The following is a 102657-nucleotide window of genomic DNA, read 5'->3' as shown; positions in this document are numbered from 1 at the left end:
CGGAGCAAGGGGAAAGCCTTTCAAGGTTTGGGGTTTTTGTTTGTATATTTTGTTTTCTCTTTAAGTATTATGGCATGAATATTCACTTCATTTTCTGAAATCCTTGGGCTAGAACAGACCATCATAGTAATTTGATTCACACATATTCTCTTCTTCCACATCCTTTTAGAAAGACAAAACAAAACAAAACTCTAAATCATCTTAGTTGCTTTGGTTAGCACTAATTTCACAAATCCCAAGGAAGATTTATTGGCCAGAATCTTATTTCCTGATACATAATGAAATGCTATTAATAATTTCATTTTTATAAAGTGATTTCTACTTTGAGCATAATTCAAGGATCAAATCAGATCTCATTTTTTAAGCTTAGTATTTTAAGTACTTTCTCTTGCACTTTTAAAATACTTTCAAACTTACCAAAAATTTCTAAGAAGTGTACAAAAATATGTTTTCCTCAGCCATTTGAAAGCAAGTCATCACTGGGTGACTTAGTATGCATATCCTACAAACAAGGACGCTGTCCAATATGGCCACAAGATTGCCATCAGAATCAGAACGTGAACGTTGATTGATACAGTACTCCCATCTAATACTCAAACCCCATTCAGGTTCTGCCAGTTATCCTGTCAATGTCCTCCACAGAAAAAGGAATCCAATCCGGGATCATACGTTACATTAGTTTTCATTGTTTTTATTCTCTTGAAATCTGGGGCAGTTCCTCAGTCTTGGCCTATATGTCCAGAACACTCCAGAAGACCACCTGATATTCTGTGGAATGTTTCTCAGTTTGTTTTGGGCAAACACTTCCTCGTAGTTAATTTCAGGTTATGCATTTTTGGCAGGGACACCACAGATGGGGAGCTATGTGTCTTGTCATGCATATGGTCACAGTTTTGATTTTTCCCATTACAAAGGATTCTAACCTCAATCCTTTGATCAAGGTGGTATCTGCCAAGAGTCTCCAACGTGAAGTTATTCTTAGTATTTCCTTTAGTTGTCGCTAAGTATTTGGGGGGGACTATGGAATTATGTAAATATCTCATCTCTCATCAAATTTTCAGCCACCAGTTTTAACATCCATTGATATTTCTCATTTGAATTATTAATCATGGTTGTCAGATAGTGATTTTCTAATACCATAATGCTCTCTACATTTATTGGTAAGGCATTCCAATGTAAAGAAAAGCTTTGTCTTATACCCATTTATGTTTATTGGAAGTTTTTTTATCAGTATAAATTAATGATTCCTATTTGATGAGTTACAATACATTCTCATCATTATAAATTTTGATGTTGAAAGTGTCCTATATTTGATCAGTTCTCTGAGTATTTACTAATTTCTGTCACAAAAGAAATTCCAGGATCATCAATTTCACATCCCTATGAACATCACAAAAGACAAGAGAGAACACGGATTATTGCAATTTTTTGTAAAATCGACTTACACATGACAGTGTGATGTGTGATCTCTGGTGGCCTGTTCCCTGTCTTTCCATCTGGCTGATAGGGTGCAAGCCCCTTTTTGTCAGATTCCCCGCACTAGTTTTGCTAGAGGTGGTGCAGAATACCCTGAATCAAATCATGATCGGTTATTATCATGTGTGGGGTAACTCGATGTATTTATTAGAACTGTTTCTGAAAAACTTCTACTTAAGCTGTTTGATGTAAGTCTATTACATAAATGTCCAACACTATTTGCAACTCAAAAAAACTTTATTAAAAAAGAAGTAATTGTGCTCACTTCAGCAGCACAGACACTAACACTGGAACAAGACATGGAATACACAGGAGTTGACATGCTCACTAGGATGAAGTGTGAATTTGTGAAGTGTTCCATATTTTAAAAAAACAAAATGAAAGAAATAATTTTCATTAAGGGTTTTAAAATAAATAAAAAAGATGAGCTATAATTATTACTCACATGGACACCACCTATTCTCTAGCCCCCACCTTCCTAAACTCAAAATTCAAAATGAAAACCTTCAGAAAAAGGGGCCTTCAGGAACTTTCTATGGGAACTGAATGCAGAGCGCCCTCTAGAGGCAGCATTGAATTGATGCAATATTTCTAACAGCAAATGGACTATTTTTTTTTCTTTTTTCTTTTTTTAAAAATTTTTATTTATCTATTTTTTTGAGACACAGTTTCACTCTGTTCCCCGGGCTACAGCCTAGCTCATAGCAACCTCCAACTCCTGGACTCAAGCGATCCTCCTGCCTCAGCCTCCCGAGTAGCTGGGACTACAGGCATGTGCCACCATGCCCAGCTAATTTTTTTCTATAAATATTTTTAGTTGGCCAAATAATTTCCTTCTATTTTTTTAGTAGAGAAGGGGTCTCACTCTTGCTTAGGCTGGTCTCGAACTCCTGACTTCGAGTGATCCTCCCGCCTCGACCTCCCAGAGTGCTAGGATTACAGCTGTGAGCCACTGCGCTCAGCCAAGAATGTGATTTTTACAGAGCTTTGTCCATGGCTCACCTCTCACTGAGGCTCACACCAGCACCTGCAGCTGCACTTCATCTCTGCTTCGAGTTGGCTGCTCTGCCGGCACCGTCCACCTGGGCACACACGCAAGAAGTTGGGCTCAGGTGTGCAGCATCAGTACAGCAACCTGGCACATCAACAAAGCAAAGAGGAAATAAACAGGGATCCAGCCAAGAATGCACCTTGCGGGCAATGACAGAGTCTGTGTTTGTAAGAAATATTCCCCCATTCTCTGGGCTTTCATTTCAGACATGCAAAATACAATTTTGAGACATTTATTTAAATTATGAAACCACATACCTTTGGGTAAAACTTTAGAAATATTCATTCTTGCCCAAGGACAATGCTACTTTAAAAATTCTCTGAGCAAACTTTTTCTTTTCTACTACCTTTTTAAGCCACATCTGTCAATATTTGCAATTACTAAAATAATTCAGATACCTGAACTTAATCACCTAAAACCCACATACACAGAGTAATTTCTTTATCAAGTAATTTGTTTCTCCCCAAATAGCCAGGAGCAAACTTAAAGTACTAATCGAACACTTAAAGTACTTCTAAGTGTCCAAAGTGTTTAACATAACAGTTTGCAAAAAGTTGAAAACATGACCCTCATGCAAACATGAAATGAAGATATGTCTAAGATTTTATTGAACTCATTCATTAATGAGGTATCCAGAAAGATAAGAAGGCTCATTCAAGGAGCATTTGAAGAGCTGGGTGCTTAGGGGCAATTCAGTAAAGGAATGTCAGAATAAGATGGTTAGATTAGATACAAACCTGCCCTACACAGCAGTAAACCATAACCTTTGAGGTTATCTTTTCTCCCAGACAGCATTCTACAAGTTAACAATGCCTAGGCTCTAATCATCTAGTAAAATTTAAATAAACAAACCCTGGACGAGCGTGATAAAGGCATTCAAAGACGCTGCATCCTTTAGGTAATTTTTTAGAGACTCCTGTAAGTACAGATGCTTTTGAACAAGTAATAAACGTACGAGGGCTCCAAATATACCTGCAAATCATTCATGTGTCTTCCCCTGTCCTCTCTGCTTGCTCACTGGGGTGACAGGGCAGATTGTCACTTCCCAGTGTTAGTCTAGGGAAAAGCAGCTCACAGTCGTGGATCACGTAGGGAAACTTATTTTTGAAAAAAAGTTTCAGTGTCAAATTGGCTTAACCAACTACCCTGTTGGTAAAATCTGATTCATATTAATATCGTTTCTATTTACTTTCTGTGTTGATTTATTCTGTGAGTGAAGGGCAGGAAGGAGGGATTGCACCAAAGGAGGTTTGTGTCTATGTAAGTTTAAAATAAGCCGTGAATAAGCCACTTGCCAAACAGGGATTTACCGAATGTCACTCTCAGCTCGAGCTCTTAGCCCAATGGTATGGCTTCTATAATTCCCTGTTCACTTGCAATTTAGTAAGGAGGGCCCCTCAAATGAAGATTTTAGTAACTGTGTTTGATTAAAAGACCTATTTCTGCATTTTTATAGTTCCTCCATGGAAAAAAGAGAGAAAAGAAAGGAAGAAAGAAAGAAAAAGAAAGAAAAGAAAAGAAAAGGAAGAGAAAGAAAGAAGGAAGGAAGGAAGAAAGAAAGAAAGATTAAAGTGTGCTCTTACACCAAAAAGAAAAAAAAAGCCACAGTGAGATTGGATTTTAAAGGAGTCCTCATGACAGTAACTAAAGTTGGATCCGTGTGTTCCAACCTATAAGCAGGACAAGAACGTGATAAAAACTATAGACCTTGTCCTCAGAAAGAGACAATAAGCACATAACATTTTTTATTTGGCTTCATTAGTGATGGTTCACGGACCCCCTGAATCCTAACCATGGACCTGGTCAAGAACTCACCACTTTAAAAACCGGGGAGTTCCAGAAAGGAGGGGCAAGGGTGGATTCCCGACCCTCATCTCTTCTCTCTCAAGCTTCTCCTAACATCGCCTTTACAAGCCGCCTACATTGCAGCTGGAGCCACCAACAGGTTGTTTTCTTTAAACAGAAAGGCCTGTCAAAATGGAAAATCTAAAGCGAATTATTTGGAAGTGACACAGCCCTCCACGGTCCTGCTGAATTTATGGTTCCCAGCATCACTGCGAGCCCAGGGACAGAGTGAAAAGTCTCGGGCTTCAGTGTGACCGTCACCCTGCCCATCACGAGTGACGGTGGAGCAGGCACTTAGCCCCACTGACCCCCAAGTCTTCTCGCTGAAAAATAAGGATGAGCTCAGGCCAGAGCCCAGAGCACAGGCCACTGCAGTCACAGTTCTCGCTGCATCAGCCGGGCAGATTCAGGGAACACATCCCAGGGCGAGGATAATGTTAGAACTAACGCAAGGATTATATAGGACTGGTTCTGTTTGTGTTTAAAAGTTTGGTAGGGTGTTTCTCTTTCTCTATTCCACTGCAAACCTCAGGTCTTAGTGCTATATTCAGAGTATATAAACAAATGACACAATTAATGCATTTTTCTCGTGAGTTGTGTTTTTAATGAGAAAATTCCTCCGTCATGCCAACATGATAAAATGGGAAAGAAAAATCTGATTGGAGGAGAAGATCTGGTTTAAATCTCGGTGTTATCAGTGAACGGTTAAGTGACAGTGAGCAGTTCACTCTGGTTCTCAGCTACATGAAGCCACTGGGCTAGCTTCTCCTTAAGGTAGCTGCCAGATACTCTTCGGCTGTAATATAATATTTCCATTTGGCAGCAAGTAATTGCTTAGGGATTTGCTCCCAGGTTAATTGAAGATACACAACAAAAATGGTTAACACGGGCTATAGAATTCTACAGATCTGAGTTTGATCTTGGCTTGCCAACATTTCACAGTTGACCTCACCTAAGTTAGTAAGTTAGTTAACTCCCTACTCAAGTTTGCTTGTCTGTAAAAGGCAGGGACAGTGACTACTTCAGTGGGTTGTTGTACCCATTGAATAAGAAAAATGTATTAAAGTACCTGGCTCACTGTGGGTGCTCAGTTCTTGTCATTGTTATACTATGGAAATCTCTAAACTTGTCTGCGTCCTCCTTTCCCACTTTGCGTAAGTGTGCAAGTAAGGGAAAATCGAACTCTAATACTCTTTCGAAGGGCTTTTATGTCACAAACTAATGAAAACAAAAGAAGGTCAGAGTCTGGGAGCTTCTAGAGAGGTATCCGACACAAATAACACCTCCGTGTCATTCACGAGCTCGCTCCACCCTTGCATGATTTGTGATCACCTTTGTAAAATGTGACTTTCCCGTGTCCCCCTGGGCAGGTGTGAAAGCCTGGAGCTGGACAGCCAGATCCGGGCTCTGATTGAGAGAAATGCTTCTGGTGCAAAGCGGGTCACCACGGAGGCTGGGCCGAGTCGCAGAAGTTCCTGTTCTGCAAAGGTAAGAGAGAGAATGCCTTCCTTCCGCTGCATCTCAATGTGCCCTTCGATAGTTTACTCACCGAGAAGAATCTGTGGGGACAGTCCCCAAATCATTTACAGTCAGTCTCCTACTTCCTTGTCGCCCCAAGTGGAGCCCTATAAACCTTCTTGCCCCCAGTCACTTCCTGTCACTAAAGAGCTCCTTCAGCACAGGGCACCTTCCACCTGAAAGTGCTCGGGCAGCTGTGACCGCAGGAGAACGAGGAAGAGATCACGCTATTAGAAAGAATGTTGAACACAGTGACAACTCTTTCTTCGGGAGGAAGTAACCCAGTTTCAGTAAACCCATTCAAAACGGGTTACTAAAATCAGCCCAAACGCTGTTTTTGTGTAGTTGCTGTTTCTGTTTCTGTTTTGTTTTGTTTTAAGAAAAGAAAACAGGTTGTACTGATTAAAGGAGTTGTTTGACTTTGAACTTCCTCTTGTTTGAGGAGCTGGATGTCTATGGTGCTTCAAAGAAGCAAATAAAATGCAAGGGTAAGCTCAAGCTAGGAAGTTTGTGAACCACCTTCTAGAAATGCATCCTAAATTAACAACAGGAACTCAGACTCCATGGTCCTCCTGAGTAGAAACCATCTTTAGTGATTATTACAAAAAAATCTAATGAGTAGATTGACAGCATGGCTGGCATTAAAAAAATGAAATAATTTATACTTCTGTTTAAAAGTATCTTTAGTTCTTTCTAAAGTAATTCACGCTCATTGTAGGCAATGAATAAACAACAGAATATTGCATGGGACATACGTCTACAAAAAAAAAATTGTTGTCTATAAGAAATTCAAATTTATCTAGATGTCCTGTACTTTTCTGGCAACTTCAGTGTGGAGGCGTCAGGGTTTCAATAACGTACCGTGTGACACTGCCATTGGCACAGATGTAATCTACCCTGGTGGTCTTTTCATCGGTCTCTCTCCTCGGTAGCAGCCACTTAAGCTTCCAGCACATCTCCTGACCTTGGGTCCGTGCTACTTTGTGTTCAATTTGACGTTGAGCCTTCCTCAAATCACTCAACCTCAATTAGCCACTTCTGCATCCTTTCCCAGGAACATAGGAAATGTCTGGCTCTATTTCCACACCACTCTGGGGGGTGAGTTGTCTCAGGACCTCTCTACCTGGACGTGTCACTAGGCCCCATCACAGCTGTGCATCCCGCCGGTGAGGGGAAATTGGGAAATTCTCTGCAAGACGCATCTTTCCTGGACTTAACCCAGGGAGGAAGGCTGAAGCTGGCTCTGCTCTTTGATATTCAACCTGGGCAGTTCGACAGGTGATGGATGAGTCCCTACAAGTAGGGGGGTAGGGCTTAGTCTCCTCATGAGGACTGAGTGACATTCAGGCAGTACTCTTCTCCCTTCACCCCACCTTTTTTTTTTGTTTTTTAGACAGACTCTCACTCAAAAGGAATTAACTTTTAAATTTTTAAAAAAATTATTTTGAAAACACTAGTTCTTGCAATCAAAGGTTTGGGCTGGGTTTTTTTTCCTTCTCTAATGAGCAGTTTTAGTGTTGATGAAGTGTCAATCTCCAGGAAATTTCTGCTTCCATCCCCTAAAGTCAGACCCTGTGTGAGCTGCAACTTTTACTTTTAGAACTCTGAATGAGCAATTTGATTCCCACCTGTAGTTTTGAATACTGCCTTAAGGCCACGTCACTCCTTCTCGGCTCAAGTGTATCCCCAAAACAGACCAAGAAACCAGCAGGAAGTAAACACACAGGCACACTAGCCAAAAGTCTATAAATTGGGTGCCTGGGTATTCAGCTAGTCATCCATGTGTTCATTCAGCAAAACGTGTTGAGCACCTGGCGTGGGCCAGGCAGCCTGTGGCCGAGGTTCTGTGGATGCCACGGTGAAGACAGGAACATAGAAACACAGAATTGTTTTTTTTGTTTGTTTGTTTTCTGAGACAGAGTCTCGCTCTGTTGGCTGGGCTAGAGTGCTGTGGCATCAGCCTAGCTCACAGCAACCTCAAACTCCTGACCTCGAGCAATCGTCCTGCCTCAGCCTCCTGAGCAGCTGGGACTACAGGCATGTGCCACCATGCCCGGCTAATTTTTGCTATATATATTTTTAGTTGTCCTGCTAATTTCTTTCTATTTTTTTAGTAGAGATGGGGTGTCGCTCTTGCTCAGGCTGGTCTCGAACTCCTGAGCTCAAAGGATCCGCCAGCCTTGGCCTCCCAGAGTGCTAGGATTACAGGCGTGAGCTACCATGCCCAGCCCAAAGAGAGTCTTAAACTTGAAAGCCAAGTTTAACCTTTCTGCCAATAAAGAAGATGAGATTAGCAAACAATGCCCTTTTCTTTTTGCAATAAATTATTTTCTCTTTTAGGTGCATAAGAACTGGTAGCACTTACAGCATTATGGATGACTCATTAAGTTCGACAAATCTAAACTCATATTTAGAAGGCATTGCCAGAAAACCTTGCCATTAGGGAAACAGGTAACCGAGCTGTCAAACAGTCAACAGTTACCTAACTGCTCTGGGAAGCACAATGAATTTATAGCAGTTCGGCTACTGAGGAAAGACTTGGATTGCCCAGGCTTTCTGCGGTGGTGAACTTCCTCCCTCCAGTGGGAGAAACTGCCAGTAAAGGAAGAATGATGATTTACATACTAGAGCAAGGCTGATCTGCCACAGGTCTTAGTCAGAGCCTGCCCATTTGAGACATCCTGGGAAATCCCTATTTGGAAGAGAAGAAAAGTTAAAATCACAGCTACTGTGCTTATAATCTTATTTTGTGTAACTCATATCCAGAGTTACTTCTGTTTATTTTTAATGAAAAACTATCACTGTTATCTTCTATCATGAGTTAACTGCGGAGCATGTTTTTTAAATTTTGTATATTTGCTCTCACCCTAAAAGATACCATAAGAGACTTTTTCTCCGCTTTTTTTCCCACTGCTTTCCAAGACTCCAGGAAAAACGGCTTCCATGGCACATCTTGTACAGGAAACTTCTAGAATGAGTGCTGCAGAAAGTTCTATGGAGCATGCAGAGGTAAGAACACATTTCTAGGGGATGAATTGAGCACACCTGGCATCGGTAGCATTCCTAGCAGTTAACTGCGCATTGATTAATAGGAGTAGAAACAGCTAGTTTGCTTTTTTTTTAGCTAAGATGTGCTCTCTATTTTTAATCAATGTTGTTTAACACAGAAAAAGTATCTGGGTAACTGGTGCATTGCCTTTACCCTCTCTGGGCTACATTTCTTCTTTTACAAAATGAGAGGATTAAATCTGTCAAAATTACTTTTGGCCTCCCAACTCCATGGGTTCCATATTTTGCTCTTGATTTATAGGAATTTAGTTCAATATAAAATGTAAAAAGAATATTGGTCTGGTTAGAAATAGAACATATTATAGCAATAAAGTATCTATAGTAAAATTTTTACATATTTACAACTGATATCAGTATTCTTCAGTTATTGCAATAGATACTTGCTAATAATGAATGAAGTAAAGTGCTTTCTTAAAGTTTTTTTTTTTTTTTGAGATAATCAAGGTCTAATGGGAAACCAGGTGGAACTCTTTTGTTCATTTAGGTATTTAATGTAGTAGTGTCAGACCTTAAATATGCTAGAAGTTGGTACGGCTGTTATGGTAGAGAAAGGAATGCCCAGCTACTTTGAACACAGATTATACTTCACACGGAGTAATCATAGGGAATTATTTACAGGGAATAATTGCTCTGTAAGCAGAGGCTTACTAGAACCAGTGACTAAAAATCTTTATTAGATACCTTCACTAGCAACTGGAAAGCAAAGTAAATACAAATGAAAAGTGACCACAAACCTTTGTGTTTGATTTATTTCACTTCATTTTAATACATACCTGAGACATATGAACCAGAGTAAGTTGCTTAATCGCCAGTGAAACTCCTGGTGACACATTCATGGCTTACGGGCCATTCCGATTCACTGTGCCATCTACCTTCCCTCCCTCCTTTCCTCTCCCGCTTATACCTGAGCGTACTTCTGAGTTTCAGAAATTAGTACTCCTACAGTTACAAATAGATTATCGTGCAGATTTAGTAACTAGCTTTTCAGTAATCCTTGTTTATAAAATAAAAATCAAGGGTCAAATATTTTACACTTTTCTTCCAGAGAAAATTAGTTATAAAGGTTAAAAAAAAAAAAAAAAAAAACACTGGCTGGGTGCGGTGGCTCACGCCTGTAATCCCAGCACTCTGGGAGGCCGAGGAGGGAGGATGGCTCGAGTTCAGGAGTTCGAGACCAGCCTGAGCAAGAGTAAGACCCCTGTCTCTACTAAAAAAATAGAAAGAAATTAGCTGGACAACTAAAAATATATGTAGAAAAAATTAGCCGAGCAGGCATGGTGGAGCATACCTGTAGTCCCAGCTACTCGGGAGGCTGAGGCAGGAGGATCGCTTGAGCCCAGGAGTTTGAGGTTGCTGTGAGCAAGGTTGCTGGTGGCAATTTAGGCAGATGGTGGTTTCCAGAGCTTTTGAGCTTTCTTTAAATGAATACTCCCCCTTCTGAAAAAAATACGTCTAAAAAGAAAGGTGGTTAACTTTTTCATTATGCTAATAATTTATAATCAATCTAAATTTGTAATCTAGTGGCTTTATTCAAGGAGCTGACTAAAGTTACACGGTACCAGATAATCTACACCCACCTCTATAACATACTTGTGTCATGGTCATTAAAGTATTTTTGGTTTGGTTTGGTTTGGTTTTGGGTGTTTTTTTTCTTTTGTTTGTTTTGTTTTTGTTTTTTTAGGGACAGAGTCTCCCTCTGTCACCCAGGCTAGAGTGCAGTGGCCTAATCATAGTTCACTGTAACCTGGGACTCCCATGCTCAAGCAATGCTCCTGCCCTAGCCTTCAGAATAGCTGGGACTACAGGCGTGTGCCACTATGCACTGCTATAGTTTTTAATTTTTTTTTTTTGTTTTTTGAGACAGGGTCTCGCGATGTTGCCCAGGCTAGTGCTAGGATTACAAGTGTGAACCACCACATTTGCAATCAAAGTAATTTAGTTCTGGAATCAACTTGCCACATTTTAGCTGTGTTCTTTATTCTTGATGGTTCTATCACTCCTCTGACTTTTGCTAGGGCTACTCTTCAGAATCTCACTCACATACATGTTCATGGGCACAACTATAAAAATGACTTTTTAGAAATGTATACTATGTAAATGCCTAAAATGTACCCATGAAACTTACCTGATTTCTATAAGCCATCATACTCTGAATTGTCATTTTTTTTTGGAAAAGATTGAAATCCAAATTCATGAAATTTTAAATTCTAATCTCTGGCTTGCCCATTACAGTATATAGATACACTTATAATTTATTAGAGAATTATTTGGGTAACTAATCCATATAAAGGAGTTTAAAATATAATATGAAGCTGATTCATCAACAAGTTACTGTGAAGGACTTAGAGTGTGAGGATTTTTACTGCTAGAATCAGGTATTTTTATAAATCACAACATGAGAGTTGGCCAAATGCATGAGGTTTGTGAAGGACAGTATTTCTCCTGCTTATTTTGTAGACTTTTGTTTCAATCTTCTTTTTTTGTCTTCAGTGTGCTCAATCATCAAGAAGAACGAACTTGACAAATTCTCTTGAACAAAAGATAAGGTGCTTGGAAAAACAGAGAAAAGAGGTAATTTAGAAATATTAGTTGAAACCACATGTGTCGTAGATTAACACTCAGAATAAAATAGTGTAGCACCTCGTGCTTTTTATTTTTATCAGGTCACAGTATTTACCTCTAGGATACTAGTCTGCACGTTTTGAAAGCAAGTGGTTTTTTCTTATTCACCCACATATCTTGTACTTGGTCTCTCAGTGTTTGTCCAATGATGAATGAGAAATAACAAAGACATAAATCTGGTAATTATAATACTAATTTTCTGAAAACTTACATCTTTCTTTCACATGGACCACGTGAGCTTATCACCTGTACCCTTTATGCCTTGCAGCTTGACACACCTTGAAACTCAAACTGTCAAAGGCTTCATAAGTACAGTCGACTTGTAATTTTGTAATTTCTTTTCTAACCCATTCTATGTATTATTTAATACATCTTTCATTTCTTCTATAGTGCCTTCTATTCCTCTTTGATACTGCATTGAATATTGTGCCCATCTGGAAAATTACTGAACTATGGCAGACTAATGTTACTATAGCATAGAAATGCGAATCCCTAAAATGCCAGCAGATCAGGTATATTTATATAATAATATTATATAGTCTTATGCTAAATAACCATACCTGTTTCCAGTGTAAGATGTATCTAGTAACTGCCACTCTGGATTAGGTATTTTGTCCTTTAATTAGGAGAAGGCCTTGCTATTTTTTAGTCATGCGACTTATCTTCTCAGTGTCTGTTCCATATTGGTAAGTGCTGGAATTTCTCTTAATGTAGGAAGCTGTGAGCTTCCCCTACAAAAATACTAAAACACAGATCATAGTGTTCTTTCTACCTTCTAATTAGCAGATAGTTTTAAGATCCTTAAATTGTTTGCTGCCTAACATTTTTCTAAATATTTTCTTAGGATGAAACTGTTATTCCTTGAAATCTATACCTTCAAAAAGGTGATATCCATTTGAGCATATATCACAAATCATGTGTTAATCTTTTAAAGCACATTATTCCAAGCCAATGTTTATCAGTTAATGGAGTCTAGGATTTGCTAATATAAATTTTGCTTTAAAAGAACTGCAAAAAATATTTCATTATAATGATCAGTGTAAACACATAGACCAATATGGAAAGGTTTGGAGGACCCTTCATACATTAATAAATCTTACAGAAAGCTATCATTTCTTATAGATTTTTACCAGATTCTGATTGGATTAAACAAAGAAGATGAAAATTCAAATACTTAAGAAAAGCTAATAGTTGCTGATAAACTGTTCAACTGATTTGTCAAGATACATCTAAGACTTAATAGTTGTTCATACATGGATCAATTCCTAAAAGATGATTCTAACGAGAGTGAGAGTGTGTCCAATTAAATTATCCTCGCCCAATCAGAACTTGATGGAAGGAATCTCATCCTCACTCATGGTTTCCAAAAAAATCTCAGTAAGGTCACAAAGTGATTTCATTGTAGCCAAATTTCCAGATGGGCGGGCATTCTTTTTTTGATTCATCAAATTTTAATCATTTCAGCTCCTGGAAGTTAACCAGCAATGGGATCAGCAATTTAGAAGTATGAAAAAGTTGTATGAAAGAAAGGTGAGCGCCTGTTTGGTCTTTTCTTGAAACCAATCGCCCTGGTGGAGCCAAGAGCATGAGGACTCACCGGCGGGAGCCGCCTGCTGAAAAGCGAGGGAGGGGTGCTGAGTACGTTGTTGGCCTCTCGGTATTGAAGATTAAGGATCGGTGTCAGCGAATTATCTTGAGGGGGCTACAGAAATGTGCTAAAAATAGCCCCCAGCAGCGTCTCGGGATTTTTACGCCCATTTACCACCCATTTATCACGGTCCATCGAGAGTCCGGCCTCAGCTGTGCTGTCGATACCTGCAGCCATCAGCGCCCAAGTTACAGGTGCAGCGAGAGACGTTTAAAGTTCACACGGTTCTAGGCAAGTCTAGCTCTAATCAATCAATTAGAGAGCAAAAGCTGGTCTCCATGGAAACAAACGGTGGCGACAGCGAAAGTGGGAGGACAAACGGGGCACCCGCTCTTCCCTCTAAAGCACATTTGCCGTCAAGGAGCTTTTGCTCTGGTGAGGAAGGAACTTTTTGGACAAAATCTCCTTTCATAGGTCAAAGGAAATTTATAACTTACAATCATTCTGTCCTCCAAAAGGGAAAGCGAGTTCCCCTATATAAAGGAAACTCGACCACACGTGAGGAAGAGCAGCATTTGTCCCTTTATTTCCCAGCACGATGTCCCCGAGTGCTCAATTGAAAGGTGCGGCGTCCGCGGGGCGCGTCCCGGGGGCGGCGCCGTCTGGGAGGCCCCGGCCGCCGTCGGTCCGTCCCGCGGGGCGTCGGATTAAAGGCCGCGCCCGTCTCTCTCCGTGCGGGCATGTTCCGCCGGCCGCGACGCCCGCCGCCTTTCCCAGACCGTGCCAGGCCGCCCGGAGAGCCGAGAGCAGCGTGACCAACCTGGGGACGCGGCCCCGGCGGTCGTCCCCGCGGGCTGAGCCGGGGAGGCGGGAAGCGCGAGGCCGTGCGGGGACAGGGCGAGGCCGCGCCGGGGACCGTCTCCCTCAGGCGCCGAGTCCCGCCCGGCGGGGACGGGGCGTGTCCGTCGCCGCGAGCGCGGGCTCGGCGGCGACCGTCTGTGAACGCCTCCCCAGGTCGCCGAGCTGAGGACGAAACTGGACGCCGCGGAAGGACGGCTCGGCGCCCCGGACGGGGAGCAGCGGCGGCAGCAGCAGCGCCCGAGAGACGGCGACGGGCCGCGGGGCCCCGCCCGGAACCCGCCGCGCGAGGAGGTGGGCGGGCGCCGGACGGTCGGAGCGGGGCTTCCTGTGGAAACCCCGTCAGGGCGACGCCGGCTCGCGCGCTGGGGGCCGGTGGCGCGAGGCCGGGCGGGGGCGGAGGGAGGGCCGGGGGGAGGGGGAGGCGCCGGGCTCGGCCCGCGTCGTGCGCAGGCGCGGACGGCCGCGGGCCTGGCGGGAGGGTGCCGGCCCCCGGGACGCTTCGGGCTCCGCGAAAGTTACTTTTCCTTTTATTCATAGTTATTATTTTTATTACTGGCATTAATAATAGTATAGCAATGCCTCGTATTTGTACAGGACAGCTTACAGAGACTTTACAAACAGCTAATGCGTTTGTAATCATAAAAAACAACACTTTTAGAAGCACTTCGGCCTCATCGTCTCCTTTAGCGCTCTCAGCCCGCCTGGGAGGGAAATGTGACTTTTGCCGCAGGAACCACGACGAGGCCGAGGCTGCGGTGGGTGACCCGCGCGGAGGGGGACTCGAACCCGGTGCCCGGATGCTGAGCCTCCGGCAGTCCCTGCCGCGACCTGGGTAGAGACGATTGAGAGGCAGTTTCTCCTGAAATAGATCCTTTTCCCCGCCCCCGGTTTTACTTTCAATTACTGGACTTCCTGAATAGCGTAGAAACTGTGGAGGAGGAAGCCTTAAATTCTAGCGGCCTCCAAGTAAGAGAAAACGCAAGGGTGGCTGTTCCGCGGTGGCGTCCGGCCCCTGATGCTGCGAGGTGGTGGCGGTGGCCTAAGACCAGCGCGGCTCGTGCCGGCCCGGGGGCTCCGGCCGGCGGGGACGTGTTTGCCGCAGCGAGGAGGGAAGACGGATGTTGGCGACTCCCTTTCAGCCGGGTAGCCGGCATCTCCTTTTCCAATCACACCCTGACCGGGAATCTTTGTAATTAATTGTTTCCCTGTGCAGTTGGGACCGTTTTCTAGTTAGAATAATTTTCTCTTAAATTAGAAAATGATTGGTTCATTTTCTAAGTCTAGAGGCCCATGCTGTTTAATTAAAAGCAAATAAAAAATGTTTGCACTTTTAATGACAATGAATTACCTAAAGTGGATTTTCAAAATTTAATAGTTGCGTTGGGAAAGATCAATTACTAAAATAACGTACTTTAACACATGTATTAGCTATTTTCTTATCTCGAGTTACCCAAATTCTGCAATATTTATTTTACCTGGTTAAAATCTCAGTCTCCTTAAGAATCCAATTTGCTTGACAAAACATTTGCTATCTGGCATATAAAATTAAGAGATAGGGGACATTGTCTGAATCCAGAGCCTGTTAGTGTCTAAGCAGCTAACCTTCAGTCATTTAGTACACTAGACTTCTTGATAAAGATCTAAAAAATGGAACAGTGGTGGCAATTGAACTAGTTGATTTCTACCTTTTAAAAATAATAATCACAACAATGCAGTGCTCTGAATAATTACCTATAGTGAAGGGTCTTGTTTGCCCAAAAATTGTCTTCTCCCACTCTCTAGTACAGAGTGTTGCAGGATTGAGCTTTCAGATAGAGTATTATTTTGTTGCAATGACAGTTTTTTTCTTTGTAGGAGTTTCAGCTACTTTTCTGAATCACTTATCCATCACTTAGTATATGGGAACTTGTTTATTCTGCAGACCCATTTATTTGACTATTGAAAGTAAGACTTGGGGATCTTGATTTTTTTCCTAGGGTCACAAAACTTCTAAGCTACTCCACTAAGTCTTGATAAAAGAAAGATTTCTTCAATCCTAACCTTGTCTTTCACCCAAAGGATATTGGTCAAATGGAATGTTCAGTGAAAATCTTGCAGGTTATGTTATTATTATATCTCAGAAGGGTGACCCTCTCAATCTACCATAGCAGCTGATATATCGCTTTTTCTACAATATCTCATTTGACATTTACTGAGTTTGATTTTATTTTCTTGCTCTTTACCTCAGAAGGAAAAGGAAAGCCTAAATGAAGAATTGCATGAATTGAAGAAAGAAAATAAGCTTTTGAAGGAAAAAAATGCTCTTGCAAACAAGAAGAAGGAACATTTAGAATGTGAAATAAGACGCCTCAATAAGGTATCAGGCCAGCCCAAGCATGGGAGATCAGAATGAGAGGTCCCTGTGTAAGGACACTTTCCTACTGAGAGTCACAACAAAATCTAGCCTGCAACATTGGTCCCAGCCTTGGGGGCTTGCACAAGACATTATCTGTAATTTTAGAAATCACTCATATCTACAGCTTTCAGCCATACATGGATAAGGAGGCTTTAGGGAATTTATGTCCCTGCAGAGAATCATCATGAAAAAGAGAAGTGAGGAGAAATTATAGACTATAAGAACTGTTTTTTTTTAGTTTGAAGAAGCACACAAAGCAAGTGGGTGTTTGCGAACAGTAACGTATCTCTTGGTCAACCACAAAAGCTTCCTGAGGAAACAAGCTGCTCTTTAAAATGATCACTAGAGCTGGGTGTGATGCACACTATATGGAAGCATGCTAAATGCCAGACCCAAGGCTGAGATGGTGGCCCTCCCAAGTGCAAGCCTAAAACCCACTTTTATTGGGGGCAGGATGTGGGGGGGGTCAGGAATAGTCAAGGCTTTTAGGAAAATGCAAGTGGTATAATACCTTAACTCCAACGTAATTCTTCAGAGGGGCAGCCTGTGAATTGCTGCAAAAGGATAATGCGTGTGTGTGTGTGTGTGTGTGTGTGTGTGTGTGTGCTTTTATGGACTAATTACTTATCAGGGGGAAGGGGTCGATGACTAGTTCAGGGGAAAAATAAAAATTCCTTTGCTCTTGACTTCCAAGCGCCAAGCCATGTGTGGAACATGGGAATGCTGTAGCACGTGGTTGAGTTGAGATACGCATCTCTCAACTAGCTATCTCATGACCAAAGCCATAGAAATTGTCTTTCTTCTGAAAGGAGAGTAGGTGTTTGGCCTTGAAAATGTGCTCAGACCCTGTGTTTTGGACTGAATGCCCATGGCTGTAGTTAACCAGAGTTCCCAGGTGTCATTTAAAGATCCTCAATGCTAAGCATGTGCCTGCATAGTTAATAGGATGCTTTGCAGATGTGACCCTGTATTAGATCTGTTTGTGGAACAAGTTATTCATCAGGAGGAAATGGCAAGGTGGAGATTGACTTCACACGCAATGTACTTTATCCTCTAAAAAAGAAAAACAATGTTTAGACAGACAAATTTAGGGCAAATATGTATCTTTTTCCTCCTATTCTCTGCTGGAAAATCTTCTGCAAATGAATTAGAGGAACTAATTAAGATTATATTAAAAATCCCTCGCATTTTTGACACCGTATTACAAGTTTTCTTATATTCTGTAGTTCATGTCCCTAAATGTGGGCACAAAGATATAAATCTTGTAGATATCAGAACAGCCAAGAATGCTGTTTTTTTGCTTATGTCCATGTGCACACTTCATCTTTATTTATCTGTATTTATAGTTCATAATTTTTTGAAGTTAGAAAAATAATAATTTTATAATTTTGGTGATTATAATCATAAAATATCAATGAGAAAAATTGATTTACGTAAACGCAGATATTTATACAAATGTCACCTCCCAAAGATGACTTTTCTGGCTATCCTAATTAAAATTACATACTCCTCATACTTCCTGCTTTAATTTTTCCTTGGAATTTGTTACTACCTAATATATGTTTAATGTCTTATATTTATTATCTTATTTGTTTTCTGTCTCTCAATCTTGATTACAAGCTACATAAGGCTAGGATTTTTGTACAGCTGTCTTCATTAAGCACTGTAGACACAGTGTCTAGGGCCCACAATACGTTTAGGGGCCCATAAATGTTTACTTTCATTTAAAATCAAAAGAAAAAATAAACTTTTGTTGAATATATGTTTTCATATATATTTGCCTTTATAGCAAGGCAGTTGTAAAATATAATTTTAATACGTATTTTTATGGAGAAAGGGACTCACAAAGGCAACAGCATAATGTGGTCCTGACTTTTTTTCTGTTTTGTGTACTGCCATATCTTGAGTGCCTAAACAGGGCCTTGCTTACAATAAGTTCTTAAATATTTGTTGAATGGGTAGATGAATGAGTAGATGAATAAGCAAATTTAGTTAGCTAGTATGTAATATGTTCAATAGCCAATTCTAGACCCAAGATTTATGCTTTAATGAGCATAATACATTACTTATGGGCAGTGAGAAAAATAAAAGGACACTTAAAGCCAGAAGAGATTTTGTCCCACATGTCTGTTTACACCTTGAACTGTCACTTGAAAACATACATATCAAGTGATAGTTATGAAAAGAGATTCTTTTTCTCATTTAGCACATGTGTTAGAAGATCATGACGTGTAAGATGTTATTGTTCTTCTATGTTACAATGAATATTTTTCTTTTCCTTTTTACCACTGTGATGGAAGTTACTCAAAATGTTGATTTCAGCAGCTGACTGTGCACACCGTGTACCACAGCACGGAATTTGGGCCTGCCCTCCTTGTACAAGCTGACTGCCTGCTGCCCCATTCACTCAGCAGAAATCTGTAATACGTCAGCCTAGTAATGAACTTGTGATTGTCAGAAGTTCACACAACTGTGTACTCAATCCAGTTTATTTGCTTTGAAGAAAATACCCAAGGGTTTTATTTTCATCCCTCTCTCCTATTGGGGGTATGGCATGGTTGTATAGCAGAATATTACTCAAAACATCGTTTGGGACATTTCTCAGCTTTTGAGAAACTCAGATTCTCAGACTCTACCCCCAGATCTGCCGATGCAGAATCTCAGACGGGCAGTGCCCAGGGATGGGCATGTTTGCTACCTCTCATGCTCCCTGAGGTCTGAGCATCATCTACAGAGTTAAATGTAATTAAACCAGAGAATCTAGAAAAAGGCGATAGATATGGTTTGCTTTCCTATTTGGCTAGGTAGAGGAGGATCCAACATCAAAGCCCCCCTAGGTAATAATGGGGATTGAATAGCATAAGCATTATCATGGAGAAAAGACAGAGATTCTGGGAAAAAAATACATATATGCAAAAAATCAAAAAGAAGAAAGTTATTCAGTCCTGTAAGCACCATTAAAGATGAAATTCTACCTTGTGGGTGCATTTGAAATGATTGTAACTGTTATAAATGGATTCATGTGATGTGGTAAATCTTAGATCACCCGTGTGCTTATCTGCTACCACAGGCTCTTCAGGACGCCCTGAGCATCGAGTGTTCTTTGTCTTCCGGGGATTGTTTGTGGAAGTCTGGAGAGCGCCGCCTTCAAGAGCTGAGGACAGAAATGGAAGTTCTCAAGCAGCAGGTGAGAAGCTGGAAGTGGCACAAACACGAGGAGAAGACAGGAGTTTGTCACACTCCTTTGGACACTTGTTTTGCTGCTCAGAATATGTCAAAAGTTTTTTGCATTTATTTTAATTAGAATTATCTAATTTTACAGCTTGATAGGAAGACTATAGATCAGTTAGTTCGTTCCCACACTGTATAAAAGAGGGAATTGAGTGTCTGCTGGATTAAATGGCATGGCCAAGCTCACACAGTCGAAAGAGGGGGATGCTAATTAACCTTTGGGTGAGATTCTGTTAGCACTGGGTCTAGAGAGTTTCATGTAGAGATTATTTTTAAAATGCTATTTTTTTTTTTATTTTGAAACAGAGTCTCGCTCTGTTGCCTGGGCTAGAGTGAGTGCTGTGGCGTCAGCCTAGCTCACAGCAACCTCGAACTCCTGGGCTTAAGCCATCCTCCTGCCTTAACCTCCCAAGTAGCTGAGACTGCAGGCATGTGCCACCATGCCCAGCTAATTTTATCTATATATATATTTTTAGTTGGCCAGATAATTTTCTTTCTATTTTTAGTAGAGACGGGGTCTTGCTCTTGCTCAGGCCGGTCTTGAACTCCTGACCTTGAGCGATCCACCTGCCTCGGCCTACCAGAGTGTTAGGATTACAGGCGTGAGCCACCACGCCCAGCCTAAAAACGCTATTAATCCAAATTCTGGGCCTTTTCAGAAAATGGTGGCAGCCAGATTGTGATTTCGTAGCTGCTGGCCTCCAGACTTTTGAACAGGAAGGGCAATTTTAAAGGGCATCCTTTACACTGGGCATAATCGCTGAAGAGCCAGGTCTGCTCAGCTGTTCCCACGTGTGGGTAGCACCACCTGGCAACTTACTGATGCCCAGCAGCTCCCTCCTCCCCACTCACCCAGCTTCCCTCACTGTTGCCAGGTAGGCAGCAAGAGTAAGGATGCGCTTGCTACAGTTCATGCACGTATCTGCCGGCAGCTTAGGGCTGTAGGGATGTAGCTGCCTACACTGTTTGTGTCTAACTGTAGTTCATTCAGCTGGTGTGCGCTTGGCTGAGGGCCCAACCATGCATAGCACATCTCTTTTCCTGTGAAAGGTTAAATAAACTAATGTAGGTAAAAGGCTGGAATGGTTCATGGCAGTGTCGATAAATACAGGACACATACAGGAATCCCAATGCCTGAAGCACATGTTGCCGGTAATGTATTAGCAGTGGGGAAGAGGGCGTCTTAGAACAAAGGGATGGAAAGTGTCTTTTTCTGATGTCCCTGGGTTTGATTTGTTGACTGTTTTTGCTCTGAGCAAGTGCCAATGACAACGATTTTTGATGCAGTACATGAAAAGATTGAGCACTTGTGTTATTGTTGTTATTTATTGTTATTATTTCATAGGAAGTAGCCTATCTGTAAGTAGATCTAAAAATGTCATATCACTTGATGGTAAAGTTGGGTTTTCTCTTCTACCAAGTTCATTTGAATAATCGTGGTCATATGCATGGCTTAAAAGTAAACCCATGAAGAGAATAGGGTAATATGCAGAGTGTCAAAGCTCTGTCAAATTCTCAACCCCTAAAACACTGTTGGTGCTAGCTAGGATTCCTTTGAAAAATAAAAAGAACGCATTGCTTATGTTCAAAGACTTGAATCCTCTTTGGTGCTGACGTATAATGTACATAATGTGTCACTCTTACACATGGAGTTTACAGTAATGGATTAGCTCATACTTGACAAAGACAGTGACAGGTATGATTTTTTTCATAATCCCCAGTGGGAGATCCATCTTCTTAGTTTTGGGGTGGCTCTGTTGGTAACTTTCTTCATAAGCATTTTAACTGCACATTTCTAACTGGGCACCCACAATCACCATGTCACCAAGTGCCACGTGAAACACTAAAGGGTTTAAATACACAAAGAAATTGAATTAGAATCTTTGCCTCTACCTAGCTGAACTGATGACATTGCCAGGGTGTTCCACTCTAATCAGATGGCCTGGTCCCATGTAAAAGGCTTCTGGTAATTGTTTACAGAGCGTTAAACTGTCTCTGGAATTGCACCTCAGTTCTCAACCAAGAAAATAAAAATAAAAATAAAAATGCCAGCTTGGCTGTATATAGCTTCTTTGCAATGCTTCTGGTAAATAAAGCCTTAAAAATGGAATATGTACATCTGCATCTAGAGCTATCGAAAGTGTTTAATTTTTTGTCTTGCCTATTTTGTTCTATTATTGTTGACTTAAAATTGAAAAACCCTTAGTTAAAATTTGTTGCACTGTTGGTGATGAAGGTACAACGTGCATTAGTGTTTATAGACAAAAATCTAGCTACTGTGTTCCAATGTAAGTAATTTAAGTCATGGTCTAAGAAGAATTTTTTTGCCTCATTAGCTGAGTTTCCTTTGTTTTCATAACTTCACATGCTAGTCTACAAGCCACCAGTCAACACTATGCCCATTAAAAGCAGCAACAATAATTAAATCTATTTTTCTTTTTAGATTGATCACCTTCTGGAATATTTGAAGTACCTCTCAAGAGGTGTTCCACTAAAATATTACTTATAAAGGGCAAAATTTGTGAACGCCTTACTTTTCCACACACGTCAGGCTTTCATTTCTATTTTGCACTCAACCTATACTTTATACTTGGGCACTTTAGCATGTCAGTATTCTGTGGCTTCCCTTCACAGCTCTTGTCAGTAAACTGTCGTTCAGAACTTCAAGCAGTGTCATGCATCGGAGCCCTTGTGTTGCTGCCAGATGACTGGTCCGGAGGGTTCATCACCACGGTGGAGAGTGTGCAGCAGAGAGGAATTGTTTCAAAACATACATATTGTTACTTTCCTTCTGAATTCCTGATGCAGGAATTGTTGAGAGTTGCCACTGTAAACAAAGCGAAAGATAAAATTAAATAGTCCTGTGTATTTCTCCATCATACCATGAAGAAATATTCATGAAGAGAGCATAGGAACATCTCAGATTGCAAAGGCCCAGAAAACACCTTTTCTGAAATCTTTTAAATGGCTTAAGAGTAAAGGAAGCTTTTATAACCGCAAGTTAATGTTTCTTAGGTGCAAATATATGAAGAAGACTTCAAAAAGGAACGATCGGATCGAGAAAGACTTAATCAAGAGAAAGAGGAGCTACAGCAGATTAATCAGACTTCCCAGTCCCAGCTGAACAGGCTCAATTCTCAGGTACAAATCAAAACAAAATACTCTTTGCCAGAATATGTGTATTTTATTTTATTTTTTTTTCTTTAAAAAAAAAAAGAAGACTTTTTGACTTCTGTTAGTTGACATTGGATTTTCTGGAGAGATTAGCACCTGCAATGAAATCATTCTTAAACAATCTTGTGAGGAGATGAAAATGACTGGAAATTTTTTTTAACTAAAGTATAGTAAAGTATTACCCAAGAAATTGGATTCCAAAGTCTTTTATAAAATACAGTTCTTTTGATCTTTTTCTCATAATATTTATCTTGGTGGAATGGGAGTTGAACGACCTAGTACTCAAATAGAGTGAAGTGGTTTCTAAATTCTTGTCATTTTCTTTGAAGAGCTATGTGAGAGTGCTCCTGTCTGCCAAAAACATACATATTTCTAAAGGCCATTTACATGTGAAACTGAGGATTTTGTTCCGTGGGTTCCCAGATTTAATGTAACTGGAGCACTTTCAAGGAAGCCAGATAATGGTTACCAGTTTATTAAAATAGAATATATTAAATGTAAGCACGCTAAAATTAAGTGTAATAGGATATATTAAAGTAGACTCAGGAAGTTGCCATGATGGGTAAATACTGATGTTAATGAAGGAAAATGTAGCTAACACAATTTGGCTTAAAAAAATAAAATGAAACGCAACATTTTTTTTTTTTTTTTTTTTTTTTTGAGACAGAGTCTCACTTTGTTGCCCGGGCTAGAGTGAGTGCCGTGGCGTCAGCCTCACTCACAGCAACCTCAAACTCCTGGGCTTAAGCATCCTCCTGCCTCTGCCTCCCGAGTAGCTGGGACTACAGGCATGCACCACCATGCCCGGATAATTTTTTCTATATAGATTTTTAGTTGTCCAGATAATTTATTTCTATTTTTAGTAGAGACAGGGTCTCGCTCAGGCTGGTCTCAAACTCCTGACTTCGAGTGATCCACCCGCCTTGGCCTCCCAGAGTGCTAGGATTACAGGCGTGAGCCACCGTGCCCGGCCAAAACGCAACATTTTTGATTTGCAAAATCTTGCAATGCTTTTGAATAAATAAGAGATCGTTGTGGGACCTTCTGTGGCAGCTCTTAGCTTTAAGATTCTTAGTCTTACAAGACATTTTAAACTCTTAATCATCCCCTTCCTCCTCCAAATACAAAGTAGATTGAGAATCAAACTTAATTTCTTTTCTGATTTTTATTGAAGGATTAATTTGAAATTTCTAATTCTACATGGAAAAAATTTTCAAGAGAACAACTTTCTCTCTAAGAAATTAGAGGAATAAAATAGTAGTAAAATATAATAAAATAATTTTCTGAAAATAATTTATGCAACCTAATACATAATTTATAAACAGTGGGTAAGAAAATATTCTGGTTACTCTAGGTTAAGAAATCTCTCTTTTAGCTTTATTTCTTACATGCAGAGCTTCCTTAATTTCTTTTAAGTTGTCACTGTATAAATAGTTTCACTTCCTACTATATTTGAGTTTTATCCATTCTACTATAATAAGTTCAGATTGGTGATGAATTGGTGTCTAAGACTGGCAATGTCCTTGCCATTACAGAACTTTTATCCAACCCAGGAACATCTGTTCATCCATGCCATGTTATATGCTATAATCCACAAGTCATTTCCTGTGCCATCTGTAATTTTTGATAGTTATCAACAAAATAAATGTATTGTCTAAACACAGTATGGTATAATTGTGCTTATAAACTAAGGGACAATCTTAATGATACGTAAATGATATCTTAAAACTATTAAAATTTTCCTTTAAAATAATGATAGCCCAATCATTTATTTTTCAAAAGTGTCCTTCACTTTGGAAAAAGGATGTTAGAACTCACAAAGAAATATAGTAGATGGTTTGATGATCTTTGTTAAGTGTATTTACAGCAGGTTAAATTCTATGATATAATAAAAAGGACTGGGGTTACCTTAGTTGAATAACATATTATTTATTGTCCGAGTGGACTTTTAAAGGAATGTTTAGGTCAAATCATTCTGGAACTAGTTGCTGACACACCAGAACGGATTCATTCTGTCACCGGGGATGTTTTTAAGGCAGCAGCAATGGTAAGATAGCAACGTGGTGAAGTGAGACCTGCTTAAGTACTCAGGAGTCGGAGGAATTTGGGGGGAAAGACCTGGTGGTCCTGCCACTCTAGTGCTCAGTTGGTGTGACCTTGAGCAGATTATTCAACCTGCAGTGACTCCCTTTCTTCATCTGTCGGATGACAGAGTTGGACTAGATGAGCTCTAAAATGTTTCTTATAACTCTAAAACCTCTCTCTTTAAAAAATAAGTTACCTAACCTCTCTGAGTATCCTCACCTGTAAAATAGGGATAACGATGCCTGCTTCATGACTTCACAGAGTTGTTCTCAGGGTTAAGTAGGGGAAAAAGCCTTTATAAAAACATCGAGCTGAAGCCATGACTCAAAGGTATTTCATAAATTAATTTAGTCTGTTAGAAGGGTGCATGTTTAATAGTTTCATTTAGTTATATGAACATGCTACTTTCAGTTCCTTGTATTCTAATTCCTGTGCTTTTTTTCTGCAAGGCATTCTGCTTTGTGCTGTAAAGGAATAAAATACCAGTTCTTGTTATTAAAGAACTCACGATATAATTAGAGAGACATACACAGTCTGTTCTGAGCATCGCAGATTCCGTATATGTGAATTTGCCTGCACACTGACGTGTGTGTGTTGCCCAGATCAGCCCCTGCAGCGCTCTCCTGGCACATTCGCACACCTGAGCAGGCAGATTCCGTATATGTGAATTTGCCTGCGCACTGACGTGTGTGTGTTGCCCCAGATCAGCCCCTGCAGCGCTCTCCTGGCGCATTCACACACCTGAGCAGGCAGTGGCAGAGTCGCCTGACGTGCACATTCCCGGCTGAGGTTGAACACGGCGCTGCTGCCTTCCTGTTTCAGTTCTCACACTGTAGAAAGTTTCTTTCTTGTGATCCATTTAGTGCCATGTGTTTCACAGCTTTGTGCTTTTTGTTGGTAATTTCATTGTTTACAATGGCCATGAAGCGTAGTGCCGAAGTACTGTCAGTGTTCCTAAGCACATGAAGGCTGTGACATGCCTTTACCGAGAACACGTGTGTTAGGTAAACTTCATGCAGGCGTAAGTTGTAGTGCAGTTGACCATGAGTTCTGTGTTAATGAATCAGCAATATATAAAACATAAACACATAAAACAGCAACACATAAAACAAAGTTATGTATCAATCAGTTGACAAAAATACTGTGACCAGAGGCCTGCAGGAACTGAAGCCTGCATTTCTTCTAGGAACAATGGTTCAGAATTCACTAACCCGGTATTTGTTATGACTTTATGGAACATAACTACTGCCAGGAGCAAGAATTGACTATACATAGCACATATTGGACAAAGCCTCATAGTAAACACACGACTCCACATGGGAAGACCAAGGGAGGAGGGAATAATTCTGAAGAGTGCAACTTGGAAAGATATCACCCAGAAGGAGACATTTGGCCATGCCTTTTAGGGATGCAGAAAATGGGGTATAGGGATAAGGGTGGCATTAATAAACACTCAGAGAAAAAGGGGCTTCCTCTAGGTGTGTCAGATGTGGAGGGACCCCAGGGCAGGTGACTGTGCTAGATGTGGCTGGGAGAAGTCGGTGTGACTTTGAATAAGTTACTTAACATCTCATGTGTGGATGTCCTCGTCTCCAAAATGGAGATAATAATATTAAGTATCACCTGGGGGCATTAAGAGGATTCAATAAGTTATTGTACGTGAAGGATTTAGATCAGTGTCTGGCCTGTGTTAAGTGCATGTACAGCATCTAACATTTATTGTGGGGGCTTTTGAATGTCAGAATGACCAATTCCAGCTTCATTCAGTCAGCAGTGGAAGCCGTTTCTGTATCTATATCTACATAGATCAGCTTAAAACTCAGAATTACAATAGCCTCAAAAATTTGGAATAGGATTTAAAGCTATCCAGCTTTCCAAACTTCATTTGGGAATTTCAAGATAGGATCAGTGTGTGATTGGAAAAACCAGAATGTGGCTGTTTTTGTTGGCGTTCCTGCTGCCAGCGCCTCAGCACTCAGGTCTCTGAGTCTGTCGCTGACAGCTGGGTCAAGAGTGCGTTTGGACCAATGACTTGAACTCTTCTTGATAAGCGAATGCCTTTGTTTTGTCCATAGATAAAAGCTTGTCAGATGGAGAAAGAAAAACTGGAAAAGCAATTAAAACAGGTATGTTGGTCCTTACCTAAGCCCTCTTGTCACGGTTGAGGTGGCAACTGCAAGTCACTCACACGTTTATTCCCATGTACAGCGTTTCTCGTGGTCCCGGTTAAAGGCGTGCGCTGCTGCAGGTGGCCCAGAGCAGCCTGTGCCTTTCATTACCGACTGAACCGTCAGTGGGTGGACCACGCTTGGGAACTACCAAAGACTTTCAGCCGTCACACTCGGGCAGAACACGCGCTTTCTGGAGCATGTTTCCAGCGGCACAAGCCTTAGTGTGTGTTCACTCAGATGGAGATTCTTTGTACACCCACAAACATCTGGGAAATATATTTCCTTGGTATTTCTTGCAGTTGCTCACACAATTTACAGTGGAAAACCATAGCAAAGATTTTGCCTCTTTCAAGAAAATGTCTTGATCACTGAAGCATTCTATCCTGTGGGTTCTCTAGTGGCCTTAAAGAGTGAATATTGTTTCTCTTAATTCCTAATTTCCTTTCTGGACTTGAGTTGTCTCTGGCTGCAATCTAAGAAAACTTACTTTATGCCTCAGTGGATGGTTTTTCTTCAGTGAGGACCCTCTATGACGATAACTCAGAAACAAAAAAGTTAACTCTGTATACTTTTCAAGTGTTTCTAATTTCTTCAAAATGAAGAAATGATTATAGTTTCACCTTAGATAAAATTTGGCCTTGGAGTCTCGTCTGTATTGGTCCTGAATCTATACTGACATATTTACTATTTTGAGTTAGAATTATTCCAGATTGGGCACCTCAAGATTGAAACCCAAGCTTGTTGTGTAGAGCACGTGTCAGTGTAACTCCCCAGTTTCACCCACTGCCCGTGAACCGACAGCCTTGTTCTCCCCAGATGTGTTTGCCAACCTGTCACTGCGGCTTGGTTTTCCACCTGCGGGATCCCTGGGGACCGGCAGGCCCTGCAGCTGTGCAGAATCCACAGGAGCACCCAGTAAGTAAGAGCTTTCATTGTGGCAAATAAATGCTTAGTGTTCTCTTTAGGTAAAAATTATGTGCATCTCTGGAGTTTTGGCATGTAATACTACTATCTGTAGAAAGAGCTTCTATTTTCTCTCATCCCCTAATTTGTACTGTTCCCGTGGTCGGTGTACAATATAATTATCTTTGAGACACTGAATCCACAGGACACATAGATATGAATAAATTAACTGAAAGGTCTCAAACTGAGGTATGATTTCTTGAACAAACATGTAACATTTCATATGGGTCATTTTCAATTGGCATGCCCAACTCTACCCAAAGGACGTTTTTATGTGTAAAGAAAAGCAAAGTAAATATGGGCAAACAAAAAATGAGATGCTTCTTTTAGTTATAAACGTAAATTGAACAAGTATGGATATGGCTGCCTGTGTGCAAAATAGCTTTTGACGTTTTTCAATTGAAAGGATTTTCTTAAAGGATCCAAGAAAAAGTGACCCACTTAAACGGTTCTCCACGGCTGTGTCTGCCCAGGCAGAATGAAGCGAACAGTTGAGCAATTATTTGTGAGTGGAATTGATTTGGACAGTCAACCTGAATAAGTCAAACCCGAAGTGCCCTTCCTTTCCTTCTCAGTGGCAGTATCCGCCCCCTCCTCTCCCCACAGTCTGAATTCTGCGTCTGCTCTCCATTTTGCCTACGTAGACAGAAACTTTATCCAGGAAAAGAGTTACGCATTTTTCTAGATTTTGGATTTGCTCAGACGGTTCACCCCACATTCCTTAGTTTTTATTAATGGTGTTTCCAATGATGCAAAAAATTTGAGATTTTAACTGGGATTTTCCTGGCAAGGCACATACAGAGAGCCTGATTCTCTTGGTTGCCTGAAACCTCTCATACTTTGGTACTTGAGTGTGACTCAAAGCCCGTGTCCCAAGGGAGGAGATGACGACTCTCTGGGTGGCATGAGCATGTCAGGATTTAATGAGCATCTCTGAGTTGGCCCTGGTGTGACACAGCACACTGCCGAGAACTGGGTTTTCATGTTACCCGTTGCTAGTGCTGTTCCCTCTTCCTTTCTCATTTCCTCTTTTCTTTACCTGTTTGTTTACTTTTCAGTCTTTACTAGAAACATTTCTGGGAATCTTCAAACACAGCTATCATTCCTTAAAATTTTTTTTTCCCAAGAATGTAGGAGTAGACTAAGATTGTGGGAAACATAAAGAGAAATCTATTTAGGAGTTAGCTTCTACAGGTTGGGGAATTGGAGAGAGATTTTTATAAAAGATTAACAATAAAACCAGTAAGTCATTCAAGTTTAGGAGTAGAAATGGCATTTTTGTCAAATCTTCATTTACAGAAGGAAGAAAGGACTTCACCTTCTCATTAGACTTTCCTGTCACCTGGAAGGGGAGAGGCCATCAAGACCACACAAACTTAGCACCAACACAGATCCACGTTTGAAAACAGGACTCCAGGCCATGCGTAATGGCCTACAGTTTCAAGCTGTATTCAGTTTTTTAAAAAATCTTACATAATGGCAGAATTTACAGCAAAATCCTCAGAGTTAATTTCAAAAGAATATTCCATGTTTCTTGCTAATAGCTAAGACTGAATTCAGTCACAGGCAATGATGCTGGTGACATGATGGCATATTCACCTTTTGGTGACTCTTCTGAGCTATAAAACTGAGGCTCACATCACTTACCCTGTGTGTTACTGGAGATGTCTAAAAATAGACGAGAAGATAAAAACCAGAGGTGATCTCATTTCCCCTTTTAGCTTTTTCATGAGCCAAAGGAGCCAGAAGCCCAGGTACCTGAGTGGGGCAGGGTGAGGTCACACTGTCCCGGCTCTGAGACAGGCGGCGTTCCCAGTGTCGTGTCAGGTCATCAAACTTTGTAGGCTACTGTTAGTGGCCGGGCAGCCCTATCAGTGCTCTCTAGTGGCTCACGTTAGAGAAATTTTCCTCAAGTTATTTTTAGGAGATAATTGAATAATGGTGCGAAAGATGTATATTGTCTGTGTCTTGTGTGGAAGTAGGAGGCTGGGGTGGGCATTCGGAGCGGAAGGCAGGCCTACTTTGTGGCCAGGTAAAGCTGAGCTTGCTCCGTTCCAAGGAGTTAAATACAAAGATGCTGGCCTTGGAGCTATCTTGATAGTTCAAGTCTGTAGCTTATTGTTTATTCAATGCAATTTGTTTGACATGCTCCCTGACATTCAATATCTAGCTGTTCTTAACTAGTATAAACCTAAGAGAAAATCCCACGAGAAAAACCTGGTCTTTCTAGACTAGCCTGGTGCAGCAATTTGGAGAGTAGGTTCTGCTGGAGAACCGTGCAGAGGGAAGGGTGAGCCCTGCGTCGCCATCCTGAACCTCTGCGTGCCCCGTCCCCGTCTAACAGCTTAGGTTTCTTCCTTGAAGAAAATAGAAAACCTATATTAAACTTTCTTTTTTTTTCCTGGCCTCCTCATTGCCTCCAGTGTGAGGGTTTTTAAAAAAGTATGTGTCGATGGTAAGTTGCTTTGTTTTATGTATGGGCTATGGTCAGTTTTACACAAGTGTTTATGCTTCTGCAGATATCCAAAACACATCTGTTTCAAAAAAAGAAAGAAAGAAAACGTATCACAGCCGCAGAGTAGGAGAAATTCTGGCCAGAGTGGATTTCAGAGGGGTGGGGAGAGATGGTGGCAGTGATGAGGGAGGTGAGCGGGATGAAGGAGCTTGGCGACAGATTTGGGAAGAAATTACTTCTGTGTTGTCTGCTTAATAAAAGCCACATAGCATAATGACGCTTTGTGACTTGCCGCTGCGCTTTGTTTGAAGTCCATATTGCTATAATAATGTTTTATTGTTCCACGCAGCCAGACTGCCCGTGGTACGCTCCGGACCGGCTTCCGCCAGACGCACAGCACAAGGCCAACGGTGAGAGCACAGCTGCACTGCTCAGTCTTTCATGTTGACTTTCTGGTGGGATGTTGACTCAACATGTATTCATTTGTGCTCGGGCAAGACTTACTATAAAGTCGTGTTGCCCACACAACTTTAATTTGATGTACCTGGGGTTAAATTAAACTCCTAAAAACAAAGAAAATGTGCAGCTGCAGAAATGCATGAATCTCCATTCTGGCTTCTGGTCCTGTTCCAGTCTCAGAGCCAGAAGTCCATCTGGGGCTAGAAATGAAAACTTTCCACATATCTGTATGTAACAGCAGCAAAGCTCTGCGATTGTACTACAAAGGACAAGTGCTCATCTATTCCAGGTTTAAATGTCACTGGCAGACAGACAGAGGCAGCCGAAGGCTCAGAACTGTGTTCCCTTCTGACTAAATGTCAGACTCCACGGCAGAGCTGCTCGTGTAGGCCGGGGTTGCCCACAACAGCCACCTCGTAGTGTGCTGGGAAAAACCACAAGTCGCCTGTCAAGTACTCTTATCTAAGAGTACTTTGTAATCTTACTTTTCTTTAGTTTACCATTCTCCTTCTTTCTTATAGAATCTGCTATACTTTCTACCACTATACTTTCTATGGTCTCACATGGCCCCCTAGAAGGAAGCTGTATAAACTGAGATATAATCATAATCCCACTTTTATTCTCATCGCATATAATCCAAAGTCCTTAATGTCTGCCACATGTTTGAAGTCTCATGACACACAACTGTGACTCTGACTTGTTAATTTCCAAAAATTTCAATCTATCTAAAGAAGCTGAAGATCTATTCTAATTTCAGGCCATTTAGTTCAGAGCTGAGATCATAGAATTCTAGTTGTTAATACAGGGAGTCCATTGTGGAGTGAAAGTAGGGAACCAGGGATACCACAGTTCGAGTTGTGAACTTCAGAGAGCTGCTGGGTTTGTCATGGTAGTCTATGTGAATGGACGCTCTCAGAGTTGTGCAGTATACAACCTGGACAGCTGTACACAGCACTGGGAGTGTTAAAGGCCATAGCTTATGGTAACATCACAGAGAAGAAATATAAAATGTGAGAACTCTATAATAAAATGTGCAGGTAGGTATTTATCAGAAAACTATAGGACTTGCTGTTTTTCTTTGCTTTCTACTACAGACATAACTAGTGGTTTTAATGAAGTTCTTGGGCTCCAGCTGTAATGGAGAGCTTTCGTTAGAAAGGCGTATTTTCCAGAATGGTTGTTGCATAACGTCTGTGCTTTTGAAATCCATTGCTGTATAATAGCTGAGTTGCTACCCAATTATAATTTTCATTTTATATTGGTCTGGAATGAATATTAAAGATATTTTCTCCTTGAGTTGGAGTTTAATCACTAGAAAATACTCAATAGAGAATTACTCAGAAATTACTCAGTAGAGAATTCAGTAATATCATAAGTCCATTTATATATCACTATGCTAATAATTATGTAAAATAGAGATGAATTGTGGTGACATTCAGAAACTAAACAGAACATGCAAAAATGAAATTTTGTAGTCAGTGTATGAGACCTGCTGATTTTGTCTACTTAGGAAAAACATAATTCATTTTGTGACATATACATATACAGTGTGTCTACAGATGTAAAACTACAGTAAAGAATAAACCTCGGTGCATACCCACCTAAGTATTTTTAAAAATATTACTATTAATCTTCACAAGGATGCTATAAAATAGGTTTTATTTTAAACTGTTTTACACATGAGGAAACTGAGGCTTGGAGAGTTTAAGTAATATATCTAAATCCCATGGTAAACGGTAGCACTGGGATTAGAATCTCTGATATGCAGGATTCTAAGACCTAAGCTTTGAAGCAGACCCTGTAGTGCCTTTGAAAAGCTGCCCCTCCACTATGTTGAAATTTTCTAACATTACAAAGATGAAAATGGGGCTCTAATTTGGATAATAATATGACTAGTGTTTAACCCTCAATAATTTCACCTTGCTGTGAACCACAGCATATATTACCTGTGCTGCTCATCTGACACGTAGAATCTCACCGGTAAAGGATGCAGTCCTGTGTGAGAGTGAGAGTGCAGTTAGTATGTTGTGAACTAATGTGTGCATGGGCAGGCCTGGTGGGACCTGACAGGGGCGTGTTACCGTTGGAAACCTGTCCTTCTCCACGCCAGCACAGCTCGGCAGCTCGCGGAGGCTTGTCTGCACCAGGGAGGGGGCTGACCATGGCTGGGGGGCCACGAAAGGAATTCTTGGCTCAGACATCTGCCTGTGTGGGTTTGCCATGGCTCCTTCTGGCTCCACAGCCAGTGGTGTATGTCACAGCTGAAGCCAGGTCACGTGACTCGGCAAGAGCTCTGAAATCACCCTTGTCACAAATGATTCACGTGCCAGCATATAATGTCAGTAGTGATTCTTGTTTTTTGGTTCATTTAATTGGAAAGCTCCTTTTGATTGTCAGTAGAAAAAAAGCCAAACTCTGTAAAATAATTTTAAAGAGATTTATTCTGAGCCAAATTTGAGGCTCAAAGCCAAGAAGCCTTGAGCAAGTGGACTCGCTGTGGCTGGGTTACAGTTTGGTTTTACACATTTCAGGGAGACGGGGGTTACAGGTAAAGTCATAAGTCAATACGTGGGAGGCTACATTGGAAGGGGTGGGGCTTACAGGTGGGTTTAAAAATTCTTGGACTTGTAATTGGCTAAAGACATGAAGCTTTGTCTAAAGGCTTGGAGTGTTTTAAGATAAGGAGCTGTTAATCAGAAGCCACAGGGCATACGTTTGTTGTGTAAACTGAGGACCTGCAGGTCTGTCTTGCATCCCCTTAGGCCTGTTAGTGGGTTACAAAGATGTCCCCAAGAAGGGAGGGGGCGTGATGAGGCCTGTCTGACCCCCCTCCTCCTGGCAGACAGTTTAGTTTTAGGATATTCCCTTGGCCAAGAGGGAGTCCATTCAGTCAGCCCATGAGGGGTGAGCGTTAAGATTTGATTTTAGTTCACAGATCTGTAGGTTTAACTAAATTGCTCAGAATTATACAATAATTTTGTGGTATTGATCATTAGGGAATTATAGGTTTAAAAATCTTTTGATTGTACAGACATTTTTGTTATGATGGAAGACATTGTTTTACTATATGACTGATATATTCAGGAATATACTAGTCAATACACCATATTTTGGGCTGAAAATATGAAAGTTCAAGCGATGGAAAGAAAAATGAGTAGAAAAATAAAACTATATCTCTGATAATCTATAAGCAAAAATTATTTCTTAAAATTCCTATTTTATTCCTTTAGTAAATGCTTATATTTTACTCATATTTGAGTAAATGAACCTTTTAGAAATGAGGATATTTAATATTGACCAGTATATTGTGTGTTATCGATCATCCAGTTCTGTTTTGACTAATTTCCTGTAACTCCTGAAAAATTACTTTTCTGACCCACAATAAATGTATCACATTATATTTTGATCCTAGTATCTTCCTCTTACGACAGCTCAACCTGAAGTAGTAGCTCTATTAAATGTTTACAGAGAAGTAGCTTCACGCATTCGATTAATAAAAGGCATGGCAGGTGATTACATTTCAATAATACCGCTGGATTCTCCTCTGACATTTCTGAGGCCTCGCACAAGAATAAATGGGGAGCTGTGTGTTATGTAGTATTTTTATATATATGGAGTTACGCAAATTAATGAATCAATCTCAGAAACTCGCACAGTCTATCTTCCTCCTACCCGAGTACAACTTAGAAAGCTCAGATTCAAAACCACCCAGGGCCGGCACATGGCGGCACAGGGAGCCCTGAGTGTTGGCCTCCCGCCTGGGACCCACCACTTTCCAACTGTGAGGACTCTTGAGCGTGGACATGGGGACAGCCCAGCTGGCACATCCCAACTCTGTCCACTTGCCCCCCACTACCCTACACATAGCACCCCTTAGTCAGCCTTCAGGCCTGCGAAGAGGACAGCCTGCGTCCTGGGAGTGGGCCCAAGGTCACTTGGGCAGTGACTTTGGGGGTCTGCGTTTGGGTGCCAGGAGCTTGTTCTGGAGGGACGGATAGTCTCGCTGTGAGGGGGGATGTGGCTGGGGGGGCCAGAGCGGATCCCCTAAAGCATGGGGACCAGTGAAGGCCCCCGGCCAGGGGCTGTAGGTGCTGAGTGCCACCCCAAACAGTCTTCCCGTCAGCGGATTTTCGCCTTGCTCCATTACTGTCGGTGGTTATTGTAGATTGCTCTGGAGACACATTGAAAATCAACTTTTCTTTCAGAAACTGAAGATTTTAAGTGAAGGTTTTCAAGTCATTTGAGACTTGGCTTTCTATCTTCATGGCATTAAATAATGATGTTTTTCATACATGGAAGTCCACAGATGTTAATGAGTTACAGTTTCTGTTTAGAAGCATTAACAAAAGAACATTTTGATCTTGTCTCATCTGTTATCAGAATAAGATGCAAAATGATTTCTATGCCTCCAGAACAATGATGGCATAGTAGAGTTAGTATAACCTTGAAAACATGTTGTTTGTTTCCTCCTTTCTCAAATGTCCGCAGGCTAAGTTTTCTGACTGCATTGCATGCCAGCCACTTCTGTCCATTCCAAATTTTTCATGTGGTGCAGAGTTGAACTTGGTCTAATGAGCTCGAGCTCGATTCTTGCATGGTTGGAAAGGCATGAAATGTAGGCTTGTGAGACTGTGCTGTGAGCAAACATAGTTCTTTCTTTACAATATAGAAGATCAAAGCCTAAATATTATAGCTGGCCTGTACTAATGTCTAATAATCACTAATTAACTGAATCCTGACTGAATTCATTTCCTAGGACTGCCGTAGCAAAGTACCACAAACCGGGTGGCTTAAAACAGCAGAAACTTTTTCTTCACAGCTTTGGAGGCCAGAAGTCCCAAGTCAAGGCGTGGGCTGGGTCGGCCTCCCTCTGGACCCCCAGGGGAGGGTCTTTCCTGGCCTCTCACAGCTTCAGGCAGCCCCTCCGAGCTGCGCCTCCTTCCTCCCAGGCCAGCTTCCCTCTGTGTCTGTGTCCGTGTCCCCATTTCCTCTTCCAGTTAGTGTCGTACAACAGTCCACCCTAATCCAGCGTGACCACTTTCTAACCCAATTACAGGATTACGTTGCAGTCATATTTCAAAGAAAGGTCACATTCACAAGTTCCAGGATTGAGGACATAAATACATCTTTTTTTTTTTTTACAATTTTTTTTTTTTTTTGAGACAGAGTCTCACTCTGTTGCCTGGGCTAGAGTGAGTGCTGTGGCGTCAGCCTAGCTCACAGCAACCTCAAACTCCTGGGCTTAAGCGATCCTCCTGCCTCAGCCTCCCGAGTAGCTGGGACTACAGGCATGCGCCACCATGCCTGGCTAATTTTTTCTATATGTATTTTTAGTTGGCCAGATAATTTCTTTCTATTTTTAGTAGAGACCAGGTCTCGCTCTTGCTCAGGCTGGTCTCGAACTCCTGAGCTCAAACAATCCACCCACCTCAGCCTCCCAGAGTGCTAGGATTACAGGCGTGAGCCACTGCGCCCAGCCCATAAATATATCTTCTGAAGAGACAGAATTCAAGTCATGACACTAACTATATGCTAAGCCGCCTTTGCTGTGGGTGATCTGGAGTCAGAAAGGAAACTTCCAGATCCAGAAGGGAGGGACAGAAGCATCCTCCCTCCCGATGCTCTTCCTTCCTTCGTCCCCTGCCAGGTGGCCCTCTTTCATCCATTCTATTTTAGCAGGTAGCTTCCACGCTGAAAGTTCCTTCATTGGTCTTTGGGGATATTAATTTCTGTTGTTTGGTGCTGCACTGTGTAGCAGACACTTGGTTTTCTTCCTGAGAGCCCCTTTCCTCACTCTAGAACCCGTATTTGGTGTAGGTCTCAGGGAAGATGAGTCTTGTCCCAGTGGCTACCCCCAGCCGATCGCAAGACAGCACAGCTGTTCCTTCCCAGTGTGGGATTGGGCTGGGAAGAAGCACCTGACCCGATTGATTCTAAGTTACAGGACATGCGTGGACATCAATGCGGATGAGGTGTCCTTGAGGGAAAGATTCTAAGCTCTTAAAAAGAGGCATGAGAGAGAAAGCCCTTTTGCTTATTTATTTTGTCTCTGGACATCCGTGTGTGAGGCTGTAAGGTCTGGAGATAGAGTCATTTTGCAAACATGACAGGGCCTCACCAAGGCAAGGCAGGCAGGACACAAGGATGACGCCGGATACTTAATAGCGTCCTTGATGTGCTCAATTGACGAACCCTGCAGCCTCCCTACGTCTGTGTGGTAGTGAAGTTTCCATGTTGACCCAGCTGCTGAGAGGAAAAGTCGGAAGCCTGTCTCTCCAGCAGTCTGGGAGCAGCTAATCCGCCCATTTTCAGTCAGCTTGGGTTGTTCGCCGTAGTAATACACGTGTATTCCGTGCTTATTCTTGTCAGCCTCAGTCTGTGATTTCATTTTGAGCAATCATTTGGCATTTTTGAAATGGTTTGCCTATTGCTAGGCTACATCTTAGTCCTTGTGCTTTCTGAAAAGACAAAGTGGAACACAACAGGCATGTATGAGAAAAAAGTCAGGAGATCTACAGCTCAAATAATAAATAGCCTCGTGTAAGGTCTTATTTCAAACTTGAAACTTTGGCCTAAATTTTAGTGTCCTTTATACGGAATGGATGTATTTCAGAGTGCTGGCTGTGTTACGAAGCTAACATCGGACATTTACCTGTTGTAATACATAATGAAATTAAAGGCATATTCCTCATCAAAAACACCGCCAAGTAGAATTGAATTTTAAAACTTCTAGCAAAAAACATGATCAGGTTTGCAAGTTGCTTGCCGTTGTACTACTTGATGTCATTCACAGTTGTTTGAGAATTTGCAAAGATTTCTCAGATGGGAGATTTTTATTCTAGCATTGCTGTCAGTTTTCAGGGTCATGGAACTTCTCACATTCCCAAAATTCTTTTGATCACATGTTTGTGGTTCCCTAAATTTAACGTTTTCTTCTTTTTTTTTTTTTACTGGTACATGATAGCTGTACACATTTTGGGGGTCCATGTGGTATTGTGATGCCTGTATACAATGTGTAATTATCAAATCACGGTGATGGGAATATCCATCACCTCCAACACTTGTCTTTCTCTCTGTGTTGGGAAACTTAAAATTCTCCCCTTCTAGCTATTTTGAAATATACTATACAAATGACAATCCAAAAGTTTGAAATTCTAGCTTCCCCACACCTGTCTCTGTGCCCAGACCCACAGCTCGAACATCATTTCCTCGTCTCACACAAGGTGGTGAGCTGGACCCAGCATTTCTAAAAGTTGCACACTGGGAACCCTAAATGGCAAGACAATAATAAATGTGCTTGGAACATAGACTCTCTTGGAAGGTCTCCATCAGAGATGAAAAACTGAGGCCAATTTTGCAGTGAAAGTCATGACGTATATTTGTTTTCGTATCTGAATATTGAATAAATTGAGACGGCAAAAAATGTGCCATGCAAACTCCAAACACACTGTATTCCTTCAGTAATACACATTCAGTAGTTTTAAAACTTGACAGAACACTCTCTTCCTTTTCTAAATGTCAGGAATGTGTTTCTAATGATGTTAGACCGCAATATCATACGTTGCAATAGGTGCCACCATTTAAAATCCTTTGCCAGGATGTGAAAATTCCTTAGTCCAACATTCATAAACTAATTAGTGTGTTTTAGTATAAAACTAGCTTCATAAATGTAGACAGTGCATAAAGTGATTTTATTTAAAATAGGAATACTTCCACGAGGAATCTAGAAAAAGTTAAGTTCTGTGGCTGAATGCTGTGAAGAGAGGCTATGTGAGATGTAGTGAAATCAGTGGAGAATGGACGCATCTCGTGGACAGGCATCGTTATTTTATTGGAGTTTGGAAAACCAAACTTGCTATTACGATAGATCATGCACCTATTCGACCCTTTAAAATAAAAAGCTTATTCACAACTATATTCTATATTAAAACAATTCTCTCTTCTTAAAGAAAAAGAAATACTGCGAAGAGTTGTAGTAGAAAACACGTGGGAATTGGAATTGAACAGACTCCAGTTTGATTTCAGTTCTTCCTCTTAATATTCGGACAATCTTAAGCAATTTTACTCTACCTTTTCTTTCCTTTTTTTCACAGAGTTTTCGTAAGATTAATAATGTATGTAAATCATTGGGCACATAGTAAAGGCATGCAAAAAACAGCAGCTGCTGGTAATAGCCATGTTTCGGCACAGTGTGGCATCAGCCCGGGTGACACAGGGCCAGGCATCTGGCTGCACTGGTTTCCCAGGGTGGCTGTAACACTCCTTCCAGAACTCTTTAAGGGTGTCTTCAGAAATGCTTTAAAAATGAATAGTTAAGGCTGGGCGTGGTGGCTCACACCTGTAATCCCAGCACTCTGGGAGGCCGAGGTGGGAGGATCGCTTGAGGTCAGGAGTTCAAGACCAGCCTGAGCAAGAGCGAGACCCCGTCTCTACTAAAAATAGAAAGAAATTATCTGGACAGCTAAAATATATATAGAAAAAGTTAGCCAGGCATGGTGGCGCATGCCTGTAGTCCCAGCTACTCGGGAGGCTGAGGCAGGAGGATCGCTCGAGCCCAGGAGTTTGAGGTTGCTGTGAGCGAGGCTGACGCCACGGCACTCTAGCCAGGGTGACAGAGCGAGACTCTGTCTCAAATAAAAAAAAAAAAGAATAGTTAAGATCTCTATGCTTTAAGTGAGATTTTGAAGTATGAAAACAGAAGCCATATGCGTCCCACTACAGGAATTTTGCTTGCAATAGGTTTTGTAAAGACTTGGTTTTGGGGGGTTTTGTTTTTTAATTATTTGTTTTCATACTTTCTGAATCTTCTCATTGGAAGACCGTGTTTATTTTTAGTTTGGTATCCGGAAACCTCTCCATTCCCCAGCAGTGTTCTGGTGGTCCTGGCAGTGACGGCGGTGGTCTTCCCTTTCCAGGTGCTTGGGCCTGTCTAGAGCGTTATGAGCAATGACAGCTGAGTCCTGAGAAGCCGTCCACCCGGGCAGTGAATGACGTCATGACGGCTATAACTCCGTTTGTTTCTCTCACAAAACAGAGTCATGCATAAAATTCCTAAGATTGACCAAGAAAAGGTTGAAGGCTGTTTAACAATTTACATAAGTAATCTTGACAATAAGTTTTTTGTTGAAATACAGTTCAAATGAAAGCAGAGGGGAAACCCTTTGGGTGGTTGGACACAATCCAGCAAGACCAAGACCAAACCACTAGGCCTCGTAAATGACCTGGCTTCAGATCACTGACGTGCTGGCACCAATGGAGGGTAAGAAGAAAAACTACTTTACAAACGACAAACACATGGCAAGAATTCTTGTTTGGAGAGTCAGAAAGCCAGTGTTAGTGTTGATGATAGAGATTTTTAAAAGTCAGCTGTCTTGCTTTGATGCAGTGAATAAGTCTGTTTGGAAACCTCTTCAGAGCAACAACATCATGACGTGACAACGGTCAGCTTTGCAAATCCTACCACCGCTTGTGTCCCTTCTGCCCCCAGGACCCTTGTCCTGCAGCTTCCTCTCCAGGTCCTGTCCCATTGGTTCCACAGCACTTTCAAGACATCATTGGTTCTAGAAGGGAGAGTCACATCTATGTGTGATTTTCTTAAGCTTTCCTCATGAGAACAGCCCTGCAATAATGACTGTATGTTCTGAACATGCTGTTTGCCTTGGGCTGGTGTGCGATGAGCACACTTCCCGAAGGCCAACCAGTAGGGGACAAATACAGGGACCAGGTGACCCTCCATGTTTGGAAAGCCCCACGTACAAGCAGCAAGGACGAAAAGGTGCTGAGCTCAAAGTGGGTGCTGACACGACGTGACCAAAGTGGACAAGAGCGAGTCTCTCCTGATGGGTCCGTCTGGGGTCTGTGCTTACCTGGTTCCACCCATGGGCAGGGTACAGAATGGCACCCTGGCAGCTGGCAGCCTGGGGAGAGGGCTCACGGCGGTTCCTCTGTGTACACGGCTAATGCTCTGCGTTAGTCTCAGCCTTTCGCACTTACATGGGCACAGTCAAGATAACCACGCCACAAAAGCACAGCGTATGACTAGAAGGGGACAGATGGCTTTCCCTGGTATGACAGAGCCATAACTGAAGGGCGAGGGTACGTGACGCTGATGTCAGCTCGTCTTTATTTTACCATCTGGCTCCTTTTCTAGGGCTCCCTCAAAAGGGATGTCCCCGCTACCCTGCGCCGGGGCCTCCTCTCCCACACGGCAGTCCGTGCGGAAACACAAAGGAGGTGGATGGTGCTGGTGTTCTGCGTAAGCCCCATGCCAGGCTTGTTAGCAGAAGCCTCTTCCTTCACCCCAGCTGGCTTCCCCTTCGCAGCCAGGAGTCTCCACTTAAGTCCTTTTTAATGAGCGGAGCTCAGCGCTCACTCAGTGGTCCCCACCTTCCTCGTTAAGGAACTGAGCTCCACCCCCCCAGCAGCCACTTCCGACAGCATCCCTAATAGGAGCCTGACGCCTTCCTGCGACGCCTATTCAGCGCCTGCACTTCTCATCTTCAGAACCAACAGTGCTGTTTTTCAGAACAACAGCGTGGTGTTAAACTCACCCCATTGGAAATCCGACCCCATCACCCCCTGCTCTCCCGAGTCAGCTTGCAGACTGAGGGTTACGTGTTCACGTACCGGCCCATACGGATAATCCAGACTAATGACAGGCCGGGTCGCTCACGGATGAATATCGAAAACTTCACCAGTTTGAGCTTATTCCACTGGAGCTCTGCCTCGACGATCATGTCGTTGGGTGAAGACTATTCACGGAAGAGAGGTGTTCAGTGCTCAGAGAAGAAAGGGCAGAGTACAAGAGCTGCTTCTGTTTCCAGTTACTTGAGTGATTTTTCAGGGGCTAAATAAGCCACTTTATCTAGAAGTGCTTAAACAATTGCTTAAATAATGCATGGGTGAGGGGAGGCTTTCTGAATCCCAGTGGTGCTTTTGATTTGAGAAAGATTCGTTACAGGTTCCCAGACCTGCTTGTGGACATCACCAGGACATCCGTTCTACTATTCTCTTTGTCCTTGTTTCCAACTGGTGGCATTCTTCAAATACAGAGCGGCATGGTAAAAAATATTTGCAGCACAAATTTCATTCTGATTGATGATTGGAGCAAATATCTGCCCTGAAATTTACCTTTAGAGAATTTTTTAAATCATTTAATAGAAAATTTAAAACAAACCTTCTATTTTTTTCCACATCCTTCATTTATTTGGCATGATCCAAACAGCCTTGCCTCACATTGTGATCAACTCTCTTCCACAGAGGTAGAATTTCTGAAATGCTGCTGTATTTCACCTGTCATTTGCGTGTGGAATCTTTGGCAAGTGGTCTGGGCAGAGCTGGTGACATCTCTCAGAGCAGAGTGAGACGAGCACACAGCCGCTCAAGTGTTGCTCGTACCTCGGCAGCCTTGGCACAACGCTTGGTGAACTGTCCAAAATCTGTGACTTTTTCCATTTAGACACTGATTTCCTCATTCTAAGAAAGGACATTATTCATCTTTAGAAAGAGTAGTTCTCAAATTGCAGTACCCAGGCCAGGAGCATCAACATCATCCAGGAACTTGCTAGAAATGCACACTCCCAGGCCACACTACGAGATTTGAACCAGAAACTGGAGGAGTGGGGGCCACCAGCCCGGTTTAACGATCCCTCCTGGGGCTTTATTGCACACCGAGAGCCACTTAGCAGAAGAGCAGACTTTACCTGCTGTGAATTGGGTGACACAGAGTGGCAGTTCTCTTGTGCTGCTGAAAGTCTGACAGAGCAGGTAGCACTCACTGAACCATCTCCCCCTTGCTGTGCGATGTTGTAATCACAACTTAAAAATGTGATCAATAAGATACAGAAGACCTTAAATAACCTTTTAAGCCCCTGGCCTTTACGACAGACATGCTGAAATTTCAATATTTTCTTGTTCTCACCCAAATCCATTTTAACACATTAATCATAGTCTTTTAAATAGGAAGCCAGTTGGAAAGGGGGGGTGAGCAGTCACAGGGCAGGACGGCAGCAGAAACACCGCAGATGTGTGCAGAAAGTATTGTGCCCAGGAAATAACCCTCAGGCTATGCCTGTTCTAAAAATTTTCAAAATAAGTCTCTTCATCTGTAGGATCTTCCCTTTCTTCATTAGTGAAGCTAAATCTCGGGTTCAGAACGTTGTCATCTTGCTGAGAACTCCGTGACCACCTCCTAATCAGCTTTCTTCTCGAGCAAATTTCTTTTTTGTCTGCTCAGATCAGCTCTAAATATAGCCACGCAAATACTGTTTTCTGTTGCTGCGTATTGACTTGGCACACTGGTAATTTCCTTTAGTCTTTTTCCATGACTCTCCCAGCGCGTATCTCGAGCACGCATGGCTTTTGTCATCTTCACCAGGCTTCTTGTCCCTGCATGGTCTTCTCTGTGTATTTACTCGTGAACTTCTACCCATACCGTTATTTCCTTTAACCTGGACTTTGAGTCTTTTATCTTTGCCTTTTTCCACTGTCTACTTAGTATGGGACAGCATCCCCTGGCTTATGAACAGGTGAGCTGAGGAGCTGGCCATGGTGGCAGGGTGAGCTAAGGACAGTCCCCTCCCTTGTGAGTGAAACAGCTTAACACACAATCTCTCTGCAGAGAAGAATGAAGGTTCCTGAGCGCAAGAGACGACAGACAGTCATCCCGGTTGGCCACGCGGAGTCCTCGTGTCTTTACCATCACCTGCTCATTCTGGACATCTTGCGCCATCTCCGATTCCATGGCAACCCTGTTTCCATGTCTCTTGCAGCCTCCAGCATACCCCATGCCTTTGTGCAGATTACAAAACAGTGGTCTCTCTAGGCACATTAATGATAAAAAGACACACCGAGAGGCAGACAATTTTACAGGACCCCTTGGTTGGACAAAACACAGACAGGTGGCCCTTCCGTTAGGTGGGTGTTGCCCTCAGGGCTTGGCAGGTCCAGCCTGGGCTGGATTCCATTCCCACCCCACTGCCTGTCCCGGTGCCTTTGCTTTGTGCGGAACTGCACAGTCTGATCCGCGGCACTGCTGTCTCTGCCCCCTTTCCCACTGCTGTGTCTAGAGCAGCCGTTCTCCAAGCACAATTCTTGGACCGGTGGCACCGTCACCTAGAGACATGCTGGAAACACAAGCTCTCAGTCCCCACTGCAGAGTTCCTGGCTCAGCAAACAGCAATCTGTGTTTAATCAAACTCTCCAGATGATTCTGATGCACACCAGAAAAGCACCTGGCACACAGTAGGTCCGCAGTAAATGCTTGTTTGTTGAATGAATAAATGAATTTCTCCTTCACAGTGAAGCTCAAGCATCCTCTCCTTGAGACAGCCCCTTCCCCAGCCTCCCGCTTGCTCGGCTCTGTCCTCTCCGTGCTTGCACGGTGCTCCCTGCCGCCGTGCGCTGGGCCGCGGTGCTCTGCGAGAAGCTCTCTCCGGGCCCTGCCCTGGCTCTCCACGAGCACAGAGATGGTGGTGCCCGAGCTGCACCCCTGTCGTCCCCAGCACAATGCTTGGGCCACGCTGGAGACCCAGTTCACGTGGGCGGAAGACACAGCAAACAATAAAGTCATCACCGGGCCTGGCGTTTGTACCTGCCCAAAGACCATGGGATTCCAATCAATTCAAAAACCCATGCTAAGAAAAACTATTTTGTCATTGTGCCTCAAATGTGCCATTTCCTCTTGTTTAGTTGTTGTGCATACTCACAGTTTAGTAATAAAATTTGTTTATTAAAATATTTAAGCCACTTGTGATTTGTCCAGGGCAGTGTTTGTGTCCGTTTCTAGGCCTACGTGTAAATGAGGTCGGGGGCTGGACCTAACCGGACCCTCGAGATGCTGATCCAGTCACCGACAGGAGGACAGGAGGCTGAGAAGGTGACTTCTGTGGGGGACGCTCCAGGAAAGGGAATTTATCGTGACGGGAAATGTTGGTCCATGTCTTCCTTTCTAGGCACCTGCTGCTCACGTTACCTCAAAGGACATTTTTATCAGGGTTTTCCCCTTCCACTTCCCCACTGGTGTCCTCCTTCAGCACAGCATATGAAGGGTTAGATGTTAAATCTATAAAACTGCTTTACCGTAGAACAGGAGTATCTGAAGAAACTAGTTTCACGTGGCGTTTCAGTGTTCTAAGACGGCCGTAACAGAATAACCTGAGACTGGGTGGCTTAGAGAACAGAAATCAGTTTTCTCACAGTTCTGGGCACCACAAGTCTGGTATTAAGGTATCAACAGATTTGGTTTCTTCTAGCAACTTTCTCCTGGACTTGCCTGTGGCTGCGTTCTCGCTGTGTCTTCACCTGGTCTCTCCTCTGTGCTCATCCCTGGTATCTGTCCGAATTTCCTCCTCTCACCAGTCAGCTGGACGAGGCCACCCTGACAGTCTCATTTAGTCACCTCCTGAAAGGCCTTCTCGCCAAATGCAGTCACATTCTGAGGTGCTGCGGGTTAGGGCCTCCACATCTGACTTGGACGTACTGGAAACTCAGTTCAACCCTTACATACGGGGAAGCAAAGTAATGGGTCTCCTGTTCTTGAGTAGAGTCAGGAACAGGTTCAGCCACTAATCAGGATTAACTTGCAGACGTTCTTTGCCAGGTAGGCAGATGCGCTGTTTGCCGCCCCCTTCTACCTTGGTTATCTGCACCCAGACTTGTCTGAATCGCTGGATCCCAGCCCCATGACAGAGCTGTCCAGCATCTGTCCTCTTACTTTTCTGGAGATGCAAGCCCACAGTTCGCTTCACTTCACTGTTCCTGATTTTATCCAGAAATCTTTGAATTGTTCCTTCAATCTCTCTCATCTTCAGCAAAGCATTTTTTTATTATTGTTGTAGTAAAATATACATAACATAAAATTTATGATTTTAACCATTTTAGGTGTACAATGCAGTGTCATTAATTACATCCGCAATGGTGTGTAACCGTCATCATTATTCCCAGAATTTTTCATTATCCAAAACAAACATTGTACTCACTAAACAATAACTCCCCAATTTCCGCCCCCCACCCTCACCCCCGCAACTTCTAGCCTTCTAGTTCCAGTATCTACGCATTTGCCCAATATCCTTGTGTGTCTGGCTTATTTCACTTAACGTAATGTTGTTAATGTTCCACCCCTGTTGTAGCACATGTCAGAACTTCACTCTTGGTCAGCAAGATGGGGGAACAGGAGGTTTCTGTTTTGTGTCCCCGACACAAACAATGATCTGCAGCCGTACACAGACACAAGTGCTTTTGTGGGAGCTTTGGGATCCAGGAGGGAGGCTGTGGAACTCCCGTGAAGCCCAAGACCAAGGAGTGCCATTTTGAGGAGGTCGTCTCACACCACAGTGACAGGCGTTCCAGACACGGTCCCGGCCAAGGACAGAAAGTGGCTTCATCCCAGTGAACTTGGCTCCTTCTCCTCTGGCCGTGGTCCTGCACCCAACCCCCTCTGGCAAGGGACCGGGAGGAGCCCCGTCTGCCTATGTCCCTTGTAACAGGCCCACCAGCCTTGGGTCTCTGACCACGGGCCCTGCAGCAGCTCCGTGTCCCGGTTCCAGCCCTACGTACCATTCCTGTGTACACTGGTGAGTGAGCCTTTACTGACCTCAGTCTGGTATGTAAGCAGATAAGAAATGATTTCAGAAATAAAGCAGAAAAAAAAAGAACCTCACTCGTTTCGAAGGCTGAATAATAATATCTCATTATATGATTATATTTATACACTTTGTCCATTGATGGAACCTTGGGTCGTTTCCACCTTTTGGCTATTGTCAGTAATAATAATAATAATAATGATGACCAGTACAGCCTTTTCTGCATGGAGTAATTCAGTGCTTTCAAATTGCTTTCCATGAAGCATTTTTTCGCCTGATTTAGGTATCAGCATTTCATTTAAGGCTTAAAAATTAGTTTTGCTGGTGAAATAGAACAAGTCCAGAGTTTGAAGTCAGACGGCAAATGCCGCTTCTGCCTTCTGTTTGCTGTGTGAATTTGGGGCAAGCGATGTAACTCCTCTGCCTTCAGCCTCTTCCTCTCTGACGTGGATCTGGCGATTTCTGCAGCGCACGTCGTGGGAATGAATGAGAGACAGTAAAGCACCTAGAGTGTGCGTGGCGTCCGACACCCAGCGGGAGCGCAGCAGACGCCGGCCGTCAGCGCTGTTTCCAGACAGCCGCGCGTGGCAGCCACCAGGCTTTTAAAGACACTGAGTTTCAATCAAGCTGCTTTCTTCATCCCATCATGACACGTTGACGCTTGGCTCCTACTCTTTCCTCTAATAGCCGTGAAGTTCTGTTTCAATCACTTACATAGATCACACCACCGTTCCAGGTTTGTCAACCTGTTTCACATTTCATTCTCAAAAGGTCTGTTCTACCAGATTTACCTTTAGATCTATGTTATAACTTCTACTATGGAGAAAAATCATTAGAGAATATGTTTTTGGAGGTTCAGGATCATTCATGTCTGAATTATTTTGTGTCTGTGAAGAAGTACTTAAATGGTGACAAAGACATTTGCTAAGACTGCTCATGCCAGTGAAAGAACAATGATGATTAACTTTTGAAGGCTAGATAGAAGATATTCTTTCACTGGGATGTTTTATAATTTCAAAGTGGCATTTTGTCACCCCAAAGATACGTGGAAATCTCTGATGGGGCGCTATTTCATATGCCTCAATCCAGGAACAACTTTGGAAAGCCCTAGAATTGGCTTCGATGTGTGCAAAAGAGGAAGATTCTGTTCAGTCTTAGCCTGCCCTGGTGGTCGGTCTGTCTGCTTGGTGTTGGTGCAGTCACTGTCCAGCAATGTGATGGGTAAAAGAGACCCAGAGATGTCCTGGCTCTGTCCAGACACCCTCACGCCTGGAAACCAGATCTGCACGTCTTGAAAGACCCACTCGGAGCTCAACCATTTTAATTCTGAACAAAATAAATCATGATGCAATCGACCATTTTGGTCTTTTGGTAAAAAATCAATTCTAGATATAGTTCACAGCCATTTATAGAAGGTTCGGGTTTTAAGTTCATGAAAAGCAGGGCAATAGTGACAAGAACTGTGACTTCAGGTATATTTTATTCAAAGTTTCCAGAAGTTTACACTGTAGGCCTTCAGTCTGCTTTGAGAGATAGTGTAGCTGGAATTAACACTCCACAAAATCAATTTTAAAAATCCAACCATGCTAACATTTTGAAATTATCCAGATAATAAATACAGATATTTGAATGAAGCATCTGAATTGATTGGCGATTTAGCTAGCATGTGGCAACTTAGAGGTGAAGATTTTATTTCTCCAATAGTTCATTTTAGACAATCATTTACATTAATAGGCAGCGCCTCCTGAACTATATGAATGAAGCAATTGCCAGTGTCTGTGGCTGCTAGAAAGTGACCAGCATATAACTCAAGCCCATTAGATACTGGTGCCAAAATGAATAAATGTTCTCTGTTACTCTGTATTTTTGAAAGCTTTTGTACCAGGTCTTTTTTTTTAATGAGTTGTAGTTTGTTTCTAGCCACAGTCACTCCAGGGCTTATGTTACCTAGCTTGGCTTTCTACATCCATAAATCAGCCACATTTTTACCAAATTTCTAGTGTGTTCTTACAGGAAAGTCTTTTGTTTACTGGTAGAAACTTTTGTTTGTTTTCCAGTTTAATCATTTGATTTCTATCTTATTCACTGTGAATTTTATATGTAAACAAATTATCTCTGTTGTTGTCCTTTTTATTTTCTTTTAATGCTGATTTTATCACAAGAAAAAAACTTGTCTCTAACATTTGGAATCAAAGATTTATTTTTAGGTAAATTGTCCACTAGATGGAACTATTGTTTCAAAAGAATAAGGATGGTGCCTTGACAAGAACTTATTTCTATAACTTTCCCACTGAAAGTTACAACATAAAAACTGATGGAGAATTCCTTTTTTTTTTCCTTTTTTCTGTTTTTTGCTTTTTATATAAGTGACATTAGCATTTATAACGTATGCCATTTTCAGTTTATATTCTGAAAATCTTTGCATCTCTGTTAAGACTTTAGTTAAGACATCTCAATGCTGAGTTCTCTTTTTAAAAAATTCATTTTCTGTATGCTTCACAGGTTTCATCACAACAAATGAAAATATCTTAGTTAAAAAAAATGCCTTAGAATTCTGGGAACTTGCTCAATGAGTCAGAAATAAAAAATTCATAGAGGTTTAAATAAAAACCCTAAACCTAAAGTGCTTAACAAAAAGATAAGAAAACCCTCAAGTGAGAAAAACACACACAGAGATTAAGTGTATCTATTAGGCATGTCTGTCCCGTTCTCAAGGAAACAATATCATTGTGTGTTCACACACTCTTGCCCAGTATACACAACTGTATTTAAAGTGGTATTTTACTATTTGCTAATGCAAATGGCATAGTAAAGTTGCAAATTGCACTCCTTTCTTATTTGCAGTTGCTGACATAAGTATAAAAATCTCTTTATTAACTGAAATTTATGATTTCTTCCATTATTTTCGTGTACTTAATGCTGCTGCTTGATCAATTTTTTGTTCTCTTACTATAATGTTTGTGACATTTTTTATAGTATTCACTCAACCTCTTATAGCATATTATGTTTTATAATTAAATATCACTTTGGAATTAATGGTTAACGTTATCTTTAGGAACTACGATCCTGAGGAAGCAAACTTACACTGTACAAAAGCATTTTAGTTGGAGGCTTCAAACCTCCAACTGAGTGACAAGCTTCCTCCATATGTTGCCCCTCAAGTGTGTACTTTCAACAACTGATAAGAGGAAGTCAGTCAGCCCCTCAGAAAAGTCTTCACGGTAGTAATCGGAAATATCATAGAAAATGTATTTCATAAAGCACATCTGAGTCACCATGATGTCATTGAAAATACTGTGGTTCTTTTTTCTCTAAAAAAAGTGGAGGAGAGATTTTAAAATTATATTGGAATAGTTATAATACTTTCTTAAAAAAATTTTTTTTAAGTTTTCAGAGTAAATGTTCTTTCTTACATATTTACTTAGTAAAATTTAGCAAATACATGAAGGCTCTCAAAAACTAAAATAGCAACTTTGTATTCTCCCTTTAAATCATTTGTCAAAATGAAGTTTTTTAAACACTAGGTTTTGATTTAATATTGTATGTATAAATACAAAAGTAGTTCAAACTCTGTAATTTTACTTATAAAATTTTTATACTTTGAAAAGTCTAGAAGCTCACTTTCCAGTTCTAAAGCTAGACAACTAAACTAGTCTACTAAAGGAGCATGGGCTAATTTGTTACATAAATGAGATCAAGCTGTTGATGTTTGGCATAAACAGTGGAGGTGAAACTGAAGTCAGCCTGCTTGTGTTATTTGAGCAGTCAGTGTAAGATTATGTAAACCCAAGTCCAGTGTTAGAATGATTGTGTGTTCCTCTGTTCACCCATCCAACTACTTTTTCATTTATTGATCAATATTTATTGAATGCCTAGCAGAACTTTTGAAGCATTCAACATTTTCCATGCCTTTATTTTTGTATGCTGTCGTACCTTCTTAATTTGATTCCCAAATGCTCTACTTTTTAAGCATTATAAAACATTCTTCCATAACTTCTTTCTGCCTACTGAGAACAAGTGCAAACTCTTCGGTCTGATATGCATGGCTTTCCTCAATACAGCTCCAACTTGTATTTTGAGATTTATTGCCTATTCCTCCACATGTCTTACATTTAATTCAAATTTTATCCACTCATCATTCCCTAAACACCACCTTCACTTATTGGTATTTTCCCTTTGCTAAAATTCTCTTGCTATGCAATCGCTTGCATCTCCAAATTCTTCACATACTTTAAGACACATCTTAGATTTCACTTCCCTGAGGTGATTGTACTCCCTACCAATGAGAAACCACCTTTCCGGTCTCTGAACTACCATTCCTTGCCCTTGACTTGTGTCTCTCCTATCGTTTATCACTTTGTACTGCAGAACAGAATCATTTGCGTGCGGTTTTTCTCTCTCCCACATGGAAGGAGGACCCGGGTCCTGCCATACTCATCTTTGCATCTTGAAATCCCTGATCACAGGAGCTCCTGTTACCAGCCTGTGACCATCTGGACCATCGTCACTCCTTTCTTCTGTCACTGGCAGGGGTTGCTTTTTTCTGACAGCGACTGGCTCCCACCAGCACCTTCCATCTTCATTCCCTGCCCTAGCGTCTCCTCCCAGCGACCATTCTCCTCTCTGCCAGCTTCTTCCCGTTAGCATAGGAACATGCTCAAGTCTCTTCTGAGACCTTGTCAACCTGTCACGCTCTTTCAGCTGGCGTCCTCTCTCTTCTCCTTCAACAGCCAAATCTCTGTCGAGGGTTGGTTTCCCACACATGCTGCCACCACGGCCGCAGCTCCTACTCCTTCTCTTCCCCACGCAGTCTGGCTTCCGTCGCCATCACTCCAGTAAAACTGTTCCCGTGAGGGACACACGTTAAACACACCGGGCACTTCTTAAACCTTTCCTTATTTGGCCTTTCTACATTAACGCTATTGATCATTCTTTTCTCTTACATCACCCTCTTCCCTTGCACTTCCGTGACTCTTTGTGTTCCTGGGTATTCTCTTACATTCCAATCCGTCTCTTAAATTACGGACTTGGTCAGTGTTACATCCTTGGATTCTGTTCTGACTCTATATGCTTTTCTGGAATGGTCGTCTAGTCCACAGCTCCAGGCACCATCAGGCCAGGGACTTTTGTATCTCATTTTAGTTCCAGCCCAAATTTCTCTTCTGAGCTTTGTGCCTACAAAATACAGCCTGCTACATGTTTCTTTTTGTGTGGTCCATATGCAAGGAAGCACAATGTGTACCAAACCAGGTTCATCACATTTCTTCCTTTCAACTGATCCATGGCTTATTTTTTGTTCCTCATCACATTAAAAGGCAATATTAGTCATCAGGTTTCCCAAGCCAGAAGCCAGGGTGTCTTCCCTGGATTTTCCCTCTCCCTTGTTCTGCGTATTTTAGTCAAACACCCACCCCTGCCAATTCTATCATCTTTCTCACCTGGATTTCTGCCGTGGCCTTCTAACTCGGGGCTCCGCCTCCAGTCTTGCTTTCTCCATTTACACTGAAGGTAAAGGAAACTTGACAAATGCGAATCTGATTCTTCCCCTGATTGAACACGTCAGTCAACCTAATGACTTGTAAGACGAAGTCCCGCTGCCTGAAGGCAGTTGACTACGGTGTGCAGGACCCGACCACTGCTTCCGCCTCTGGCCTCATGGGGCCGTACCCCCTTCAGACCTGACCTTCCAGCTCCTCTGGCCTCTTCGAGTTCCCTCAGCATGCCACGGTGTCTCTCACCTCTGACCCTTTGCAGGTGCTGTTTTTTATGTCTAGATCACCCTTATTCCCACCTCTCAACTGCTTTGCAAGGCTGACTCATTGCCATCCATCAAGCCTCTCAGCTTACACGTCTTCCTCCAGAAAATCTCTAACGTACCGCACCTGGGCCTGATATCCATCCTGTGTACTTCTGATTGCATCCTACATCGTTCAGATCCTACCTAATTGGTTTTGCCTGGTTAGGTACCTGTATGCTCATGAGTTGGTAAACAGGGAGTGTGTCTATGTTGTGCATGACCATAACCACAGTGCCGAAGACAGTGCCGGCACATAGAAGTGACTGATAGATGTACTGCTAGTTAAATATTTTTATTATCTTCCCAGAGTAAAGCTGATAGACTGGCAGATTCTAAATACACCCATTCCTGTGAATATAGACTATGGAATGCCAGAATATTCCCCAACACTTCAGTCATGAAAGTGATGTTAAGAAGCATTTTATGAAAAAGCATTGCAGTATTACTTTTGTTTTCTTTTTTTTTTTTTTTTTTTGAGACAGAGTCTCACTTTGTTGCCTGGGCTAGAGTGCCATGGCGTCAGCCTAGCTCACAGCAACCTCAAACTCCTGGGATCAAGTGATCCTCCTGCCTCAGCCTCCCAAGTAGCTGGGACTACAGGCATGCGCCACCATGCCCGGCTAATTTTTTCTATATATTGTTAGTTGTCCAGATAATTTGTTTCTATTTTTAGTAGAGACGGGGTCTTGCTCTTGCACAGGCTGGTTTCAAACTCCTGAGCTCAAACGATCCTCCCGCCTCAGCCTCCCAGAGTGCTAGGATTATAGGCGTGAGCCACCGCGCCTGGCCTCAACTTTCAAATCTTATAGATGGGAAGAGCAGAGTCTAGAGGGGTAGAGTATTGTTTTAAGGTCCTTCCCCAACACAGTGGCAAAGCTCCCCTCAGGTTAACAGGATCACAGTAGGACACGCTTGCACACCATCCTACCCGGTGTTCTTCCCATCGCACGGTGTTGTTGTGGACCACCTCACTTCCCTTCGTTTAGAATTTCGAAGTAGAGCAATGCTGAGAATGTATTCCAACGATGTATGTTTTCTAGCTGGGATTTAAAAAAATTAATGGAATGTTGTCTGGCACCACAATAAATACACAGAACCGATAAAATCAATAAATGGGTTTTTCAGGCAATTAAAATCTTCATTGTTTGTAGAACTCCTGATGCCCTTTCAAAGGTCCAAAACAATCTCTGGAGCTGAGTTTGAAAACTACTCTAGACCAAGGACGGGAGATTTGGTGGCAGGATTCTGGATTCTGCCATTCAGCCAACCCAGTGCCACCCTTGGATGTGGAGAGAGCAGGCTGATGCAGCAGAGTTACTCTGGCATTCTTACGTGTCTTAACAGTGTCGGGATTTTTACCACAGTCAAGCAGGAAATAATCACCTCAATAAGACAATAGTAACTCAGAGCTCAGCCAAGACAAAACGATAGGAAATTGGGGGTCAGAGTGGTCTTTCTGTGTTTCCTTTATGTGCATTCGTTCAACAAATTGTTTTTTGTTTTTCACACCGTCTCCCTGAGGGGCTTTAGTCACCAGCATCTTAGCTGTGCCCAATGTGCTCCTGCAACTAAAGACCTGACCCAGAGGAGCCAACGGCCAAATTTTTTTTTTTTAATATAGATTATGCTTTAGACACTGGCTAGCCGTCTAAAAGCTCCCACAGATGCACTTCATATCTCCAGTTCCCGGTGTTTGCCAATGCCTGTTTCTCATCCCAGCTCTTTCATGGAAAGCTCATCGGAGTGAGGCGAGATTGCTTCCTCCTGTAAGTCCTTACGGCATTTTGCTCAGACTTCTTTTATAATAGTTAGGTCCATACAGACGTCCTAAGTGCTTACCTTCTCTCTGCCCCACCGTTCTCTCCGGACGCCACAACGCACACCTCTGTTTCTGAGACAGCTGCTCTCTTACTTACCTGTGTATCCACCAGAGCGGCCAGCCCAGTGCCTTGAAAAAAGAATGGGTTTTGGGAAAGATGAAATGAAGACATATTCTGGCTTTAGGATTTCTTCATCTAATATATTCCTTATGTAATCTTTCTCCACCTCAATTTCCTCATCTGCAAAATGTGGATAATTACTGTCTTGAAGAAGTAGGAAATCCTTGGCAAAGATTGCAAATAATGCCTGGATCATCATCATCTAGTACGTATTTATTTAATTCACGTGGCATGGAGCTGGGGTCTGCTTTTCGACTGCAGACTGCTGTGGCTGCGGTAGCAGTCTTGCCACCAGGCCTAGAGAGCTGCGGACCCCACAGCCTGGCCTGTCAGTCCTGCCTCGTAGGGGCAGATTTCTCTTCCTACCCAATCTGTTTTGCGGCCCTCAGCTCACCCAAGGAAGCATGATATGACGGGAAGACCACTGGATTGGAAGGCAGAAAACCTGTGTTGAACCTGAGCTTTAATTGATTGCGTGATGCCAGGGAAGGCAGAGACTTGTGTCCTTCATTAATTCATGTGGAAAATAAGCACTTGCCATATTTGCCTCACAGGCTGTGGCAAGTACCAGAGGCAATTACAGAAGTGAAAGCCATTTGGAAACTGAAAAGGACAAGACAAAAAGGGATTAAACATTTGGTTAGTTCATTGTTATTTTGAATAGGTAATGTGTAAACTGTACGAAATTCAAGAAGTGTAAATGGGCATACAGTGAAAAGCAAGTCTTTCTCTCCTTCTGTCCCCCAGCCACTCAGATCCTCCCCAGGGACCACAGACGTTATCATTTTCTTGTTTATTCTTCCAGAGGTCTTCTATTTATGTGCAAGTGATTATGTAACTTTTTGTAAAACTTTCCAAATCCCCCCACCACCACCACTTTCCTCCAGCCCAAGTTTCCACTTAACACCTTTGAAGCCAGCAACACCTAGGGCTGACAGCTCCGGTTGGCCTACTTGCACTGCTAACTGTATTTACTGTTAAGAGTCACTCAGTCACTGAGAAGGATTCTGTTGTAAGTCTGAAAAAGCCATCATTCTCGGCACACAATCCCCCCGGGGAGCACAGGGCCTGATGAGACATAAAGTTGCTACATCTTCAGCTCACAGTCCTAACAGCTAAATGGTCCCTATTCTCACACATTCCAGCTGAAGCTGTAATCCACTGACAACCAATTGCTTTACTTTTTTCTTCTACACAAACTTGGTTAACTTAGTTGCAGATATAATAATTTTCCACTGTATTTGCTTGAAACAAGTAGACTTGAAACAATCTTAATGTTTGGCTGATTTATATGTGTGATATTTATATGCTGTTGTATTCATGTGAATATTGAATAGATTAACTAAAAGTGTTAATATTACAAAGCTCTTCCAAATTTGTTAGGTGAAAAGTCTACATTTATGTTAAGTCTGTGGTTTTAATATTAGAGAGTCTCAAATCTATTTTGAGACTCTCTAATATTAAATGTCTTCAAGTCCTTTGCCCATTTTTTTAATCAGGTTATTTGTTTTCTTGCTACCAAGTTGTTTAAATTCCTTATATATTTTGGATTTTAACTCTCCATCAGATACATGGTATGCAAATGTTTTCCCCCATTCCATAGTCTGTCTCTTCACTCTGGCTGTTTCCCTTGCTGTGTAGAAGCCTGTTAGTTTGATGTGATCCCATTTGCCTGTTTTTACTTTTGTTGCCTGTGCTTTATATCCAAAAAATCATTGCCCAGAGCAATGACAAAAAGATTTTTCCCTGTTTTCCTCTAGTAATCTTGTGGTTTCAAGTCATACATTTAAGTTTTTAATACATTTTGAGTTGATTTTTGTATGTCGTATAAGGGTCCAGTTTCATTCTTCTGCGTATGAATATCCAGTTTTCCCAACACCATTTATTGAAGAAACTGTCCTTTCCCCGTTGTGTGGTCCTGGCACCTTTGTAGAAAATCAACTGGCCATAAATGCATAGATTTATTTGTGAGCTTTCTATTCTGTTACCGTGGTCTATCTTTATGTTTTCATATCATACCATGTTGTTTTTATTACATAGCTCTGTAGTATATTTTAGAATCAGGTAGTATGATGCCTCCAGATTTTTTCTTTTTGCCTAAGATTATTTTGGCTATTTGGGATCTTTTGTGGTTCTATATCAATTTTAGAATTGATTTGTTAATTTTTGTAAAAACTGTCATTGGATTTTTGACACAGATTGCATTGAATCTGTAGATCATTTTGGGTCCTGGAGATATTTAAACAATATTAATTCTTCCAATCCATCAACATGGTATATTTTTCCATTTATTTGTGTCTTTTTCAATTTTTTAATCTGTTTTTTATATAATATTCAGTGTACAGATATTTTACCTCCTTAAATTTATACCTAAGTATTTGGTTTTTGTCGCTATTGTAAATGGCATTGTTTTCTTGATTTCTTTTTTGGAAAGATTGCTCTCAAGGTATAGAAACGCTACTGATTTTTGTAAGTTGATTTTAAATTTTGCAACTTTACTGAATTCATTTATTACTTCTAGGATTTATTTTTTTTTTTTTGCTAAAGTCCTTGTGGTTATCTATATATTAGATAAAGCCATCTGCAAACAGAAACAATTTAACTTCTTCCTTTCTGATTTGGATGCCATTTATTTATTTTCTTGCCTAATTGCTCTGGATAGAAGTGGCAAGAGTGGGCATCCTTGTCTTGTTTCTGATCTTAAAGGAAAATCTTCAGCTTGTCACCACTGAGTATAAAGTTAGCTATGGGCTTGTCATCTATGGACTTTATTTTGTGATTATATATGAGCCGTGATGAGTTAAAAATGACCACAAATTTTTTGCTGTTCCTCGCATCAGAGGGAGAGACCAATTCCTCACCTCTTGAATCTGGACCAGCTTTGTGAGTTGCTTTGTCCAACAAAAGAAGACAGAAGTGACAGTGACATTTCCTCATCTCTCCCCCTTTCTGCAGCCCTGCCTCATTCCCGACCTTGGGATTCGCTGCCATTGCTCTACTGCAGTTTGTCTCAGTAGCATCTTTCAGGGGCTTCCTGCCACTGTGGGAGATCAGACAGTGTCCCTCCTGCCTTCCTCGTGGCCTGAGACTGTCTCACGCAAAGCAGCAATGGCATGCAATATTATTTTAGGTGGTTCCATAGCAAATATTTCGTTTATTTTAATGTGTATGAGAAGAAAAAACAATAACCAGCACATAAAACAGGCATTACTGTTTAGGTTGTTAACTTCCTTTTTAAATAAGCTGTTTACTAAAAAGTTGTTACGAAGCTTAAACAAATCAATCAAGTAAGTAATAATAGACGCGGTATTTAAATATGGAAAACTTTGGGGAAACTCTGCTTTAAGGAAAATTCGTTCAAATCCCACTTGGTGCAAATACAAAATCCAATTTACATTCTCTCCTTTTACCAAAAGGATCCCTCTAACTTCAAGATCCTCCCTGCTTCAGCTTTCTGTTGTCTTCCCTTTCAGACAGCTTGCCTTTGAAAATCTGCAACTCTTGGTTTTCCTAACTCCTAACTGGTGGCAAGATGGCAATTCTGGAAATAGGCCAACGTTCCCTGCAGTCAGCGTCACTGCACTACTCCGTTTTGTTTTCTCATTACGTAAACATTGGCTTTATGATGTTCCATATGTGTTCTAGTAGAACATCGCGAAGCGTTTTCATTGCACTGTTCTGTGCTCTTCTCTGTCACTTCTGCCTTGGAGAAAAAGAGAAAAAAACGAGATTTTTCTCCATGCTTCCTACGTTATATAGCCCCTTTTCTGGCACCACTTCCAGTGTTGGTGCCGAGTTATGTATCGCCCCTTTTCTCTTGGACTTCTGGACTCTTCTAATGAACTTGCACTTCCCCTCATTATTGTCCTCCCGTTTCTTATATCCACTGCCTCCCTGTGTTCTGCTCACTTTCCCTAACCATTTTACCTGTCTTTATTTTCTCATCACTAGTTTAAATTCTTAACCACTGTCTCCTCTTCTCTTCACCCATTTCTCTCCTCGTTCTCTACCTTTATTCTTCATTTTAGCGTGTGTCTTCCCCTGCCTTGTGCCCTGCTGCACTGAGGTTTGTAAATGTGTTCACTGATGGAAAGATGAAGAGAGTGAGACCTTCCCAGAGCTTTTGAAGTTCTTTCTGCATTGAGGCCCTGCTGGATTTGTATGACTTATTCCCTTAAGAACATTCTTGCTCAAAATAAGTTACAAAAATTCTGGACTGGAATTGATTGGATATAAGATTATCTTTAGTCCTTGAATGAGACTCTGTGTTTAATACAAATTACATATTCCTCACGGGTCAGCTTGCAATTTCCCACACAGATAAGGTCTTTGAAAAGTCCTTACAAAATCAGAATGATTTTACCATGTTTTGACAGATGTACAAATGAGCCCTTTTGAGTTTAGTGTTTCAAGTGACCTCCGAGTTTCAAACTTATTTGAATTTTCATTATGTTAGTCTCTACTAATTGCAGGAAAATGTCCAACCCCTATATTTACAGTTTCTTCAAAATAGGAATTCCCTCAGCTTTTCACCGAATAGTTTAGGTTGGAGGATTAGAAATGATAGAACACTGTCTGATTACCACATTAATAAAAAGTTCTGACTTCAGGAACATAGAGAGCCACTGATAAAAGGCGAGGAAGACAAAAGAGAAAAATTCAAGGCTCTATATTCGGTTCTATTTTTTTGGAAGAGAAAATGACACATGAGGATTAAATTGAAGGGATGAAGAAAATTTAGGCTGGATAAATCTAAGCTTACATTAGGGAAAATCAAATTTTTCTTTTATAACTCCAAGAGTTTTCCAAGTTACATTAGACTCTATTGGTATGGAAACTGTTTTCCCAAAATAATTTCAGTGATTCAATTATAATTTATTATCCAGAAAAAATGGCTCTATTTCTTTTAAATGACCCAAAATAATGCAATTTTTTTCTTCAACAGAGCATAATGAGAGTTGAGTAGTTAACTCAGAAAATAAGAACAGCCCCTGTTTCTCGTTACGTTCCACATATAGATTTTGAGTTATGGCGATTTATATTTGATCTAGTTTTATAATAGAATCTGCTTTGGCACAATGAAGTAAATATTAACACATTTCTTTCCTAGATGTGGTGTTTAAAAGTAGAAATGTGACATAATCCAGCATTAACTGGTCTAATCCAATAAGAAATTTAATATATTTGAGTCTGATAACACATACTGAGAATCTTAACATAATTCTAAAATAATGCTATCCTATTAAAGTTTTATTTTCTCAAAGGGAATTTTTTTTATATGCCGAACTACTAGGAAATAGTTTAAAATGCATGGTGATGAGAGGACTGGACTTGGCTTATTATTAATTTCTTTGATTTATTCTCCACATTTGTGACTACCTTGAATCCATTCCAAAAGGGGAAGAGTAAGTGTAATATCTAGAAGCACTTCCTGGGTTCATATTTCTTCTTGTCAAGAAATATGACAAGTTTGGGTGGCCTTGGTAGCCTCATCTCCACAGTGGGAATCATGATAACACCTACTAAAGGTGGCTCTTGTGGTTCCAGTAAGCAGTGACAGTAGAAGTCCCGTAGAAGCCACTCAATAAGTAACAGTGATTAAACAGCCAAGATGTTAATATGGAGATGCTCCCTCCTTTTTTGAAGTAACTAAGTTCTAGGGTTAGCAAGTTACTTATAACGGAAGCTGGTTGAACCAAAGGTATATATAATCACATGCTACTTTTTATGAGATACACACACTGAGATTTTTTAAAATTGTGTTAGTCCTCCCATCCGCACTGCTTTTCATAGACTAGCTAGTTTGTTAGATGTTTTTAGGAAAGGACTCATACTGTGTCAATGACAGAGTTTAAAAGGTTTTCAAATAAAAGAAGATTCAAGCAGTTAAATCACTTTGGACTATTCCACCTCCCTCTGGTTTAATCTTCAAGGCTTCTGACCTGAGAGGTTTGTGGCTAGAATTGATGGATAGGTACACTTTTGTGAAAACAGTACATGTGGTCGGATTTGCTCTTACAGGGAACCAACAAATCAAATTATGTGGTGAAATCCCTTTTTAAAAAAATGCCCATTAACATGACAGCACTGAAAAGAAAAAAATTTTAGAGGCTTCCGGTAACATCTCAGGAAGGCCTGCGTTGGTTAAGAGCACAGGCCTTGGAGTCTGACAGCAGGAGGCTCAGACCCTGGCCAGCCACTGATGGCCCTAAACCTCAGTTTCCTTATCTGTGAAAAGAAAACAATTACGTCTTTTTCACTAGATGTTTTAGGAATAAATCAGATAAAATTTGTAAAGGGAAGAGTATTGGATTGGGTACATTTTGTCAAACCTGAAATTAATCATTTTGTTTGTTCATCCTTATGAGCAGGGTCTGAATGATTCCATTAATTTTTTTTTTTTCACTGACAAATGGTCTTCTGATTAGGTAGAGACAAATGTCTTGTGCATTTTAAGGGAAATTGAATCCAGGAAATAAGAACTGGCCACTATTATCCAGACAATTATTTAGTGCCTATTACATATCAGGCACTTTACATAAGCAAAATAGTTTAATCTGACAATAACCCTATCAGAGAAATTTTATTATCCCCATTTTACAGATGAGAAAACAGAGCGTCAAAGATTAAATAACTTTCCAAGCTCACATAGTCACAAAGTCATCCAGCGTCAGTGTATAGGAAACTGTACCCAAGAGCTCTGACTGGGAAGCCTGTGTTCTTTCCACTACATCTGGTGCCATTCAGCTTTGCAATGTTTGAAAAATAACCAGGCTTCATGTCTGTGTGGCCTTAGGGCAGTATGATATCACTGGCACGTAACTGTCAGGAACTGGGGCCAAATTGCTCACATGAAAGAGTTTGCTTCTGTAGCTGTGCCTAAACAAGCCATGGGATGGAGAAAATAAAGCAATTATTAAATGAACCCAAATTATAGGAACGTATTAATCACATAATCTTAGACTCCTGTTATATCTAAGAATACATCTCTATATGTCAGAGGAACCCATTAATTGCCATCAAAAGAATGCCTCTTTTACAAACTACCAGTGTCCTTCTTACATGTGACAAAGGGTGTTTGCTTTGTTCTTTTGTGAATTTAGGTGTTACCCATTGCCAAGAGGATAAAGCCCAGACTTCCTCTTCTAACACCTTCTCTCCAATATGCCCAACCTACATATTCAATTTTTAGTTCTATTAATTCCATTAGCAATATCCACCCCAGCCAAATTATTCTACTCACTGTCTTTTAAATGCTCCTTGGTATTTCCTCCCTGCAAACCTTTCCTGGTGCCACTTCTGTGTTTTTGATGCTCTTACATCTTCTCCGTCGTTTCAAACCTTTCTCAGTGGTGAGTAAGTGATATGCTGTAATCTTACCACTCCCTTGGCAGTTGTCTTCTGGTGTCTGATGCTGTGTATGATACCTGAAAGCCAGCTAACTTGTCACTTCCTCTGTGCGCTCTCTGAGGGTAGGGGTGACATCTGTCTTTGTAATAATGAGTGCTCAGGGTCTGGAAGGAAATAGGCATTCAATAAATATTTACTGAATGTCTAAAGGAATGAAAGAAAATATGTCTAAACTCATCTTACAGACTTTTCCTGGGCAAATATTATGTTCTTTGTATCTCAGCACTGAGTTCAAGACCTTGAACAAAGTTAAGAATTAAATTTTTTTCTATGTTTTAAGTTAATCTTTGGAAATCTGTGCAAATTGCATTTGGAGTTTTTAATCTTTTATTTTAATCCAGTGATTTCTTTTGTAAGATAGTAGCAATTCTGATTTAAATTACATGTATTTAAATGTACTATAATAATTTTAAAACAGCCTGAGCAAGAGCGAGACCCCGTCTCTACTAAAAATAGAAAGAAATTAGCCAAACAACTAAAATATATACAAAAAAATTAGCCGGGCATGGTGGTGCATGCCTGTAGTCCCAGCTACTTGGGAGACTGAGGCAGAAGGATCACCTGAGCCCAGGAGTTTGAGGTTGCTGTGAGCGAGGCTGATGCCACGGCACTCACTCTAGCCCGGGGAACAGAGTGAGACTCTGTCTCAAAAAAAAAAGTAATAATAATTTTAAAACAGTCTGTTCTACTTATTAAACAAACTAAAACTCAAGGAAAATAGGTTGATCTTATGTATTTTAAAATTAAGATTTTTTTTTATAGTAATGGCCAATTCTGTAACATTTCCTTATTACAGAATAGTCCATGCTAGTGCTTCCTCCTTCACACCCCCATCCTTCAACCCAAGGTGACTGACCCATCCTTCAGGTCTCTACTTAGATGTCACTTTCTCCAAGAATCCTTCCCTGATGCCCCACTCTCACCCTACCGACTGACTGGTACAGTACCGTGTTATGCCCTCGTTATATCACCCAGTAACTACCTAATTCTTCACTAAACTGCATGGTGCTCAGAGCTAGGGCCTTGTTTATTCTTTTGTTCCCAGCAGCTAGTATAGTGCCTGGCACATAAGAGGCGCTCAACAAATGTTTAATTAAGTGAATAAATGCCCTCAGGAGGAATAATAGGTGACTAAGACTTGATGTTTCAACTTCACATTGATTAAGTGTGTAAGAGTCATCACATTAGAGATAATCATTAATTTTTAAGGGGCTTTGGAGAACCAGTTCCTGAACTGTGTAACACCCCCAACCCATGGCGATAGTGCAGTCAGGGAGGGATTGAACCCGAACCACAGACAGGAATGACCAGCGCTGGTGCGGCCAGGGGCGTGATACTGTTTCATACAAGCTTCAGGATTTGGAGGATGCTTTCCTAGTTCTTTTGTCCCAGTCCCCAGAGTAGAGGTGTCGATTATAACACTCTGTAGAATTAAGTTTATGTATAGAAGGACCTATTCACATTTGTGTGAAATGAGAATTGTACAAATACAATTGAGGTGATAGCCAAGCTATAGGCAGAATATTGTGACAAGCTTTTGATGATCTGTCAACCTATTTTCATGATAGTAGTCCTCAGGACAGCTTTGCAGTCCGCAATTATTAAGGATTCCAAGGAGCTTTTGTTTTTATGGGTTATTTCTATCTGTATTCAACATACTATGAATTACAACAGAAATCTTTAAAATATTTATTAACTCACTTAAAAATAACTGTAGTAAACCTACTACATGCTAACACAGATAACATCATTTTCTAAAAAATAACTATGTTTTCCAAAATAGGTTAGTGAGAAAAGTGGTATTGTTTTACAGTTTTGTAAATCTCTTTAATGTCTGGCTTAATAGAAGACAGATGGATTCTAATATGATGTCTGTATTCAATCTGTCTCAATTTGGGTTTTTTTGTTGTTGTTTGAAGTAAATGAGGAAAATTCAGATTCACTAAGATATACAGTTGAAAAATGAAGAAGCATTTTAATCATCTTTTCAAATAATTCTGGATATTCATTCTTCTTTAATGCTACACCAAAACTCAACAAGTGGTAGTTTCTTAAACCTTATAATTGCAATGTGGAATATGAAACCATGTCAGTTACCTTTTCATACTGTGTTATATCAAAATCCATTTGTCTATTTTGCACTTTAAATGGATCTTTAACTTGTGGATGAATTTATAATATCATGTGTTATTAGTCATTTGGAAAATACTGGTTCACTGATTTATGCAGATCTTCCAAATAATATAATTGGCTGTACAGTATCTAAAACCATATTAATTTAAATGATCATAGTCTTATTAGAAAGACTAAGTATCAGGGAAACTGTCCAGCTCATGGTGGCAGACATAAGTTTTCTAAATTCTAATTTTTTACTTGAAAGTTCAAACTTCTAATTGAAAATAAATATTGTGGGTTGTTTACCTTGAAGTGAAAGGCTCATTTTATTCATTTGTAAAAATCTGTCTGCCAAATATCCAAGTCTGAATAACCATAGTTTGTCTGTCAGTTGTTCTTTCAAGTAAAACTATGTTTCATAAAAAAACTAGTTTAGCTCATAGCTCATAAAACACACAAGTATTTTGGTTCAGAACAAACACTATACTTTGGTATGTAGCAGAAGAGCTTCATTTGTGCTTCCCATTTTGCCACAGGGACTTTTTAAATTATTTTTATTTTTATTTTTTTAGAGACAGGGTCTCGCTCTGTCACCCAGGCTGGAGTGCAGTGGGACAATCATGACTCACTGTAACCTTGAGCTCCTGGACTGACGGGATCCTCCTGTTTCAACCTCCCGGAGTGGCTAGGACTACAGGTGCATGCCACCATGTCTGGCTAATTAATTTTTTTTAGAGATGGAGTCTTGCTATGTTGCCCAGGTTGCTCTTGAACTCCTGGCCTCCAATAATCCTTCCATCTCCTCCTCCCAAAATCCTGGGATTATAAGCCACAATGTCCAGCACCACACATAGTCAAGGGTTGAAATTTCATAAAATGAATAATTTTTTTACTGCTTCATTAAAGACATTCTTAAGTGGAACCGACATTTGTGACAATAAAATATACAGTTATTTCTAGGACTGTTTGATGCCACTGCCTTGATCATGCTAAGGTGCTAGCAGTTTCACCTACCATTGCTTTTGTATCATTAGTGCAAATTCAACACAGTAAAGGAAGGCAAATTAATGTCTTAGATCAATATGAAAATGGCTTTGGCCTTGCAGATCTCCCTTGAAAGGATCTCAGGAGCCCTCAGGGGTCTACGGATCCCACTTAGAGGACTACTGCCTTAAGACATAGGCTTGCATCAGGAGTTCTCCTAAGTAGACTTAAATTATACTCTCAATTTTATAATTGTTTTGGACTTTTTTTCCCAGTTTACTGAATATTTATGAATTTCATAATTTAAAAGTAAATTCAGATATAAGTAAATAAATATCTTCCAAACACTTTAATGTGTTATGCTACCCAATACTCACAAAACATCTGTAAGTCAGCTATAATTTGTTCCATTTTTATATTTGAAAAAAAAAAACCCTGATGTTCAGAGAGGTTTTGTCCCACAGCAAATAATTGTCAGAGTCTAGAATTAAATACAAGTCTGTCTGGCTAAATAATGCATTCTCTGTCTAATATGGCATGTTGCCCAAATCTCTCAGGACTCAGTGAAAATACTTACATAACTAAAAATATAAATATGCACAATGCCATTGGTTTTACTATGGGCATATCTTTTTTGAGAAGACAGGGTATATTGATATTTGCAAATTGTGATGTTCAAAACACAGGTATTTTCTGGAACTTTCATAAGAATATCCTTCACAGGGTCTGCAGAACTTTTTGACAGATTCATGTCTGTCATTATTTGGCTGGATGTATTAATGACAAGTCACTTTAACGTCATTAGGACTCAGTTTCTTCCTAATGGCAATTTTACACCTACAACATAGACTACAATTGCTTGGGTCAAGATCACAGAGACGTTTTGTGAAGAGGTGCAATCGCTTTTCAGTCTGGTTGTCTTCATGTGTCTTCCACAGTTTGCCCCGGTCATCAGTGTTGTCTTCCCTTGGCTCCATCAACCCTGCTCCTTCCTCTGTGGTCTTCACCTTTTTCTTTTGCAGGGTCCTCTTCCTCTACCCATGCCTAAAACATCAGTGTTCTGCCACATTCCATCCTAAGTCTTCTCTTCCCGCCTGCCCTCCTCCTCTCCCTGGCTCTGCAAAACCCCTGCCTGCTGATGACTGCTGTGTATCCCTGCGGCTTGGACCTCCTCTCCTGGGAACTCCGCTTCTGGCTGTCCGCACGGAGCTGCACTCCGATGTCACATAGGCACCCCTTCCACAAGTCTGAAGTAGAACTCGTTCGTTCCTCCTGAAACCGCTCCCTCCGTGTGCTGTCTGTCTTGGCTAACGGGCACCACCAGCTGCCCTGTCGCCCCAGCCAGAACACTGGGAGTGAGTCTCGACTGGGCCGCCTCGCCATCAGCCTCTCTATCCAGTCCATCACTGAGGCCTGTCTATTCTGTTTGCTAGATCTCTCTCGCCGTCCCGACCTCCCACATGGCGTTTCTGCTGTCCTGGTTCAGACCTAATATTTTCCTCTGGAAATAACCTTCTCCCTGTGCTCTCTCTCCTGTTCGTCTGGCACCATGATGCCGGAGGAAACGTTCTAAAACACATTATGTGATGACACGTAAGAACCTTAAGATCTGTCCTTGCTTAAGACCTTCAGTAGTTGTCCAGCCACTCACCACCTTCAGGAAAGTTCTGGCTCTTCAGGCCAGCAGAACCCGGCGGACCCTGGCCCTGCTCATGTCACCCGCCACCCAGCCACACCTGACTTCTTCCTTCCTGGGACACACTGAGCACTCCGACACTTTCCTAATCCCTTCTCTTGCTTCTCTCTGGTTCTGGAATGCCCGTCCCCTCCGCCATCCCCGTTTGCTGCCCCGTCGTCAGAAGCTGCCCGAGGATCCCTGCCGAGAACAGTTGGGAAGGACCAGGCACGAACATTTATATAGTGCTGATCACATTTTCATCTGTGCCTCTGTCCCCTCACCAGGCTGTGAGTTCCTCAAAGGTGGCACCGTGTCTTACCCCTAAACCTCCGCAGCTCGGACACCCCCGGCCCACTGGGAACTTAGTGTGTGTTCCCGAAGGCCCGAAGCCCGGGCGTACGTCGCCAGGGCAAGCAGCGCCTTCTCCAGAGAGGAGACTTGTCTCCCGAGCTGAGATGCAGGGGTCCCTTTTCCCACCTCACTGTCGTCTCGTCTGCAGAAGTCAAGCTTGCCCAGTGACCTGGAATGTTCCTTGTAAAGGTTAAGCATCCTGTGGCGTCCACAAAACGATTTCCTGCCATGTAAGCGGTTTATAAATCTCACCCGGGAGCCGCACCGGGCGGCCCGTTACCGGGTCGTTCCTAGCGTCCTCTCGGCAAGGCCGGTTTTCATCTTCTTTGTCCTCATTGCACCGTGGCGTGAGAAGGGGCCAGCGCTTTCAATGCCGACGCCCTATTTCAAATGTCACGTATGCTTAGAACTTCCAGCTCTACACACTAGAGTCTGGAAACCAGGTTTGCGGGAAACTAGGTTCACGGTTGGGAGAATGAGATCACTGACCCGCTGGGCACCCCGCGCCCGTCCTCCTGCCCAGGCCAGGTTGCTAATCAGGTAACTTCTTATCTTCTTATCGTAATTGCCTACTCAGCCGCAATGGCCGCGCGCACTCCGCTGGGTCTCAATTGCTCAAAGGGCTGCCGAGTTTGCGGCGGGGAGGCTGGGCCGGCGGGCGGCGCGGAAAGCGCTCCCACCCCGACCTCCGGCCGCCTGGACGGGACGCGGCTCGCCACTCCGCCCCCAGACCACCCCGGTCGCCCTGACACTGCCATGGCCCTGCGCTGTCTCCCGGGCTTTGCAGCTTCGCTGCCGCGGCGCCTCCCTCATCCTCCCCGCGTGGCGGCAGGGAGCAGGGACGGCGTGTGTCCCCGCCAAGCTGCCCGCGGGGGTCGCGTGTGGGGAGCGCTGGTCGCTGGGCGGGGTGTGGGACTGTGTGTGTGAGAGAGAGAGAGAGGTGTGTGTGTGAGGTGTGTGTCACAGAAGTGTATGTGTGAGAGGTGTGTATGTGACAGAGGTATGTGTGAGAGAAGTGTGAGAGGTTGTGTGTGTGTGTGAGAATGTGAGAGAGACTGTGTGTGGTGTGTGAGGTGTGTGTGTGGTGTGTGTGAGGTGTGTGTCACAGAGAAGTTGCATGTGTGAGAGAGGTGTGTGAGAGAAGTGTGTGTGTGAGGTGTGTGTCAGAAAGTTGTGTATGTGTGAGAGGTGTGTGTGGTGTGAGGTGTGTGTGTCGTGTGTGAGAGGTGAGAGAATGTGTGAGAGAACGTGTGTGAGAAGTGTGTGTGGTTGTGTGTGTGAGGTGTGTGTGTGAGAATGTGAGAGAAGTATGTGAGAGAGAAGTGTGTGTGTGTGAGAGGTGTGTGCGCTTGCACGCGTGTGAGAGAAGTGTGTGTGTGAGAGGAGTGTGTGCACGTGTGTGAGAGAGGAGTGTGAGAGAGGAGTGTGCGCACGTGTGTGAGAGGTGTGTGAGAGAGGAGTGTGCACGCGTGTGTGGAGTGTGTGTGAGAGGAGTGTGTGTGAGAGAGGAGTGCGCATGCGTGTGTGTGTGTGTGTGTGAGAGGAGTGTGTGAGAGGAGTGTGTGAGAGGAGTGTGCGCACGTGTGTGAGAGGAGTGTGTGTGAGAGGAGTGCGCATGCGTGTGTGAGGAGTGTGTGTGTGTGTGTGTGTGTGTGTGTGTGTGTGTGTGTGTGAGAGAGAGAGAGAGAGAGAGAGTGTGTGAGAGGAGTGTGTGAGAGGAGTGTGCGCGCGTGTGAGAGAGGAGTGTGTGTGAGAGGAGTGTGCACGCGTGTGTGAGAGAGAGGAGTGTGTGTGAGAGGAGTGTATGTGAGAGAGGAGTGTGCACGCGTGTGTGAGAGAGAGGAGTGTATGAGAGGAGTGTGTGTGAGAGTGTGTGAGAAGAGTGTGTGTGTGAGAGAGGAGTGTGTGAGGAGTGCACGCGCGTGTGAGAGAGGAGTGCGCGCGCGCGTGTATGAGAGAGAGGAGTGTGAGAGAGAGGAGTGTGTGCATATGTGTGTGAGAGAGAGAGGAGTGTGAGAGGAGTGAGAGAGAGAGGAGTGTGCGCGCGCGTGTGTGTGTGTGTGTGTGTGTGTGAGACAGAGAGGAGTGTGCGAGCGCGCTGGCGCGCAGCGGGAGAGGGAAGGAGGGATGGGGGGAGGCGGCGGGCAGCGGAGGGAGGGGCGGGCGGCGGCGGCGGGGCGGGAGCGGCCGGGGCTGGGAGGGGACAGCTCCGGGCTCAGCGGTGACACTCGGAGCGAACACACACTCCCCGCTCGGAGCCGCCAGACAGCGGAGCGAACCGAGCCGCGCGCCGGCATCGTCCCGCCGCCCGGCGCCCGCACGCCCCCCGCCTTTTCAAAGGCCTCCCGCCGCTCCCAGCTCCGCCCGGGACTCCCCGGCCCGCGCGGCTCCCGGCTTCGCTTCGCGGCCACTTCGGCGGCCGCCCGCCGCGCGCCCTCGCCCGCCTTTGAAGTTTGCTGTGCCTGCCGCAAAGTTGGGACGCTTCGGCCGACGGAATTTTTCGCTTCTCCCCGCTCCGCCCCCTCCCTCTGGTCGCCCGGTTCCCGGACGCCGGCGCCGGGCTGCTCGCGCCGCACCTCGGGGCGGCCGCTCTCCGCCTCCCCCGGGAGGCCGGACGGATCTCTGAGGTGAGCGGCGAGAGCAGGCAGAGCCCGACGCCCGAGCGGCAGCGCCGGCGCAGGGGCGCTCGCTCGCGGGCTCCCGCGGGCCCGATTCGGAAGCGCCGGCGGGGCTCCCAAGGGCGCCGGCTCCCGGGAGCTGCGGGCAGCGGGATGCGGGGCGGGTTTCCCTCGGGTTCCAGGCTGCCCCCGTGGCGGGGCGGCCCCGAGAAACGCTAGGCGGCGGACGGACGTCGCGCTGGCGGGGAAGGCGCGGGGACCGGGACCCGGGGTGCGGCGGGGTCCGGGAAGCCGCGGAGCCTTCACCCCGCGCAGGCCCGCCCGCCGGGAGCACCGTGCCCCCTCTCCAGGCCCGCGCCCTCCGGCCGCGGGAAGGTCTGCGGGGCCGGGGTGTGCGGGGCGGCTGCGGGGGGCGAAGGGCGCGAGGTCGGGGCGGCGGCGTCAGAGAAACTTCCCCGGGCCGAGCGGGGGGCCTGGGGCCGGCTCGTACCGCTCCGAGGGCAAAGCCGCCCCCGGTGGGACCCTCCCGCCGCAGCCGGGCGCCTCGGCGTCGCGGCCTCGGCCGTCCGTGCGCGGGTCGGGGCGCGCCGGCCGCGCCACCTTCCCTCCCCGCTGCGACACGCGGGGCCGCGCCCGCGACTCCGGGTCCCAGCTGTTTCCTTGGGGCCCGTGGCGAGCTGCCCGAGGTGGGGGGCGATGTCGTCTGCTCGTGCGCCCTTCCTGCCCGCACCCGGCCCCAGCAGGGGCGAGCGTCCCGCAGCGTCCTGCACCGCCCCGCACCGGCCCCGCCCGCTGGCGCCGAGCTGCCCCTGCGGGCGCTGCCCACCCTGGCTGCGGGCACGAGTGGCTCCCGGAAGCTGAGACCTCGAGCGGGAAATGAACCCGAGCAAACGTCTGTCTGTGTGTGTCTTTTGCAGAGTTTTTAGCAACTTCGTGGGGTTGATGGATTTGTTCGCTGCTTGTCTGACGGTCCCGCTGGATGGCAGGGACAATCTGCGTTTGCATTTAGTTGATCTCGGCAGACACGCGGCTCTCTCCTCCCCCCGCACCCTCCTCCTCCTCCTCCTCCTCATCTTCGCGTCCTGAACCCCCTTTCTCCTCCGAAGGAGGGAATCCCGCACCTCTTCCTCCTCCTCCCCCTCCTCCCCCTCCTCCCCTCCCCTCCTCCTCCCCTCCTCCCCCTCCCCTCCTCCCCCTCCCCTCCTCCTCCCCCCCCTCCTCCTCCCCCCTCCCCCTCCCCCTCCTCCCCCTTTCCCTCCCTCCCCCTCCCCCGCCCCGTCCCGTCCCCTGAGCGCCCGGGACGGGGGAGTCGTCAGTGCAAATAAATGGGGCCTGCTCTGCTCTCCGCCCCTGCAGACAAGCAGAGCCCTCCCTGGGGTCCCAGAAGGGGAGAGAAAACCTCCTTCCCAAGGGGGCGGTTGCTGAGGGTTTGGTGGGATCCAACTGCTCTGTTGTCCTGGAAGAAGTGATGGATGGACGCTATGTGTATGGAGCAGAGGGTAGCGAGGGCGATCGGCATTTATTATCATTCATTGTTGTTTATTGAGAGTGATAATAAGGCCCTAACCCTCGCTGAGGACTCGTGTTTATACTTGATTGCATGTCAGTCTCTTGTTACAGTGGTTTCAGAAAGTGAAAACGCCAAAACGGCATTAATTCCTCACACTCCTTCTGCATATGGGATTAATCAAATGTCAGAAAGATACTGTCATTTTACCAGACTTTTAATCCGTGAACTTTTAGAAGGTTGTACTCTTTATGAAATGTCATTTGCCTCAGTCTGTCTGCTTAAAGTTTAAAAATCTTGGCAACATAATTAATTATGGTCCCAATTCCCATTTTCAATCTAAACCTATATTCAGGATTATATTAAAATACCCCTTATTCTTCAAAAGTGACTCTTACGAGTTTAAATTCCTGGAGGGGGTAAGGGGACAACTGGGAACGAGGGGCCAAGAAGTTAGAGAAATTAGGACTGTTTCAGATTTCTCTCAAAAATCCTTTACTTCTTCCTTTAAGGAAAGAAATTTCGAGTCCCTTCTCTGCACAGTTCTTAACTTCGGTGAATGTCCTTAATCTTTACCACACGCTTGAAACATAACAGCTTGCAGCCTTGCCTGCATCATTGTTTTCATTTGTGTGTCAGGACATTTTATTCGTTAAACCTGTATGTCAAACACTCAGGCTCAGCATGGCAGTAACACTCTGTTTTAATTAGTAAGTATCATAAAAAAGAAGCTAGAACTCTGTAATAGGACTAAATTGCTATGAATTATGTGTGGTTTAAATTACGCATTTATTTTAGCAGAAATCAAGCCATGAATATAAAACATCTTTTAATCACTTGCAGATACAGCTTTTATCTCTTAAGATGTTAACAAAATATATAATTGGAAAGTACTCTTCTAAGAGTAAGGGAAGCCCCTACCCTCAGTTTATTTGTCCTGGGTCTGTTTGACGTTCATGTGATAAAGTATGAATGTTAAAGACTCAAAACTGATGTCACAGCCTTTGCACTGTCGTGCAGAGGCTATGGTGCGTTGGAAGCAGCCACAGTGGGTTGGTCCTCAGATAACTTAATGCAAAGACTTTTTAACAGCTCAGAGTGCTAACCACTATACGATCCCGGCAAGAGGCTTTTTCAATTGGCTTTATGAACCTTGGCGATTCAGATTTCAGTTTTCTCACTTGGACTCACCAAAGAGACTCTCTGGTAGGGGGAAAAATATGTTCTAAAACTCTAACAAACTATTTGAAATGAACGGGGGTGTAGAAATAAAGTGTATCTGTTGTTATCTTCGTGTATTTATTTCTATAGCAGTTCTATTCAGACTGTCCAGAGGTCAGAATTTTTATTTTAAAACTGAGTGTTTTTCTTGCTGTTGTTGTTAGAACATATTACTTTGATATGATGGATGAGCAGATACTGGAAATGGAATGATTGCACCTGAATTATCAGAAAGCCTGGGAGCAGTGTGTGAATTGCACATAATACGTGCTGATTAAAACGATTTTAATCTCCCTTCCTGAGTTTCTTTGTGATGAGGAGGTTGATACCTGTGACCAACCAGTGCTCACTCCCACTTTTTCTGCTCGATCTTCTTGTCAGCCTTAGCCTGGGGGAGCCAGGGGCCCACAGCAGCAGCTCACAGATTGAACCCTGCCAGAGTCAGTCGCCACGAGCTACTGATTAGGAAGAAAGTATATCCCGTAGTCATCTGTGGGTCAAAGGCAAGCATAACCAACAAAAATAATCCAGCTAATTCATTTGACCTTGAAATAATAGCTAGACCTTATAAATGTTTATTTGGAAGGATTATTCTGAAGAACGTAATTTATTCTTCCCCTGTTGGTTCACAGCCATTTAGTAGAAGCCACAGCATAACCGAATAATAAATAGTAAACCACACCAAATGTTTGCTTTGAAAGCTGATTTTATTTTAAATTTTTATTTTTTTACAATTAGTTTGTACTTTATTTTTAATTTATGTACAGTAAAATTCATTCTTCATAGTGTAGGTTATGTGAATTTTGACAAATGGGAAGAATGACGTGTCCACCATCATAGTTATGCTATGGAATAATTCTGTCACTCCAAAAATTCTCTCACACTATGCCTCTTTGATGTCATCCTCTTCTCTTAACCCAATTCCTGGTAACTACTGATCTATGTTCCTTTCTAATAGTTTTGCCTTGAAAACTGGTTTTAAAATCAAAGTCCTTCAGTATCTACTAAATACTCCTTTTAAAAATACTTTCCATTTCGTGCCTTGAAGTTAGGATAAATTCTGCTTTATTTTTCCATTATATTACAAGAGCAAAATTAAATGACATCTAGGATGCATGCCGTCATGCTTCCATGTTTATTTCCACCTAGGAAGAACAGTACATACTTTATTGTCATTAAAAACAATGACAGAGTATGACATGGAAAAATAAAAATGCTAATATTTTATTGTATCATATAGTGGTATGTTGACTATAAATTCAGTTATATATTTGAGAAAAACCACAGCATTTCAGTTTGAGTCTGCGTTTGCTTGGATGCATGTATTTCCTGTATTTCTTGAAACTTCTGAGATGACACCTGGCATTTGCTGTTCCATAGCCTATGAGTGCCCCAGCCAGTGCTAAAAGCAGGATTCTTGGCTGCCTACTTCCTAAACACATAACCCAAAGATTTAATATCCACACCTTTTATTCCTTTTGGTATTTTACTAAAAACTGCACACCAACAAATACATGAATTTTAGTCCTTTAAAATATTTGGAAAACATGAAGTATATCTTATTAATCCCCTCCCAAATAAAAAATGAGTTGCTTGTTTTACCTTTTAAAAATTAAGGATAGAGAATTTGATCAATGTGGTGTAAAAAGCCAGCTAGCAATACGTTTCTGTAGATTTTTCCTCTTGGAATGAAGAGACAGATTTGACCACAGAACAGCTGGGTATTGGGTCCTATTACAATGTCAATTTTTTTCAAGGAACTTATTGAGTTAGATTTGATTTAAACTTCACTTTGAAGTCCAGAGACCTCATGTTTATAAGAAAAGTATAGAAACTTCCAAGATTACATGTCATTATTCCTTCAATAATTTCCGGATGCTTTGGGAGCTGATTTATTTTAGTAAATTAGTGAATGAGTCTTGGTTTTCATTTGTTAATTTTTTCCTGTAGCAAATTTGAACATGACACATTCTTAATGTTTCCTATAGTTCTCTGAAGTATTTTTAGTTTCACTTATGAAAACTGAAATGAATCTAAAAAAATATGGATGGAGGTAGTAGTATAAATATATAGTTAATTTACCAAATGTCTCTTTTAAGTCTTCTTTTGAAATAACTTGTTCCCTTTTTATAGTTGTGAGAAAATAAAAACATTTTTAGAAATAATGGGGTTATATAAAGTTTGGAAGGAACTTGATAAAAACATGATTATGGATGATTAGAAGTCAACTCATTTGAGCGGAACTCTTAGACACTCTCTTGGCAGGATGGAGACGTTTAAATGTAATAACCAAATTACAAAAATGGAGTTAACAACATCCATGCATTTCTAATGGGAATGATTTCAGCTGACCACAAATAGTGGTGACCAGCTGAAATAAATGGAGACTGTACAAGTTTCTGTCGATGTTTCTTCCCTCTAAGAGAATATCAAGGTAAACACCCTCTTCTTCCAGCTGTGTGCTCAGAGAACATATATTCCAAATTGGACTATACTCAAATGTGTGTTTTATCAACAACTAAAAATCACCATAACTATATCTTCTTTTCTGAAGCAAAGTCCTTATATATACAGATGTACATAAAATATGAGATTGAAAGTTAATGTTTTTGAAAATAAGCAGTAAAATCTGAACTCATAATTAGAAATACCTGTAAGGTGTGATATCTTGTTTTTGAAATCACCATGACTGTTTTTACAAATTATAATATAGGAACTATGAACAAGTTAGTATATGCAACACAGACAATACTGTATCCAGACAGTTGGCAAACAAAATGAGGGGGTGGCATTGTGGTACTTTCTTGAAAATATTGATATTGTGTTTAAGAGAGAAAAGCTAGTGTAAAAGGGCCTGAGTTGTTCTGGATTGCTTTCTTCAATTTAGATGCTATGGTGTTAGGTGCCTACTGGAATGTAGATGGTTACAATTTACAGCACATTGTAGTGAAAAGTAAACCATAGTAATCCATATACAACTTGGAGACGGCTTTGATGACTGAGTTTAATTCATATATACGCTAAGCTTGTAGGCATTGCCAAGTGGAACATTATGCATTTTATCCAGTGATGAAATACATTTCTTGTTAAATTATCAGTCATATAAAAAAACCCACACAAACATAAACATGCTTAATCCATTTGAGTAATTTTGTTAAAAATACATTAGAAAACATATAAGTACCTTTTTATGCATAACACTAGCATATATATATCATGATGTAGATCTAAATATCATGTGTATGTTGATAGTCCTCAAGGTTATAATTTCATATTAAATTACAGCATTCACTAAAATTCATTGATACGGTCAGAAGCTTCAAATTTGGACTGATTCACAAGTAATTGGATCCTGTAATTGAAGAGGCATTTGTTGCCAACAGGGTAACAGAGTTTGCTAGCTAGAACACCTGGCAAACTGGAAAAGGACAGCAATTGTTTATCTCTTTGCTTCCCTGAGTCTCTGATATTGTTAGTTCTATGGGTGATCTGTCGAAGTTTGTGAAAATGTGCTATGAAAATACATTACTTTTTTATGGAAAAATAAAACTACCTCCAAATGGAGACAAAACTGTGCCCCTCTAATTAATGATCGCAGTAGCAAGATTCACCATACTAGCAGATGAAGTAACAGGTGGGTCACAGGAGAGATGGCCTGGGAGATACCAGGGAAGCCACCCTGCCCCCAGATGTTACCTGGGCCTCTCAGGGTACTAAAAGACTACCTGAAAAATAATTTTTCCTTTACTTTTAAAGTAATTTTTTTATTGTCCCCTATAAATATGAAAATAGCCCTGCCATGGGAAATGGATAAACTGATATCAGCTAACGTATTACCAAGATATGTTAATAGCTAGATAAAGCCAGATAGGAATGAGGCCAGCTTAGACAAAATTTTAGAGAGGGGTGATATATCTATATATGTGTGTATGTATGTCTGTGTATACATATATTTATATCCTCTAGGCTCTACTGTTTTGGACAGTCTACCTTTAGTATATACCTGCTCTTTATTCTCTTCCCCTGATAATTCTCAGTTTGTTATATTATAAAAGTATTAAGTTACGTCCTGGGTCAGCTTCATGGGCCACTCTTAGAGGGACCTGGGGCTTGGCTGAATGCTCCAGTGTCACCATCTTGAAATTCCTAATTTTTGAACAAGAGGTCTTGCCCTGGGCCCCACAAATTATGTAACCCATGCTCATTATGCCGTGGTGTGAATCAAAGATTTAAAATTCTGATGTCCGGGAAATAGAAAGTGCATTTGAGATTAACTTTGCAAGGTTAGGCCCAGTGAATATTTGCATTTAAAAACTTGTCTTTTAAGGACGATACAATGAAAGATACGAGATACTCTTTTAATTTTGTGGTGGAAGTTTCCCGTTGCCTCTGAAGTCACACGGAGTAGGTATCCAGCTTCTGAGAGCACCGGCCTTGTAAAGCAAAGGCCTCTGAAAGGGAGTGTCCTCTTTGTTTCATTGCGGTGGACAAGATGCCCCATTATAGTGTAAGAAGGAAATAGCAGATCTATTAATATTTATATTCACTTTTATGTATAAATAATGAAATTAAGTTTTATGACTATTAATAATAAACAAATTAACAAAGGCACAGTCTTACTCAGCATATCAGATGGTCGTGGAACAACAAAAAATGGAAATGGTGACAGCTTCTCTGAAGTAAAAATGATGACATTCTGCTGGGCGTGATGGCACGTGCCTGTAGACCCCATCACTTGGGAGGCTGGAGCAGGAGAATTGCTTGAGCCCAGCAGTTCGAGACTGTGTTGCTTTATGATCGCAACTGTGAATAGCCACTGTACTGCAGCCTGGGCAACATGGCAAGGTCCCATCTCGAAAAAATAAAGTAGTAATAATAATAATAATAGTGACATTCTTATTAGCCCTGTTCACAAAACACCACTGATATTAACTTGAAAAAAATTTGAAATGTACAATGTCATCCACTATAGTTATGATACTCATCCCAGTATAGATTGCCTTTAAGTATTTTATACATTACACATTAATATATATATATATTTTTAAATCACAGTTCTAAGAGGTTTGAAGACCACGGTGTAGACAATACATTATAGAATGAGAGGTCTTGAAAGGAGTTGAGCAGGAAGCTGAAAAATTTCCCACAAAAACTAGTCACTGTTGTCGGGAGTATTCTTAGTTATTTGTATAAGCATTTCATAATTCCTCTGTTATCAATAGATATTATATGCCGTTATGTTCTGAAAATTTCAGTATTCTGATAGTTTAAAAAATGCTTCCCAACACTTTTCATGAATATCATTGTATTAGTCCATTTTGCGTTGACATAAAGGAATACCTGAGGCTGGGTAATTTATAAAGAGAAGAGATTTATTGGGCTCATGCTTCTGCGGGCTGTACCAGAAGCATTGCATCAGCAGCTGCTTCTGGTGGGGGCTTCAGGGAGCTTCCCGTCAAGGCGGAAGGTGAGGGGGAGCAGGTGTGTCACATGGCAAGAGACGAGCAAGAGAGGGAGGAGGAGGTGCCAGGCTCCACACAACCTGCTCTCTCGGGAATTAATAAAGGGAGACCTTACTCATTATTGCCAGGAGGGCACCGGGCCACTCCTGAGGGGATCGGCACAGGACCCAGGCACCCCCCATCGGGCCCCACATCCAACGCAGGGATCACATTTCATCGGGAGATTTGGAGGAGCCAAACATCCAAACCATATCAGTTGTGTTACATTTTAAAGTTTTTCTTTAAAATTTTATTGCTTTTCAGTTAAGTTAGTTATTAACTGATGTTACAGTTGTTTCTGTGCTTTGAATTTTACAACAGAAATGGAAATGACTATTTATTAATAATAGTATAACTTTATATAACCCTTGGTTGTTATAGGCCTTCCACATCCATCATTTTCCTTAATCCTCAGAGCAACCCAGTGAGGAAGATAGCGTATCCTCTTACGCCTGAGAAACCTGACACTCCATTTTAGTGAAGAGACTTATCTAAACTTGCAGAAACTTTTTAAATAAAGTCATAAGTTTTTGGTTTCAGAAGCAAAACTGATGAAAATTTCTAAAAATTTTAAGTTGAGATTAATTGCCAAATTCATTCGCATGGACCCAATTTGCTTAGAATGTTTTTTGCAATTTAATGATTTGGAGTATCATTTATTAAGCCTGCATCCACGAGACCATAATTCTAGGCTTCCTGTGCACTGTTTGTTTTTGGTAATAGTTAGCTAATAGAGAATTTTTTAGGGGAAACCATTAAACTTTTCCACTTTCAAATCATTATTTAAGGTGCAGCAGAAACAACTTCTCTTTGAGAGTAAAAACACTCTAGTTCTAAATGGCGCCAAGGGCTACCAGTGATAGACAGATAAATAACACCTAACATCTATCCTTCCAGAAGGTTAGTCTTTTTTAATAGGGAAATCATGGAAAGTATAATAGAGTTTCCATCTCAGAATGTGTGTAGGTTCTGACGTAAACCTCCCCTGGCCTTCCCACACCCCCAGCCACCATTCGCACAAATTCTGCTCCAATCGTAAAAGGCAAGCTCGATTATCAGTTTGCTTTCTTAAGCCTACTTATAGCTGTGAGACTATCTCTTGAAATCAAATCCCTTTTCCTTTCTTTAGCCCTCTTGATTAGTCCGACTGACCAGCCATTCAAATCTGGGTGTTAAAATGTTCTAGGATGTGCTATGTGTTGAGTTGAGCTCTCTCTTTCTGCATACACATGTAATAGAGCCTTTGCCATACCTTGGAGACAAGTTATTTGATAAAAGAAAAAATAAAAACATTTTCTTCAGTAAGTAGAGCCTAATAAGAAAATTGGGGATTAAAAAAGTAAGTTATAAGTTTATTAGAGACCCATAACCCATGATATTTAAACATACTCCAATTACGTATGGCAGCTGTATCACTGAAAAATCAATAAGTCACAGAATCCCTTTTGAAAATTAGTAATGATTAGTGGTAATTCACCTATACAGTTATTACATTATTCCATTAATTATGTGGCATTCTTGAGAGGTAAGAGGTGAAATTAGATCAGCCTAAGATTTTTAAAATGGATTATTTCAAAATATTGAATGAAACTGTATGTTTCAGTGAAATAATGAGAACTATCATAGACATATATATGAGGATATATTCTATTCTAAAAGCTTAAAGCCCTTTGAAATATAAGAAAAAATAAGTTCAGACCGTAAAAGTATTTATACACCCATATTAATACTCCAGCCACCAAATTCAATCTGTAATTTAAAAAGAAAATCTGTACATTTAAAGTTCATTCACACATTTACAAAGCAGTGACAACAACCAGGCAGTTTTGAAACCTCTTTTTCTCTTGGCAGCAGCCTCTATTTTGTGTAATGACCACGGAACATTGTGGACCCCAAGCTGCAGCTTTTTCCTTAGCGCTTCCTTTAAAAAAAAACAAAACAAACCACACCTAACTGTATATCTTACTTCCTTGCGGGGAGAAGGATGACATAATTGTGGGTCTGAATTCCCACACCAGGTCAGTATTTGTGGTTTGTCATCTCTGTAATTGCTGTAGGTTTATATGCTTGTATCATTTCATCATAATTTGCTATAAACGCATTATTAGAAATGACTGTGGGGTCTGTCTTCAGCGTCTGCCTTTTGAAAGTGTCCTTTTCTTTAATCATCTCTTAATCCAGAGATAATAATGCAGAACAACCCAGGAACTGATGTTGATCCTCCGTGCGTTAATCTCAACACGGGCCTCTGAAATCCTTGGCTAGATCTAGCGCCTGAGGAGCCTGAGCGGGCTCACCTTTGAACCAGTTCTAATCTAGTTTTGTTTATTAAACAACATTGATGTCCTCAGATACAGTGTAGCAAAGCTAAAAAATATTAAGAGTTTACTGTTGTTGATGTGATTGTTTTTAAAAATCCAACATTGTGGCCTTTCCTTTGTTCTTCTTTCTAGTCAGTCTCTACTTGAATAGGGTCCTAACCTCTTACCTTAGAGGTTAGGTGAATAAAGATAGAATAATCTGATGCTGGAACTCCTTCTATCTCCATTTGAAGAGCAAGTCGAAACATGTCTTTTGCTGTTGAATAAAATTTTGCAACCAGTTTGAGAAACTGGCCTACACCATTTAAAGATAAATAGAACCTTTTTAGTTTTAAAAGAGCACTCACATCATTATTTCATTTAATCTTATAACAATCCTGAGAATAATTGTCTCCATTTTGTAGATGAGGTAATTGAGATTGAAAGAGATTAAAAGACTCACTCAAAGTACAAAAGCAGATAATGCGATAATGGTTTGGTTAGGACTTCTTCAACTCAGATCTTTTTACTCTAAGTGATCTTTTTTTGTTTTGCTTTGGCAGCCTTTTAACTGTACCAAAATTTGAATGAATGAATGAATGAATGAATGAATGAATGAAAAAATAAAAATTGCATGATAGTGGAGGATGGAAGATTGAAGAGCAGACCAAAAATTAAATTCAGGTGTTGGCAAGAACGTTCACTCGTGAATTGACAGGAAACTAAGATGTGGGAGGAGCTCACCTGAGACCCTGAGACACGTGAGCTAAGAGAGAATGAGAGGGAATAAAAAGGGAAGTGATGTGTTAACTATGCTTTCTGCTGGGTTCTCCAAATTACTAGATTGTTAGGAACCAGTGTCCTTGGAGAATATTATCTAATCTTTCCAAAGATGTGTCTTGGTTTGTTTTTTTTTGGGGGGGGGTGGTGCTTAGATAAGAGGGCTGGTAGAATAAATACATATTTGAATTTTAAATTATTTCTTTTTGCTAAAACATAACAACTGCATACTTGTGTACTTTCTCCTTTTTTCTTCTTTTTTTTTTTTCTAGAAATAAGAATATTTCTAGGGCATGGAAAGGGTTTAACTATTTTAACTATTTAAGATCCCTGGTATATCTACTCACTCATCTATCTGTGGATCATATTACCTTCATTATAGTTATTTTTAAATTACTACTTTGGTTACGTCATGTGCTTTGGCACTGGAGCCCGCCACAAATTCTCTGTGGTGATAGACAGGCTTTAGTGCTGACACATCAAAAAAACTGCTTGGAGAAGGTGAAGCTTGAGAACCATCAGCTATTTGGGAAAATATGGGATTAGGCCCATGGAATGAAGCATCACTTTTTTAATCTGTGGTATTTGTTATTCTATGGTAGTAATGAATGGTTTCTTCTTGATAATATTTTATTTATTAGTGTTTTTCCAAACTCTGTTAAGTATACGAGTGGTCCACTGGTCCGTTACTGGGCTTTAAGAGAAACACGAACTACTCAGAGAGAATGGACTTCTCTTTTATGTAAATAAGGTAGAGAAAAGAGATCACTGTGAAATAACGTGGCCATAATAATAGTTCTCTTAAAAAAAGGAAGAAAGGATATGGACAATCTCTATTTCATCCACTCCTCTCCCTAAATAGATGTCTAAAATATTAAATATTAAACCTTGGTAATGAATGAAAATTGGAGATCAGAATGTTTGAACAACCAAAGTGCTGGAGGTGAATATCATAGTGCTGCTACTATCAGGTGATAGGTCTTAGTATTTGGGGAGTTTGAAAATAAAAATACATGAGAATACTAGGGTTGGAAGCGACAAAGCCGTATAACCCGGCTACTCAAAGTGCAGTCCATGAACTGTCGGGTCCACATCTCCCAGGCGCTTGTCAGAAAGGGACCATTTTCAAGACCCCACCCCCCAGACCCATTGAACAAGAACCTGCATTTTGATGGGAAAACTGGGTAATTCGTGTGCACATTAAGGGTTGAGAAGCGCTATTCTATACCATGCCTGCTCTCAGATCAGAATGTATCCCAGCCAGGTCAAAATTTACACGTTTTCAGAGGAAAGAGGCCCTCCTGAGTAATGCACTGTGTTTATCCTTACCAGGACATTTTTGTATTCTTAAGGATGGAAAAGAGGCTTCCTTATACCGTATGTCAGACTGCTTTGCTCTCTGCTAGCAGCTTCTTGAAAGCAGTATAATTCAGGAAATATTTATCTGGCGCCTACTTTATGCTGGGAGACTAACAACAGCTGCGCAGGTGATCTAAAGATAGGTGAAGGGTAATTTCTGCTCCTAAACTTATGTCATGTAAGCCTCATGGAGATCTCTTCTGTAGGGACGAGAAAAAATATATTTTAAAAAAATATAATTCAAATAAGATAAAGTACCATAAGAAACAAAGTCTCAAGTTTCACCAGAGGACTCTGATTCCACGTTATCGGCCTCCGGGGCTTCCAGGGGACTGGCAATAGGCACTTGATAAACACCAGTTGACTTCCTGACAGTGTACAGGGAGAGCTCAGATAACATATCGTCTAAGTAAACACCCCCCTGCCACAATCCTGTTAAGACTCTCCCCGGAGATTTTATAGCACTCTTTTTTTTTGTTTGTCACTCTGGACAGTCAGGAAGCATCCTTCCTCTGCCGGGACACCTCCTGCTTTTCAAACTCCTTCCTTCGGGGTCTGTGCCTTGCTGAGCTCAGTCTCCTTCCCTCGAAAGCCATGCTGGGCCGGATCTCTGATACGTCTCTCATCTGACAATGGGCCTCCAAGCCCCTGCCGTCCTCCCTGAGCTTAGCACTGGCCGGTTGTCCCTCACGGAATGCCACTGGCAGGCCACAGTGAGCCAGTCAGTGCCTGTGTCCTCGTCCCTGCGGCTTGGCAGTGTGTCCCTCTTGACGGCTGATGGTGGCAGTTAACCCGCAGGTGAGGCAGCTTCCCGGGTGTGAAGCCTGGGAGGACCTTGCCCTTCCCCTCTCTCTTCCTCAGTGTCCTCAACTGTGAAACATCCCCTCTGGCTCTGGGTGGCTCACTTTTCATCTGAGTCTCTGCTGAAATGTTGCTTCCTCGGAGAGGCCGTCTTTGACCACTCGGCCCAGAAGGGCTCCTTCTCCCCCCACCCACCCTGTCTCCGTAATTCCCCTCCGGCCTCTCAGCCAGTGTTGTTTTCCTTGTAGTGCTCACTGCTCTCTGGAATCAGCATATTAATTGCATTTCCTTGTTTGCTTGTGCATCATGTCTCTAACCCACGAGCACAGGCTCTGCAAGCTCACGATCGGCACACGTGTTGTTTGCTGGCCTGTCCGCAGCGGCTCGGGCAGTGCTGGCAGCAGTTGCCGCGTCAGCTGGGAGCTCTCCCATCCCGCCATGCTGACTCTTTGAAAAGTTTCTGTTGTCACTGCCTCCTTGGTGGTATCGCTGCTTATTACGTCACTAGAAACTAGGTTATAAAAGATTTCTTTGATCCAGACTTTAGGGAGGGTGCAGCCCAGATGTTTAGCAGACAGAGCTGGCAGAACTGCCAAAGCAGTTTTTAAAACCAGATTTGTCTTGAGAACAGGAATATCTTTGAGCTTGAATCATTTAAGTACCTTGTTTTGTTAATGTGGTAAGTAGACCTAGAAAGACCTTTTGAATTTTTAAGATCCTTTGAGAAGGCAGTACGCATGATTCGAGATAGATAGATAGATGGAAAGTGTGTAAAAATTCAAGGTTGTTGCTGATGGACGAGTGAAAAGTTGGATAGTTTTTTAGAAACTTTTTTTCCGGCTATAGTATTCTGTTTTTGGTTTTCAGTTTCATCCTTGCTGTCACTAACACACAAAATTAGTAATGATCTCAGGTCAGAAGACAGAATGATTATTCAGTTTGGTCCATTAGTTCATCCGTATTTAACGAGCGCTTAACGTGTGTACTATAAAATGTATGAAGAGATTGTTGATTTTTCTCCTCTAGGGTGTGATACTTCCCAGCGTGGCTTCCATCCTAAGGACACTGCCCGTCACGTCTTTTCTCCTCCAGCCCACGTTTCTCGCCGGTCTGGTCCACTCTGTGAACTCACCGTCTGCATCTTCGTGGCCCAGGCCTGGGCAGCCCCCTGCAGTCCCGATTATTCCGTTGACTTTAGGATTGCTCCGCTGGTGCTGTTGCTTCCCAAAAACGTGCCTGGAAGCCTAAGTTATATGACTTTGGCAGGTGTGTGTTTGTCGGAAGGCTCATGGGTTTTAATCATCTTATTTGGACACAGCTTATGAATATGCCCAGTCACGTATGCCAAATAGTAATACTTTCTTGTCAAATTTTCTTCATAACTTCTGTATGTCTCTCTTATGCTGTTTCCTTCTTACTTGCTATAAACTACCACTTTCCAGAACTAAAATACGGCTTTGAACTTATTCCTGCTCCAGGTACTCTTGACAAATTAGTTGGCCTCTAATACTGTGCATTCTTGCATTTGAAATGTAAGTTCCAGGAAGCAGGTTTGGGGGGCAGGGATGCACTTACTGCCTTTTTTCAGTGTGTCCCACCAGCCTTCCCTGCGTCTGGCAAACCTCATGTCCTACCGTGACAATGGTAATCAGTACTTTTATTTTTCTAACCGATGCATCTTACTACTTTCCACCTTGGCCTTCCTCCTCTGTGTTTCTCATCACATGGAGAGACCACCTTCCTCTTTGCTCCTCTGCTCCAACACCTTGTTAAGTATAATAACTAGTTTTTAAAAAAGCATCTAAAATGGCCCACTATTCGTAATTTATTTGATGCCACCTGGAAATTCTGCTTGACAAATTTTATTTCTCTCTGATTTCTTCCATTATGTTTTATCACTTTATTGTATGTGTGTTCCTGTAGTCAGTGTGTTATTTTTGATTCCTCTCTTTTCCTCGCTTTCTGCCAACAGCTCACCTGCATACTCTGGGCTGCCATCTGTAAAACACATCCCAGGGCTCTCCGTTGTCTTCCATCTTCTCTGCAAACTCCAAGCCACCACCATCTCTACCTTGCACAACTGCAGTAGCCATCATCTGATCTTTTTGCTTTTACAGAGATGAGGTTGTTTTTTATTTCTGCAGTTTCCCTGAAATCCATTTTCTACACCATAGACAACATGGATCGTATCGTGGCCCTGCTGGGATTCGAGGGCTTTCCATCACACTCAGAATATAATCCAGCCGCCTTAATATGGTTGCAAGGCTCTGTGTGGTCTGCACTTTACCTTTCCCTCTCTCCCACTCTGTTCTCTGATGCCCTTTCCTTTTGTTAATACCCCAAGCTTAGTGCCACCCCAGGGCCTTTGCACCCGCCATTTCTCTCCCCAGAATGCTCTTTGCCGTATGTTTGCTTCACTGGCTTCCTGTTGTCATTCAGATCTCAGCATAAATGTCATTTCCTCCAAGAAATCACACACGGTCTTTCACACAAGCCTATTTTAATTTTTACATAGCTACCAGTCTACCAGTGTTTTCGTATTTGCGTATCTGTTTATGTGTTGTCTCTCACTCCCACTAGAATGTCCCCCTCATGAGGTCATCGCTGTCCCCAGAAGAGTGCCTGGCGTGTAGCAGGGATTCATTACACAGACGTTGAAGGAAAAAATAATGAATGAGTGAATATACTGACATTATTGGATTCTGCTACCTGGATATATGTTTTGTCTTTATAAGCAGATTATAAATTGCTAAGATTTTTGTTCTGAGCCCTCATATCACCCACTTCAGTTTAAAGTATGGAGTCATTTCTCGGCAAACTGTTATTCTCTTGATTTTAGCTCTTTGGGCCATATTTAGCTCTTGGTATCCTAAGGAATCTGTGAAGTCGTTCAATTCTTGGCTACCATGACTATAAAAATCTAATTTATAGGTGTTACATACAGCGAGGACTCAGTATTTGTTTGTTGGCCATGGCAATTCATGTCTCGCCTTCCTGGGTGGCGTGTGCTGTTGCTAAATGCTGTGGCATCTGCCATGCTCCATTGTAGCTAGATTTCGGTAGAGAATGAGGTGTGCAGTTTGTAAACCGCTTTGGGGAACATTACACAGGAAGTCATTTTCATTTTGTGGCAGGTCAACAGGAAATAAGGCTTAGTTGCCAAACTAAGAAAGCAACCAGGCATATTACTGTTCCCTGAGGGGCTTTCATTATTCCAGCAGTCATCAGTTTCTCCCAAGACAGTGGAAGTTATCCCAGCTATGTCACTTGTCACATGACATTTTGGTAGGAAGAAGGTATTCAGTATTTTGTGCCCATTTTTCTTTGCGTTATTTTCTACATTGTTTTTGATATCTTCTAATCACCTATCATGTCCATTTTGGGAGATGTACTCCTTGCTTTAATATAGTGGGTCTGGCTTTCTGGATTAAAGACTGTTCCTATCTGTGGTGCGTTTGTTTGGCCGTTGCTATTATTCATTGTTCTTTTGGCAGGAGTGGTGGTGGGAGTCCAAGGTACTTACTTGAAAGTCTGATCCTCTTTCAAGCCATCTCCTTCTGTAGGCTTGGCCAGCCTTTGAAACAGGATGACCCCTGACCTCAGCCCTGTCGTGAACTATGCACCGGGAGGGTCAGGGGGAGTGGATGACAGAATGGAAAGTTTAACTCCTTGGCATGTTTTAATTTCACATTTTTTATATTAATTTAATTTCCTTCCAGAATGAAAGTTGGCAGCCATTTAGGGAAGTGCTGGAGAAGGCTGGAGTCATTGCAGTTGAAATGCATGTGGAAATCCCCAATCCGCAGGTTATTGACATAATGAACTTGAAAACCCTTCCCAGTCATGCCATCACGTGCCGACAGCCTGCGTTTAGGGAGCGTTAGCACATGGGTTCTGTGCGTCAAGTGAGCTCTCCTTCGCTGGGCCGGGCGGAAGTCGGTATCTTTCCGCTGCTCTCCACAGTTACCTGCAGAATGAGGGCTCACCTAGCGTGAGCCGGAAACCGCTCCTTAGGGCAGACCAGGAGCCTTTACTTCTCCCTACTTTATTTCTCCCTTTTCAAATATGGAAAGATCAGACTACAGATATGCTATATTTCTCTCAAATTTTTTAACTGTGTCAGAGGATTTTTGGATTTTTAAGAACATCCAGCTAACTTCAGTCAACATTTTCATTGTTTGCAAAAGACAACAGAATAAAACCACTTTTGGGAATCCAGCTTTTTTTATTGCTGCATTTTTGCCTAGAGGGATTCTGTTTGTCCAAGCTGGCAAATGGTGGGCATTCCAAGGCGAAAGTGCACAGAGCCCTTGCTTGCTCACTGCTCAGGGACTCTCAGCAAACACGGGGACCCTGCCTGCTACCAAAACTACATTCTTTTTCTTTGCAGTTAGATCAAATGCTTTAGAGTTATTATCATATGTGGCATGGATGATCCAAACAAAAACAAAACGCCCTCGAGTTTAAAATTAGAAGTTCTAAAGACTAAATATTTGCACTTAAAAAGGAAAAGAAAGTAACAGAAATCTCTGTGGCAGACCATTCCTTGAAATTATTCTCACTAAATTATAATCATGCACTTTCCACTCTCTGTAATAAAACAGTGGATTTCATTTATTCCAGATGCATTTGCTTCAAGTAAATCAGAATTCCCATCCTTCTTTTTGGTCATCGTGAATTTATTTCAGTTTTGTGGCCTACACACGATCAGGCACATTGGATAGTTTTTAAGTGAATCTTAATGATACTATGGGTTCTTTTTTTAAATTGTATACTTTGTGTGGATTTATACAGATGAATCTGATTTTAAGTTTTGTAATATGTACTGTCTGTAAGAGCTTTGACAAATATGCTCATGTTTCTGCAAGTGACTTACGGGACCTTGGTGGCTGGTGGTGGAGGGATGGGGGAATGTGCTTTGACGTGTTGTCACAGGTAGGCAGGACTGTTGGCTGCTGTCCTGAGGAGCCTCCAGTGCCGAGAAAGGGTCATAATGGCTTCATGTATGTCATACCTTCTATTCAGAGAGCCTTGCACAGCTATATGAAAACCCAAAGGAACCTTTTATTTACTAGATTTGCAAATCCCTTGTGCTGGTGAGCTAGCATAACTAAACAGCAGTCTATAAATATTAAAGACAAGCTTTCTAGTGGTTTGAAATGTTTCCTTACTCTTAAGACAGTTGTTGTTCATGGTTAAATCCATTTAATATATTTTTAAGTAGTAAAAAATTAACCAGGCTTATTTACTTATTATCATTATTTATACGATTTCAAATAATAAATGTTTATGTTCTCTAAGTGAACCTGTGGTTTAACCAAGATTGGTAAATTGACTAGTTGATCGTATGTAATTGCAGATAAATTTTGCAAAATGACAGTGGGGAAACCACTGCAGGTATTCTGGGGCAAGTTTAATTGTCTTTTACATACACTGTGCTTCTTGTGGCCATCCTGGGTATTTAATTGATACAATGGCAAATTATTCAAGCTCCTTTTAGTTTTTTGTTTTGCTTACCATTGGCGATTTTACGATTCACAAGCATTCCCACAGGTTTGTGGGAAAAGGCTACGCCAGGTCAGCTTGACCATTTAGCTACACTAAAGGCTTCTCCATAGAACAAGAAGTTGAAACTGATGCTGAACATTATGTCTTGGAATTATTTGTACATTTTTAGTTATCCGTCATTTGCTCAACTCCCTACTCCTTGCAGAACAACGCAGATGCTTTGTATCTATTCACTGGCGTTTCTTTTAAAACCGAAGGAGTTGAGGGGGAGAAGCAGCTCCCATCATCAAAGTCCTTTTATTGAAAAGAAAACCGTTCTCCACATATGTGTCTTAAGCTGTAGTGTTTATCTGCTTACCAGAGAGGGGGCAGCACACATTCTGTTTTTATACTGAAATGCCTCTTCTTTGGGGACTACTACTCATTTACCTTTACTCCAGCATTAACTAATTGGATTCATAGTGTTTCTAAATATTTTGACCGAAAAAATATGTATGTCTATATACATATACTGTCTAAACTAATTATATTTATTTACTTTGCAGCACCCAAACCCATCTCTACCTTTGTAAGTAGAGAACACACTAATAATCTCTAATTATATTTCAGAAATAATTTCTCCTTTTAATCTAGGACACATGGACATTCCAAAGAATAAAACTATCTCATGTCACCATAATCTATTTTGCAAAGATTGAGGTGTATCAAATCATTAGGTCATTTTTCTTTTCTCATTTCAGTTTTGGCAGGATCTGAGGGCATAAATATGAAGAAGGCTTTTGGCAACATGAACAATGTCCGAGTTTCAGTTTAGTGTCCGTGTGCTTGATTCATCAGAACATTTCAGTCGAAACAAAGTTAATCTCCTCAGTAATAGGATAACACCACCTAGTTTTTCTGGGTTGTGAATAATTGTGCAACCAAATTGATTGATCTGCATAGTAAATATATTTGGAATTACCCTAGCAACTTGCTACTAGTGTTTGAACTAGAGCCTCAATACTGCAAAGATGTCAGATTTCTTGCTGTACAGACACATTTCCTGCACTACCCACCAGATGGCCATGAGAAAAGAAGTAGTGCTGAAGGTGAAATTTGGATTAGTGTTATTTAATCTGAACATTAAATCTAAATATGCTCTGGATACCTGGAAATAGCAAAAAGAAATGAGAGGAAAAGTTATGCCATTAGAGGGCACTTTTGTAATCTTAGAAGTCTGTTCTTATAAACTGACTTAACTAAGACTTATGTTTAACAATGAATTTTCAGATGTTTATTTAAAGTGAGTAATTCTTAAACTAAATGTCTGAGAGAGAATATTTCATGGTAAGGGAAAAAAAATCTATAAAATCTTAAAACTATGGTGTAAACAATGTTTATGTAAAGGTTCAATTTTTGATCAGTGAATATAAGTTGTAAAAATATGCACAATGTATCTGCACAGTAGTTTTTTGATCAACTATATTCATTGCGTATTTTAAATACATTGTGTTAAAAAATTCTGCCTGTAACCTCATCAAATTGAACAGATGATTAATGCTTCCTAATATCCAAGTTTTTCCCCAATAGTAGTTGAATGTTATTATTAATAGAGAACATCTTGAAAACCATAAACTGACAATATAAATTCTTGCATTTGGGGGCCATGCTAATTGTAAACACTTTTCTGAAAAATACCTGTTTTGTCCATAATTGGTGTGGCAATTAAGATGGTTAAAACTTTTTCAGAAACAAAAAGTGCGACCTGACAGAATTTTAGTTGGGGAAATACGATCTTTTGATAAAACAAAAGATCAAATTGAGTCTGTTCTCTATTGGTGGTAATCTAAATTAAAATGTCTACCTGAGCCAATAAAGTAGGTCAACCAGTAAAATATGTAAGGAAAAGCTTAGTGTCAAGAACTGTGAAGACTTTGAGATTTTATCCCACTTGCAAGCTAGTAAATGCCTGCCATAGTTTCATGGATGCTGGAAGAACGAACGCGACTCCGAGCCTTACTACTGGGAGCTGTAGCGGTGGGCGCAGCGCCATCGTTCACTGCACTGGCTCCCTGAGCCCCCACCCCCTGCCCAGCGCCCGTAGGATGATGCAGAGAGGCCAGAGGGCACCAGCCCACGCAGGGGGTTTGCTGCAGGAGAGAAGTTCTGAATTCAGGGAACCCAGATCTGGTTTTCATGGGTAGCAGTCAGGCCTGCCCTCTGCCCTGGAGGCTCTGCCTTCCGAGGCTGTTCACTCTACAAACATCCTGGGAAAGATAACGTGGAACAGAGGCAGCCAGCACTTCTGCTCCCAAGACAGGCAAAATCAAACAGAGAGACCCCTGGAGAATTATCTCCTAACACTTACTCTGCAGAGTCCTATAATTTGAGATGTTTACTAATATTAAATTGCTAAGTAGCTGATGTAGAGAATATAGAATAATCAGATTTACCATATTTTAAGTCACCCATAGTACATAGTTTATATTTTTTACATCATATGGTATTTAAGCCTTGGTTTGATTATTTTTAATATGAGAAAAATGTAGCCCCCACATCACAGGGTTGTTGCCGGCGTTAGGTGAGATTATACATACCTATATGTAACACACTTAGAAGAGTGCCTGGCTTGCAGCATGTACACAGCAAAGTTTATTAATATTGTTGTTATATCAAAATTCATCTTTTATAATTAGCTGATTTAATAAAGACAGACTGGTTTTTTCCCCCCAAAGCAGCTGAGAATGCTGGAAAAATTCCGATGGACCGTGCCTAGCGATGTCTCTGACTCTGGGCTGGCCTGCGTGTCCCAGGCAGCCCGAGACACTGGCCGCCCGTCCTGCTGAGCGGCACAGGCACAGGCACAGCTGCAGCTCTGTGGGCAAACACGGGCCTGGGGAGGTGACCTGCCCTCGAGTGGTGGCTCTGGGCGGAGGTGCCTGTCACCACACACTCGCATACTCCCCCGGCACGTTTGCTCTGTGTTCCCAACAAGGACGCAAAGCCACATCCTACCTGTGTCTAAAGAGACTTTTTTTCATTGTCTGGCCTCTTCTGCTCTCAGGAGGCCAGTATCAGGAATGGTCCTACAAAGAGAAGTGACCTGAATGTGTTTTATTTTGCTAGAATCGTAAGTATTTCTGAACACGGGCAGCCTATCGAATGCTTCTCAGATTTTCCATTTCTCTTAGCTCCAGGCAAAGGGGGAGCAGGAGTCGGGGCCGGGGTAGTGATTGGAGGTCCTGTGGGTTCAGCAGACCATGTCCCTGTTTGGCCTTGATTTTGGTCCCTGCAGTCGTCTTTCGTAGACATGACCTTGGTCTCTTAGTGACCCGCCTGAGCTCCCACTCACAGCCCCAGCGCCCCGTGGGTTTCTCCTTGGCAGTCATCTGGGGTTTGAGGGACAGATTATCTCAGGAAACCTCGGCAGCCTGGTCTGGTTCCTAAACTGCGGCTGGTTGCGAAGAGTCTGATACTCAGTCACAGAATCGTTTCTCGTTAGAGATCACCTATCCACACCCGTACAGACTGGGGCCTGGGGTGGGTAAGTGAACAGATCCTGCATCTAGTGAGGAGCTGAAACTACGCGTCAAGTTTCTTAGCTCTCAGTTGAATTTTCTTTCCGTTGTAATACAATTAAGAAATAACAGTGGCAAATAAAAACCTCTGTAAACAATCGTTGGGCTGTCTTGAGAGATGTTAAAAAGGAGGCACGTTTTGGCTCTTCGGTCAGATCCACCTGGATTTGTGTCCTCTCTCTGCCTGCATGGCGAAGGTTTGTTCTTACACAGTGGCGGTGCCCACTTCACAGGGTCGCTGTGAGGACTAACGGGAGGAAGGCAGGGAGAGGAGCGTTGTGCTTCGCGCCCGGCAGCTAAATCACTGCAGGTATTTTGTGTAGAAAGCTGCGGGACACGGGGCAGACAAAACATTCGGAAAAAAGAAGTTAAGTACTTTCTGAGCAAGCTCATGGTGCAAGAACTACTTCTCACATCCTCATTATAAAAAAGAAACAGTTTTTTTCTTTCAAACATATTTTTAGTTGTCCCGATCTATTTTTGATAACACTCAAAGAAAGATGAAATTAAAGTCCAATGATGTTTTAAGTAGAGATTTTTAATTATTCGTATCTGTAATGCTGTCTGTTTAAAAATAAAGCAAGCATTCACCTCATCTTGAATAATCACAGATGTTTGCATTTGGCTTTCCCACTATTTAAGGTACTTAAATGTGAAAACACTATATTTCTGTAATGCTTGAAATCCCTGATGTAGGTAGAGTGAAAAAGGTAAGGGAACACAATTCCTTACATGGCTCTTCCTGTGAGGAGAACTTGTACCGAATGATCCGGAAGGCACAGCCTTTCCCTGGCACCTGCCGTGCCAAGCGCCTGTGCACCTCAGTGTTGTTAGCACTGAGACACGTGGAAGCCAGCTTCTGACGACGTCCCTACGGCCATGTGCAGTAGGGTCGTCCGTAATCACTTACAGCGTTTTGATGAAAGTCAGTGGCAAATGCCAAAATGCAACTCAGTGAAAATGCTCCGCTAGAGGTTAAGACAAAGGGTCTAAATATATGACTTTCCAAAGATCTGACTTGATCTGCAAGTGGGAGCCAAGCTTGCGTTCTCGTGTTGTAGGTGTGTGTATGTCAGTGTCGTGTTGAAGAGTCTGGGACTCTGTGACATCCGGACATCAGCAAGCAACTCACCTTGTGATTTTGGATGAATTGCTTAACCTGTGAGGGAGCTGAACTTTATAATCTCTAAAAATCTCTGATACATGAAATTGATCTTGGAATAAGCATAATTTATACATGTATAATCCTTAGTCCAGTTTTAAGGAAGAATAAAAATGACTGTACAGGGATAATTTTGTGGCTCTCAGGGTGTCTCTGTGACTCACGCTGAAGGCAGTGGCTCAGGTGTCAGGTGACTGCTGAGCAGTGGTGCCGGCCAGCCACCGCCAGGGCTTTTATAACAGCCGAGAGAACTCGCCCTAAGTGACCATTTCAGCGTAAGCTTTGACACATCGATGTAACATTATCCATTAATGTCCGTATAGGCTTCCGCCTCAGTGAAGTGAGGGTGAAGTTAAGGCGCCAAGAATCCTTTCATTTCAGCATCCCTGTAATGTCTGAAATTCTGGCGAATTCATTCTCAACCTTGTAAAACAGTTTGAAGAAAAAGAATAGGAGAGTTGCCTTCAAGATCATGTGCATGTATTCAAAATATGTGATACGTCCCTAAGTTTCCATCAAAGCTCACATAATGTGAACGCTTTAGCGAGTTTTGCCTGCAGAACTAACCCAAGCGATCGCTTCTGCTGCCCAGGATGGCGCTGCTCCGCTGCTGTCTGCTGTGGCTCCTCCTGCCCGTCGGCTGCGGGACCCAGAAGTTGCCCACGCGAGACGAGGAGCTGTTCCAGATGCAGATCCGGGACAAGGCGTTTTTCCATGATTCGTCAGTCATTCCAGACGGGGCTGAAATCAGCAGTTATCTCTTTAGAGATACGCTTAAAAGGTATTCTCCCTGCAGTGCTTTCTTTATCAAAAATCTCATAAAGGATGCCTCCAAAAAAGAAAGTAACCTTTTAGACTTAGTTTAGGGAATTTGCAAATCAACCTATGAATGGCATTACTTATTTTCTCTAAGTAAAAAAAAAAATGGCAATGCAACTTCTAATCATTAAATGGAGCTGTTTGGTTCTTGCTGATTGTGATCTCCTTTTGGGAAGAGGGGGCAATCCTTGCATTTCTTGCATTTTAGAATGATTATTTTCTTATTTTCAGGATAGTAGGAAATTTCTAAGAAGGCCCCTGTAGGACTAAGGTGAAATTAATTGAATAGATGATTCTTCAAGGGTTTGCATTAAGTTTTATATGGATGATATTTCTTTGACAAATCTGATCAGATCCCGAGGGAATCAAACCAGTGATAAAAAGCTGGCATTGTTCATTTACCTTTATGCCAACACCAACAAATTGGGCTCACATATGTTTCTGAATATTTTGAACTCTAAAAATTATATACCTCATATAAATTATTTACCTCATATAAATAAAATATGTCTTACAAACTAATTAAATAAAGTTACTTATTTTGCAGTGCTCAAACCCCTCTCTACACTTGCAGAACACATGGTTGCTCTTTGGATAATTATATTTCAAACTCAATTTCTCCTTTTAACCTGGGGCACATTGGCATTCCAAAGGATAAAACTGTCTCACACAGTCAATAAGCCATTCTCCAAAGATTGAGGTATCCCCCACCATCGGGTCATCTTTCTATTTTGATCAAGAGTAAGGTCATCTTTCTATTTTGGAATCCCTTCCACTTCTGGCCCAAGGATATCACCGTCTGGTCAGTCTGGACGATGCTCGGAGGTGAGTTTTCCTATTTTGACTGAAGTGAACTACTGTTTAGGTATCACCTCAGCACTGCCCGGGTGAAATCATTTATGTGAATGAATGCAATGGACCAGGAGCTGACTTGTCATGAGTCTTTAAAGGACATTCATGAGAGGGAGGCACAAAATGAAAGGATGATCACGTAGAAGGAACTTGCTGTCCTAGTCCTTGCTAAGACTCAAGTCTGCGCAAACAGGAAAGGGAACACAAAGCAGTCCTAGCACTTCAAGTTAACCTTTACTGTTAACTGAGTTCTCACTGAGTACATTTTGCTTTTCATATTATTTTGTCCCTTGAAATTTTTGAGTATGTCAGATCAAATCAAAATTTTTCTTTGGAAGTTACTTTCATTTCCCAAATGTACTTGTGTACTGCTTGTTCTGCAGTGTTCTTTAAACACAGCATTCCATATTATATAATCATATCACTCAATCAAATCGTTTATCTCCTTTAGTTTTCCACTCCCTGAAAAGTTAAGTAAGTTTCGGTTCTAAAAGTTATCTTAAAAATTACACTTTTTTTTTTTTAGGAGATTACTCTAGCTGCAGTGTGAAGAATGATTTAGAGATAGTGAAAGTAGATGTTTAGGAAACAGCTGTTCATTAATTCATTCAACAGATGTGTATTGGGATTGCCCTGCTCTCTTATAGCTGTCATTCTAGTTGGGGAAGATGGAAAAAAAAAAAAAGAAATATATAGCATGTCAGGTAGTGGTAAGTGGTTTGACGAAAAATGGAGTGAAAGGGAGCTTCGTGGGCCGGAAGTGTACCATACTTTACACCAGGGGTCAGGGTGGTTCTGTACAGGGTGGAGCTGGAGGAGAGAGCTGGGGAGGGGATGAGCGGGCAGGGTCCCTACCTGGAGGAGGAGGATCTCAGGTGAGAGGCGGGGGCAGGAGTCTGCGTGTTCCAAAGCGAGCAAGGCGCTGAGTGGAGGGGGGAGGAGAAGGGTTTAGATATTTGCTTGTAAGACATTGCAAGTTCTTATCCCGCAGGAAACAGGAAGCTCTTGGAGGGTTTTGAGCAAGGGGGTGTGGTGTGTTTGCCTTAGGTTCACTGGGACCCCTCCGCCTGCCTGGAGGGGGGAATAAACTGAGGGGTCCAGGTGGAAGCAGGAAGCTCAGTCACGAGGCTGCTGCAGTGCCCAGGCAAGAGGTGGTGGCTCGTATCAGGTGGTACCAGGTGGAGCAGGACAAAGAGCCAGATTCTGGGTATGTTTTCAAAGTGCAGTTAAAGGTGTCTGCTCGTTCATAGTGTGTTAGCAGAAGAGAAAGTCGACAGTGACCCTGTTTGTCCTACATGACTGCAAGGGTGGCGTGGTCATTTGCTGAGAAGGGACAGACTGCAAGAGAAGCCAATTTGGGGGAAATAATCTGAAATTTGGGTTAGATATCTTCAGTGTGAAATTGCCTTAACATCTAAGTGAAGATGGCAAGAAGATAGTTGTAACTGGAATTTTTAGGCAAGAGTTCAGGCTGAGGTTTTAAATTTGGGGGTGATTAACGTACCAGAGGTTAAAGCCACGAGCCTGGTGAGTTCACCCAGGAAGAGAGCACAGGTGAATGAGGGATGCTCCGAGCACAGGCCCATGGTGCACGCCAGGAGTTGGAGTTTGGGAAGGCGAGAGGCTGCCAGCAGGGGAGACTGCAGGCGTGGACGGCTGTGGTGGTCAGTTTGGAGAGCGTGTTGGTCTCAGATACGGAGAGAGCAGAGAGAGAAGAGGTGCCCAGGAGGTTCAATCTATAGGAGGCAAAACCTCCTTTTCTTTGCCATGGAATCAGCGAGCAACTCCGGGCTTGCTAGAACTAAAATCACCATTTCCTCATTTGCAAGATTATAGGCTTTGAAATACAATTAAGTGAAATCATCTAAGTCACTTGGAGTAAGAATATACAGTCTTAATATTTTTATAGATAAGCAATATTTCATGCATTTTAAAAAGTCTTTTGAGAAATCACAAAGTCCGAGGAGAAAGCATAGAGCAGAATATTTTGAATTTTTTAAATTTTAAAAAATCATCAACTTATTAATTCAACAGAAAATCTTGGTGATAGAGAAGTGACAGACAAATGTATCTTTCTACTGACTGACACAGTGGTCTTTACTTTTTAAAAATATTTCTCAGATGGTGATTAGATATTGCTATTGAAAAAGACACAGAATAGCAAAGCTGTGAATAAAAGTCACTAATGTAAAAATGTGAATACAATGTTGTTTTGCCAGAGATCAACGTACATTTCAGAACTAGGTTGCTGTGAAGATGGTGTTTCGAAATAGTTGGGACTATGTCAGAGCAGCCTCAGTGTAACGTGCAAATTTATCACCAAAATTATGGAAAACACAGCAATAAACCTGGAAATTTCCTTGATAGTGGCTTACTTTGCAACGGCAGGGCCTATGTTAAGTAACAGCCAGACACTGGTGAGGGTTGATTTTTAAGTCAAAATGCTTTTGGTTCAGTGTTTTTTGCTTATTTCACGCTGTGTTTGCTGGTGAGAAGTCTGGCTGCGGAGCCCTGAGCTGCCAGACTTGCACAGTTAGTGCCGTACGTATCACGTTTTGTGCCAAGCAGGAAGTTTCAGTCTCTATGAAATGGAAATAAAATGAAATTTTATGAAAATGAAAACCAAATGATTTTTCCACTATGTCTGGATTGTAAATGTTAGAAAGAATTACCGTGGTCTGAATGGAGTTCCCTTTCCCACAGGTATTTCTTTGTGGTTGAAGAAGACAACACCCCGCTGTCGGTCACGGTGACACCCTGCGACGCGCCCTTGGAGTGGAAGCTGAGCCTGCAGGAGCTGCCCGAGGAGACGAGCGGGGAGGGCTCAGGTACACGGCAGCGCAGATCGGCCCAGACCCTGAAGGGATGGTTAAAAGGCTTGTGAAACATACACCTTCTGGTAATAAGAAAAACCAGGACAGGTGCCCAGGCGAAGCCGGAGACTTTTTTTTTTTTTTTTTTTTTTTGAGACAGAGTCTCACTTTGTTGCCTGGGCTAGAGTGAGTGCTGTGGCATCAGCCTCACTCACAGCAACCTCAGACTCCTGGGCTCAAGCGATCCTCCTGCCTCAGCCTCCCGAGTAGCTGAGACTACAGGCATGTGCCACCATGCCCGGATAATTTTTTTTCTATACATATTTTAGTTGTCCAGATAATTTCTTTCTATTTTTAGTAGAGACGGGGTCTCGCTCTTGCTCAGGCTCGTCTCAAACTCCTGACCTCGAGCGATCCTCCCGCCTCGGCCTCCCAGAGTGCTGGGATGACAGGCGTGAGCCACCGCGCCCGGCCCAGCCAAAGCCGGAGATTTTGAGGTGGAGATAATGTAGCGGGTGATGGGGAGACAGCGTCAGATGACATTGATCTTGGTGTAGTAAAAAGTTAAGAGAGACAGGCAGGGGGACTGAGGGCTGAGGGGAAGGGGAGGTTTGGACTAGCCTCTGTGGCTGTGGTTTCCAGTCTGGCCTGAACAGTCAGGCCACGTCGAGGGCTTTCAGAATTGCTGCTGATGCTCTTAGAGGTGCTGATTGAACTGACCTGGGGTGTGGGCTGGACACTGGGATTTTTATGCCCCGCCCCCCGCTGATACTAATATGCAGCCAAGGTTAAGACCTCTGACCTCTCGACAGAGAAAAGACACACATTTCAAAGTCTGTGCTGTCACAACTCAAAGGGTGGGAACGGAAGCGGAGAGGCATTTAGCAGAAAAGACAGTCAGTAGGCGGAGTGGGTTAAGCTTTTAAAGAAGATGCAGGTGATGGAGAGCGAAAAAACAAGATATAAAGGAAACGGAAAGAGTCTGTGTGGGCCCTGGCGTGGGGCTGTCCCTGCCAAGGCGTCGTAGCTGAAAGGCGAAGGCTTGGTGACTTAAGAGCTTTGCCCTGCGGAGGATGCCGGCAAGCTCTGGTGCTCACGGGGAAGAGTGAGCATCCGCATGGAGAAGATGGTGGGAGTCCCGTGTGGGGTGATGAGACTGAGGTGTGGAAAATGAGTCCTGTGTTAGCATAGCCGTGTGATGATGGTGTTGGGAAGTATAAACTTCCGCACATCTCACTTTCGGTCTGCAGTGACAGGCTGGAAAAGGTTTGTCCCCACACTGGCTGCCATCCTTCACCTGGGCTTACAAACTTACCTTCACACTGACATCAGTGCAGTATCTGACGTGAACAGTGACAAAGACAGAAAACACTGGTTTGGCTTCAGTACTTTCCCTGTGTTACGCCTGGGCACGTAGTCTAGATGCTGAGCATTAGACATTCTTACTGATGCTTTAGAATCTGTATTTTAATCAGGTTTTCTAGTCTGCTCAACAATAGTGAAATTAGTGAAGTGGATACCTATCAAAATGCAGACTGATAGCATCCTTTTGGTAAGCAGATCGACAGGACTAACAATTTCTAAAAAGTTGACAATCTTTGGCCTTAAAATTTCCACAAATTGGATTCTGGAAAAATCCTTACACATATATAAGAGCACTATTTATAATGGTCAGAAATTGGCTAACAGGATTATTTTTATGATATCATATTAGCTACGAAAAACAAGATTCAAAAACTGGAAGTTTATCTGAGTACAGATATGCCTGGGAACAAATGTTACCAAGTTACAGAGAAAAATGAGAGAGAATAATATCAATTGCACAGAACGTGTGTAAAGGAAAAGACCGGATGGAAACAAAGTGTCAATAAAGGACGGTCTCTGGATAATGAATTAACGGATAATTTTTTTATCTTGTTAATTTTCCCCTATTTCCCAGTTTTCTGCTAGGAACATGGATTATTTTCATAATGGAAAAAAGTAAGATAAACTCAAACCACGACTGAAGGCTGGGAGCCGCAGTGTGTGCCCTGACCCGTAGCCTGTGCTTCTCTCGTGTCTTCCAGGTGATCCGGAGCCTCTCGAGCAGCAGAAGCAGCAGATCATTCCAGAGAAAGGCACCGAGCTATTCTCCTACAAAGGCAATGACGTAGAGTGTTTTATATCTTCCAGCTCCCCGTCTGGCTTGTATCAGCTAGAGCTTCTTTCCACAGAGAAAGACACACATTTCAAAGTCTATGCCACCACCACGCCAGAGTCTGACCAGCCGTACCCCGAATTGCCGTACGACCCGAGAGTGGACGTCACCTCCCTGGGGCGCACCACGGTCACGCTGGCCTGGAAGCCGAGCCCCACGGCCTCTCTGCTGAAACAGCCCATCCAGTACTGCGTGGTCATCAACAAAGAGCACAACTTCAAAAGTCTCTGTGCCGTGGAGGCAAAACTGAGCGCGGACGACGCTTTCATGATGGCACCCAAACCTGGTCTGGACTTCAGCCCCTTTGACTTTGCCCACTTTGGGTTTCCGTCGGATAGTTCGGGCAAAGAACGCAGCTTCCTCGCAAAGCCGTCTGCGAAGCTGGGGCGCCAGCTCCACTCGAGGCCCAAGGTGGACATTCAGAAAATCTGCATAGGAAACAAGAACATCTTCACCATCTCTGACCTGAAGCCCGACACGCAGCACTACTTTGACGTCTTTGTGGTCAACAGCTACAGCAACACAAGCACTGCGTACGTGGGCACCTTCGCCAGGACCAAGGAAGAAGCTAAACAGAAGACAGTGGAGCTAAAAGATGGGAAAGTCGCAGATGTATTTGTTAAAAGGAAGGGAGCAAAGTTTCTACGGTTTGCTCCAGTCTCCTCTCACCAGAAAGTCACCTTCTTTGTTCACTCTTGTCTGGACACGGTCCAAATCCAAGTGAGAAGAGATGGGAAGCTCCTTCTGTCTCAGGACGTGGAAGGCATCCGCCAGTTCCAGCTGAGAGGAAAGCCTAAAGCCAAATATCTCATCCGGCTGAAGGGAAACAAGAAAGGAGCGTCTGTGTTGAAGATACTGGCCACCACCAGGCCCGGCAAGCAGGCATTTCCCTCCCTGCCCGAAGACACCCGCATCAAAGCCTTCGACAGGCTCCGCACCTGTTCCTCGGCCACTGTGGCTTGGCTGGGCACGCAGGAAAGGAATAAGTTTTGCATCTACAAAAAAGAAGTGGATGAGAGCTACAATGAAGACCAGAAGAAAAGAGAGCAAAACCAATGCCTAGGACCCGACACCAGGAAGAAATCGGAAAAGGTCCTCTGTAAGTATTTCCACAGTCAAAACCTACAGAAAGCGGTGACCACGGAAACCGTCCGAGGTCTTCAGCCCGGCAGGTCGTACTTGCTGGATGTTTATGTCGTAGGGCACGGCGGGCACTCTGCGAAGTACCAGGGCAAGGTGGTGAAGACCAGGAAGTTCTGCTAGTCACCTCGTTCCAGGGACGTATTGCGTGGAACTCCCGGAGGGACATGAAATCACTTTAAGCGTGAACCGACTGCTCCCACAGCTGAGAGAAGTTGTGCTCGTGCTCTGGAGGGAAGGACGCCGGCGCGTGTGCTGGTGTTTATGGACGTCGCTGTCGGAGGAGGCTCGTTCTGGTGTGGAACCGAGTGTGCGTCTGAGGCCGCCGGTGTCAAAGAGGCTTCTGGAAAGAACTGCCGTCCCTTGCTTTGACCACTTGCATGAACTGCTCCTAAATTATTTTATTACCTAAAAGTTTAAAATATGCCATTCCTTGCACACATTCATAAATGCAAATCATTCCTCTCTATAGATGCTAGAATATATATAAATTATTTTATAAAGTCTTGTTTTGAATGTCGTTTCTATGATTGTAAACTATTAAATTCTTTTCCCGTTAAAGCACAGATCTAACCTAAGTATTATTAAGTGGACAGCCCTTTAGTCAGCTATATTGCTATTTGTAAATTCTTATTTGTTGAGTCAAATGTTTAAATACTGTATGTATCTCATGTACAAAGTCGACATACATTATATTCATGTACATAAAATTAAAGATATTAGATTATATACTGTTCGTTTTCCCAAGCAGCTACCTTGGTGTGTTCAATTTCTAATCTGTCCCTGAAACTGCACCTTTCTGTAATTTGGCACCAAAGTGGACCCTTTTTTAATAGTTAAAAAGGGATGATGTATCTCTTGAAAGTTCCTTTGGCATTAGATACAGTTGTGAGACTGACTAGAAGCCAGCCCTGCTGAGAGCTGGGAGAGTTATGATGGACTCTGTGAAAGAGCAGGACAGGCCAACGCTGTCACTCTGTGGGTGTTCAACACATCGTCCTCAGCAACCTAAAATCTGTCCCACTTTACGCATTTATATTCAGTAAAAAATTGAGATAGTCCAAGTATTTTCCATCTGCTTGAATGTTAGCAAAATATTTATTTTAATCTCCAGCTGAAGCCACGTAGCAACCACCAGTTAGGACTTTGATCGGTACCAAGAAAGCTACAAAAGCTGCTGTTTTATAAAATTAACAGTCTTCTATTTGTGATGTTGACTTTTCATGGATTTTTAAAAAAAACAATTTAGGTGTAAGAAACAATTTAGGCAAGTAATGACAGAATCTATCAGAGACTATAAAAAGAGCAATTTTAGGTAGTTTCATTCTCCATAGGTTCTATCCATCAATCATGAAGTGTCGTGAGAACATGGGACCAGGATTCAGAAAAGTCTGGAATTTGTAATCACTAAAAACAATATGACTTTAAGAAAATCTGTTATCTCTTACTATCTCTTTCCCGTCTATAAAACTAGGTGGCAACAAAGTTGGATAAGATGACATTGTTAGATAGCTTCTATGGTAAGAGGCTATTCCTTTGTAAAACTCTGTGACTCTAGATTATAAAGTACTGTGACTACAAGTGGGGACAGGTGTAGTCCCGTAGCCTCTATACTGTCCCCTGGATGCTGGTGCCATGTTCCATGTGGTGAGCGTCCCGCAGGGGCATTCCTGTGGGGTACAGAGTCATGACAGCGAAGGTGG

General features: G+C 42.3%; 2 protein-coding genes and 1 long non-coding RNA gene across 12 annotated transcripts; 2 read left to right on the top strand and 1 right to left on the bottom strand.

The window, feature by feature from the left end:
- Positions 1 to 2508: 2508 nt before the first annotated feature.
- Positions 2509 to 5832, bottom strand: LOC123627673. 7 transcript variants are annotated; one of them, XR_006731411.1, is made up of 4 exons: positions 5705 to 5832; positions 4343 to 4496; positions 3500 to 3583; positions 2509 to 2558 (listed from the first exon to the last, which is right to left on the bottom strand). It is a non-coding gene; the product is annotated as an uncharacterized LOC123627673 (long non-coding RNA). The 7 variants fall into 7 exon arrangements; XR_006731412.1 differs by lacking the exon at positions 2509 to 2558 and adding an exon at positions 2691 to 2721; XR_006731410.1 differs by lacking the exon at positions 3500 to 3583.
- Positions 5833 to 8818: 2986 nt separating this feature from the next.
- TNIP3 (TNFAIP3 interacting protein 3) lies at positions 8819 to 32259 on the top strand. The gene is made up of 10 exons (XM_045537360.1): positions 8819 to 8899; positions 11450 to 11530; positions 13046 to 13111; positions 14184 to 14321; positions 16258 to 16386; positions 19496 to 19612; positions 22672 to 22797; positions 26991 to 27041; positions 27903 to 28001; positions 30854 to 32259. Exons 1-10 carry the CDS (start codon positions 8834 to 8836, stop codon positions 30950 to 30952), a joined length of 972 nt encoding a protein of 323 aa, XP_045393316.1. The 5' UTR covers positions 8819 to 8833; the 3' UTR covers positions 30953 to 32259.
- On the top strand, positions 27987 to 101683 carry NDNF (neuron derived neurotrophic factor). 4 transcript variants are annotated; one of them, XM_045537357.1, is made up of 5 exons: positions 27987 to 28001; positions 30854 to 30914; positions 93726 to 93914; positions 97508 to 97632; positions 99684 to 101683. In XM_045537357.1, exons 3-5 carry the CDS (start codon positions 93727 to 93729, stop codon positions 101075 to 101077), a joined length of 1707 nt encoding a protein of 568 aa, XP_045393313.1. In that variant the 5' UTR covers positions 27987 to 28001; positions 30854 to 30914; position 93726; the 3' UTR covers positions 101078 to 101683. The 4 variants fall into 4 exon arrangements, with proteins under 4 accessions (XP_045393313.1, XP_045393314.1, XP_045393311.1 ...); XM_045537358.1 differs by lacking the exons at positions 27987 to 28001; positions 30854 to 30914 and adding exons at positions 69167 to 69446; positions 83933 to 84172; XM_045537355.1 differs by lacking the exons at positions 27987 to 28001; positions 30854 to 30914 and adding an exon at positions 69167 to 69446.
- The last annotated feature ends 974 nt before the right edge of the window (positions 101684 to 102657 follow it).

This window comes from Lemur catta, chromosome 26, assembly GCF_020740605.2.
Source record: "Lemur catta isolate mLemCat1 chromosome 26, mLemCat1.pri, whole genome shotgun sequence".
NCBI classification, from domain to species: domain Eukaryota; kingdom Metazoa; phylum Chordata; class Mammalia; order Primates; family Lemuridae; genus Lemur; species Lemur catta.
This window is presented reverse-complemented; position numbering and strand designations above follow the sequence as displayed.

Excerpts from the sequence above, each read along its gene's own strand:
- NDNF (XM_045537357.1), top strand. The coding sequence starts at position 93,727 with ATGGCGCTGCTCCGCTGCTGTCTGCTGTGGCTCCTCCTGCCCGTCGGC. Across the intron at positions 93,915-97,507 it reads TTTAGAGATACGCTTAAAAG|GTATTTCTTTGTGGTTGAAG; the intron begins GTATTCTCCCTG and ends CCTTTCCCACAG. Across the intron at positions 97,633-99,683 it reads GACGAGCGGGGAGGGCTCAG|GTGATCCGGAGCCTCTCGAG; the intron begins GTACACGGCAGC and ends CGTGTCTTCCAG.
- TNIP3 (XM_045537360.1), top strand. The coding sequence starts at position 8,834 with ATGGCACATCTTGTACAGGAAACTTCTAGAATGAGTGCTGCAGAAAGT. Across the intron at positions 8,900-11,449 it reads GTTCTATGGAGCATGCAGAG|TGTGCTCAATCATCAAGAAG; the intron begins GTAAGAACACAT and ends TTTTGTCTTCAG. Across the intron at positions 13,112-14,183 it reads AAAAGTTGTATGAAAGAAAG|GTCGCCGAGCTGAGGACGAA; the intron begins GTGAGCGCCTGT and ends ACGCCTCCCCAG.